This window comes from Oncorhynchus mykiss, chromosome 16 (assembly GCF_057628025.1).
Source record: "Oncorhynchus mykiss isolate SJ-2025 chromosome 16, ASM5762802v1, whole genome shotgun sequence".
NCBI classification, from domain to species: domain Eukaryota; kingdom Metazoa; phylum Chordata; class Actinopteri; order Salmoniformes; family Salmonidae; genus Oncorhynchus; species Oncorhynchus mykiss.
Genome location: NC_143037.1, coordinates 41,452,262 through 41,572,994, shown reverse-complemented (window position 1 = coordinate 41,572,994; position 120,733 = coordinate 41,452,262). Strand labels below are relative to the sequence as shown.

At 42.9% G+C, this 120,733-nt stretch overlaps 1 protein-coding gene across 3 annotated transcripts; it reads right to left on the bottom strand.

The window, feature by feature from the left end:
• Positions 1-32,233: 32,233 nt before the first annotated feature.
• Positions 32,234-110,857, bottom strand: LOC110491053 (disco-interacting protein 2 homolog B-A). 3 transcript variants are annotated; one of them, XM_090202670.1, is made up of 38 exons: positions 110,587-110,833; positions 102,370-102,482; positions 78,512-78,583; positions 67,130-67,309; positions 66,618-66,743; positions 65,822-66,049; positions 65,413-65,559; positions 62,807-62,926; positions 60,894-61,091; positions 56,966-57,057; positions 56,645-56,755; positions 56,240-56,363; positions 55,830-55,939; positions 55,541-55,643; positions 54,764-54,922; positions 54,314-54,433; positions 53,295-53,409; positions 52,908-53,047; positions 52,486-52,622; positions 52,064-52,144; positions 51,625-51,752; positions 51,068-51,182; positions 50,693-50,894; positions 50,387-50,499; positions 49,602-49,682; positions 49,215-49,338; positions 48,941-49,062; positions 48,655-48,766; positions 48,395-48,504; positions 48,054-48,184; positions 43,314-43,482; positions 42,387-42,557; positions 42,048-42,109; positions 41,793-41,850; positions 41,521-41,595; positions 41,119-41,293; positions 40,747-40,870; positions 32,234-35,602 (listed from the first exon to the last, which is right to left on the bottom strand). In XM_090202670.1, exons 2-38 carry the CDS (start codon positions 102,425-102,427, stop codon positions 35,350-35,352), a joined length of 4,746 nt encoding a protein of 1,581 aa, XP_090058796.1. In that variant the 5' UTR covers positions 102,428-102,482; positions 110,587-110,833; the 3' UTR covers positions 32,234-35,349. The 3 variants fall into 3 exon arrangements, 2 of the variants coding, with proteins under 2 accessions (XP_090058796.1, XP_036802703.2); XR_016487259.1 differs by lacking the exon at positions 102,370-102,482 and having other exon boundaries at positions 41,101-41,293; positions 110,587-110,857; XM_036946808.2 differs by lacking the exon at positions 102,370-102,482 and having other exon boundaries at positions 110,587-110,857.
• Between the last annotated feature and the right edge of the window lie 9,876 nt (positions 110,858-120,733).

Sequence of the window (120,733 nt, the reverse complement as noted above, 5' to 3'; positions counted from 1 at the left end):
GGGGAATGGTCAGAGGCGATCCAAAGAACACTAATGACGTTTTGGTTATTTTGTGATGTCATTAAAAATGTTATAAAGGAAATACTGTAACTTGGATAGTATATACCCACTCTTTGTGTGAAGTGTCCATCCTATGCGTTGTGCATGAAATATGAAAAATGATGAGTGTTTTTGTTAAGAGAGGGTCATGAATTTTGGAGCCATAAGAGATAATAGTTTTACATAACTTTGCACAGTGACAAGTCATGCCCGTGAGTGAGGTCAGAGAGCGTGTCAGCCTGACGGAACTGCCCTTTTGAACAAACTGCATAAAATTATGAGTTAAGAATTAACCTATCAGACCAGAGAGACATAGAGCTGCAGCTCACTTTTAAAGTAGTTTGAACTCAATCTCAACACGAGGTAGAGATGATAAAGTCACCTCCCGGACAATCACTGGTACGGCTGATTAGCTGTCCTAAGTAAAGCATCTTCAAAAGTGAATTTAAGTGGGACCATTCTACTACTCTTTTCAAACCATCGTATTCTCATCACCCCACTGGGAACCATCAACACAGCTGGCTAGCCTATCTTCAAAGAAGCTTCAGGAGCGAATGGAAGGAAAATCAATTCTGTAGTTCTGTTCAGGACTACACGACAAGTCACCGGATGACTGCAGAGGAGAACAGTAGAAGACAGGTGGGGACCCCTTTTGGACAATCACAGCCTTACAAGCGTGCCACGAAAATGCCCAACCCCTTTCCAAGGCGGCCCGGTTCAGAGAGATACACAGCAAACCAAGGCATTTTCACGTAAATACATTCATGATTTCTTCCAAGCAGGTGGTGGTTGGTGTGTAAAGCATAGGAGTGCTATAAGTGAGTGTAGTATCTAAAATGTACCAATATTAAGTGTCTCTGTCCCTCTCTCTCCATGTCTTTTGTACCAAGCAGCCATATTGTTGTCAGTCCACTTGTAACGGTTGTCGTCTGGAGAAAGAGAGGAGGACCAAAGCGCAGCGTAGTAAGTGTTCATATTTTTAATAAAACTGAACACTGAAAAAAAAACGACAAATGAACAGTCCTGTAAGGTGACGAAAAACACGAAAGAGAAAATAATCACCCACAACTAAAATGGGGAAAACAGGTTACCTAAGTATGATTCTCAATCAGAGACAACGATCGACAGCTGCCTCTGATTGAGAACCATACCAGGCCAAACACAGAAATACAACATAGAAAAAAATAACATATACTACCCACCCCAACTCACGCCCTGACCAAACTAACACAAAGACAAAATAAAGGAACCTGTTTTTAATGTATTAAATGTGTATGTTTATCCAGTGCTACCATTTAGTTAGCTAGTAAATAAATAATTAAACCAATTTGTGTAGTACTGAATCATAAGTAAGGCTCGGACTGTTCAGAATGATATGATACGAGGTTATGAATAATAAGTTGACTGTTTATAAATGTGATAGGTACCTTTAGATACCTTTAGAGTTTAATACGAGAGATGGTAACTTTAAAGAACTGATCTCGTGGTGCCCCAGATCCTAATTAGTTAATTGTGACATGATTAATTTAAAAATCGGGTAACAATTAAACATATTTAGGCTGATTAGATAAATAACCGTCTTCAGATTAATATTAAAAGTCAAGTCACGACACTAGCTAATTTAGCTGGTTCATTTTTGCCCATGCGAGGAAGTTAGGCTAGCAAGCATTTTAGCTAGGTTCAACTAAACTTTAGTTTTTTTACTTGCTTGCTTGCGTGCACACACACACACACACACACACACACACACACAGACACACACACACAAATCAGTACCATGGATAGCCACATGATATTAAGCTACATTGATTGAATTATATATTTTTTTGTATCTTTATGCTTGTTTTCAGTGTATTAAACTAAGCATACATAGCATTGTTGATTTGATAATGTTTAAGTTCAAATGGTCCTGGAATAGCGGAGGCAGTGCTCCTGTTGTCTTTGTGCTGATTTGCCGTAACTACGTGGTTCTAAATAAGTAGCTCGTTTTTTTTGTAAAATGACGAAAACATGAACTTGCTTCACTATGCTGCAGGTCATGTAACTGCTTGTTACATGCAATATTTGCTTTGTGGACTTCATTGGACAGATGTTGCTCTCCGGCTTTGTGATGAAGCAAACGCATAGTTGAATTTATTCCACTACTGTGTGACTGTCGTCTTTTTGTTGTCAGGGCCTTATTGAAGGCCTATATCATGGTGGCGTATGAACGATTGGGTTACAGAGCAAACAAGGTAAATATCACAACGTGTTGTAATATGGCTTTATTGGCTTGGCTTCCCCAGTGATTTTACCCACGTACCGCTACTGATCGTGGATGTTAGGCCTCATCCATAGCTAAATTTTTTAATTTGTGTGGTAACATTTTCCCAGCAGCCACATCTCAATCAGCTTTATGTAGGCCAGGGATGGGCAACTGGTGGCCCACGAGAAGGCCCTTGGATTGGTGGCCCACGAGAAGGCCCTTGGATCAATTTCTACCCCCCCCCCCCCCCAAAAAAAAATATATAAGCCACAGTAGCAAGAAAAGGTATGTGAACCCTTTGGAAATAACTGGATTTCTGCATAAATTGGTCCAAAAAAAATCTGATCTGATCTTCATCCAGGTCACAACAATAGACAAACACAGTCTGCTTAAACTAATAACAATTATACGTTTCCATGTCTTTATTGAACACACATCGTGTAAACATTCACAGTGCAGGGTGGGAAAAGTATGTGAACCATTGGATTTAATAAATGGTTGACCCTCTTTTGGCAGCAATAACCTCAACCAAACTTTTTCTGTATTTGCTGATCAGACCTTCACAATGGTCAGGAGGAATTTTGGACCATTCCTCTTTACAAACCTGTTTCAGTTCAGCATTATTCTTGGGATGTCTTGCGTGAACTACTCTCTTGAGGTCATGCCACAGCATCTCAATCGGGTTGAGGTCAGAACTCTGACTGGGCCACTCCAGAATGTGTATTTTCTTCTATTCAAGCCATTATGTTGTTGATTTCCTATCTTGTTGTCCTGTTGCATCATCTAACTTCTGTTGAGCTGCAATTGGCGGACAGAAAGCCTAACATTCTCCTGCAAAATATCTTGATTAACTTGGGAATTCATTTTTCCGTTGATGATTGCAAGCTGTCCAGACCCTGAGGCAGCAAAGCAGCCCCAAACCATGATGCTCCCTCCACCATACTTTACAGTTGGGATGAGGTTTTGATGTTGGTGTGCTGCGCCTTTTTTCACTCCACACACAGTGTTTCAAACTTATTCCAAACAACTCAACTGTAGTTTCATCTGTCCACAGAATATTTTGCGAGTAGTGCTGTGGAACATCCAGGTGCTCTTTTGCAAACTTCAGACGTGCAGCAATGTTTTTTTTGGACAGCAGTGGCTTCTTCCATGGTGTCCTCCCATGAACACCATTCTTGTTTGGTGTTTTACGTATCATAGACTCATCAACGGAGATGTTAGCTTGTTCCAGAGATTTCCGTAAGTCTTTAGCTGACACTCTAGGATTCTTCTTAACCTCATTGAGCATTCTTGCACTATGCTCTTGCAGTCATCTTTGCAGGACGGCCACTCCTAGGGAGAGTAGCAACAGTGCTGAACTTTCTCCAGTTATAGACAATTTGTCTTACTGTAGACTGATGAACATCAAGGCTTTTAGAGATACATAAAAGCTGGAAAGGATTACAAAAGTAAGTCAACAATTCTTAATCTTAGGTCTTCTGAGATCTCTTTTGTTCGAGGCATGGTTCACATCAGGCAATGCTTCTTGTGAATAGCAAACTCAAATTTAGTTCGTGTTTTTTATATGGCAAGGCAGCTCCCTAAATTTCTTGTTCACAAACTATAGTTTTGTCAAGTCGGTTAGGACATCTACTTTGTGCATGACACAAGTAATTTTTTCAACAATTGTTTACAGACAGATTATTTCACTAATAATTCACTGTCACAATTCCAGTGGGTCAGAGGTTTACATACACTAAATTGACTGTGCCTTTAAACAGCTTGGAAAATTCCAGAAAATTATGTCATGGCTTTAGAAGCTTCTGATAGGCTAATTGACATCATTTGAGTCAATTGGAGGTGTACCTGTGTGTGTATTTCAAGGCCTCAGTGCCTCTTTGCTTGACATCATGGGAAAATCAAAAGAAATCAGCCAAGACCTCAGAAAATAATTGTAGACCTCCACAAGCCTGGTTCATCCTTGGGATCAATTTACAAACAGATTACAGATTACAGATTACTGCACCTGTACATAGCCCACCTATAATTTAGCCCTATCAACTACCTCTTTCCCAACTGTATTTAATTTATTTATTTATTTTGCTCCTTTGCACCCCATTATTTTTATTTCTACTTTGCACATTCTTCCATTGCAAAACTACCATTCCAGTGTTTTACTTGCTATATTGTATTTACCTTGCCACCAAGGCCTTTTTTGCCTTTACCTCCCTTCTCACCTCATTTGCTCACATTGTATATAGACTTGTTTATACTTTATTATTGACTGTATGTTTGTTTTACTCCATGTGTAACTGTGTTGTTGTATCTGTCGAACTGCTTTGCTTTATCTTGGCCAGGTCGCAATTGTAAATGAGAACTTGTTATCAACTTGCCTACCTGGTTAAATAAAGGTAAAATAAATAAAATAAAAATAAACAAACTCCTGAAGGTACCACGTTCATCTGTACACACAATAGTATGCACGTATAAACACCATGTGACCACGCAGCCGTCATACCGCTCAGGAAGGAGACTCTGTGTTCTGTCTCCTAGAGATGAACGTATCTTGGTTACGTAAGTGCAAGTCAATCCCAGAACAACAGCAAAGGACCTTGTGAAGATGCTGGAGGAAACAGGTACCAAAGTATCTATATCCACAGTAAAACAACTCCTATATTGACATAACCTGAATGGCCGCTCAGCAAGGAAGAAGTCACTGCTCCAAAACCGCCATAAAAAAAGCCAGACTATGGTTTGCAACTGCACATGGGGACAAAGATCGTACTTTTTGGAGAAATGTCCACTGGTCTGATGAAACAAAAATAGAACTGTTTGGCCATAATGACCATTGTTATGTTTGGAAGAAAAAGGGGGAAGGCTTGCAAGCCAAAGAACACCATCCCAACCGTGAAGCACGGGGGTGGCAGCATCATGTTGTGGGGGTGCTTTGCTGCAGGAGGGACTGGTGCACTTCACAAAATAGATGGTATCAGGAGGATGGAAAATTATGTGGATATATTGGAAGCAACATCTCAAGACATCAGTCAGGAAGTTAAAGCTTGGTCACAAATGGGTCTTCCAAATGGACAATGACCACAAGCACACTTCCAAAGTTGTGGAACAGTGGCTTAAGGACTACAAAGTTAAGGTATTAAGAGTGGCCATCACAAAGCCCTGACCTCAACCCTGTAGAAAATTTGTGGGCAGAACTGAAGAAGTGTGTGCGAGCAAGGAGGCCTACAAACCTAACTCAATTACACCAGCTCTGTCAGGAGGAATGGGCCAAAATTCACCCAATTTATTGTGGGAAGCTTGTAGAAGGCTATCCGAAACATTTGACCCAAGTTAAACAATTTAAAGGCAATGCTACCATATACTAATTGAGTGTATGTAACTTCTGACCCACTGGGAATGTGATGAAAGAAATAAAAGCTGAAATAAATCTATTATTCTGACATTTCACATTCTTAAAATAAAGTGGTGATCCTAACTGACCTAAGAGTTGAGTTTAAATGTATTTGGCTAAGGTGTATGTAAACTTCCAACTCAACTGTAGATGTGGGTATGCAGACCTGCAAGCAACTGCGGGCCCTCATGAAGAGTTGATTGTTTGTGGCCCCCACCCCCATCAAAGTTGCCCATCCTTTTTGTAGTCCTTCCAAATCAAATGGAGGGGTTGTCTGCCATTAAGCTGAAGCACAAACTCAGCATTATGGTTCTTGTCTTCCTTTTTAGTAAATTGTGGAAAGAGACCAGACACCATCAACGATGATGCCACCTGACCATGGTGATTATGGTGGTGGTCGGTTTGTTAGTGGCACTCCAACACCTCGTTTAAAACTAGGAAGTCTCCGACTTCAGTGTGTTCAAGACAACTGGGAACTCTGGAATACCAAGTCGGAAACACTTATCTTTCTAGAGCTACGACATTCTGATCTGAAGGTCACTGACATTGTGATTTGACCAAGTTTTTTTCAGAGTTCCCAGTTGTCTTGAAAGCACCACAGTTGACCCTATTATTTGGCCATGACAAGTCTCTATCGTGAACTGACCGACCGCAGCAGATCCTTTCCAGCATCACTGTGGAGGAGCCATCATCATCAGCCAGGACTGAATACGGACAGTTGCCGTATGTGATCATACACCGCAGCATTGGTGTATATATACACGTCATCATATATTGAATGTCTACCATTTAGCTACTTTAGTTATGACTCTTTCCAAAATGTAACTTTTCATTTGCACTTTTTGTTGCAGCCTTTCGACCCACCTGATAGTCAAAGCTGGGACCATGGATGCAATTAACAATGACGCTAACACACAGGCATTACAAATTTAGAGAATAGTCAGTCATAAAAGGTTTAATCCCATCACACTGTGATACAACGTTGCACTTATGAACATGAAAACCCCCTTGTATTCAACACCTTTGTGGATCAAATTTGCATCCCAGATTAATCCAAATGTTAAGGAACAGGGCCCAATGGTAAATCCAAAAATACTACACTGCTTTGCATCGTCAAAGTATAGCTCGCCACATAGCCTACTGCTTCAAATGGTTAGATATACAGTGCCTTGCGAAAGTATTTGGCCCCCTTGAACTTTGCGACCTTTTGCCACATTTTAGGCTTCAAACATAAAGATATAAAACTGTATTTTTTTGTGAAGAATCAACAACAAGTGGGACACAATCATGAAGTGGAACAACATTTATTGGATATTTCAAACATTTTCAACAAATCAAAAACTGAAAAATTGGGCGTGCAAAATTATTCAGCCCCTTTACTTTCAGTGCAGCAAACTCTCTCCAGAAGTTCAGTGAGGATCTCTGAATGATCCAATGTTGACCTAAATGACTAATGATGATAAATACAATCCACCTGTGTGTAATCAAGTCTCCGTATAAATGCACCTGCACTGTGATAGTCTCAGAGGTCCGTTAAAAGCGCAGAGAGCATCATGAAGAACAAGGAACACACCAGGCAGGTCCGAGATACTGTTGTGAAGAAGTTTAAAGCCGGATTTGGATACAAAAAGATTTCCCAAGCTTTAAACATCCCAAGGAGCACTGTGCAAGCGATATTATTGAAATGGAAGGAGTATCAGACCACTGCAAATCTACCAAGACCTGGCCGTCCCTCTAAACTTTCAGCTCATACAAGGAGAAGACTGATCAGAGATGCAGCCAAGAGGCCCATGATCACTCTGGATGAACTGCAGAGATCTACAGCTGAGGTGGGAGACTCTGTCCATAGGACAACAATCAGTCGTATATTGCACAAATCTGGCCTTTATGGAAGAGTGGCAAGAAGAAAGCCATTTCTTAAAGATATCCATAAAAAGTGTCGGTTAAAGTTTGCCACAAGCCACCTGGGAGACACACCAAACATGTGGAAGAAGGTGCTCTGGTCAGATGAAACCAAAATTGAACTTTTTGGCAACAATGCAAAACATTATGTTTGGCGTAAAAGCAACACAGCTGAACACACCATCCCCACTGTCAAACATGGTGGTGGCAGCATCATGGTTTGGGCCTGCTTTTCTTCAGCAGGGACAGGGAAGATGGTTAAAATTGATGGGAAGATGGATGGAGCCAAATACAGGACCATTCTGGAAGAAAACCTGATGGAGTCTGCAAAAGACCTGAGACTGGGACGGAGATTTGTCTTCCAACAAGACAATGATCCAAAACATAAAGCAAAATCTACAATGGAATGGTTCAAAAATAAACATATCAGGTGTTAGAATGGCCAAGTCAAAGTCCAGACCTGATTCCAATCGAGAATCTGTGGAAAGAACTGAAAACTGCTGTTCACAAATGCTCTCCATCCAACCTCACTGAGCTCGAGCTGTTTTGCAAGGAGGAATGGGAAAAAATTTCAGTGTCTCGATGTGCAAAACTGATAGAGACATACCCCAAGCGACTTACAGCTGTAATCGCAGCAAAAGGTGGCGCTACAAAGTATTAACTTAAGGGGGCTGAATAATTTTGCACGCACAATTTTTCCGTTTTTGATTTGTTAAAAAAGTTTGAAATATCCAATAAATGTCGTTCCACTTCATGATTGTGTCCCACTTGTTGTTGATTCTTCACAAAAAAATACAGTTTTATATCTTTATGTTTGAAGCCTGAAATGTGGCAAAAGGTCGCAAAGTTCAAGGGGGCCGAATACTTTCGCAAGGCACTGTACCAGTACCAGTCAAAAGTTGGGACACACCTACTCATTCAAGGGCTTTTCTTTATTTTTACTATTTTCTACATTGTAGAAAAATAGGGAAGACATCAAAACTATGAAATAACACATATGGAATCAGGTAGTAACCCAAAAAGTGTTAAACAAATCAAAATATATTTTATATTTGAGATTCTTCAAAGTAGCCACCCTTTGCCATGATGACGGCTTTGCACACTCTTGGCATTCTCTCAACCAGCTTCATTAGGTAGTCACCTGGAATGCATTTCAATTAACAGATGTGCCTTGTTAAAAGTTCACTTGTGGAATTTCTTTTGAGCCAATCAATCAGTTGTGTTGTGACAAGGTAGGGGTGGTATACAGAAGATAGCCCTATTTGGTAAAAGACCAAGTCCATATTATGGCAAAAACAGCTGAAACAAGCAAAGAGAAAAGACAGTCCATCATTACTTTAAGACATGAAGGTCAGCCAATCAGGAACATTTCAAGAACATTGAAAGTTTCTTCAAGTGCAGTCACAAAAACCATCAAGCACTATGATGAAACTGTCTCTCAAGAGGATCACCACAGGAAAGGAAACCCAGAGTAACATCTGCTGCAGAGAATAATTTAATTAAAGTTACCAGCCTCAGAAATTGCAGCCCAAATAAATGCTTCACATGGGTTCAAGTAACAGACACATCTCAACATCAACTGTTCAGAGGAGACTGCATGAATCAGACCTTCATGGTCAAATTACTGCAAAGAAACCACTATTAAAGGGCACCAATAGGAAGAAGAGATTTGCTTGGGCCAAGAAACATGAGCAATGGACATTAGACCAGTGGAAAATGGTTTGGGATGAGTTGGACAGCAGAGTGTTGTGAAAGAAGCCAACAAGTGCTCAGGATGTGTGTGAACTCCTTCAAGACTGTTGGAAAAGCATTCCAGGTGAAGCTGGTTGAGAGAATGCCAAGAGTGTACAAAACTGTCAGGAAAAGGGTGGCTACTTTGAAGAATCTCAAATTTATTTTGATTTGTTTAACACTTTTTTGGTTACTACATTATTCCATATGTGTTATTTCATAATTATTCTACAATGTAGAAAATAGTACAAATAAAGAAAAACCCTTGAATGAGTAGGTGTGTCTTGACTGATACTGTATATTCAGACAAGTTACATTTGGTATGAAGATAAGCCAGGAAATGGAGCAACCAATGGAGCAACCATCTAGAAACGACTAGAAAATTCAGCTGAGAAAGAGGGTTGGCTGTAACTTCTCTCTGTAATAATGTGGTGCTGCACTGTGGCTTTGTAGTCTGTTGTCTTTTCACTTGTCTTCGCCACAGCATCTCAGTTCAACCCTATTGGGTATTCAGCCAATGGGCTGTTGATGTTAAAAATGAAGTTACTGACAGGTCATCACACCAATCAGACACCAAGTGGGCAGAGACAAGCAACTGAAAATAGACTAGTGGCTTTACAGATCACAGAGCAGGGCCCGGTTTCACAAAGGCATCTTAAGGCTAAGTTCATCGTTACTGTTTCCATCCTATGGTTCTAATGATGAACATAGCAAGATGCTTTTGGGAAACAGGGCCCAGAGGAGTGCTGACAAAAGCCTATTTTTATTGTTTTATTTTGCTAAACCAAATAGAAAACAAATGATCCCGATTAACAACTTCACAAAACGTTGGTCAAATAGGCCATAATTATACCTCTTTTCTGAGTTGCACTACTGATGCATAGCGTTTATGCATCGTGAACAGACCTCAAGCCTCGACGTTAACAAAGAAACATTTATCTGAAAGATCTTTTTTTTATCACTACAAAAGTACAGTACATTTTGTGCTTTCAATACTGACTCTAAAAGATTATAACACCCTTCATTGTTTTAAATTTTACTACAATTGGTACAGTGTAAAAATAAAAAAAAATAGGAAATGTCTGCAATTCTGATGGTTTATTCATGGGCAGGTTTTTTTTGTTGTTGTTGACTATTCGCCACTTCCAGTTTTGGATAGCACCAATGTGTGTTGAATACATGGCAGGGCAACATGTTGTCGCAACACATAGAAATAAAATGAGTCGAACGGGCTTAGAACTTCTCACCGTGGCAATTTGACTAGTAAACTCATTCTAGTTCTATGGTCACACCACTGTAAGATAAGGTGTTTAAAACATGCAAAGGTGTAATTATACAGTAGCAACTTGCAAAAAATCCAAATACCACAGAGAATAGTCCAAGTTCAATACATTTATTTATGAACCATTCAATTTCAACTTCACTCAAGAGATGGACTTATAAATTACAATGTTTGTCTGTCATTCAAGTAGTCTAAACTACTTCCAAATCAAACAAGGCTTTTGTTTTGCAACAGAGTTGTGCTGTTAATGTAGGGTCGTTGAAAGAAGAGTTCATGAGAAAGAGAACATAACTTGCATGAAAAACCATTAGAATTACATTTAAATCAATAATGTCTCATTTGGATTTTAAAAAAAATGGTTTTTCAACTGATAAAAATTGCAGTACAGTGAATTTGACATAAAAAAAAGCCAATCTGGAACTAAAATATTGTTCAATATTTTGATGTTCATTTAATTAAAAGGAGCAATGAAACTTTTTTTGCACAAGGAAAGACAAACAATGTCACCATTTAAACCATACGATCATACACACACACACACACACACAGTAATGATATGGGAAAGTGCAAATTGTTACCACCTGCCAAACCATAAGATACTTTTTTGAATTTTGCAATTTGTTACTTAGCCTATTTTTATGTCAGTAATGCAGAAATTGGCTGTCAAGTAAGAAAGATCAGTCAAGTTTTATCAACGTAAAGAATAAGTTCATCATGTCAATGTACACAGTAACACCAGTTATACAGTTTTTGACCTCTAAAATATACACTATGCTATACAGTCAACATCTCAACCTTACCCTCTGCAATCCCTTTTCTATTCATCACAAGCACAGCAATAGAATGAAAGCCTTTGACAAATCAAAACAAAAATGTTAAAAAGTTCCACAGCTTTTATAAGGCAAGAATTTCTTCTCATCTTATACCCACTGCAAACTTTTTTGGTAATACACCAAGTCGTTGATTTATGAAGATGTTACGTTTCATGTTAACACAACAGAAAGGCACAGGGCAGCAGTCTCCTGATAACCCCGATGTAGCCTCGTGAAGTTAGTCAGAGTTGAAGATGCCCTTTGTGGCTCAATGGACAGTACAGAACGAAGAAACAAGCTTAGCAATTGACTAGCCTTGGACGCCAGGCTTCGCTTGTTGGACGCCAGGCTTCGCTTGTTGAAAGCCTGTGACGGAGGCTAGCAGTCGACTGACTGACTGATACTTATTCAAGCTAAAATATAGTGACTCGGTATAGGAGCCTCCGTGATATCAGCCAATAAGATAATCAGAAGTCAATCTTATCGTTCCATATTACCGGTATTGTGTTTGCTTGATATTTAAATAATGATTATTTACAATTCATTACTGTATGGTGCACTATAGTGAATACAGATGTTTAAAGGTAAATATCTACACTAGTTTACCTTGTCTTGTGGCTGCACAGACATATAACCCGCAAGCCCATTGAATAGCGTTACAGTTAAACAGGAGTTCCTTTTCTCCACATGATCGATAAGATCAAGGTCATTCTCGCTCATACATCCAAGGACTTAAACAGCTTGTCCGTTTTGTTGTTTCCATTTGCTGCTGATATGTTTGTTGCACATCCTTTTTCGTTCCATACCAATCCAAAGTGGGTTTTAAAAGTGATTTCTTCCAGCAAGTCTGAAAGCTTGTAACATAGCAGTGAGCCGTTAAAACAAACCTAGAGATGTGTGGGACAGAAACGTAAGATGACCGATCGATCGCAGCTCGGAATGTAAGTGCAGCTATAGAGGTGCAGGCATCTGTTGGCCTGAAGTGAGCTGTACTTGCTGGCGGTATTGTATTGTTTGAATAGTTGTTAATCTGAATTGTATCATGAAAAATGGTGGTTAGAGGAAGTCAGTTTCACATCGACTACCCAGGAGACATATATGCACTACATAGGGAATAGGGTGCCATTTGGGACACACACCAAGCCTGGTCTCAGATCTGTTTGCACTGGCTTTCCAACTCCTACGGTCATTGTCACATGAGGAGTTGGCAAGACAGCACAAACAGATCTGAGACCAGGCTAGGAGAGACAGGACAGATTATGGAAGGACAAGGAAAGGTTAAAGTGCATGGGGGGGGGAGCTTCCAGCTCGTCTCATTGGCTCCACGGTCCCATCCTGACAAACATGACGGACCACCAGGAGGTTGGTACATGTGAACACAGCACATGACGGACCACCAGGAGGTTGGTCCATGTGAACACAGCACTGGGAGACAGACAGAGAGACAGACATGCACAAGTAGTCAGTCACTATTCAAGTTTAAACGTTCAACTGTGGTTCCAATGGCTCAGTGGGTTAGAGCAGTGGTTCTCAAACCTTTTGACCCACGACCTGCAGTAGTTCAAAGCTTGCGACACCCCACGCTCAATCGCTGCGGAAATGTAGCCTGTCATTACAGCCATAAGTTGCGATTTCAAAACGCAAGATACAGAAATAAACTGATATTATACCTGCATTTTCAGCTGAAAGTCATTCATGTTAGCAGCCAATATCAACTAGGGATATCATGTCCCTATCTGTACATAGCGGAGGTTGCAGGATCAGATGGAAAGCATGTTCCGTCTGCACCGTGTGCTATCACTTTGGAGGGCCGCCTGCCCGCAGATACTCGTTGACAACTGGGTAGCCCTTTTATTCCTCACACATTTCTATTTTATTTGTATTTAGGTAGGTACAGTCAATAACACTATAGGGGGAAAACAAAAGTCTATATACAGTGTGGGCAAATGGCGTGAGGGGGTAAGGCAATAAATAGGCCATAGTAGCTAAGTAATTACAATTCAGCAAATTAACACTGTAGTGATATGTGTGCAGATGATGATGTGCAAGTAGAATTACTGGTGTGCAAAAGAGCAAAAAAAATAAAAACAATATGGGGATGAGGTAGGCAGATTGGATGGGCTATTTATAGATGGGCTGTGTACAACTGCAGAGATCAGTTAGCTGCTCAGATAGCTGATGATTAAAGTTAGTGAGGGAGATATGTCTCCAGCTTCAGCGATTTTTGCAATTCGCTCCAGTCAAAACTTGAAACGTCTGTTGCATTGTGTTGTGTAACAAAACTGCAGATTTTAGAGTGCCCTTTTCTTTTTCCCAGCACAAAGTGCACCTGTGTGATGATCATGATTTTTAATCTGCATCTTGATATGCCATGCCTGTCAGGTGAATGGATTATTTTGGCAAAGGAGAAATGCTATAATTATCAAGGCTCGGGCTAAGACCCAGATGCAGACACAGGAGGCGGATAGTACGAGTCTCAGAGTTTATTATAGTACAAGGGGCAGGCAAAAGGTAAGTCAAGGCAGGACAGCCGGCAATCACATTTACATAAGTATTCAGACCCTTTACTCAGTACTTTGTCGAAGCACCTTTGGCAGCGATTACAGCCTTGAGTCTTCTTGGGTATGACGCTACAAGCGTGCCACACCAGTCTTTGGGGAGTATCTTCCATTCTCCTCTGCGGATCCTCTCAAGCTCTGTCAGGTTGGATGGAGAGCGTTGCTGCACAGCTTTTTCAGGTCTCCAGAGATGTTCGATCGGGTTCAAGTCCGGACTCTGGCTGGGCCACTCCAGGACATTCAGAGACTTGTCCCAAAGCCACTCCTGTGTTGTCTTGGCTGTGTGCTTAGGGTCGTTGTCCTGTTGGAAGGTGAACCTTCACTCCAGCCTTTTCAGTCAGTTATGAATACCAGGCCTGGTATCCCAGATTTTTCATAGTGTTCTACTGTTCCCAGTACTTGTCTTATATTATTTCCAATGTATCGTCCATTTGAATAGGCTGAATAATATCCGACAATGCGTTTTTAATTTTATGCGCTTGGTATTTTGCTAGAATATTTGCATCGCAACACCGAAGTGTAAGGGGCCTCCAATTTATTGAATGGACTGGATCTATATATTGTTTCAGTAATTGTGAAATCAGACCTTTTTGTTGAGTATGACACTTTTTTTAGGAGTGGATAAAACATGCGAATAACGGTCCTATGAGTACATCCAAAAAGGTTTGATGTACCTTAACTGGTATGCCATCCAGCCCTGGAGTTTTCCCGTATTTAAAAGGCTTTAATTTCATCAAGAAGTTTCTCCTCTGTAATTTGGCCTTCACATGAGTCTTTCTGTACAGCTGTTAATTATTCATAGAAAAAACGTCTGTACAATTAACTATGGTTAGTGGAGATGGAGAAGACTGAAACGAAAACATATGCTGAAAGTACTTTGCTTCCTCTTTCAAAAGATAGTTTGGCGAATGATGGGTGACTAGCATTTCTATGTTGACGGTTCAAAAATCATTTGGTGCATTTATCCCCCATATTCCATCCAGGTCACTTTATTTTCTACAATATATTACACCTGATCTTTCTTGAATAAATTCCTCCAGTTCTTTTTGTTTTTCCTCTTGCTTATTCTGTGCCTCTATGGTACAGTTTTAATTGCTATCTATCTGTACTGTTAGTCCCTCTATTATGAAGTCAATTGACCTAAATTGATCTTGTTTTAAATATGAGTATGGATTTTCGTGGCCTCTTAAAAGCACATTTAAAAGTGTCTCATATAATAAATGGATCTGCTGTACCTATGTTTTGTTGGAAAAAGTCAGTTCTTGTCCTAGTTTTAAATTATTTATTTTTTAAAGTAATCCAAAAGGCTTTGATTACATTTCCAATATCATTGCCCAAGTGGAAATTCTGTAAGAGTAATGTATGTGCCAATTATCTGATGGTCCGACTGCATTCTGTTCCCTATCTATCACTTTTTTAACTTTTGGTGCCAAAGAGAATGACATAAGAAAGTAGTCAAGACTACTAGCATGATTGATCCTCCGCCATGTACTGTATATCTCACAAGGTCAGGATATTTAAGCCTCCATATATCCACTAGTTCCAATATATCCATGATATTCGTGATTTCCTTAAGTGCATGAGGGTAATAGTTTGTAGTGTGATTTCCTTTGCGGTCCATTAAGGTATTTAAAACTGTATTATAATCTCCCATCATAATAATAGAGTCTTGTATTGCGTGTAGGCTTGATACATTCATATACACTACCAGTCAAAAGTTTTAGAACACCTACTCATTCAAGGGTTTTTCTTTATCTTTACTATTTTCTACATTGTATAATAATAGTGAAGACATAAACTATGAAATAACACATATGGAATCATGTAGTAACCAACAAAGTGTTCAACAAATAAAGATATATTTGTGATTCTTCAAATAGCCATCCTTTGCCTTCAAAGGGGCGGCAAGGTAGCCTAGTGGTTAGAGCGTTGGAGTAGTAACCAAAAGGTTGCAAGTTCAAATCCCCGAGCCTACAAGGTACAAATCTGTTGTTCTTCCCCTGAACAGGCAGTTAACCCACTGTTCCTAGACCGTCATTGAAAATAAGAATTTGTTCTTAACTGACTTGCCTAGTTAAATAAAGGTTAAAAAAAAATGTATTTCTCACAAACACATGGTTAGCAGATGTTAATGCGAGTGTAGCGAAATGTTTGTGCTTCTAGTTCCGATAATGCAGTAATAACCAACGAGTAATCTAACCTAACAATTTCACAAGAATTACCTTATACACACAAGTGTAAAGGAATGAACAAGACACATATGGAATCATGTAGTAACCAAAAAAGTGTTCAACAAATAAAGATATATTTGAGATTCTTAAAATAGCCATCCTTTGCCTTCAAATCAAATCAAATTTTATTTGTCACATACACATGGTTGGCAGATGTTAATGCGAGTGTAGCGAAATGTTTGTGCTTCTAGTTCCGACAATGCAGTAATAACCAACGAGTAATCTAACCTAACAATTTCACAACAATTACCTTATACACACAAGTGTAAAGGAATGAATAAGACTGTGTACATCAACAAATATATGAATGAGTGATGGTATAGAACGGCATAGGCAAGATGCAGTGGATGGTATAGAGTACAGTATATACATATGAGATGAGTAATGTAGGGTATGTAAACATATACAAGTGGCATTGTTTAAAGTGGCTAGTGATACATTATATCAAGATGTCAAGATGCAGTAGATGGTATAGAGTACAGTATATACATATGAGATGAGTAATGTAGGATATATAAACATTATATGAAGTGGCATTGTTTAAAGTGGCTAGTGATACATTTATTACACCATTATAAAAGTGGCTGGAGTAGAGTCCGTATGTTGGCAGCAGCCACTCAATGTTAGTGATGGCTGTTTAACAGTCTGATGACCTTGAGATAGTAGCTGTTTTTCAGTCTCTCGGTCCCTGCTTTGATGCACCTGTACTGACCTCGACTTCTGGACGATAGCAGGGTGAACAGGCAGCTTGGGTGGTTGTTGTCCTTGATGAACCTTCCTGTGACATCGGGTGGTGTAGGTGTCCTGGAGGGCAGGTAGTTTTCCCCCGGTGATGCGTTGTGCAGACCTCACTACCCTCTGGAGAGCCTTACGGTTATGTGCAGAGAAGTTGCTCTCGATTGTACATCTGTAAAAGTTTGTGAGTGTTTTTGGTGACAAGCCAAATTTCTTCAGCCTCCTGAGGTTCAAGAGGCGCTGCTGCGCCTTCTTCACCATGCTGTCTGTGTGGGTGGACCAATTCAGTTTGTCCGTGATGTGTACGCCGAGGAACTTAAAACTTACTACCCTCTCCACTACTGTCCCGTCAATGTGGATAGGGGGGGTGCTCCCTCTGCTGCTTCCTGAATTCCACGATCATCTCCTTTGTTTTGTTGACGTTGAGTGTGAGGTTATTTTCCTGACACCACACTCCGAGGGCCCTCACCTCCTCTCGTCGTTGTTGGTAATCAAGCCTACCACTTGTAGGGTCGTCTGCAAACTTGATGATTGAGTTGGAGGTGTGCATGGCCACGCAGTCGTGGGTGAACAGGGAGTACAGGAGAAGGCTGAGAACGCACCCTTGTGGGGCCCCAGTGTTGAGGATCAACGGGGTGGAGATGTTGTTACCTACCCTCAACACCTGGGGGCAGCCCGTTAGGAAGTCCAGGACCCAGTTGCACAGGGTGGGTCGAGACCCAGGGTCTCGAGGTTGATGACGAGTTTGGAGGGTGTTAAATGCTGAGCTGTAGTCGATGAACAGCATTCTCACATAGGTATTCCTCTTGTCCAGATGGGTTAGGGCAGTGTGCAGTGTGATTGCGATTGCGTAGTCTGTGGACCTATTGAGGCGGTAAGCAAATTGGAGTGGGTCTAGGGTGTCAGGTAGGGTGGAGGTGATATGGTCCTTAACTAGTCTCTCAAAGCACTTCATGATGACGGAAGTGAGTGCTACGGGGCGGTAGTCATTTAGCTCAGTTACCTTAGCTTTATTTGGAACAGGAACAATGGTGGCCCTCTTTAAGCATGTGGGGACAGCAGACTGGGATAAGGATTGATTGAAAATGTCCATAAACACACCAGCCAGCTGGTCTGCGCATGCTCTGAGGACGTCGCTGGGGATGCCGTCTGGGCCTGCAGCCTTGCGAGTGTTGACACCTTTAAATGTTTTTCTCACGTCGGCTGCAGTGAAGGAGAGTCCACAGGTTTTGGTAGCGGGCCGTGTCAGTGGCACTGTATTGTCCTCAAAGCGAGCAAAGAAGTTGTTTAGTCTGTCTGGGAGCAAGACATCCTGGTCCGCGACGGGGCTGGTTTTCCTTTTATAGTCCGTGATTGACTGTAGACCCTGCCACAGACCTCTTGTGTCTGAGCCGTGAAATTGCGACTCTACTTTGTTTCTATACTGACTCTTAGCTTGTTTGATTGCCTTGCGGAGGGAATAGCTACACTTCGGTCATGTTTCCGGTCACCTTGCCCTGATTAAAAGCAGTGTTTCACGCTTTTAGTTTCGCGCGAATGCTGCCATCAATCCATGGTTTCTGGTTTGGGAATGTTTTAATAGACGCTGTGGGTACGACATCGCCGATGCACTTGCTAATGAACCCGCTCACCGAATCAGCGTATTCATCAATGTTGTTGTTCGCCGCAATGCAGAACATATCCCAGTCCACGTGATCGAAGCAATCTTGAAGCGTGGAATCCGATTTGGTCGGACCAGCGTTGAACAGACCTGAGCACGGGAGCTTCCTGTTTTAGTTTCTGTCTATAGGCTGGAAGCAACAAAATGGAGTTGTGGTCAGCTTTTCCGAAAGGAGGGCGGGGGAGGGCCTTATATGCATCGCGGAAGTTAGAGTAACAATGATCTAGGGTTTTGCCAGCCCTGGTAGCGCAATCGATATGGTGATAGAATTTAGGGAGCCTTGTTTTCAGATTAGCCTTGTTAAAATCCCCAGCTACAATAAATGCAGCCTCAGGATATGTGGTTTCCAGTTTACATAGAGTCAAATGAAGTTCGTTCAGGGCCATCGATGTGTCTGCTTGGGGGAGGGGGATTATATGCGACTGTGTGTCACGTTCTGATCTTTATTTCCTTTGTTTTGTCATTATTTAGTATGGTCAGGGCGTGAGTTGGGGTGGGCAGTCTATGTTTGTTTTTCTATGATTTGGGTATTTCTATGTTTCGGCCTATTATGGTTCTCAATCAGAGGCAGGTGTCATTAGTTGTCTCTGATTGAGAATCATACTTAGGTAGCCTGGGTTTCACTGTGTGTTTGTGGGTGATTGTTCCTGTCTCTGTGTTTGCACCAGATAGGGCTGTTTTGGTTTTTCCACATTTCTTGTTTTGTTAGTTTGTTCATGTGTAGTTGCTTTATTAAAGTACCATGAATAGAAACCACGCTGCATTTTGGTCCGCCTCTCCTTCACCTCAAGAAAACCGTTACACTGTGATTATAATCAGAGGATTCTGTAGGTAGATAATGCTGTCGGCATTTGATTGTGAGAAATTCTAAGTCATGTGAACAGAAGAACTTGAGTTCCTGTATGTTGTTATGATCACACCACGTCTCGTTAATCATAAGGCATACACCCCCGCCCTTCTTCTTTACAGAAAGATGCTTGTTTCTTTCAGCGCGATGCGTGAAGAAACCAGCTGGCTATACCGACTCCGATAGTGTGTCTCGAGTGAGCCATGTTTCCGTGAAACAAAGAACGTTACCGTCTCTGTTGTCTCTCTGGAAGGCTACCCTTGCACGGATTTCATCTAGCTTGATGGTTTTTCCCACTAAGCCCAAACCAGATGGGGTGGCGTATCGCTGCAGAATGGTGTGGTAGCCATGGTGGTTAAGTGTGCCTTGAATTCTAAATAAATCACAGACAGTGTCACCAGCAAAGCACCCCCACACCATAACACCTCCTCCTCCATGCTTTGTGGTGGGAAATACACATGCGGAGATCATCCGTTCACCCACACCGTGTATCACAAAGACATGGCGGTTGGAACCAAAAATCTCCAATTTGGACTCATCAGACCAAAGGACAGTTTTCCACTGGTCTAATGTCCATTGCTTATGTTTCTTGGCCCAAGCAAGTCTCTTCTTATTATTGGTGTCCTTATTATTGGTGTTTCATCTTGAAACATCTTCACTTGATGGTTTTTGCGACTGCACTTGAAGAAACTTTCAAAGTTCTTGAAATGTTCCGTATTGACTGACCTTCATGTCTTAAATTAATGACGGACTGTCGTTTCTCTTTGCTTATTTGAGCTGTTCTTGTCATAATATGGACTTGGTCTTTTAGCAAATAGGGCTATCTTCTGTATACCCCTTGTATACCACTCACAACACTAATTGGGTCAAATGCATTAAGAAAATAAATTCCACAAATTAACTTTTAAGAAGGCACACCTGTTAATTGAAATGCATTCCTGGTTGAGAGAATGCCAAGATTGTGCAAAGCTTTTTTGGTAACTACATGATTCAATATATGTTATTTCATAGTTTTGATGTCTTCACTATTATTCTACAATGTGGATAATAGTAATAATAAAGAAAAACTCTTGAATGAGTAGGTGTTCTAAAACTTTTGACCGATAGTTCTTCGTATACACTATCAATAGAAAACAGGTATCTGTGTTGATGGCTAGCTCTTGAACAACAGTGTCCCGACGAGAGAGTACATTTTCTATGCCAGGTGAAATCTTGCATCATTATTATTATCATTGTTATGGATGTATCTAAATAAATGTCACTAGATAACAGCTTAAACAAATGCAAATGAAGCTACATTGTTGTTCTTCTGCACTGTTTGAAGTGATTAAGTTAGCCGTAGTTGGGCTAGCTAGCAAGAAAGGGTTAAGAACGTTGTCAGCCAATATGGCAATGGAACATTTATAACGAACGACTGGGATGCATCCGTAGATACAGAACAAAAAGACAACGACCGGGTCGCGTCTCTGGCAACCGAACCGATTGAACGAACAACCAGCCGGGTTAGGAAGCAACACTAGATTTGTAATGACACTATATCTTGTAGGATGAAATAGTACGAGTACATGAATCAAAATAACGTGTTTAATGAAAATAGGTTAATCATTATTTTAATATGTTGGTAACCCGATGTATAAAAGTGGTAATGCCCTCAATTCCGGTGTTTGGAGGATGTATTGGCACGGTTTGCCGGCCCTCGACCTCTTCTTGGCCCTAACAACACCCGTGCCAATATATCCTCCAAACACCGGCTTCTCTGGCATTATCACTTAAATATGTAACGTTAGCCTAGATGTAGCCTAGACGTAGCCTAGATGTAGCCTAGTAGGCTCACGTTAACTAGTGTCATGACTGTCCTGTGAGGATCCAAATAGATCAGATCAGCTTTGCAATAAATAACTTCAACCAGACCCCCCCCCCCCCCCCCCTCACCTGTAGAGGGGGGAGGAGGGAACTGGTGGGGGTTAACACCTCACGCCCTGTTGTAAATCAAGGACAGAACATTCAGCATCTCCCTTTCCAATGTTCACCAGAGGAATGTGCCTTTGTTTTAAGAAGACTTCCCCTGCCGAAACTCTAACACGTTCTAAAGCAAATACTAGCACAATATTTCTAACTTAGGATGTGGGGAATGGTCAGAGGCGATCCAAAGAACACTAATGACGTTTTGGTTATTTTGTGATGTCATTAAAAATGTTATAAAGGAAATACTGTAACTTGGATAGTATATACCCACTCTTTGTGTGAAGTGTCCATCCTATGCGTTGTGCATGAAATATGAAAAATGATGAGTGTTTTTGTTAAGAGAGGGTCATGAATTTTGGAGCCATAAGAGATAATAGTTTTACATAACTTTGCACAGTGACAAGTCATGCCCGTGAGTGAGGTCAGAGAGCGTGTCAGCCTGACGGAACTGCCCTTTTGAACAAACTGCATAAAATTATGAGTTAAGAATTAACCTATCAGACCAGAGAGACATAGAGCTGCAGCTCACTTTTAAAGTAGTTTGAACTCAATCTCAACACGAGGTAGAGATGATAAAGTCACCTCCCGGACAATCACTGGTACGGCTGATTAGCTGTCCTAAGTAAAGCATCTTCAAAAGTGAATTTAAGTGGGACCATTCTACTACTCTTTTCAAACCATCGTATTCTCATCACCCCACTGGGAACCATCAACACAGCTGGCTAGCCTATCTTCAAAGAAGCTTCAGGAGCGAATGGAAGGAAAATCAATTCTGTAGTTCTGTTCAGGACTACACGACAAGTCACCGGATGACTGCAGAGGAGAACAGTAGAAGACAGGTGGGGACCCCTTTTGGACAATCACAGCCTTACAAGCGTGCCACGAAAATGCCCAACCCCTTTCCAAGGCGGCCCGGTTCAGAGAGATACACAGCAAACCAAGGCATTTTCACGTAAATACATTCATGATTTCTTCCAAGCAGGTGGTGGTTGGTGTGTAAAGCATAGGAGTGCTATAAGTGAGTGTAGTATCTAAAATGTACCAATATTAAGTGTCTCTGTCCCTCTCTCTCCATGTCTTTTGTACCAAGCAGCCATATTGTTGTCAGTCCACTTGTAACGGTTGTCGTCTGGAGAAAGAGAGGAGGACCAAAGCGCAGCGTAGTAAGTGTTCATATTTTTAATAAAACTGAACACTGAAAAAAAAACGACAAATGAACAGTCCTGTAAGGTGACGAAAAACACGAAAGAGAAAATAATCACCCACAACTAAAATGGGGAAAACAGGTTACCTAAGTATGATTCTCAATCAGAGACAACGATCGACAGCTGCCTCTGATTGAGAACCATACCAGGCCAAACACAGAAATACAACATAGAAAAAAATAACATATACTACCCACCCCAACTCACGCCCTGACCAAACTAACACAAAGACAAAATAAAGGAACCTGTTTTTAATGTATTAAATGTGTATGTTTATCCAGTGCTACCATTTAGTTAGCTAGTAAATAAATAATTAAACCAATTTGTGTAGTACTGAATCATAAGTAAGGCTCGGACTGTTCAGAATGATATGATACGAGGTTATGAATAATAAGTTGACTGTTTATAAATGTGATAGGTACCTTTAGATACCTTTAGAGTTTAATACGAGAGATGGTAACTTTAAAGAACTGATCTCGTGGTGCCCCAGATCCTAATTAGTTAATTGTGACATGATTAATTTAAAAATCGGGTAACAATTAAACATATTTAGGCTGATTAGATAAATAACCGTCTTCAGATTAATATTAAAAGTCAAGTCACGACACTAGCTAATTTAGCTGGTTCATTTTTGCCCATGCGAGGAAGTTAGGCTAGCAAGCATTTTAGCTAGGTTCAACTAAACTTTAGTTTTTTTACTTGCTTGCTTGCGTGCACACACACACACACACACACACACACACACACAGACACACACACACAAATCAGTACCATGGATAGCCACATGATATTAAGCTACATTGATTGAATTATATATTTTTTTGTATCTTTATGCTTGTTTTCAGTGTATTAAACTAAGCATACATAGCATTGTTGATTTGATAATGTTTAAGTTCAAATGGTCCTGGAATAGCGGAGGCAGTGCTCCTGTTGTCTTTGTGCTGATTTGCCGTAACTACGTGGTTCTAAATAAGTAGCTCGTTTTTTTTGTAAAATGACGAAAACATGAACTTGCTTCACTATGCTGCAGGTCATGTAACTGCTTGTTACATGCAATATTTGCTTTGTGGACTTCATTGGACAGATGTTGCTCTCCGGCTTTGTGATGAAGCAAACGCATAGTTGAATTTATTCCACTACTGTGTGACTGTCGTCTTTTTGTTGTCAGGGCCTTATTGAAGGCCTATATCATGGTGGCGTATGAACGATTGGGTTACAGAGCAAACAAGGTAAATATCACAACGTGTTGTAATATGGCTTTATTGGCTTGGCTTCCCCAGTGATTTTACCCACGTACCGCTACTGATCGTGGATGTTAGGCCTCATCCATAGCTAAATTTTTTAATTTGTGTGGTAACATTTTCCCAGCAGCCACATCTCAATCAGCTTTATGTAGGCCAGGGATGGGCAACTGGTGGCCCACGAGAAGGCCCTTGGATTGGTGGCCCACGAGAAGGCCCTTGGATCAATTTCTACCCCCCCCCCCCCCCCAAAAAAAAATATATAAGCCACAGTAGCAAGAAAAGGTATGTGAACCCTTTGGAAATAACTGGATTTCTGCATAAATTGGTCCAAAAAAAATCTGATCTGATCTTCATCCAGGTCACAACAATAGACAAACACAGTCTGCTTAAACTAATAACAATTATACGTTTCCATGTCTTTATTGAACACACATCGTGTAAACATTCACAGTGCAGGGTGGGAAAAGTATGTGAACCATTGGATTTAATAAATGGTTGACCCTCTTTTGGCAGCAATAACCTCAACCAAACTTTTTCTGTATTTGCTGATCAGACCTTCACAATGGTCAGGAGGAATTTTGGACCATTCCTCTTTACAAACCTGTTTCAGTTCAGCATTATTCTTGGGATGTCTTGCGTGAACTACTCTCTTGAGGTCATGCCACAGCATCTCAATCGGGTTGAGGTCAGAACTCTGACTGGGCCACTCCAGAATGTGTATTTTCTTCTATTCAAGCCATTATGTTGTTGATTTCCTATCTTGTTGTCCTGTTGCATCATCTAACTTCTGTTGAGCTGCAATTGGCGGACAGAAAGCCTAACATTCTCCTGCAAAATATCTTGATTAACTTGGGAATTCATTTTTCCGTTGATGATTGCAAGCTGTCCAGACCCTGAGGCAGCAAAGCAGCCCCAAACCATGATGCTCCCTCCACCATACTTTACAGTTGGGATGAGGTTTTGATGTTGGTGTGCTGCGCCTTTTTTCACTCCACACACAGTGTTTCAAACTTATTCCAAACAACTCAACTGTAGTTTCATCTGTCCACAGAATATTTTGCGAGTAGTGCTGTGGAACATCCAGGTGCTCTTTTGCAAACTTCAGACGTGCAGCAATGTTTTTTTTGGACAGCAGTGGCTTCTTCCATGGTGTCCTCCCATGAACACCATTCTTGTTTGGTGTTTTACGTATCATAGACTCATCAACGGAGATGTTAGCTTGTTCCAGAGATTTCCGTAAGTCTTTAGCTGACACTCTAGGATTCTTCTTAACCTCATTGAGCATTCTTGCACTATGCTCTTGCAGTCATCTTTGCAGGACGGCCACTCCTAGGGAGAGTAGCAACAGTGCTGAACTTTCTCCAGTTATAGACAATTTGTCTTACTGTAGACTGATGAACATCAAGGCTTTTAGAGATACATAAAAGCTGGAAAGGATTACAAAAGTAAGTCAACAATTCTTAATCTTAGGTCTTCTGAGATCTCTTTTGTTCGAGGCATGGTTCACATCAGGCAATGCTTCTTGTGAATAGCAAACTCAAATTTAGTTCGTGTTTTTTATATGGCAAGGCAGCTCCCTAAATTTCTTGTTCACAAACTATAGTTTTGTCAAGTCGGTTAGGACATCTACTTTGTGCATGACACAAGTAATTTTTTCAACAATTGTTTACAGACAGATTATTTCACTAATAATTCACTGTCACAATTCCAGTGGGTCAGAGGTTTACATACACTAAATTGACTGTGCCTTTAAACAGCTTGGAAAATTCCAGAAAATTATGTCATGGCTTTAGAAGCTTCTGATAGGCTAATTGACATCATTTGAGTCAATTGGAGGTGTACCTGTGTGTGTATTTCAAGGCCTCAGTGCCTCTTTGCTTGACATCATGGGAAAATCAAAAGAAATCAGCCAAGACCTCAGAAAATAATTGTAGACCTCCACAAGCCTGGTTCATCCTTGGGATCAATTTACAAACAGATTACAGATTACAGATTACTGCACCTGTACATAGCCCACCTATAATTTAGCCCTATCAACTACCTCTTTCCCAACTGTATTTAATTTATTTATTTATTTTGCTCCTTTGCACCCCATTATTTTTATTTCTACTTTGCACATTCTTCCATTGCAAAACTACCATTCCAGTGTTTTACTTGCTATATTGTATTTACCTTGCCACCAAGGCCTTTTTTGCCTTTACCTCCCTTCTCACCTCATTTGCTCACATTGTATATAGACTTGTTTATACTTTATTATTGACTGTATGTTTGTTTTACTCCATGTGTAACTGTGTTGTTGTATCTGTCGAACTGCTTTGCTTTATCTTGGCCAGGTCGCAATTGTAAATGAGAACTTGTTATCAACTTGCCTACCTGGTTAAATAAAGGTAAAATAAATAAAATAAAAATAAACAAACTCCTGAAGGTACCACGTTCATCTGTACACACAATAGTATGCACGTATAAACACCATGTGACCACGCAGCCGTCATACCGCTCAGGAAGGAGACTCTGTGTTCTGTCTCCTAGAGATGAACGTATCTTGGTTACGTAAGTGCAAGTCAATCCCAGAACAACAGCAAAGGACCTTGTGAAGATGCTGGAGGAAACAGGTACCAAAGTATCTATATCCACAGTAAAACAACTCCTATATTGACATAACCTGAATGGCCGCTCAGCAAGGAAGAAGTCACTGCTCCAAAACCGCCATAAAAAAAGCCAGACTATGGTTTGCAACTGCACATGGGGACAAAGATCGTACTTTTTGGAGAAATGTCCACTGGTCTGATGAAACAAAAATAGAACTGTTTGGCCATAATGACCATTGTTATGTTTGGAAGAAAAAGGGGGAAGGCTTGCAAGCCAAAGAACACCATCCCAACCGTGAAGCACGGGGGTGGCAGCATCATGTTGTGGGGGTGCTTTGCTGCAGGAGGGACTGGTGCACTTCACAAAATAGATGGTATCAGGAGGATGGAAAATTATGTGGATATATTGGAAGCAACATCTCAAGACATCAGTCAGGAAGTTAAAGCTTGGTCACAAATGGGTCTTCCAAATGGACAATGACCACAAGCACACTTCCAAAGTTGTGGAACAGTGGCTTAAGGACTACAAAGTTAAGGTATTAAGAGTGGCCATCACAAAGCCCTGACCTCAACCCTGTAGAAAATTTGTGGGCAGAACTGAAGAAGTGTGTGCGAGCAAGGAGGCCTACAAACCTAACTCAATTACACCAGCTCTGTCAGGAGGAATGGGCCAAAATTCACCCAATTTATTGTGGGAAGCTTGTAGAAGGCTATCCGAAACATTTGACCCAAGTTAAACAATTTAAAGGCAATGCTACCATATACTAATTGAGTGTATGTAACTTCTGACCCACTGGGAATGTGATGAAAGAAATAAAAGCTGAAATAAATCTATTATTCTGACATTTCACATTCTTAAAATAAAGTGGTGATCCTAACTGACCTAAGAGTTGAGTTTAAATGTATTTGGCTAAGGTGTATGTAAACTTCCAACTCAACTGTAGATGTGGGTATGCAGACCTGCAAGCAACTGCGGGCCCTCATGAAGAGTTGATTGTTTGTGGCCCCCACCCCCATCAAAGTTGCCCATCCTTTTTGTAGTCCTTCCAAATCAAATGGAGGGGTTGTCTGCCATTAAGCTGAAGCACAAACTCAGCATTATGGTTCTTGTCTTCCTTTTTAGTAAATTGTGGAAAGAGACCAGACACCATCAACGATGATGCCACCTGACCATGGTGATTATGGTGGTGGTCGGTTTGTTAGTGGCACTCCAACACCTCGTTTAAAACTAGGAAGTCTCCGACTTCAGTGTGTTCAAGACAACTGGGAACTCTGGAATACCAAGTCGGAAACACTTATCTTTCTAGAGCTACGACATTCTGATCTGAAGGTCACTGACATTGTGATTTGACCAAGTTTTTTTCAGAGTTCCCAGTTGTCTTGAAAGCACCACAGTTGACCCTATTATTTGGCCATGACAAGTCTCTATCGTGAACTGACCGACCGCAGCAGATCCTTTCCAGCATCACTGTGGAGGAGCCATCATCATCAGCCAGGACTGAATACGGACAGTTGCCGTATGTGATCATACACCGCAGCATTGGTGTATATATACACGTCATCATATATTGAATGTCTACCATTTAGCTACTTTAGTTATGACTCTTTCCAAAATGTAACTTTTCATTTGCACTTTTTGTTGCAGCCTTTCGACCCACCTGATAGTCAAAGCTGGGACCATGGATGCAATTAACAATGACGCTAACACACAGGCATTACAAATTTAGAGAATAGTCAGTCATAAAAGGTTTAATCCCATCACACTGTGATACAACGTTGCACTTATGAACATGAAAACCCCCTTGTATTCAACACCTTTGTGGATCAAATTTGCATCCCAGATTAATCCAAATGTTAAGGAACAGGGCCCAATGGTAAATCCAAAAATACTACACTGCTTTGCATCGTCAAAGTATAGCTCGCCACATAGCCTACTGCTTCAAATGGTTAGATATACAGTGCCTTGCGAAAGTATTTGGCCCCCTTGAACTTTGCGACCTTTTGCCACATTTTAGGCTTCAAACATAAAGATATAAAACTGTATTTTTTTGTGAAGAATCAACAACAAGTGGGACACAATCATGAAGTGGAACAACATTTATTGGATATTTCAAACATTTTCAACAAATCAAAAACTGAAAAATTGGGCGTGCAAAATTATTCAGCCCCTTTACTTTCAGTGCAGCAAACTCTCTCCAGAAGTTCAGTGAGGATCTCTGAATGATCCAATGTTGACCTAAATGACTAATGATGATAAATACAATCCACCTGTGTGTAATCAAGTCTCCGTATAAATGCACCTGCACTGTGATAGTCTCAGAGGTCCGTTAAAAGCGCAGAGAGCATCATGAAGAACAAGGAACACACCAGGCAGGTCCGAGATACTGTTGTGAAGAAGTTTAAAGCCGGATTTGGATACAAAAAGATTTCCCAAGCTTTAAACATCCCAAGGAGCACTGTGCAAGCGATATTATTGAAATGGAAGGAGTATCAGACCACTGCAAATCTACCAAGACCTGGCCGTCCCTCTAAACTTTCAGCTCATACAAGGAGAAGACTGATCAGAGATGCAGCCAAGAGGCCCATGATCACTCTGGATGAACTGCAGAGATCTACAGCTGAGGTGGGAGACTCTGTCCATAGGACAACAATCAGTCGTATATTGCACAAATCTGGCCTTTATGGAAGAGTGGCAAGAAGAAAGCCATTTCTTAAAGATATCCATAAAAAGTGTCGGTTAAAGTTTGCCACAAGCCACCTGGGAGACACACCAAACATGTGGAAGAAGGTGCTCTGGTCAGATGAAACCAAAATTGAACTTTTTGGCAACAATGCAAAACATTATGTTTGGCGTAAAAGCAACACAGCTGAACACACCATCCCCACTGTCAAACATGGTGGTGGCAGCATCATGGTTTGGGCCTGCTTTTCTTCAGCAGGGACAGGGAAGATGGTTAAAATTGATGGGAAGATGGATGGAGCCAAATACAGGACCATTCTGGAAGAAAACCTGATGGAGTCTGCAAAAGACCTGAGACTGGGACGGAGATTTGTCTTCCAACAAGACAATGATCCAAAACATAAAGCAAAATCTACAATGGAATGGTTCAAAAATAAACATATCAGGTGTTAGAATGGCCAAGTCAAAGTCCAGACCTGATTCCAATCGAGAATCTGTGGAAAGAACTGAAAACTGCTGTTCACAAATGCTCTCCATCCAACCTCACTGAGCTCGAGCTGTTTTGCAAGGAGGAATGGGAAAAAATTTCAGTGTCTCGATGTGCAAAACTGATAGAGACATACCCCAAGCGACTTACAGCTGTAATCGCAGCAAAAGGTGGCGCTACAAAGTATTAACTTAAGGGGGCTGAATAATTTTGCACGCACAATTTTTCCGTTTTTGATTTGTTAAAAAAGTTTGAAATATCCAATAAATGTCGTTCCACTTCATGATTGTGTCCCACTTGTTGTTGATTCTTCACAAAAAAATACAGTTTTATATCTTTATGTTTGAAGCCTGAAATGTGGCAAAAGGTCGCAAAGTTCAAGGGGGCCGAATACTTTCGCAAGGCACTGTACCAGTACCAGTCAAAAGTTGGGACACACCTACTCATTCAAGGGCTTTTCTTTATTTTTACTATTTTCTACATTGTAGAAAAATAGGGAAGACATCAAAACTATGAAATAACACATATGGAATCAGGTAGTAACCCAAAAAGTGTTAAACAAATCAAAATATATTTTATATTTGAGATTCTTCAAAGTAGCCACCCTTTGCCATGATGACGGCTTTGCACACTCTTGGCATTCTCTCAACCAGCTTCATTAGGTAGTCACCTGGAATGCATTTCAATTAACAGATGTGCCTTGTTAAAAGTTCACTTGTGGAATTTCTTTTGAGCCAATCAATCAGTTGTGTTGTGACAAGGTAGGGGTGGTATACAGAAGATAGCCCTATTTGGTAAAAGACCAAGTCCATATTATGGCAAAAACAGCTGAAACAAGCAAAGAGAAAAGACAGTCCATCATTACTTTAAGACATGAAGGTCAGCCAATCAGGAACATTTCAAGAACATTGAAAGTTTCTTCAAGTGCAGTCACAAAAACCATCAAGCACTATGATGAAACTGTCTCTCAAGAGGATCACCACAGGAAAGGAAACCCAGAGTAACATCTGCTGCAGAGAATAATTTAATTAAAGTTACCAGCCTCAGAAATTGCAGCCCAAATAAATGCTTCACATGGGTTCAAGTAACAGACACATCTCAACATCAACTGTTCAGAGGAGACTGCATGAATCAGACCTTCATGGTCAAATTACTGCAAAGAAACCACTATTAAAGGGCACCAATAGGAAGAAGAGATTTGCTTGGGCCAAGAAACATGAGCAATGGACATTAGACCAGTGGAAAATGGTTTGGGATGAGTTGGACAGCAGAGTGTTGTGAAAGAAGCCAACAAGTGCTCAGGATGTGTGTGAACTCCTTCAAGACTGTTGGAAAAGCATTCCAGGTGAAGCTGGTTGAGAGAATGCCAAGAGTGTACAAAACTGTCAGGAAAAGGGTGGCTACTTTGAAGAATCTCAAATTTATTTTGATTTGTTTAACACTTTTTTGGTTACTACATTATTCCATATGTGTTATTTCATAATTATTCTACAATGTAGAAAATAGTACAAATAAAGAAAAACCCTTGAATGAGTAGGTGTGTCTTGACTGATACTGTATATTCAGACAAGTTACATTTGGTATGAAGATAAGCCAGGAAATGGAGCAACCAATGGAGCAACCATCTAGAAACGACTAGAAAATTCAGCTGAGAAAGAGGGTTGGCTGTAACTTCTCTCTGTAATAATGTGGTGCTGCACTGTGGCTTTGTAGTCTGTTGTCTTTTCACTTGTCTTCGCCACAGCATCTCAGTTCAACCCTATTGGGTATTCAGCCAATGGGCTGTTGATGTTAAAAATGAAGTTACTGACAGGTCATCACACCAATCAGACACCAAGTGGGCAGAGACAAGCAACTGAAAATAGACTAGTGGCTTTACAGATCACAGAGCAGGGCCCGGTTTCACAAAGGCATCTTAAGGCTAAGTTCATCGTTACTGTTTCCATCCTATGGTTCTAATGATGAACATAGCAAGATGCTTTTGGGAAACAGGGCCCAGAGGAGTGCTGACAAAAGCCTATTTTTATTGTTTTATTTTGCTAAACCAAATAGAAAACAAATGATCCCGATTAACAACTTCACAAAACGTTGGTCAAATAGGCCATAATTATACCTCTTTTCTGAGTTGCACTACTGATGCATAGCGTTTATGCATCGTGAACAGACCTCAAGCCTCGACGTTAACAAAGAAACATTTATCTGAAAGATCTTTTTTTTATCACTACAAAAGTACAGTACATTTTGTGCTTTCAATACTGACTCTAAAAGATTATAACACCCTTCATTGTTTTAAATTTTACTACAATTGGTACAGTGTAAAAATAAAAAAAAATAGGAAATGTCTGCAATTCTGATGGTTTATTCATGGGCAGGTTTTTTTTGTTGTTGTTGACTATTCGCCACTTCCAGTTTTGGATAGCACCAATGTGTGTTGAATACATGGCAGGGCAACATGTTGTCGCAACACATAGAAATAAAATGAGTCGAACGGGCTTAGAACTTCTCACCGTGGCAATTTGACTAGTAAACTCATTCTAGTTCTATGGTCACACCACTGTAAGATAAGGTGTTTAAAACATGCAAAGGTGTAATTATACAGTAGCAACTTGCAAAAAATCCAAATACCACAGAGAATAGTCCAAGTTCAATACATTTATTTATGAACCATTCAATTTCAACTTCACTCAAGAGATGGACTTATAAATTACAATGTTTGTCTGTCATTCAAGTAGTCTAAACTACTTCCAAATCAAACAAGGCTTTTGTTTTGCAACAGAGTTGTGCTGTTAATGTAGGGTCGTTGAAAGAAGAGTTCATGAGAAAGAGAACATAACTTGCATGAAAAACCATTAGAATTACATTTAAATCAATAATGTCTCATTTGGATTTTAAAAAAAATGGTTTTTCAACTGATAAAAATTGCAGTACAGTGAATTTGACATAAAAAAAAGCCAATCTGGAACTAAAATATTGTTCAATATTTTGATGTTCATTTAATTAAAAGGAGCAATGAAACTTTTTTTGCACAAGGAAAGACAAACAATGTCACCATTTAAACCATACGATCATACACACACACACACACACACAGTAATGATATGGGAAAGTGCAAATTGTTACCACCTGCCAAACCATAAGATACTTTTTTGAATTTTGCAATTTGTTACTTAGCCTATTTTTATGTCAGTAATGCAGAAATTGGCTGTCAAGTAAGAAAGATCAGTCAAGTTTTATCAACGTAAAGAATAAGTTCATCATGTCAATGTACACAGTAACACCAGTTATACAGTTTTTGACCTCTAAAATATACACTATGCTATACAGTCAACATCTCAACCTTACCCTCTGCAATCCCTTTTCTATTCATCACAAGCACAGCAATAGAATGAAAGCCTTTGACAAATCAAAACAAAAATGTTAAAAAGTTCCACAGCTTTTATAAGGCAAGAATTTCTTCTCATCTTATACCCACTGCAAACTTTTTTGGTAATACACCAAGTCGTTGATTTATGAAGATGTTACGTTTCATGTTAACACAACAGAAAGGCACAGGGCAGCAGTCTCCTGATAACCCCGATGTAGCCTCGTGAAGTTAGTCAGAGTTGAAGATGCCCTTTGTGGCTCAATGGACAGTACAGAACGAAGAAACAAGCTTAGCAATTGACTAGCCTTGGACGCCAGGCTTCGCTTGTTGGACGCCAGGCTTCGCTTGTTGAAAGCCTGTGACGGAGGCTAGCAGTCGACTGACTGACTGATACTTATTCAAGCTAAAATATAGTGACTCGGTATAGGAGCCTCCGTGATATCAGCCAATAAGATAATCAGAAGTCAATCTTATCGTTCCATATTACCGGTATTGTGTTTGCTTGATATTTAAATAATGATTATTTACAATTCATTACTGTATGGTGCACTATAGTGAATACAGATGTTTAAAGGTAAATATCTACACTAGTTTACCTTGTCTTGTGGCTGCACAGACATATAACCCGCAAGCCCATTGAATAGCGTTACAGTTAAACAGGAGTTCCTTTTCTCCACATGATCGATAAGATCAAGGTCATTCTCGCTCATACATCCAAGGACTTAAACAGCTTGTCCGTTTTGTTGTTTCCATTTGCTGCTGATATGTTTGTTGCACATCCTTTTTCGTTCCATACCAATCCAAAGTGGGTTTTAAAAGTGATTTCTTCCAGCAAGTCTGAAAGCTTGTAACATAGCAGTGAGCCGTTAAAACAAACCTAGAGATGTGTGGGACAGAAACGTAAGATGACCGATCGATCGCAGCTCGGAATGTAAGTGCAGCTATAGAGGTGCAGGCATCTGTTGGCCTGAAGTGAGCTGTACTTGCTGGCGGTATTGTATTGTTTGAATAGTTGTTAATCTGAATTGTATCATGAAAAATGGTGGTTAGAGGAAGTCAGTTTCACATCGACTACCCAGGAGACATATATGCACTACATAGGGAATAGGGTGCCATTTGGGACACACACCAAGCCTGGTCTCAGATCTGTTTGCACTGGCTTTCCAACTCCTACGGTCATTGTCACATGAGGAGTTGGCAAGACAGCACAAACAGATCTGAGACCAGGCTAGGAGAGACAGGACAGATTATGGAAGGACAAGGAAAGGTTAAAGTGCATGGGGGGGGGAGCTTCCAGCTCGTCTCATTGGCTCCACGGTCCCATCCTGACAAACATGACGGACTGTGGATCCCTCAGGAGAAAGGAGAGAGCAAGGTACAGGCTGAACTAAAAACAAACCATGGAATGGATTGAGACGATAAACAAATCTCTACAGTTTTTGTCTTCCTCTGTAAAACAAGATGCACAAAAATCATTATTTCTGGGGATAAAATCATTGATCGGAGCAGTCGGGAGAGAAGAGGGGAGAGACAGTGGATGAGGGTATTGGCAAACGTCTCCTTGACAGGTGGACCTAAATGTCAATCAAAGAGAAGTAACCAATCCTATTCCTCCTCTGTCAGAGAGAGGTGGGGAGTGGTTGGATAAGCACCAGTAAGAAGCAGCTCAACCTCATGCAAACGGACATGCTATAGCTTCACTCCCACCGAAAAACTCAATAAACATAGTAGACTCTGGCGAGAGCACGCACTTAGGCAGAAGACACTGTAACAGGGTGGCTAAACTAAGTCCAAGCCCATTCACCATCGCCACTCCTGTTCTGCCACGCTGTCCCACTGACAGATGAGTGAATGTGAGAGGTCCATTCTCAGGAGGAGCAGAACATCCCACACCCCCGCCTCTCTCTCTGTCCAACTCATTCTTAGAGCCTCTACACACCCTCGCCGCCACCCCAGTGGACCCCCATAGCCAGCCTTCACTCCAGTGGACCCCCATAGCCAGCCTTCACTCCAGTGAACCCCCCATAGCCAGCCTTCACTCCAGTGGACCCCCATAGCCAGCCTTCACTCCAGTGGACCCCCATTGCCAGCCACCCCAGTGGACCCCCATTGCCAGCCTTCACTCCAGTGGACCCCCATAGCCAGCCTTCACTCCAGTGGACCTCCATTGCCAGCCTTCACTCCAGTGGACCCCCATAGCCAGCCACCCCAGTGGACCCCCATAGTCAGCCTTCACCCCAGTGGACCCGCATAGTCAGCCTTCACCCCAGTGGACCCCCATAGTCAGCCTTCACCCCAGTGGACCCCCATAGTCAGCCTTCACCCCAGTGGACCCCCATAGTCAGCCTTCACCCCAGTGTGTCTGGGGCTTGGCCCTCCTCCTCACATCTCACATGTTATAGGCCACGTAGATGGGGTCCAGCTGGTCGGCCAGGAACGAGTCCCGGAGGTGCATCCTCTGCTTCTCTCCCCGGGAGTTGATGGGGATGACGCCCGGGTCCACGACGACCACCACGCCCACGATCAGGTGGTGCTCCTCCAGAACTACATTGGTCACCAGAGGCACCAAGTCCAGGGCCTCCTGCTCCGACCCGGCCAGCTCAGCCACTACCACCAGGAGGTTGGTCCATGTGAACACAGCACTGGGAGACAGACAGAGAGACAGACATGCACAAGTAGTCAGTCACTATTCAAGTTTAAACGTTCAACTGTGGTTCCAATGGCTCAGTGGGTTAGAGCAGTGGTTCTCAAACCTTTTGACCCACGACCTGCAGTAGTTCAAAGCTTGCGACACCCCACGCTCAATCGCTGCGGAAATGTAGCCTGTCATTACAGCCATAAGTTGCGATTTCAAAACGCAAGATACAGAAATAAACTGATATTATACCTGCATTTTCAGCTGAAAGTCATTCATGTTAGCAGCCAATATCAACTAGGGATATCATGTCCCTATCTGTACATAGCGGAGGTTGCAGGATCAGATGGAAAGCATGTTCCGTCTGCACCGTGTGCTATCACTTTGGAGGGCCGCCTGCCCGCAGATACTCGTTGACAACTGGGTAGCCCTTTTATTCCTCACACATTTCTATTTTATTTGTATTTAGGTAGGTACAGTCAATAACACTATAGGGGGAAAACAAAAGTCTATATACAGTGTGGGCAAATGGCGTGAGGGGGTAAGGCAATAAATAGGCCATAGTAGCTAAGTAATTACAATTCAGCAAATTAACACTGTAGTGATATGTGTGCAGATGATGATGTGCAAGTAGAATTACTGGTGTGCAAAAGAGCAAAAAAAATAAAAACAATATGGGGATGAGGTAGGCAGATTGGATGGGCTATTTATAGATGGGCTGTGTACAACTGCAGAGATCAGTTAGCTGCTCAGATAGCTGATGATTAAAGTTAGTGAGGGAGATATGTCTCCAGCTTCAGCGATTTTTGCAATTCGCTCCAGTCATTTGCAGCAGAGAACTGGAAGGAAAAGTGGTCAAAGGAGGTGTTGGCTTTGGGGATGACCAGTGAAATATACAGTGCCTTGCGAAAGTATTCAGCCCCCTTGAACTTTGCGACCTTTTGCCACATTTCAAGCTTCAAACATAAAGATATAAAACTGTATTTTTTTATGAAGAATCAACAACAAGTGGGACACAATCATGAAGTGGAACGACATTTATTGGATATTTCAAACTTTTTTAACAAATCAAAAACTGAAAAATTGGGCGTGCAAAATTATTCAGCCCCCTTAAGTTAATACTTTGTAGCGCCACCTTTTGCTGCGATTACAGCTGTAAGTCGCTTGGGGTATGTCTCTATCAGTTTTGCACATCGAGAGACTGACATTTTTTCCCATTCCTCCTTGCAAAACAGCTCGAGCTCAGTGAGGTTGGATGGAGAGCATTTGTGAACAGCAATTTTCAGTTCTTTCCACAGATTCTCGATTGGATTCAGGTCTGGACTTTGACTTGGCCATTCTAACACCTGGATATGTTTATTTTTGAAACATTCCATTGTAGATTTTGCTTTATGTTTTGGATCATTGACTTGTTGGAAGACAAATCTCCGTCCCAGTCTCAGGTCTTTTGCAGACTCCATCAGGTTTTCTTCCAGAATGGTCCTGTATTTGGCTCCATCCATCTTCCCATCAATTTTAACCATCTTCCCTGTCCCTGCTGAAGAAAAGCAGGCCAAACCATGATGCTGCCACCACCATGTTTGACAGTGGGGATGATGTGTTCAGCTGTGATGCTTTTACGCCAAACATAACGTTTTGCATTGTTGCCAAAAAGTTCCATTTTGGTTTCATCTGACCAGAGCACCTTCTTCCACATGTTTGGTGTGTCTCCCAGGTGGCTTGTGGCAAACTTTAAACAACACTTTTTATGGATGTCTTTAAGAAATGGCTTTCTTCTTGCCACTCTTCCATAAAGGCCAGATTTGTGCAATATACGACTGATTGTTGTCCTATGGACAGAGTCTCCCACCTCAGCTGTAGATCTCTGCAGTTCATCCAGAGTGATCATGGGCCTCTTGGCTGCATCTTTGATCAGTCTTCTCCTGGGATGAGCTGAAAGTTTAGAGGGACGGCCAGGTCTTGGTAGATTTGCAGTGGTCTGATACTCCTTCCATTTCAAAATTATTGCTTGCACAGTGCTCCTTGGGCTGTTTAAAGCTTGGGAAATCTTTTTGTATCTAAATCCGGCTTTAAACTTCTTCACAACAGTATCTCGGACCTGCCTGGTGTGTTCCTTGTTCTTCATGATGCTCTCTGCGCTTTTAACGGACCTCTGAGACTATCACAGTGCAGGTGCATTTATACGGAGACTTGATTACACACAGGTGGATTGTATTTATCATCATTAGTCATTTAGGTCAACATTGGATCATTCAGAGATCCTCACTGAACTTCTGGAGAGAGTTTGCTGCACTGAAAGTAAAGGGGCCGAATAATTTTGCACGCCCAATTTTTCAGTTTTTGATTTGTTAAAAAAGTTTGAAATATCCAATAAATGTCGTTCCACTTCATGATTGTGTCCCACTTGTTGTTGATTCTTCATAAAAAAATACAGTTTTATATCTTTATGTTTGAAGCCTGAAATGTGGCAAAAGGTCGCAAAGTTCAAGGGGGCCGAATACTTTCGCAAGGCACAGTACCTGCTGGAGCGCGTGCTACGGGTGGGTGTTGTTATGGTGACCAGTGAGCTGAGATAAGGTGGAGCTTTACCTAGCAAAGACTTATAGATGTACTGGAGCCAGTGGGTCTGGCGACGAGAGCATACAGGTCGCAGTGGTGGGTGGTATATGGGGCTTAGGTGACAAACCGGATGGCACTGTGATAGACTGCATCCAGTTTGCTGAGTAGCGTGTTGGAGGCTATTTGGTAAATGACATCACTGAAGTCGAGGATCGGTAGGATAGTCAGTACCGTAATAAAACTCGCTAGAATATATTAGATCTTCATCCCATAATATTGAAGGCAGTGCGATGGCACAGCTATCTTTAGACATATGGCCAGTAGCCACCCAAAACTAGGCCTATCTGAAACATGAAAATTCTCAATGAAAATCAGGTAGCCTATTACTGCTCTGGCAAAGATGCCTCCGTTGTAGAATTCTAAACTGTGTTTTATATGGTACATAATATCAATGTAGGTCTACTATGTTTTTGTCTGGCAATGAAAATTAAGTAAGCTAATCTGGATATAAACCCGCATTTGCGCGACCAGTGGTGGAAAAAGTACCCAATTGTCATACTTGAGTAAAAGTAAAGATAGCTTAATAAACATAAAATGACTCAAGCAAAAGTGAAAGTCACCCAGTAAATCCTACTTGAGTAAAAGTCTAAAAGTATTTGGATTTAAATATATTTAAGTATTAAAAGTAAAATATACTTAAGCATTGAAAGTAAAAGTATAAATCATTTCAAATTCCTTATATTAAGCGACACAGACAGCACCATTTTTATTTTTATTAACAGATAGCCTGGGGCACACTTCAACACTCAGACAGAACTTACAAACAAAGCATTTGTGTTTAGTGAGTCCGCCAGATCAGAGGCAGTAGGGATGAACAGGGATGTTCTCTTAAGTGCATGAATTTGGCAATTTTCCTGTCCTGCTAGCCATTCAAAATGTAATGAGTACTTTTGGGTGTCAGGGAAAATGTATGGAGTAAAAAAGTACATTATTTTATTTAGGAATGTAGTGAAGTAAAAGTTGGCCAAAATATAAATAGTAAAGGTACCCCCAAAAACGACTTAAAAGTAGTACTTTCACATATTTTTACTTTAGTACTTTACACCAATGTACACACATTGGTCAACAATTAATATGAGCAACTTTTTGGTTCTGAAGCACAGATGAGATGTTTTTGAGACAATCATTTAGTACAATAACATAGGCATATATTAGAAACCAGATCATACAGGCAAAGGTAGCTAAAATACAAATGGTAAGCTATATGTATCCTATTAACATATACAACCATTCAAACGTTTGGGGTCAATTAGAAATGTCCTTGTTTTTGAAAGAAAAGCACATTTTATGTCCATTAAAATAACATCAAATTGATCAGAAATACAGTGTAGACATTGTTAATGTTGTAAATGACTATTGTAGCAGGAAACAGCTGATTTTTAATGGAAGACGCTCATTATCAGCAACCATCACTGTTGTGTTGGCTAATCCAAATTTATAATTTTAGAAGGCTAATTGATCATTAGAAAACCCTTTTGCAATTATGTTGGCACAGCTGAAAGCTGTTGTTCTGATTAAAGCAATACAACTGGCCTTCTTTAGACTAGTTGAGTATCTGTCCTCTTGCTCAGTTGTGCACCGGGGCCTCACACTCCTCTTTCTATTCTGGTTAGAGCCAGTTTGCGCTGTTCTGTGAAGGTAGTACACAGCGTTGTACGAGATCTTCAGTTTCTTGGCAATTTCTTGCATACCTTCATTTCTCAGAACAAGAATAGACAGACGAGTTTCAGAAGAAAGTGCTTTGTCTCTGCCCATTTTGAGCCTGTAATCGAACCCATAAATGTTGATGCTCCAGATACTCAACTAGTTCCATAAAAAATCTGCCGTTTCCAGCTGCAATTGTCATTTTCAACATTAACAATGTCTACACTGTATTTCTGATCAATTTGATGTTATTTTAATCAACAAAGATGTGCTTTTCTTTCAAAAACAAGGACATTTCTAAGTGACCGCAAACTTTTGAACGGTAGTGTATGCATGTATGAAAAATATGTATTCACACTCGTGACCCCCCAAATCCTCCTTGAGGGGGGTTGCGACGCCCACTTTGAGAACCACTGGCTTGGAGCATGGTATTGTGGGTTTAAAGCAAAAATATACGTCACCGTCAAACACAGCTCTGGGAGACAAGAGAGACGGCCAACATTCACACAACAGGTACAACAGACAGCTTCAAAACAGTGCGAGTTACAGCTTCGGGATCCTAACTTTCATCTGTGTGCATAATCCAATCGGTGTAACTCGTACTCAGACAAGAGACAGCCACAAACAGTCACAACAATCACATTCAGCCCATTCATTCAATTTGAACTGTGTGTGCTATTGGTGCCACCCAGAGACAGCAGCTATACATGTGTCTATATTCATAGTGCTGCACGCTGTGCACATGCATGTATGTGTGCACCCATCTTACATCTCAGCGATTCTGCGGTGTGTATATACACAGTATACACACTCAGTGTAAACACCCATCAGCGTGCATTTATCGTGTGTGTCTGAGCAGACAACAGAATAGACCGGTGTGCATCGTACCTCTCAGCGATGCTGCGGTGTGCCCGGGACACAGAGGTCTCGATGTCGATGGGGTGGTAGCGAAGCCCCCTGAGCTCCAACGTCTCATCCAACTGGCCCACCACAAACAGGGCGTCATGCCGATCTAAGAAGGGGGGAAAAAAAAGATGGTTCTGGTTGGAAAGCGCTATAATCCTTTCATCTGCATACCTGAATGATCAATCAACTGACTAAAAACAGGCCTTGCATGACTAAATGGAACTTCTCAGATTGGTTTAGTGTAGCAACCGACGCCCAGGGTGAGAATCGCCACAATCCCAAGAAAGACATCTGACTTGGCAGAGTCCATAACATGCTCAATGCTAGGATGGTTACATTAGAAGGGTCCTTAACCTCCGGTGGACCCCAGTAGCTCGGTCCTCTTGACAAAGCCCAGGTATCCCGTCCTGGCCCACAGGGTGTGGGGCTCCCCGAAGCTCAGCCGCGTGTTGAAGTGGTCCGCCTGCAAGCTCTCCTCTCCATAGATGGTGTAGTAGCCACTGGAACTGTGGGGACTCTGAACCCAGATCTAAACAGAGAGAGGGTGAGGGAAATATGCAAAGGAGGTAGAAAAAAGAAAGCTAAGTAAAAGGCAAGGAAATGGGGGATGGGATTTGAACGGATAGTGGATTTGTTTAAAAAAAGACAAGAAACTGAGTGGAATCCTCTGTGCAATAACTCTGTGCGATAACACTCTTTTCAGCCATTCCTCAACGCTGCCTTGGCTTCAACTCTAGTGTCTGTCTGCCAACTCACCTCTCCAAGATGGGAATCCCCCAGCGGTCCCCTGGTCTCTGGGTTCACGATGATCACCCTCACCCCTGGAAGAATCTGTAGACACGAGGTTTGGGTTAGGGTTAACAGACAACTCCAGTTTCATCAATCTCAACAATGTTTTTGAACAAGTCCACTGGTTCTTCAGTACAGCAGCTCCATGACTGAACATGATGACAGGACAGCGTGTGTAACCTGACCACTTAGCTACCCTGATCAACAGTGATACTGTCAGAAACCCCAGGGATACTTACAGTGCCTGACTCCATGAGTGAAAGACTCTGGGGGGCACCTCGCTCCACCAACCTCACCCTGGAAGAGACACGGACAAGACAGACAGGGAATGAGACTAACAATGTCTACGACGCAAAGTGAAATACAACACTAGTAAATTGCATTCTACTGGGGTCTCTGGCTCTGCAGTGTAGGCCACATGTTTTTCCTGTCAACGTGACCTGACCAGTTAAAACATCTGAGCTCTAGTAAATGTCAGCTATGCCTTGTCTTACCTGTCATGGCGGAGGGACTTCATGTCTACATAGACGGTGGAGGGGTCTGGTCCAGCAGTTCCCTAGCACAGAAACAGAGAGGATTTGAGGATTTTAAGCTTCATGTTTACCTGAGGTTAACCCCTGTAACTAGACCTAATGACGCAGTAAATTAGTAGGTGTGGGGTTATATATTTAGTCTAATGAGTGGTTGTGTGAGACAGGGGTGAAGTTCAAAGAAAGAGAGGGGGAGGGAGAGAAAGAGAGAAAATGAAAGATAGAGAGCACTAGAAAGAGAGGGTTAGACATCAAAAGCTGGGGAGAGCCAGAGAGAGAGAAAGTGTGTGTGCCGGGGCCCACCTGTAGGCAGATGGCTAGGTTGACCCTAGATCCGAAGGCTGTGCTGACCGCGCGGGGGGAGAGACCCAGGTCTTTAAACAGCTTGGAGAAGGACTGGGTCAGTGCCAGCCGGGGACGCTCCTCTGCTATCACCACACAGCTCCTCACACACGACAGATTCACACCCCGTGCCTGGAAATATAAACACATACTGGTCAAATCAAATTTTATTTGTCACATTGCAATACAAAAATGTATTTTTATTTATTTATTTCACCTTTATTTAACCAGGTAGGCAAGTTGAGAACAAGTTCTCATTTACAATTGCGACCTGGCCAAGATAAAGCAAAGCAGTTCGACACATATAACGACACAGAGTTACACATGGAGTTAAACAAACATACAGTCAATAATACAGTAGAAACAAGTCTATATACGATGTGAGCAAATGAGGTGAGATAAGGGAGGTAAAGGCAAAAAAAGGCCATGGTGGCAAAGTAAATACAATATAGCAAGTAAAACACTGGAATGGTAGATTTGCAGTGGACGAATGTGCAAAGTAGAAATAAAAATAATGGGGTGCAAAGGAGCAAAATAAATAAATACAGTAGGGAAAGAGGTAGTTGTTTGGGCTAAATTATAGGTGGGCTATGTGCAGTAATCTGTGAGCTGCTCTGACAGTTGGTGCTTAAAGCTAGCGATACGAAAATACACACAGGTTGGAAACAGACAAAACACACATTCAGCTACTGATGCATGCGGTGGTTAAGAAGTATCCTTTCATGACCCAAACTGTAATATTCTGGCTCAGGTTGTTTTATTTTTCATATTGTCCTTTCCAGCACGGTTTCAACAACTATGGTGGATTTGTAACCCAGGACATCATCAGTACAGCTCAACTTGGCTCGGCTCGGTAGTGTGAAAAGGGTAAGTGTGTGTGTCCCTCACCTTGAGTGCGTCAGTCTGCGTTCCCAGGCCCTTGGTGCAGAGCTCCATGACAGAGTAGGAACAGAAGGTGTCTCTGATCTTGTACTGGCTCAGGGTGCTCAGCCACAGAGGCAAGGACAGCTCCAACTCCATAGGAGGGATCAGGATGGACTGGTGACCTGAGTAGACACTAGACACACCAACGGTAGAGTATTTCATTACAATATATACTGAAATTGATCATCTTGCTATTACAATGGCCAACCTTACATACACACAGACACTCACTGGGATGGAAGCAGCCGGTCTTTCAAATACTTGGATCGTTTGATTGAGCTTGTCTGAAGAGCTGGATGGGCGGGGTTTGCACTATTCCATTGGTTACATTGAGCTAGCCAGACAAGCTCAATCAAGCACAGATCAAGTATTTTAAAGAAAACCAATACTATTTGAACTATATTTCATTTAAGGACCAAATAATTGACAGCTGTGCCATACAGGATGCAAATAGCTGGGAAGAGATTTCCAATGTACCGATTCCAAGACACAACGACGCCAGATTCAAAACTTAAGAGTTTTCTATTTAAACGATCATACCAAATTCTTGCAACCAATAGAATGTTGTGTATGTATATACATATACATACAACCATCCCAGCTCTGCAGATTTTGCTGCGAAGAGACAGAATCATTAGATCACTTGCAGGTTCAGGAACGGCTGAAGAATTACAACATTTACCTGGAGCTAACTCTCCAAATAGCACTGCTGGGTGATTTGAAAAGTCATAGTCAATCAATCATTAATATAATAATACTCTTAGCAAAACATTTCATCTTTAATTTACAATCTGTGGGCCTCCCGGGTGGCGCAGTGGTTAAGGGCGCTGTACTGCAGCGCCAGCTGTGCCATCAGTGTCCCTGGGTTCGCGCCAACGCTCTGTCGTAACCGGCCGCGACCGGGAGGTCCGTGGGGCGACGCACAATTGGCCTAGCGTCGTCCGGGTTAGGGAGGGCTTGGTCGGTAGGGATGTCCTTGTCTCATCGCGCACCAGCGACTCCTGTGGCGGGCCGGGCGCAGTGCGCGCTAACCAAGGTTGCCAGGTGCACGGTGTAGCCTCCGACACATTGGTGCGGCTGGTTGGGTTGTGTATCGGAGGACGCATGACATTCAACCTTCGTCTCTCCCGAGCCCGTACGGGAGTTGTAGCGATGAGACAAGATAGTAGCTACTACAACAATTGGATACCACGAAATTGGGGAGAAAAAGGGGTAAAAATTCCCAAAAATAAATAAAAAAATAAATTTAAAAAAGGTTCAGGACCTTTGTGAAACTTCACAGCACATTTGAAAAATATATGGCAAATAGAAATCAAAACTGGACGGTGTTCAGAGATAGATGGAGCTGAGTGGAGCTGAAGGGTGGGGCTAAAAACAACAAGATAACTCATGTAAAATATACTGTGTCCGGAAAATGTCCGGAAAATTGTCCATTAGTTTACTCCAATTAGGGGAGGGAGGATGGGGTTACTGGAAAATAATAAGGAAAAAATATATATTTACCCAAAAATATATGGGGGATCGGAAATGATGCAGACAATTACATTGATAAATGCCACAATCTATCTGCAATATTAAAGCTGATCCACCCCTCAAATACTAATAAAACATATACATATCTATATATCTAACACACACACAGGTTTGGACATTCCAGGGTGTTTCGTTATTTTTAAAATTTTCTACATTGTAGAATAATAGTGAAGACATCAAAACAATGAAATAACACATATGGAATCATGTAGTAACCAAAAAAAGTGTTAAACAAATCACAATATATTTTATATTTGAGATTCTTCAAATTAGCCACTCTTTGCCTTGATGACAGCTTTGCACACTCTTGCCATTCTCTCAACAAGCTTAACCGGCAATGCCATTTCCAATAGTCTTGAAAGAGTTCCCACATATGCTGAGCGCATGTTGGCTGCTTTTCCTTCACTCTGCGGTACAACACATCCCAAACCATCTCAACTGGGTTAAGGTTGGGTGATTGCGGAGCACTCCATCACTCTGCTTTTTGGTCAAATAGCCCTTACACAGCCTGGAGGTGTGTTGTGTCATTGTTGTGTTGAAAAACAAATGATAGTCCCACTAAGCACAAACCAGATGGGATGGCGTATCGCTGCAGAATGCTGTGGTAGCCATGCTGGTTAAGTGTGCCTTGAATTCTAAATAAATCACTGACAGTGTCACCAGCAAAGCACCCCTACACCATCACATCTCCTGCTCCATGCTTTATGGTGGGAACTGCACATGCAGAGACCATCCGTTCATCTACTCTGTGATTCACAAAGTCACGGAGGTTGGAACCAAAAATCTCAAATTTGGACTCATCAGACCAAAGGACAGATTTCAACCGGTCTAATGTCCATTGCTTGTGTTCCTTGGCCCAATCAAGTCTCTTCTTCTTATTGGAGTCCTTTAGTAGTGGTTTCTTTGCCGCAATTCGACCATGAAGGCCTGATATACAGCGTCTCCTCTGAACAGTTGATGTTGAGATGTCTGTTACTTGAACTCTGTGAAGCATTAATTTGGGCTGCAGTTTCCGAGGCTGGTAACTCTAATGAACTTATCCTCTGCAGCAGAGGTAACTCTGGGTCTTCCTTTCCTGTGGCGGTCCTCATGAGAGGCAGTTTCATCATAGCGCTTGATGTATTTTTGCGACTGCACTTGAAGTAACTTTCAAAGTTCTTTACATTTTCCGGATTGACTGATGTCTTAAAGTAATGACGGACTGTCGTTTCTCTTTGGTTATTTGAGTTGTTCTTGCCAGCAGGTTTTCATCAATGATCTCTCTGTGCTTCAGTCAGAATCAAGGGAAAGATGAACGTAGTAGTTTCCCAGTCCCTGCCGCTGAAAAACATCCCCACAGCATGACGCTGCCACCACCATGCTTCACCGAAGGGATGGTGGCAGGTTTCCTCCATACGTGACGCTTGGCATTCAGGCCAAAGAGTTCAATCTTGGTTTCACCCGACCAGAACATTTTGTTTCTCATGGTGGGACCTTTCCAAATCTATATATATTTACAGTTGAAGTCAGAAGTTTACATACACTTAGGTTGGAGTCATTAAAACTCATTTTTCAACCACTCCACAAATTTCTTGTTCACAAACTATAGTTTTGGCAAGTTGGTTAGGACATCTACTTTGTACATGACACAAGTCATTTTTCCAACAATTGTTTACCGACAGATTATTTCACTTATAATTCACTGTATCACAATTCCAGTGGGTCAGAAGTTTACATACACTAAGTTGACTGTGCCTTTAAACAGCTTGGAAAATTCCAGAAAATTATGTCATGGCTTTAGAAGCTTCTGATAGGCTAATTGACATAATTTGAGTCAATTGGAGGTGTACCTGTGGATGTATTTCAAGGCCTAACTTCAAACTCAGTGCCTCTTTGCTTGACAGCATTGGAAAATGAAAAGATATCAGCCAAGACCTCAGAAAAAATATTGTAGACCTCCACAAGTCTGGTTCATCCTTGGGAACAATTTCCAAACGCTTGAAGGTACCACGTTCATCTGTACAAACAATAGTACACAAGTATAAACACCATGGGACCACGCAGCCGTCATACTGCTCAGGGAGGAAATGTGTTCTGTCTCCTAGAGATGAACGTACTTTGTGGCGAAAAGTGCAAATCAATCCCAGAACAGCAGCAAAGGACCTTGTAAAGATGCTGGAGGAAACAGGTACAAAAGTATCTATATCCACAGTAAAACGAGTCCTATATCGACATAACCTGAAAGGCCGCTCAGCAAGGAAGAAGCCACTGCTCCAAAAGCCATAAAAAAATCCAGACTACGGTTTGCAACTGCACATGGGGACAAAGATCGTACTTTTTGGAGAAATATCCTCTGGTCTGGTGAAACAAATAGGAACTGTTTGGCCATAGTGACCATCGTTATGTTTGGAGGAAAAGGGGGAAGGCTTGCAAGTCGAAGAACACCATCCCAACTGTGAAGCACGGGGGTGGCAGCATTATGTTGTGGGGGTGCTTTGCTGCAGGAGGGACTGGTGCACTTCACAAAATAGATGGCATCAGGAGGATGGAAAATTATGTGGATATATTGGAAGCAACATCTCAAGACATCAGTCAGGAAGTTAAAGCTTGGTTGCAAATGGGTCTTCCAAATGGACAATGACCCCAAACATACTTCCAAAGTTGTGGCAAAATGGCTTAAGGACAACAAAGTCAAGGTATTGGAGTGGCCATTACATAGCCCAGACCTCAATCCTAAAGAAAGTTTGTGGGCAGAACTGAAAAAGCGTGTGCGCGCAAGGAGGCCTACAAACCTGACTCAGTTACACCAGCTCTGTCAGGAGGAATTGGAAAAAATTCACTCAATTTATTGTGGGAAGCTTGTGGAAGGCTACCCGAAACGTTTGACCCAATTGAAACAATTTAAAGGCAATTCTACCAAATACTAATTGAGTGCATGTAAACTTGTGACCCACTGGGAATGTGATGAAAGAAATAAAAGCTGAAATAAATCATTCTCTCTACTATTATTCTGGCATTTCACATTCTTAAAATAAAGTGGTGATCCTAACTGACCTAAGCTAAGACAGGGAATTTTTACTAGGATTAAATTGTGAAAAACTGAGTTGAAATGTATTTGGCTAAGGTGTATGTAAACTTCCGACTTCAACTGTATGTATATATACATACACACTATTTGAAGCCAGGACTTACCTGGAGAGGCACCACTGTACAAAGCCCAGGCCGCAGTAGGGGTCCAGACAGATGGCTATTTGGCGTGAGGAGTAGAGCTCACACTGTAGCTTGATGGAGCGACACAGAGTACTGACCGCCGAGTGGGACATCTGACACACGCATACACACCACAGACAGAGACAAAAAAGGGAGAGCGAGAGAGAGACAGAAGACAGAGAAAGAAAAGAGAGAGATGCATTTCAATATAGAATGTGCAAAACAATTACTATGGTGTGTTCCGAGTGGATACAGTATTTAAGTGTACATAGACATTGAGCAAATATACTTTTTGTCTGTTCATGTTACTGCAGAGCCCTTACCTTGACCCCGGTCAGCATGCCTGTGGTGGACACACTGAAGTCCAGGTAGGCCAGCATCTCTGCTGTGGGGGGCTTGTAGAGCTGGGGAGGCCGCCTCCTGGGGAGGTCGTCTAGAAAGGGAGTGGGAGATTGAACTTAGGAAAAGATACGACCGTCTCAAAAGGTACGACTCTCACAATTAACAGCGGGTTCACTTCACTTCACTTCTCTCCTTGCGGTGAGCTTTGAATAGGTTACCACCAAATATCTCAGATCAGTACCTGTGTCTATGATAGTGGGCCAGGTCTTGACGTTGACGCTGGCAGCAGCCTCTCTGGACCGGAGGATCCTCATAAGGGGCTGGGTGGTTAGGATACAGGCTGCTTTACTCACCTTTAACACAGACAGCGACAGGGACGTTAAGAGTAGATGGGGACTCATTTTTCAAGAACATTTCAGCTCTTACCAAAGTTTTCATTGTACAACTATATGCATGTCTACATTTTATGTTGATCATTGAGGCCAAGCATCTTTTCTAAAGCTGTTATGTGGCTGTAGTTGACTCACGTCGATGATCATGCGGACGGTGGGCAGGGTAGCAGCCAGGTTCTGGGGGTGAGGGGGCCGCACTGTTACAGGGATCACCCCCGCGTACAGACAGCCATAGAAGGCAGCTATCAGATCAATGCCTGGGGAGAGGGAGGGAGAGAGAATGGGGGGGGGGGGGGGGGGGGTTAACAATAGCATATAACTGACTATTCTAAGGACTAGATTTAATTGAGGTGAGGAAGGCCAGTCGCAGCAGTCAGGTGTGTGTGTGTGTGTGTGCGTAGCTCTTCACCAGGAGGGTATAGCAGCACTACGTTGTCTCCAGTGTTGAGGCCTCCTCTCTCCATCAGGGCTGAGGTTATCTTCTCTGCTCTCTTATGCAGCTGACTACATGTGGCCGTGCACACCGCTACCCCCTGCAGGATGGAGGTGGGAAAACAGATACCATATACACAACAGAACGGCTGCAGCTCAAATTCCCAGGAAAGTCTAGCAATTGTGACCCTGATCTCCTGCATGGTGCCTGACTAATCAGCCCACTGAGCTGAAGGCACCGCAAATCTTCCAGAAGCTGTTACTCGTCAAGCGAGCGCGGTTCCAAACTACCTGCCTAACACGACCATGTTAATGCTTTGAAGCTCATAAAGAAAATGTGTGAACATGAATGTGTGTGTCATACCTTAGCGTTGAGCAGCACATAGAGGACGTGGTCAGGGTCGGTCTGGGCTCTCCACTGTAAGGCTTCAGACAGAAACTGGTGCTGAGAGAGAGAGAGAGCACGAGAGAGGAGAAAGAGGAAGAGGAGAGAAAGAAGAGAGAGAAAGCCGAGAGAGGGGGTGAGCTGTGAGAGCAGTCAGGATCATTCAATACTGATATTACGATTTCAGTTCAGGACTTTTCAGGGCCAATCACACAACCAAAGACCAGGGTACAAGAACAGGACAGTAAGGGTCACTGTAACTGGGGAGGGAGAACAGTTACAGTAGCAGGCAAGCAGCCACAGTAAAAACACACACTGACATAGTGAGTTCTCAGTTGCTCCCTGGACGGTAGCATGCTGAGCTTGATTCCCTTCTCAACCACAGCCAGCAGCAGAGGTGTACACTCAAATGACTATCACTGCAAAGCAGCACGTCTGACAGAGGCAACAGGAGCCGAAGCAACACCCAGCTCAGCTAGTGGTAGACTTACCATCATGGTGGGCCAAGAACAGAGCTACCAGCGCCACCGACAGTAGAGACAGAACACAACACAACCTTAGGACAGGAAATCAGCAATAGTCACCCCCCCTCTGACTCCATACCAGATATAAGGATCCTGCGTGGCCAACCTCTTTCGTACAATAATAAGGTTAAGTCAATGCTGGTATAATCAGTTGTGATGTGGTTTCTTCCAGGCGTCAGTCTGTTTAGGAGAGAAGACAGACAGTAGGGGCCAGCCTCACCAGGTACGTTAAGGTCTTACCTTCCTGACCAGGCCCTCTTCCTCCAGCACTCCCAGCTCCCTGCCTGCAGCCTGGGCCATCCTCTTCCCCGCTACCAGGTTACCAACCATGATAGAGGCCGGGCCGACGCCAACTATACAGGATAGGAGGATGGGTGAGCGAGTCAGAGATACACAAAGACTGAGACATTAGGCTAGCCAATCGTTATCACCCTGTTCTGTATACAAACACACAAGAGTTCAAGATGCGAGACACAATCCCATATCGCGCCAGTTCATGGGGAACTGAACCTCCCCCCAACATTCAGGACAGCCCATCGTCTTTACCTGGCTGTTTCTGTCGTGGTTTGGGCAGGTTGGTGACGCAGGTGTGTGGACAGAGGAGGATGTTACAGGGGTGCAGGTTCCCCTCTAGGAAGTTCTGTTTGGTCTCAGAGATGTGGATCCCTCCCAGCGGGGTCTTGGGTAACGTGTTGGCCGGAACCAGGGCCAGACAGTACAAACCCACCTGATGAATACTGTCTATGGCCTGCCGAGGAAAACACAGCATAATGGTCATGTTCAGCTAGGTGTGCTAACTAACAGTGTACATATCGATAGAAGATAGTGTACCCAGCTATACGTCCATCTAACTGTAACTGAAAGGCCGATGCTATCCTAGATGAATGCTTAGGTGACATGCCAGGTGATGTGACAGGGTACCTGTAGTACTCGGCTCATCCACTGGAAGCTGTCCTCTTCACTGGCGTCAGGCCTCTGCTCTGCTACGATCACTATCCTCTCATCATAGAACACGGTCACTGAGAACACAGCGATCCTACACCAGGGGAGAGAGAGATTAGCGAGAGGGAGGGTCAGTCGGCAATAACACACAACCCTGTGAACTACCATAACACACACCCACACACACACACCAAAAACAACGTACTCTGACAACACAACACACAGTACATCAGGGAACACCGCCACAGAGAACACAGTGATCCTGGCCCAGGTGCCGAGAGGAAGGACAGCGCGACCTCACACAGCACGGCACACTTTCATACCACGCCCTCACGCCGCCCTCTTAAGGTCAGCACCACACGGAGACTACATTTGAAACGGATCCAAAACGCTTTCTCCAGTGTCGTGCCTACTAAACAGGACCCAGGGGCTTCTGTATATCTCACCTCCCTCCTCAAACCACAATTCTACAAAAGGCACACTTGAACACAGCATGTGTACATTCACACGAGAAACCTGAGCCCCCTGACACCCACCTCCCCCTGTAGACAGTTTTAACAGGCTCCACGGCCAGGGCGGTAGCCACCAGGTCATCAGCATTGTGTCGTCTACCACTGACCGTCAGGAGCCCCTCGTTCTTTCCCACTACAAAGACCAGACTGCCCTGTGGAGAGAGGTAGAAGATCTTCACCTACTGCACATCAACAGACTAAAGAAGCAAATTCTAGATGAACAGGTTTTTTTCTATTCCTCCAGATCAGTAGAGAGCCTGGTCCCAGATCTGTTTGTGCTCTTGCCAACTCCATAGGTGTCAAGCCAAACTGTCTGGCCTCACTGCAAACTAGAAGCGTGAACATTTTATCATTCAGCCAGACTGTACGGCAGGACAATTCCATAAGGAGTGGGCAAGAGAAAGGACTGGCACCCAGGCTAGCTCAGCATGGCAAGTCCAAGGGGGACTCAACGTGGTCTTACCGGCCCTACGAAGCCCAGCAGGCCAGTCCTAGTGAAGAGGATCTCTCCTAACGGAGCTCCAGCCTGGTTCACGGGAATCACCTGCATGGAAGACAGAGGGACACACGTTCAGTTGTGGGGTTTACGGAAGGGGCCTGTATTAAATATATTTCATCGTGACCATTGTTTCAAAAACATCACATTAACAACACTTTTAACTGTCAACACAACTCCTCAACTCAGTTTAAAGAGTAGAGAGTCCATAGGCAACCATGCCCAGTGAAGAATAAAGGTGGGGTAGAGCTTTTACAAGTGTAATGCTCTGACAGAGGAGTATTGTTTTTTTTTAAGGTTGATGGCTACACAACAGTGCCAGTACACCACACGGCGGCCAGAGACGCAGAGGCTTGATGAGATAGTTCGGTAAACAGTCCTCTCCTCACCTCGAAGGTGTTCTTGGTGACTCCAGGTAGGCCGTAGTACATGGTTCCGCCAGCCCTGGAGTTCAACACTATCTCTCCGATCTCATCTGTCTTACAGAGCTGCGGAGGGCCGTCTGGCTTCACGATACACATCAGAGCTGAAACACGAGAGGACAATGACATTAGGACTAAAACACGAAAAGCACACACACGTAAGAAACCAACGTCTTTGGGTCCAAGATAAGCGCAATATAAAATCTATGTATTATTGAAGCCAAGTAGACTTAACACCAGGGAAGAGACATTGACATGACAGTAAAAGCCCCACTGTTAAAGTAAGTCAGTGAGGAACAGCTGTTAAAGGAATTGAACCGTAACAGTACACAAACAGAATGTAAACGCGGGTACTGAAGTGTGGTGCACGGTGAAGTCAGCTCGCTGACCTCCAGGCATGACATGGCCCACGTCCTGTACAGTGAGAGCAGAGTTTTTATCCTCTGTGTTGACCCTGATGACCCCGTGACTCAGACCGCCCATGGACAGGATGGCTCTGGCTGGGAGGGCTGCACCACGGGCACCAGGCCTGGAAGGGGAGGGAGGGAGGGGGAGAGGGAGAGTAAGGGCAAAGAAAATACGGGAGTGTGAGAGGGCTATGGAAACATGAGACACACGTTTTCTCAATTGATGTGAAGAAGGTTACTTTATTGTTCATATACTACATGAGCACTGGAAATGGGTTGTGTGTACGTTTCCTTAGAGGTTGTATGTACAGTATATGTATATATGTATATGTAGTGCATCAGTAGCTGTGAACTGGTGCAGTGTAGTACCTGCGGATAGCCACAGTGAGGGCTTCAGGAGAGGAGGCACAGGGGCAGATGACCTCCGGCTTTAACCCGTGAGACTGGAACACGTTGAGGAAGGCGTCGCACGACGACACGGACCCTGACGGACATCCCAAATACAGTGAGTGTGTGTCAATATTCACACACACAATGCAAACTTGACTATACTTCCAATGTACTTTGATTAAGGTTAGATACAGTGCCTTGCAAAAGTATTCATCCCCCTTGGTGTTTTTCCTATTTTCTTGCATTGCAACCTGTAATCCAATTGAGAATCTGTGGTATGACTTAAAGATTGCTGTACACCAGCGGAACCCATCCAACTTGAAGGTGCTGGAGCAGTTGTTCCTTGAAGAATGGGCAAAAATCCCTGTGGCTAGATGTGCCAAGCTTATAGAGACACGCCCCAAGAGACTTGCAGCTGTAATTGCTGCAAAAGGTGTCTCTACAAAGTATTGACCTCTGGGGGGGGGGGGGGTGAATAGTTATGCATGCTCAAGTTCTGTTTTTTTTGTGTTGTTTGTTTCACAATAAAAATATATTTTGCATCTTCAAAGTGGTAGGCATGTTGTGTAAATCAAATGATACAACCCCCCCAAAAAAATCTATTTTAATTGTAAGGCAACTAAACAGGAAAAATGCCAAGGGGGGGGGGGGGGGGGGGGGTGAATACTTTCGCACTGTATGATTGTTGACAGGCGGATGCACTGTAGCTTACAAATACTAAATCACAGTGTACCTTTGTAAGGACAAATAATAGTCTTGGGAATAGATAAATAAAGCAAGCACGCTTCATGGCTGCCATGTATTTGCGACTCACAGGAAAGGTTAAGGAGAGGTTGGTGTCTCTCTGGTCCGTGTGTGTGTCCGTGTGTGTCCGTGTCCGTGTGTGTGTGTGTCCGTGTGTGTGTGTGTGTCCGTGTGTGTGTGTCCGTGTGTGTGTGTGTGTGTGTGTGTCCAAAGAGTCCATGTGTCTGTAGCCCGCGCACGTGTGTGATACTCACAGGGGTTGGCTCCATCGGCTACTATGAGCATGCGTATGGAGGACAGGTTGGTGTCTCTCTGGTCCCTGTGAGCCATCATAGCCCAGTGGAGGTCACGACACTTCACCAAGGCGACACGTGCTGCAGGGAGGGAGGAACAGTAGGGACAGCTCAGCCTCTCACACATAGTAGTTAATGACACAGGCGCGAATGCCAATTCCACACATTTAGGTTGTGTTCATTAAGGCACAAAATGGAAGAAACGTTCCAAAACAGAGTGAAACCGAGAGGTAATATCTGAATTTGCTCAATAAGAAACGCTTGTTTTCATTTCCCAGCAGACAACATCTTAAAACATTTTGCTACAATGTCTCCTAATGAACCCGACCCGAATTACCTTAATCCATAGTATGCAGTTTAGGATGCTAGTCTCTATGCAGTTTACAATACAAATGCTAACTGTAGCCTTACCTTTGTGTATGTGGACCCTCTGCACCCAGGACATGGGACAGGCCTTCATGACAGCGTAGGGTACAGTGATAGTGTGGATCCTGTTCATCACACTGGTTAACACCCCGTGCCACAAACCCATGTCCTTCTTACAATCTAGCACGTTGACCAACGTTTCTCCTGAGAGAGGACACACACACTCAATTGAAATACTTGATGTCAATCCACAAATCACATTACAGCCACGAAGGATTCCAACATTTCAAGTTACAGATACTCGGACACTTAAGGATAGCGAAAGCAGCTTCTCCATATAGCTAGGCTGCCACAGGGCATTTGATAATAGCTTTATATCACATGATAAGTCTGTAGGCTACAATAAAAGTTAACTAATTATGGACAGGGAAACACCGTGTTCCAGGAACAGTCTTGCTGCCTGCCTCTGTGGATTCCCCTCACAGGATCTAATGTTCTCTGAGACACAGAGGCTAAAGTTCCCTTTGTCTAACAGATGATCTGAGTAGAGAGAGGAGAGAAGAGAGAGAGTACAGGAGAAGAGACCTCAGGCCTGATCAATTATTTAACCTGAGCGTGAGTATTCGTGGTGAAGACAAGAGTAACAACATCACCCTAACCTCCTCCAAAGGTTCCAGTTCCTTTAGCTTCTTCATGCTCCTCCTTGCATTATTCACAAACTAGTTTTGGGTCATCTCTGTGTATCTAGGTTACTAAGAGGGCTTGAGTAGATATATTGTCACTAAAACAATATGTGTCGGTGTGTGTTTTTCATGTACTGACCTTCACAGTAGTTGCAGGCCTGTGTCAGGGCCTGGCAGTGTGTCAGCAAGGCTATCTTAGACACGGCTACTCCCATCACTGTGCCCTCTTTACTGGCCTTGTACTGGAAGAGCAGAACACACACAGTCAGTCATAGAGTTAAATTAATTCACAAAATAAATCTGCGATACACAGCATAAACAGAAAGACAAACGAGCATAATTATTCTTATTTTTGTATTTATTTTTTCAAATCTGTCAAATACATGCATAAATGGTCTGTATACTTCCCACAAGGACGCTGGTCTCACCTCGATGTAAGCCGTGTCTGTGTTGGCGGTGGGGATGTGGGGCTGCCAGTCTTTAGAGGGCTTGGTCAGGTACTTGGTGTCTGTCACAACCCACTTCATACGGGGCCAACCTGGGAGGCAGAACATCATCATCAGCGGACACAGGACAATACTAGAAGTCAGTTTGACGACTGGACAAAGATCCACCGTGGATCGAAACCTTGTAGCTTTCAAAAAGGTGGTATTAGGACCATTAGTGTGTAGGCCTCGTTTCGTTCATATGGGACAATGGATGTACAAATGTACATCTACCCACAGATAAACAGTATAATGAGCAACGGGCTCCTCCTAATGTGCCTAGCTAATGAGTCCCAGAGAGAAAGTGAGTGGGGTGACAACTGCAGTGGAGCATTTTGTTGGTGTGTGCTGACCTTTGAACTGCATGATCTCTCCCTGGGGTGTCTTGGGCAGTCCTTTGAGACAGATCTCACTAGTCAGGGCCAGGCCTACCCCACAGCTGCCCAATAGGAAGCCAATCTGAAGACTGCCTGCGTCCTGGGATGTGAAACACAAAGGTAACCATTACAAATTGACAGAAAATCTATACTGCCACTATTGGTCTGTAATGAGTCAGGTGACCACTTGGACCACTATGTTGTTTGTGCTGATATAGCTGGTAAGAACTGGCCCATGTCTACTGCATAGTGACTGAAAGCTGGATTTATGCTACTCTGATTTGATTTGGTTATTTGTCAGGAACCAAATATTCCATGAGATTGAGCTACATAGCTAACTAATGATGTCACTATAAAACACTCAACACCCTTGTCCCTTACCTGTCTAGACAGTGGCACCTCTATGGGTACAGGGATGACCTCTGCTAGGAGACAGCCATAGAAGGCCACCCAGAACATAGCAGGGTCACTGTTGGGGTACACCAGCGCCACCTAGGGGGCATAGACACGCAGTACAGTTTCAGAAAGAGCACCACACGTCACAACGGGAACATCTTACATTGTGTATTGTGTCGTCTGTGCATGTGCAATGCATCTAGAAGACACGTTTCACGTTTTTGAATAAAGATCAATCAATCAAAGTTGTCAAGTGGGAAGAAGAGGAATATCCCGTCTGAACGGCTGTGTGTTTTGACCACGTACCCTATCTCCAGGTCTCAGGACAGGCTCGTTCTTGGTGCCCAGTTTGTTCAACAGAGTGTAGGCCAGCTTCAGACTGCGGCTCCACAGTTTACCTGAGGGAGAGAGAGAGAGAGATACATACACCGTTGTCACAAGAGCAAATTCTTAGAGGAGACTAAAATGACTTGAGTTCTCCATAGATTGACTGAGAGGAGTGTGATCTTTGGTGTTGATGAACTACGGTAGCACAAGTCATAAACTAAAAAGGTCCGATCTGAGACACCCGCAATCCTCCTCCCACCTCGGCAACAGCGTCCTCCAGGTCTGTGGGTTTCATGTTGCACTTGTAATGACTGGGAAGCCCCCTACCATGTTGCGTGTAGAACACCCACGTTTCAGGAAATCATTTGCCCAAATGCCTGGCGAATATCGAAACTCAAGCCAACTTGACCACGTTTTTTTTCACCAAGCTTTTCGCTTTGGATGTTTTTATCTGCTCTAACGCGCACCTGTCTGGTAAGGTTGAACGCCTCCTCTCCTACTCAGCCTCCCGAAAAAAGCTGGTGTGACACCTACTCCCGTTGCCTGCTGCACTGCTGTTTGGATCCCACCCATCGATCTGTTCTCCATCTGCCCTGGTCTGTCTCCCTACCCCCGGCACACTCTCCAGCACAAACGCACACACTGCAGACTTGGACTGATCTGAATTTTATGTAGGCTAATTAACTTGTGAAGCTTATTACATGAACTTACTCAAACGCTTTAATTAACAAGTATAGGACTACTATTTATTGCTTTTTATCTCAGACTTTTATAGCCTACTGGACTCAGAGAGCTACTCTCTCAAGTTAATTTGAGTGAGTGAGTGACTCTTTGAACTTACAATGGCTAGCCCCAAGTCATTTGTATTATTTTCATGTGCTTTACGTTACTTGCCCTATGACTCCTGCGTGCTTTGTTGACTACGAACTTGCTTGTTTACCCGACCGTGGGACAGACAATGTTTGTTCCCATACTCGCGACTCTTGACTCTCTACTGGTTACTTCGGACTCTTGGCCTCTAACCACCTCTCGCCGGCTTTGTATTTGTGTTACCTGATGAATTTGCTGTACAATACGATCTTGTTACCATCTGATGCACATTCAAATGTCATAGAGAATCGACACTGCAGAGCTCTCCCTGTCCTCTGCCGTGCCTTGATTGTATTACTGCTGATGATATCTGGAAATGTGCATGTACACCCTGGGCCATCTACTGTTGCTAGCCCCAATTCTGATTTATGCTCCGACATCTGTTTCACAGATTTCTGCTCTCGTTAAAAGTCTGAGTTTTCTGCACGTTAACACTAGCAGCTTATTACCTAAAATGGATCAATTGAAAGTGTGGGTTCATAGCCCCAATCCAGATGTGTTGGTCATTACTGAGACGTGGTTAAGAAAGCGTGTTTTGAACACTTGATGCTAACCTTTCTGGTTATACCCTTTTTCTGCAAGACAGATTTTCCAAATGGTGGTTGAGGGTCAATCTTTACCAAGGAACCCCTTCATTGCTCTGTTGTCTCCACCAAGTCTGTCCCCAAACAATTTGATCTGCTGGGTTTAAGCATTACACTTTCAAATAGCTCTTTCTTGACTGTTGCTGGGTGTTATCTTCCACCAATAGCACCGTCGTGTACCCTACCTGCCCTAAGCTCTCTCCTGGCCTCTTACACTAAGTCTGAATTTGTCCTGCTAGGTGACCTAAACTGGGACTCCCTAAATCTCTCTCAGATTATTACCAATCCCACAATGTATTACTCCAAATACCCAGAAAAGGCTACTCTCCAAATAATCTGCAATAATCTGTTGTAATAATCTAATAATCTGTTTTCTGTAATGACCTTCATGATCACTGTTTACAGCCTGTGTTCGTAATGGCTGCTCAGTGAAACAACCTGTCCTGATTTGTCAGACGCTTGCTGAAAAACTTTAATGAGCAAGCCTTCCTTCATGACCTGGTCTCTGTAAATTGGTATAGAATCAGCTTGATCCCCTCTGTCGAAGACGCTTGGACCTTCTTTTTTAATATTTTCAGTGGTATCATTAACAAACACGCCCCCATAAAGAGAAATTACAATTAAAAAAAGGTTCAGCCCCTGTTTTGACCGTGACCTGGCAGAGTTACTCCACCTCAAGAACACCATTCGGCGAAAGGCTCTGCACACAAATACTCAGGCTGACTGGCTGTCGTTCAGGCAAATGAGAAATAAGTGCACTCAGGCTATCTAGAAGGCCTTAGTTAGTTACTTTAAGGAGCAGTTTTCCCTCTGTGGGTCTAACCCCGAGAAGTTCTGGAAATCAGTGAAAGACCTGGAGAATAAACCCTCCTCCTTACAGCTGCCCATGGCCCTTAATGTTTTTATTTTAAAAAGTTATTATTTAACTAGGCAAGTCAGTTAAGAACTAATTGTTATTTACAATGACAGCCTAGGAACAGTGGGTTAACTGCCTTGTTTAGGAGCAGTACAACATATTTTTACCTTGTCAGCACGAGGATTCAATCTAGCAAACTTTCGGCTACTGGCCCAATGCTCTAACCACTAGGCTACCTGCCGCCCCAAATGTTGATGATGTGGTTGTTCCTGACATGGAGCGCATGACTGAGCTCTTTAATCAACACTTCATTAAGTCGGGATTCCTATTTGCCTCCTTGCCCGTCCAACATTTCCTCATCTCCCAGCCCTTCAATGCGACTAGCCCCAATGCTAATCCCTATTTTCTACCTGCCCCGCTACACCACTTCTCCCTGAGGTACAAAGTAGCTCCTTAAACATGACCCCAAAAAACAGCTGGGTCAGATAGTTTAGATCCTTTCTTCTTTAAGTTTGCAGCCCCTATCATCGCAGAGCCTATTTCTGAACTTTTTTTTTTTTTTACCTGTCTCTCCTCTCTGGGGAGGTTCCCATTGCTTGGAAGGCAGAACAAGCTGATCCTAACTGTTATAGACCAATTTCTATCTTGACCTGTTTATCAAATGTGTTGGAAAAACTTGTCAAAAATCAACAGACTGGCTTTCTTGAGGTCTATAGTATTCTCTCAGGTATGCAATCTGGTTTCTGCTCAGGTTATGGATGTGTCACTGCAACCTTAAAAGGTCCTAAATGATGTCACCATTGCGCTTGATTCTAAGCTATGTTTGTATTTTTATTGACTTGGTCAAAGCTTTTAATACGGTAGACCATTCAATTCTTGTAGAACGGAAAAGGAGTATTGGTGTCTCTGAGGGGTCTTTGGCCTGGTTTGCTAACTATCAACAACATAGCTCAGGCAGTAGCAAGCTCTCTAATCCACTTATATGCAGAAGATACAGTCTAATACTTAGCTGGTCCCTCCCCAGATGTTGTGTTTAACGCACTACAACAATGCTTTCTTAGTGTCCAACAAGCTTTCTGGACCGTTTTATCTCCATCTCTAGATTCAAAGACTCAATCATGGACACTCTTACTGACACTTGTGTCTGCTTCACGTGATGTATTGTTATCTATACCTTTTTGCCCTTTGCGCTGTTGTCTGTGCCCAACAATGTTTGTGCTGCTGCCATGTGCTGCTGTCATGTTTTGTTGCTACCATGTTTTGTTGCTACCATGTTGTGTTGCTACCATGTTATGTTGCTGTCATGTTGTGTTGCTACCGTGTTGCTACCGTGTTGCTGTCATCTTAGGTCTTTCTTTTTGTAGTGTGGTGGTGACTCTCTAGTTGTGATGTGATATATCTACATGTTTTATTTGAATCCACGCAGCAGGCCTTTTTCCTATTGGTAGGCCGTCATTGTAAATACGAATGTTTTCTTAACTGACTTGCCTAGTTAAATAAAAATGCGAAATAAAAAAATTAAGTGAGTTAGCTGGAAATTACTCCCTATATAGCAGGGAATAGGGAGTCGAGTGCCATTTAAGACGGTGAGACCAACCGTATGTCAGCGTGTAGAGGGGTTTCCCGGTAACGTCCAGGGCGGTGAGAGCGGGACTCTTGGCCTGTGTGGCTCCCCAGCGTGCCAGGGCTGCCTGAAGGGCCGGGGGCCAGTTACTGACCACCCCCAGGGGCTCCCCCTTCACTGGGATGATCTGACGGCCCTCTGGCCTGGGGGTGTTGGGGTCCGGCTGGGGCACTACGGACAGGGGAGGAGACAGGGATGAGGGTGAAGAGGAAGAGAAAAATAAAGTGGGGTATAGTGAGTTAAATGTCTACTGTTTCTTTCAAGGAAGGAAGAATGCATTGTATTCAATGGAATGTAAGTATTGGAATGTACAGTGCCTTCAGAATGTATTCACACCCCTTGACTTTTTGTTGTTGTTGTGTTACAGCCTGAATTCAAAATGGATTACATTAATATTTTTCCTCATCCATTTACACACAATAACACATAATGACAAAGTGAAAACATGTTTTGATAAATTGTTCCAAATGTATTTCAAATGAAATACAGAAACAGCTAATTTACATAAATATTCACACCAGGTCAATACTTGTTAGGAGCTTTCCGCACCTGGATTGTACAACCTTTTCCCATTATTCTTTTCAAAATTCTTCAAGCTCTGTAAAATTGGTTGTTGATCATTGCTAAACATACATTTTCAGGTCTTGCCATAGAATTTCAAGCAATTTAAGTCAAAACTAACTTGGCCACTCAGGAACATTCACGGTCTTCTTGTTAAGCAACTCTAGTGTAGATTTGAACTTAGGTTATTGTCCTGCTGAAAGGTCAAATAATCTCCCACTGTCTGGTGGAAAGCAGACTGGACCAGGTTTTCCTGTGCTCAGGATTTGGCCTGTGCTTAGCTCCATTCCATTTTATCTTGAAAAACTCCCCAGTCCTTAACAATTACAAGCATACCCATAACATGATGCAGCCACCACTTGCTTGAAAATATAGAGCGTGGTACTCTGTAATGTGTTGTATTTGCCCCAAACATAACACTTGTATTTAGGAAAAAAAGTCAATTGCTTTTACACTTTTTTTTGCTGTATTACCTTAGTGCCTTACTGCAAACAGGATGCATGTTTGGATATAAAAAAAAATGTGTACAGGGTTCCTTCTTGTCAATTAAGATAGTATTGTGGAGTAACTACAATTTTGTTGATCCATCCCCAGTTTTCTCCTATCACAGCCATTAAACTCTGTAACTGTTTAAAAGTCACCATTGGCCTCATTGTGAAATCCCTGAGCGGTTTCCTTCCTCTCCGGCAACTGAGTTAGGAAGGACGCCTGTATCTTTGTAGTGACGGGGTGTCTTAATACACCCTCCAAAGGGTAATGAATTACTCCACCTTGCTCAAAGGGATATTTAATGTCTGCTTTTAAAAAAAAAAATACCAATAGGTGCCCTTCTTTGTGAGGCATTAGAAAACCTCCCTGGTCTTTGTGGTTGAATCTGTGTTCAAAATTCACTGCTGGACTGAGGGACCTTACAGATAATTGTATGTTTGGGATACAGAGATGAGGTAGTCATTCAAAGATCTTGTTAAACACTATTATTGCACATGAGTCCATGCAACTTAGTATGTGACTTGTTAAGCAACTCTACACCTGAACTTACTAAGGCTTGCCATAACAAAGGGGTTGAATACTTACCGACTCAAGACACTTCAGCTTTTAATTTTTTATTAATTTGTAAAACATAATTCCACTTTGACATTATGGGGTATTGTGTGTAGGACATTGACACAAAATCTCTTGATCCATTTTAAATTCAGGTTGTAACACAGCAAAATGTGGAAAAGTCAAGCGGTGTGAATACTTTCTGAAGGTGCTGTAAGTATCAGAATGGAAGTAGTGTATTTTATGGAGCCTAAGTCTTGGAGCAGGTCCTCTGTGCTTCTTACCCTCTACGATCTCCTCGGAGTCATCCAGGAAGAACTCACTGAGCGCTTGTCTCTTGGGCCGCTTCAGAGTGTTCAGCAGCTGCTGGATCTTAGTGGAAACACGGCTGTTCACTGGCACACCTGGAGAGCACAGAGGTAGAGGCAGACAATCACAGACATGACCATAGACACAAACACACACTCACTAATAGTCACAATCACGCACAAAAACACACACACACTCATACGCTCAGACATTAAATAGGCAAGCACGCACAAACGGACACAAATGCTCACAAACGGACACACACAACAGGTAGATGCAACTTTATTCTTGGTCAAAAACAGAAGGACATTTCTATCTGTGGAGAGTAGATGGAGAGACAGGGCAAACAGACGACAGAAGAGGTGAAAAAGCAAGCTGATTGGAATTGATCCCTCCATCGCCCCTCCCCGGCCCCGTCCCATTTCGATTCATATTACCTTTTCGCTTTCCTTTTTTTAATGAAAGACACGACACGCACAGCCGAAAAAGGGATCACCCCAAAAAAGAACAAAATATAGTATGTTAGCAGCTTTCCCAACACAACGCCTAGAATGGGGATGAGAGTGAGTGAGATTCATTCAATGTTATTATGTCTTGTCAGTGTGTCATTATGTCTGAATAAAAATAGATTATTAAAAAAGAGTGAGGTTGACATGCGCATGAGCACCCAAATCATCCGAATGGATTCACATAGGTACTGTCCCAAATGGCACCCCATTCCCTATATACTGTCCCAAATGGCACTCCATTCCATATATATATATATATATATATATATATGTAGTGCACTACTTTGACCAGGCGGCTCTGGTTAAAAGTAGTACACTATGTAGGAAATAGGGTATCATTTGGGATGCAGCCATAGCAATTTCAAACACGGTAGGGTAAACGCACTGAATTGCCAGCCACATTCATGATTACTGCAAACGCAGTACAACAGTGCTTTGTCAGTTAGCCAAACCATCACCAGATTAAGGATGTTACAGACTAGAGATTATGGTTAAAACCGTGAGTGATCGCAGTGTGGTGGTTTTCTGCGGGGTGTTACCAGTCTGCTGTCGTGTGTGTGTGAGATCGTACATTCTGAAGTGTGTGGCTGTTGTTCTACAGTGTGTGGTTGTTGTTCTACAGTGCGTTCTATAGTGTGTGGCTGTTGTTTTACAATGTGTTATACAGTGTGTGGTTGTTGCTCTACAGTGCGTCCTATAGTGCGTGGCTGTTGTTTTACAGTGTGTTCTGCAGTGTGGTTGTTGCTCTACAATGTGTGGTTGTTGCTCTACAGTGTGTTCTGCAGTGTGTGGTTGTTGCTCTACAGTGTGTTCTGCAGTGCGTGGTTGTTGCTCTACAGTGTGTTCTGCAGTGTGTGGTCGTTGCTCTACAGTGTGTTCTGCAGTGTGTGGTTGTTACTCTACAGTGTGTTCTGCAGTGTGTGGTCGTTGCTCTACAGTGTGTTCTGCAGTGTGTGGTTGTTGCTCTACAGTGTGTTCTGCAGTGTGTGGTCGTTGCTCTACAGTGTGTTCTGCAGTGTGTGGTCGTTACTCTACAGTGTGTTCTGCAGTGTGTGGTCGTTGCTCTACAGTGTGTTCTGCAGTGTGTGGTTGTTGCTCTACAGTGTGTTCTGCAGTGTGTGGTCGTTGCTCTACAGTGTGTTCTGCATGGTGTGGTCGTTGCTCTACAGTGTGTTCTGCAGTGTGTGGTTGTTGCTCTACAGTGTGTTCTGCAGTGTGTGGTCGTTGCTCTACAGTGTGTTCTGCAGTGTGTGGTCGTTGCTCTACAGTGTGTTCTGCAGTGTGTGGTTGTTACTCTACAGTGTGTGGTCGTTGCTCTACAGTGTGTTCTGCAGTGTGTGGTTGTTGCTCTACAGTGTGTTCTGCAGTGTGTGGTCGTTGCTCTACAGTGTGTGGTCGTTGCTCTACAGTGTGTGGTTGTTGCTCTACAGTGTGCTCTACAGTGTGTTCTTCAGTGTGTGGTTGTTGCTCTACAGTGTGTTCTGCAGTGTGTGGTCGTTGCTCTACAGTGTGTGGTCGTTGCTCTACAGTGTGTGGTTGTTGCTCTACAGTGTGCTCTACAGTGTGTTCTTCAGTGTGTGGTTGTTGCTCTACAATGTGTGGTTGTTGCTCTACAGTGTGTTCTGCAGTGTGTGGTTGTTGCTCTACAGTGTGTTCTGCAGTGCGTGGTTGTTGCTCTACAGTGTGTTCTGCAGTGTGTGGTCGTTGCTCTACAGTGTGTTCTGCAGTGTGTGGTTGTTACTCTACAGTGTGTTCTGCAGTGTGTGGTCGTTGCTCTACAGTGTGTTCTGCAGTGTGTGGTTGTTGCTCTACAGTGTGTTCTGCAGTGTGTGGTCGTTGCTCTACAGTGTGTTCTGCAGTGTGTGGTTGTTACTCTACAGTGTGTTCTGCAGTGTGTGGTCGTTGCTCTACAGTGTGTTCTGCAGTGTGTGGTTGTTGCTCTACAGTGTGTTCTGCAGTGTGTGGTTGTTGCGCTACAGTGTGTGGTTGTTGCTCTACAGTGTGCTCTACAGTGTGTTCTTCAGTGTGTGGTTGTTGCTCTACAGTGTGTTCTGCAGTGTGTGTGTGCATACCGTCAGCGGTGGTATCCAGCATGCTGGTGCGGCTCTGTCCTCGGGGCATCCCCCTGGTCATAGCATTGGGGGGCAGGTCCACCCTGGAGTCCACCCTTGAACCCCTCTCAGGGGTGTAGGACGTCACATCTGGGGGGACACTGTTCTCTGGAGGAGAAGGGACAAGGTTTAATACTCTGAGGTAAACTTACCTAAAGCTGTGGAGCTACAGACAATACATGTTCATTAAGAAAGTGTCTCTGAGGGTACGAAGAAGGGCTGTTATGTGTGTGCGCGCGCACCCTAGTGCGTGTGCGAGTCAGTTCTCCCAATGCATGTGCGTTGGATTAAATGTGTGCAGGGTGTGTTTGCCTTACCTATGTGCGGGGTGTGTGTGTTTACAGAGTGTGTGTGTGTGTGTGTGTGTTACCTATGCGTGTGCTTGCCAGTATGTCGGCCAGTGCTGAGGTGGGCTGGGGCTGCGTCTGAGTCTTATTTTCCCCGTGGGACAGGGTGGAGGAGGCGGAGGAGGAGGTGGAGGAACTCTGCACTGAGCGGTTGATCCAGTAGTCTGGGCTCTGGAGACTCTGGGCTAGCGCTGCACTCAGAGTCGCCTGGCGACGCAGAGAGCCTTCGTCCTCAGACGCTGACGATGTGTCTGACAGGGAGACAGAACGAGATGTATTTAGTAGATGACGCGTGGTGAGCTTTGTAGCACAAAATGGCTGCCTTGGCAGCACCCCAGGTGGGTTATATACAGTGTTTGTGGCCTTCTCTTATTGGGGCAGAAGCAGTGATAACCTAACCAACCATCCCTGGTCCTGATGATGAGCTACAGGGTATGCAGCATTTTGTCCCAACCCACACCTGAATCGACTCAACAAAGGTTGTCCAGTAACTGAGCATCTAGACTTTGAATATGCTAAATCAGGTGTGTTAGTGCTAGGCTTGGAACTAAAAGCCTGCACAGCGCGCACCCTGTATTTTAGCTCTCCGGGACCAGGGTTAGTTATTGAACACTACAGTGTACTACTCAAACATGGCAGGGTTGGGGTCAATTTCATTTCAATTCATAAAGTAAACCAAATTCCAATTCTAAAATCTCCTCATTGAAAAGCATTGAAGGGAATTGGAATTTCAGTGTACTTCCTGAATTGTGTGGAATTGAAATGGAATTGACCCCAACCCTCAAACATAGAACATAGTTTGATCTCTATGGTAGTGACCTGGAGGGGTGCAGTTGTCTACGGGTGACTGGACGAAGGCTGAGCGGCGCTTGGTGGGCATGGGCAGTGCCATCTTCTCCTCCTTGTGTTTGGCCAACGCTGCCTGTACCGCCTCCGTGTGGATATCTGACAGAGACGGTGAGAAAGAATGAGAACAAGATCAGGACCAAAAAACAGGGATGAGGAATGGAAAAAGTAGGTCAGTCACTGCATCAACTGTGTTCCACTAGACTCCTCTGTCACAATCAGAACCAACCACTATCCCTAAGCAAGGCAGCAGCTCCCACACCTACTATGGTGCCATGCATGTTAGAGGTCTGTGTCATTTTTATGAAATTGCACTTAAGTCTACTTCCCATGTAAATATCCTTTGCTATGTTGTTGCTTTTAAATCTGTAATTTCCTCTGAATGCACTGTGTTTTCTGCTAAATGAATGGCCTCATTGAGGACATTAACGTTTTCGGAATCTGAATCTGTGACATATGAATGTACAGTATGTGTCTGTCTGTACCTGATCTGTAGCGGTCATCCCTTGCCCCCCCGCTGCGGTTTCTGCGGCCCCCAGAGGAAGAAGAGGGGCCAGAGGCCTCAGGACTGGCAGGGCTACGGTCAGAGCTGGCAGGGCTGGGCTCACCACTGGTAGGGCCGGAGGACGACTGCTGCTGGACGTCTGGGAGAGGCAGATCCACACCTGGACAGAGAGGAACGAGGAGATACTCAGCACCTAGCTCTAACACACACACACACACACACACACTAGGGCTGGTCGATATGGCCAAAAATCATTTACTTTTTTTTCTCAAACTTACAGGCGATTCACAAAATACACTATATATACAAAAAAGTATCTGGACACTGCTTCAAATTAGTGGATTTGCCTATTTCAGCCACACACGTTGCTGACAGGTGTATAAAATCAAGCTCACAGCCATACAATCTCCATAGACAAACATTGGCAGTAGAATGGCCTTACTGAAGAGATCAGTGACTTTCAACGTGGCACTGTCATAGGATGCCACCTTTCCAACAAGTCCAGTTTGTCAAATTTCTGCTCTGCTAGAGCTGTCCCGGTCAACTGTAAGTTCTGTTATTGTGAAGTGGAAAAGTCTACGAGCCACAAAGTGGTAGGCAACACAAGTTCACAGAACAGGACCGCCAAGTTCTGAAGTGTGTAGTGCGTGAAAATGGTCTGTCCTCGGTTGCAGCACTCACTGCCGAGTTCCAAACTGCCTCTGGAAGCAACGTCAGAACAAGAACTGATCATCGGGAGCTTCATGAAATGGGTTTCCATGGCCAAGCAGTGGCACACAAGCTTAAGATCACCATGCCCAATATCAAGCGTTGTCTGGAGTGGTGTAAAACTCGCCACCATTGGACTCAGGAGCAATGGAAATGGGTTCTCTGAAGTGATGAATCACGCTTCACCATCTGGCAGTCCGACGGACTAATCTGGGTTTGGCAGATGCCAGGAGAACGCTATTTTCCCCAATGCATAGTGCCAACTGTAAAGTTTGGTGGGGGAAGAATAATGGTCTAGGGCTGTTTTTCATGGTTCGGGTTAGGCCCCTTAGTTCAAGTGAAGAGAAATCTTAACACGACAGCATACAATGACATTATAGATGATTCTGTGCTTCCAACTATGTGGCAACAGTTTGGGTAAGGACACTTCCTGTTTCAGCATGACAATGGCCCCGTGCACAAAGCGAGGTTCATAAAGAAATAGTTTGTCGAGATCAGTGTGGAAGAACTTGACTGGCTTGCACAGAGCCCTGACCTTAACTCCATCAAACACCTTTGGGATGAATTGGAACGCCGACTGTGAGCCAGGCCTAATCACCCAACATCAGTGCCCAACCCTCACTAATGCTCTTGTGGCTGAATGGAAGCAAGTCCCTGCAGTAATGTTCCATCAGTAATGGAAAGCATTCCCAGAAGAGTGGAGGCTGTTATAGCTTTTATCAAGATTTATTTATACAGCACATTTCAGACATGGAATGGAACTCAATGTGCTTTACAAGAAAATAAAAGCTGAAACATTTACTATACAACAAACATAAGATTAAAAAAACGAAAGAATGACAAACTGAACTACTAAAAAGCACCCTAAAGAAACGTTTTAAGATCTCCTTTTAAAAATGTCCAGTTTCAGTCTCCTCAGGCTCTCTGGCAGGCTATTCCAGAGGCTGTGGGCACAATAATTAAAGGCTGCCTCTCCATGCCTCTTGGTCCTAGGCTTTGGGATAGTTAAAAGGCTAGTGCCAGAGGACCTGAGGGACCAACTGGGTGCTTAACTTAAAAGCATGTCTGACATGCATTGAGGTGCACAGTCGTGGATTGATTTACAAAAAAACAATATAAGAATCTTAAAATGAACTTAATTTTTTTTTTTTTTACTCACATGCAGCCAGTACAGAGACCTTAAAACTGGTGTAATGTGTGCTCTCCATGTGGTCTTGGTCAGTACCCACGCTGCAGCATTCTGTATGCTTTACAGTTGAACAATGGCTTTCTTGGGTAGACCAGACAGGAGAGCATTACAGTATTCAAGCCTGCTTGTAATAAAAGCATGGATTAGTCTATCTGTATCAGCCGGAGAGAGAAACGGCCACAGCTTGGCAATGTAACCATGTGTATGTGACAAATAAAATTTGATTTGATGTTCCTCAGGTGTTTAAAAAAAAACATTTTTGGTTACATTCCTAATGTGCGATTCAAAATTTTGTTCAGAATCTAAAATAACACCTAGCTTTTTTACCTGGTGTTTTATCTCTATTGCCCGTGAATTAAAATGTGCGGCTAGATTCTCTCTCTGTGCTTTGACTCCAACAATAAGTACGTCGGCCTTGTCTTGATTTAGCTGGAGGAAGCTGTGAGCCAGCAGTCTTATGAATATTAAAAATCGCCCAACACATTGATTTTTTCATAGTTCTGAAGGAGTATAGACAATAGCTCAGATAAATCAGTGAAGAAAGTGGGGCAGTGCTTTGGTGGCCTATACAGGGTTACGACCAGCACTGGTGGCCGACATTTAAACAGTATATCATGATGCTCAAAAGACCCAAAGTTGCCAAATGAAATTTACTAATGAAAGCATTTGTAAAAATAGAGGCTGTCGCCCCACCCCTTTTCTCTTTTCTGATAGAGTATGGGGCGGCAGGTAGCCTAGTGGTTAGAGCATTGGACCAGTAACCGAAAGGTTACCCCGAGCTGACATGGTAAAAATATGTCGTTCTGCCCTTGAACAAGGCAGTTAACCCACTGTTCCTAGGCCTTCATTATAAATAAGAATTTGTTCTTAACTGACTTGCCTAGTTAAATAAAGGTTAAACAAATAAAAAATAAATGAAAAGCTGTAGTCCGGGGGGCAGCCATGTTTCCGTGAGAAACATGCAATCAACTTTGCGCTCAGTAAGGAGGTCATTCACGAGAAAGATTTTACTCCAGGCTGTATCACAACTGGCAGTGATTGGGAGTCCCATAGGGCGGAGCACAATTGGCCCTGCGTCGTCCGGGTTTGGCCTATGTAGGCCATCATTGTAAATAAGAATTTGTTCTTAACTGACTCGCCTTGTCAAATAAAGGTTAAATAAAAAATAAAAATCGTGATTGCTCTAACATTTAAAAGAGCCATGTCCAATTGGTGTGGGCCACTGCCCCCGGGGCATCTGCCTCGAGGTAAGCAATGGAATAACAACCACGTTCTGACAGAATGGTAGGAGATAACAGTTTGTAGAAACTCGTTAGAAGGCCCGAGTTAAAGGAAAATAAGTTAAGTTACTCATAGCGCCATTTCTACAGGAGTTTACATGCTTTCCAAGACCTGCCTTGCTTATTTTGAAAGGGAGAACTAGATCACTAACAGACCAGGTACGTCCATCCCTAAAACAGTTAGCGATGTTGCGAGAAATAATACTGGAAGCCCTGCGGTTAGGGTGAATCCAGTCTATTTTTTTTAAAAGTGCTGGTTGCTCCCACAGCAAATCAAAGTTTGTCACAAAAAGAGACATTCCTGTCGTTAAGTTTCTTCAAATACTCATCCAGGCCAATGAATCGGTTGAAATGTTCCGAACCCTTTCAGTAGCACGGGAGTAGGCCAGAGGTAACTATTCTCTTCCCTGTGCTAGTGACAGTGCTTAAAACGAAAGACGTTCAAACCTACGTGAGTGACAATGGTGGCAATATTGTAGTAGTTGGCCAGAACCGTGGGCACTAGGGAGTTGATGTCATGGGCACGGACTCCTGAGTGACAGTGGACCTTGGTCAGTCCAAAATCTCTCACCATCGATCTTCCCACAATGATGGTGGATGTGATGGAATCCGATGGGGAAGCAACCTGCTGAACTGTGGTAGCCGTGGGGGAGGGGGGTGCCACTGGGCTTCGGAGTTGAGCTTAACATTTGTCCGTTGGATTGGGACAGATCAACGCCACCCGACTCATTGACAGCTTTACTACAGGAGGCATTTAAAACTGAGATTTGGTTTGCCTGGGTTACAGCTAGGTCGGTGAACTTAGAAAGCAGGTTATCCTTTTCTTGCAACCGAGCTAACAGACGGAGGATCTCTTCCCTAAACTGCTTGATGGTGGTGCATTTAGGGCAGACAAATCCCTTGTCCATTTTACTGTTACACCATATCTTCCTTCTGTGATTGTGTGGAAACATCTCACTGACGCACATGTCCAGCTGTGGATAAAAACACTGGTGGGCTAGCACAGCAAGCATTAGCCTGATCCATTTTCATGATGGCTAGCAGCTATCTGCTACATCTCCATTTTTTGGGGTTTAATTTAAATAAGCGCCATTGTACAATTAAAGGTCTAATACACTGCATTTAATTATTTTTGCCAAATAGTTCAACCTGCTTTTTTTGTTGTTGCAATAATCACTGATCTGGCTTTCAAGTCAGTCTGTGAAAATGCAATTTTTTGTTACAAACTTAACTAGAACAATGCATAATGCACATCCACTAATAATGTCTAACTTCTTGTAGCAGGTCTCATCAACAATCTCTCAAGCCCACGAGCTAGTGATTAGCCAGCTAATCTTCATATTTCAGGTTTAGCCAACTTGGATCTATTTGCTAGCTAACAAGGTTGAACAGTTGGATTGCTTTGAACACACCCTTCTGTCTGTCTCCAACTGTTTGAAAAACACGTTAGCCTGTCCAGATGTTGAAATCAAGTGGCCGACCTTATTTCTCAAAATGAAAACGAGTTGCCAATTCCTTATTGATTAAACAGCTAGTATAACAGTCTTCGGCTAAAATGCTACTAGAGGTACATGGTGCCCCAATAATGCTGCGCACGACAAACAGCATACATTTTCCAGAATCAATGTTCAATGACACTCTCGTTTTAGTAGTGTCTGCTCTAAGCGCAATTAAAGTAGTGGTAAAATGGGTATCGTTAGAAAAGACCACTTCTTCTCTATTACAGTAAACTAAAGTCCCAATGTGTTTGAGTCCATATGACCAATTCTGTTGGACCAAACCTCAAATGCAAATAGCGAGTTAAAACCACTTGTCAGGGAGGAAGATGTGATATCTCAACGTTGTTGGCGTGAGAGGTTTCACTTTCTAAAATCTGTCCAAAATAAGACCAATGCTTTTCTTTGGGCTTATTTTACACCTAAGCTTGTCGTCTGTTTTCCTGCCTTTGGGACAACAACTCCCATTGTTAGGGCTGAGACGTGCATCTCGTCATCATATAAAGATCTCTGTTAAAAATGGAAAGGCGCACAGAGGAACGAAGGAGACGAGACCAAAAATACAACATGAGAACAAGCGTACATAAACGCTCATAAAAAATGAAAACTAAACCTCGATTCTGCAATACAGGCATTTGCAATATCGAGCAAAAAATACATTAAAATTAATGTATTTACAGTGCCTTGCGAAAGTATTCGGCCCCCTTGAACTTTGCGACCTTTTGCCACATTTCAGGCTTCAAACATAAAGATATAAAACTGTATTTTTTTGTGAAGAATCAACAACAAGTGGGACACAATCATGAAGTGGAACGACATTTATTGGATATTTCTAACTTTTTTAACAAATCAAAAACTGAAAAATTGGGCGTGCAAAATTATTCAGCCCCCTTAAGTTAATACTTTGTAGCGCCCCCTTTTGCTGTGATTACAGCTGTAAGTCGCTTGGGGTATGTCTCTATCAGTTTTGCACATCGAGAGACTGAATTTTTTTCCCATTCCTCCTTGCAAAACAGCTCGAGCTCAGTGAGGTTGGATGGAGAGCATTTGTGAACAGCAGTTTTCAGTTCATTCCACAGATTCTCGATTGGATTCAGGTCTGGACTTTGACTTGGCTATTCTAACACCTGGATATGTTTATTTTTGAACCATTCCATTGTAGATTTTGCTTTATGTTTTGGATCATTGTCTTGTTGGAAGACAAATCTCCGTCCCAGTCTCAGGTCTTTTGCAGACTCCATCAGGTTTTCTTCCAGAATGGTCCTGTATTTGGCTCCATCCATCTTCCCATCAATTTTAACCATCTTCCCTGTCCCTGCTGAAGAAAAGCAGGCCCAAACCATGATGCTGCCACCACCATGTTTGACAGTGGGGATGGTGTGTTCAGGGTGATGAGCTGTGTTGCTTTTACGCCAAACATAATGTTTTGCATTGTTGCCAAAAAGTTCAATTTTGGTTTCATCTGACCAGAGCACCTTCTTCCACATGTTTGGTGTGTCTCCCAGGTGGCTTGTGGCAAACTTTAACCGACACTTTTTATGGATATCTTTAAGAAATGGCTTTCTTCTTGCCACTCTTCCATAAAGGCCAGATTTGTGCAATATACGACTGATTGTTGTCCTATGGACAGAGTCTCCCACCTCAGCTGTAGATCTCTGCAGTTCATCCAGAGTGATCATGGTCCTCTTGGCTGCATCTCTGATCAGTCTTCTCCTTGTATGAGCTGAAAGTTTAGAGGGACGGCCAGGTCTTGGTAGATTTGCAGTGGTCTGATACTCCTTCCATTTCAATATTATCGCTTGCACAGTGCTCCTTGGGATGTTTAAAGCTTGGGAAATCTTTTTGTATCCAAATCCGGCTTTAAACTTCTTCACAACAGTATCTCGGACCTGCCTGGTGTGTTCCTTGTTCTTCATGATGCTCTCTGCGCTTTTGACGGACCTCTGAGACTATCACAGTGCAGGTGCATTTATACGGACACTTGATTACACACAGGTGGATTGTATTTATCATCATTAGTCATTTAGGTCAACATTGGATCATTCAGAGATCCTCACTGAACTTCTGGAGAGAGTTTGCTGCACTGAAAGTAAAGGGGCTGAATAATTTTGCACGCCCAATTTTTCAGTTTTTGATTTGTTAAAAAAGTTTGAAATATCCAATAAATGTCGTTCCACTTCATGATTGTGTCCCACTTGTTGTTGATTCTTGACAAAAAAATACAGTTTTATATCTTTATGTTTGAAGCCTGAAATGTCGCAAAGTTCAAGGGGGCCGAATACTTTCGCAAGGCACTGTAATATACCGCCCAGCACTAACACACCCACACAAACATTCGCTGACACGCACGTTGCACACGCAGACACACAATTTTGCATTGGTCAGGTAACTCTTGAAACAATATTTAATTTGATATAACCTTACTACTAACTAACAGACCACTTACAGTTGAAGTCGGAAGTTTACATAAAGTAGTTTTAATGACTCCAACCTAAGTGTTTCAACCACTCCACAAATGTATTGTTAACAAACTATAGGTTTGGCAAGTCGGTTAGGACATCTACTTTGTGCATGACACAAGTCATTTTTACAGACAGATTATTTCACTTATAATTCACTGTACCACAATTCCAGTGGGTCAGAAGTTTACATACACTAAATTGACTGTGTCTTTAAACAGCTTGGAAAATTCCAGAAAATTATGTCGTGGCTTTAGACGCTTCTGATAGGTTAATTGACATCATTTGAGTCAATTGGAGGTGTACCTTTGGATGTATTTCAGGGTCTACCTTCAAACTCATTGCCTCTTTGCTTGACATCATGGGAAAATCAAAAGAAATCAGCCAAAACCTCAGGAGGTCCAGGCCTTTATGGCAAGACAGAAGCAACTCATTAAAATTCACATGACAGCCTGCTTGGAATGTGCCAAAAGGTACCTAAAGACTCTCAGACCATGAGAAACAAGATTCTCTGGTCTGATGAAACTAAGATTGAACCTGAATTGGCCTGAACGCCAAGCATAACATCTGGAGGAAAACAGGCACCGCTCATCACCTGGCCAATACCATCCCTAATGGTAAGGCCTGGTGACAGCATCGTGCAGTGGTGATGTTCTTGGGGACCTTCAATGCTGCAGAAATGTTTTGGTACTCTTCCCCAGATCTGTGCTTCAACACCTTCCTGTCACAGAGCTCTACGGACAATTACTTCGACCTCATGGCTTGGTTTTTCCTCAAACGTTCACTGTCAACTGTTGGACCTTTATATAGACAGGTGTGTGCCTTTCCAAATCATCTCCAACTATTTGAATTTACCACAGGTGGACTCTAATTAAGGATGATCAGTGGAAACAGGATGTACCTGAGCTCAATTTCTAGTGTCATAGCATAGGGTCTGAATACCTATGTAAATAAGTTATTTCTGTTTCTCATTTTTATTAATGAACATGCATATCTAAAAAGCTGTTTTCGCTTTCTCATTATGGGGTATTGTGTGTAGATTGATGAGGATTTTTTATGTATTTAATCAATTTTAGAATAAGGCGTTAACGTAACAAAATGTGGAAAAGGGGAAGGGGTCTGAATAATGTAGATACTGTAGAATTGATTCATCTAGCTCTAAACTCACGATGGCAGGTAGTCAGTTAGTCAGCCAACAGAGTACCACTGAATGATGTCCATGTCAAGTTTGTGGTGTGACCATCCCTGTACTGCTCAGAAAAAAAGCAGAAGAAAGCAGATATGGCCTAACAGGCTTTGAGGGAAGTAGCTCACAGTTTTTAGTTTGTTTGTCATCTCGAACCAGTGGCCCAGAGGGACCTCTTGGGTCTTTAGTTGTTTCTACTCCCCAGTTGACCACAGCTCTCTGTTCAATTGGTTGGTTGTTCTCCCCAGTTTACCTCAGCTATGTCACATTGTGGTTCTGTGTTTTCTGTGGACACAGTTGAATGGGGGGAACGTAAATACATTTGAAGTCGGAAGTTTACATACACCTTAGTCAAATAGATTTAAACTCACAATTCCTGACATTTGATCTGAGTAAAAAATTCCCTGTCTTAGGTCAGTTAGGATCACCAATTTATTTTAAGAATGTGAAATGTCAGAATAATAGTGGAGAGAATTATTTATTTCAGCTTTTATTTCTTTCATCGCATTCCCAGTGGGTCAGAAGTTTACATACTGTACACTCAATTAGTATTTGGTAGCATTGCCTTTAAATTGTTTAACTTGGGTCAAATGTTTCGAGTAGCCTTCCACAAGCTTCCCACAATAAGTTGGCTGAATTTTGGCCCATTCCTCCTGACAGAGCTGGCGTAACTGAGTCAGGTTTGTAGGCCTCCTTGCTCACACACGCCTTTTCAGTTCTGCCCACAAATCTTCTATAGTATTGAGGTCAGGGCTTTGTGATGGCCACTCCAATACCTTGTCTGTGTTGTCCTTAAGCCATTTTGCCACAACTTTGGAAGTATGCTTGGGGTCATTGTCCATTTGGAAGACCCATTTGCGACCAAACTTGAACTTACTGACTGATGTCTTGAGATGTTGCTTAAATATAGCCACATAATTTTCCCGTCTCATGATGCCATCTATTTTGTGAAGTGCACCAGTCCCTTCTGCAGCAAAGCACCCCCACAACATGATGCTGCCACCCCGTGCTTCACGGTTGGGATGGTGTTCTTCGGCTTGCAAGCCTCCTTCCTTGCTGAATATTATGGCCAAACAGTTCTATTTTTGTTTCATCCAACCAGAGGACATTTCTCCAAAAAGTACGATCTTTGTCCCCATGTGCAGTTGCAAACCGTAGTCTGGATTTTTTTATGGCGGTTTTGGAGCAGTTGCTTCTTCCTTGCTGAGCGGCCTTTCAGGTTATGTCGATATAGGACTCGTTTTACTGTGGATATAGTACTTTTGTACCTCTTTCCTCCAGCATCTTCACAAGGTCCTTTGTTGTTGTTCTGGGATTGATTTGCACTTTTCGTACCAAAGTACGTTCATCTCTAGGAGACAGAATGCGTCTTCTTCCTGAGTGGTATGACGGCTGTGTGGTCCCATGGTGTTTATACTTGCGTACTATTGTTTGTACAGATAAACGTGGTACCTTCAAGCGTTTGGAAATTTGTTGGAAAAATGACTTGTCATGCACAAACTAGATGTCCTAACCGACTTGCCAAAACTATAGTTTGTTAACAAGAAATCTGTGGAGTGGTTGAAAAACGAGATTTAATGACTCCAACCTAAGTGTATGTAAACTTCCGACTTCAACTGCACATATGGTCACTGTGGGGACGATGTTGTCGATGCACTTATTAATGAAGCTGGTGACTGACGTGGTAAACTCCTCAATGCCATTGAATGAATCCCGGAACATATTCCAGTCTGTGTTAGCAAAACAGTCCTGTAGCTTAGCATCTGCTTCATCGGACCACTTCTGAATTGAGTGTCACTGGTACTTCCGGTTTGAGTTTTTGCTTGTAAGCAGGAATCAGGAGGATAGAGTTAATCTCAGATTTGCGAAATGGAGGGCGAAGGAGAGCTTTGTATGCATCTCTGTGTGTCCAGTAAAGGTTATTGTTTTTTCCCTTGTAGTTGCACAGGTGACATGGTGGTAGAAATGAGGTAAGATGGATTTCATTTTTTCTGCATTAAATCACTGGCCACTAGGAGCTTCGCTTCTGGGTGAGCATTTTCTTGTTTACCTATGGCCCTACACAGCTTGTTGAGTGCGGTCTTAGTGCCAGCATCAGTTTGTGGTGGTAAGCAGACAGGTATGAAAAATATAGATCTCTTGTAAATAGTATGGTCTACAGCTTATCATGAGGCATTCTAACTCAGGCGAGCAGAACCTCGAGACTTACTTAATATTAGAGATTGCCCACGAGCTGTTAACAAAGAGACACATACCCAGCCCTTGGGTTTATGAGACGCTGCCGTTCTGTCCTGCCAATGTATAGAAAAAACAGCTAGATTTATATTAACCATGTCCTCGTTTGAAATTTAAAACGGTAAAGGTTAGGTACCGGCTTATGTTTAGAGTAAGGGTTTAGGGTAGGGTCGTCTGAAGGATTTCACTAAGCATCCACCATTGTACTTCGTTTGAGCAGCAATGCAGCTGTTCCGTCATCCACCACTAGAGTGCAGCAGAGAGCCATAAACTCTCCCATCGCCATAGGAACAAACAGAGGGAGGTCAAAAACAGATATAGTGGAAAAACAATCATGGAGAAGTCCGTTCAGTAACCCACTATTTATGGAACAGTTTTGGCCTATCTGTGCATTCTTTCCCCATAAAAATGACTTGTTGGTACAAAACTGACTTAGTTGATGAGTTTGGTCATTGCTGTCAGTTGGATTGAAAAGGCATTTGTTTGAGTCTGGGGTTAGGCTGAAAACAGATAGTCATGTCTTGTTCTCTCTGCTACTATATCATCTGTGCGTGGATGACAAATATCAAGGGAGGTCAGAAGAAGAGAGCAATGAGGATGAAGACAATAGTGGAGGAGGAGGAGGAGGAGGAGGAGGAGGAGGAGGAGGGACTGAAAAGACGAGAGAGGAGATGTCGTATGAAGAATTTATAAAAGGACAACGACTAAAGGGACAGAAAGAAAAAGATAAGAGGGGGAGATGCGTCTTACTGAGGAAGGTGAAAAGAGAAGGAGGAGGAGAAGGAGAGAAGAGAAAGGCCTGTACTTACTGGTGATCTGAGGGAGGAAAGGGGCCAGCAGCCTGGCTCGTTTCTTCTCATAGCCCTTCTGTGTGATGTCACCTAGCAGAGAAGAGAACAGGATAAAAGATAAGAGGGGGAGATGCATTAGTCACCAGTCAGTCAACACACACTACCATCAATCAATCAATCAACAAATCCATACACACACACACACACACACACTGACTGTCTGGGGTTTGAGTATTAGGCCTTGATTGATTGATAAACACTATTACAATCAATTAAGATATAGGGCATCAAGATTGAGAGAACACTAACTCTAAAGTCTCTGATTATAGACATGCACACGCTGGTCATCACCCCCGCCCCCCCCCCCCTGTATTTTTCCAGTTTTATTAACAGGGAGAAACATGAAATAAGGAGGGAGACCGATAGAGGACAGAGAAGTGTGTTGGGACTGGGTTTCGATCCCATGCGGTCAGGGGATTGCCTAGGTGCCGAGGGCGGCAACCTTAACCGCTCAACCACTCTCAGGCATCCTAACACACGTCAAAAAACCTTCCAGGGGAGATTCCGTCAGCTTCGGGTACAGCTTCACATGTCCTGTGGCTCACTGCAAACAGAAACTAATGTTCATTTGTCACGTGCGTCGTAAAACAACAGGTGTAGGCTAACAGTGAAATGATTACTTCAGGGTCCTTATCCAACAATGCACAGTAGAAAAAAATAACAAATATTGAAATAGTGACACGAGGAATAAACACACAGTGAATAATGAATAATAATATTGAGTAAAAAAGGATCAGGCACGATTATCGTTTCCCCTCCTCAGTGGACAAATATGACAAGAGCACACAAACCCCAGGGCAGGACAAGCAACTAACAAAAGTTATTACAGCTACGGTTATAGTCTCCCACCAGAGAACAATACCAAAGTAGCTAATCGAGCCACAGAATAGTAAACATGGACATGGCTTGCATCTCAAATGGCACCCTATTCCCTACTATATATAGGACACTACTTCTGGCCCCTCGGGTAACATTTGGGATTGTAGCCATGGCAAAAAAAAAAGCAAAGCGGAAGCAATGGGAGGTAGTTTCACATGGAACCCAACTCCCCCCTCTCCTCTTTTCCCCTATTCTTCATTCTCTAGGGGGGGGGGGGGGGGTGTGGGGGTAGAGGGGAAGGGGGAGAGCCAAACGCCCAGCCCTCCCACAACCGCAAAGTCCAAACACTCCCTAGGCTCCCCCAAAACACACACACGCACGGGCACGCAGGCAGGCACGGGCGCGTACACACTCACACACATCCCCTTATCTGTGACCAGCGATAGCGTCACAGGGAGAGATAAGAGTCAGTCTAAGTGGAGTAGAGAGGAGGCCTGGGGGTCTGTATCTCCGCATCCCATTCCTCCTAAACCTCCCTTAAAACTGTGATGATTTGAAAAACATTTTTTTTAATAGAAACTCAGATGTTTTAGGCTTAGTTATAGTGAAACATGTCAACTCTGGTCTTCATTTTGACAGTTTGTTGCAAAAGTGATGTATTTTGATATTTTAGTAGGACATCTAACTCTTTTTGCCCCTAATGGTTCAACTCTACCATTGAAATCATGACGTAGAGCCTCTCAGTCATCTCAAGATGAGATGAAATACGGCATGAAATACACTCCCTTCTAGATGTGCTGGGTGGTACCACCTCAAAGCTAACTATAAAAGCAAGTGACGGCGCCGCGCCTTATTTGGCAATGGTCGTGATAAGTGGGGTGTGCCAAAATATTTTGCATATGACACTTCCTTGACTAGACGACTGACGTATCACAACATTTGTTTTTAAAAGCAGTAAGGCACATTTCCGCATATGACCAAATTCAAAGTTTCTGCTTAGCGTGCTTTTACCAAGAAAGAAAACGTATAGGCTATGAGGATTACACGCTTATACTCATAGCTACATCCATCGTAATAATGGGCAAAGGCTGAAATTGGGGTTGAGAGTTACCCTTTAAGGCATCCGCATGCTTCCATCCGAAACAGTGCGACACAGCTTGTGCATGAATTATGTACGGTTTTGGTCTTTGGGCAAGGTTTTTTTTTTCTGTCTGTTCGTGCACACGTCATTTATTCTTGAGCAAAGTCGAACTTCGGGAGCCGAAGTCTTACGCCCCTTCGTTAGTGATTCGTCAAATGTAAGGGTAAATCGAGGCTCTTCTTCTTCTCGATTCAGCCTGAAACTCAGTGTGGATTCAAAATGGCGAACGACAACAACTTGCAGCGTCGCTTGGTCGAGGAGGTACAGAAGTATCTGCACCTCTACGATTCCAGCCCTTGCATCATATAAAGACTAGCATGTAAAGGCCAGTTCATCTTGAAGTACACAAAATGTTTCTCCTCATCAATTATGCGCATTTGTTGAACCAGCATTGCATACACACACCCCCCCCCCCCCCGTTGTTCCTTCTCTGTTGAGTGGTCGCACTGACTATCTTCTCCCTTCACTCTCCTTTTATATGTGTTGCTAGGTAAAGTGAATTTAGTAGATACCGGGCCATTTTCCATTTTCTCGCCAGTCAAGTGTCTCTCTGAACACCATATTATTTCTACAGCGCGCGCCTCTTCCTTGCTTGGGTGTCGTCGTCACTTCCTTGTTTGGCCGTAGTTGAGTATTACCAGCACTATTTCCGCTCTTCCCCTTTTCAAGCAAACGTCTTTAAAGGGAGTATGCGAGCGAGCACGCTCGTTCAGTTTGCTTAGCCAGGTTCTACTAGGCGCCAGCCGAACCTGTCTGGGACGGCTTTATACCCCTACACCACCTCCTACCTCCCACTGACTTGTGGAGGGACAGGGGTGGTGTGTGCTGCAGCCCAGACTAGAGGAAGATAAACGTACAATGAGAGAAACTGGTTGGGGAAGTGAGAAGGAACAAATAACGCGAGGGAGCGAGAGAGAGAGACACCGATGGAGGCGTTTGATAAGCTGCTGGGCCTGGGGTGGTGTGTGTTTTATCTTGAAGGCACCGGCATCTCGCTCTCTCTCTCTCTCTGCGCTTGATATTACCGAGTAGAACAACAACTATTGAACATGAGAACTACTGCTGTGGGTTGTTTTTGGGGACAGTATTATTTGCAACGTCAAATCAGAGAAATGGGGCAGGGGCCACAAGAGCGAGAGAGAGAGAAAGTAAGAGTGACTGCAGGGGTGAGAAAGAGTAACAAAAAGAGAGACCTAGTGGGAAAAATAGAAAGAGTGACAGAGAGAAGGAGAGTAACAGAGTGATAGGTAGAGAAACCAACAAAGTGGGAGGAGAGAGAGAGAGAGAGAGAGTTCTGAGTGCTTTTTCATTCTGTGTCAGAGTGCTGTAGGAGCTCCCAGTATTCAGCAATGTGTTCATGCCTGGATACACACATTGTTACCGCTGCCTGAAAATCTGGCACGGAAACAGCAACTACAAGACACACACAAACAGGGACACACACACACACCCACACACAAACGTACGCAAAGGCCTACATTACAGACAAACACACTCTTTCCGTCTTTCACACACAAACACACAGAGAGGGAGTTGGCCCCACGCTCTGCCACAGTAAGTGGTAGATTGATGTTAGTGAGGAGTAGTGGACTGGAGCTCCATTGTGTGAGAGAGAGTTCTGGCCTACTCCAAGCATGAGCTCTGAACTGTGACTGATGTTGGGTCATTAACACAGAGAGACAGAGGGGTGCCTGTACTGGTGATGGGGTGGGACACAACAACAGGCACAGACTGGCACTACCACACAGCACCACCATAGACAGCAGCAGACATCCAGACCTGGAGTTGGAGCTGGGCAGACAGAGTGGGCTGTGACCTGGTCAAGTCTGCACTCACCAACAGCTTGTGAGCAACACTTGCTACAGTTTGTGTATTAGAGAGAGATATAAATAATGCTTTTGGAAAAACTGTTGCATGTTTTGAGAAATGTTTGTGTGTGTGTGCGCGTGCGTGCGTGTGTGCGTGTGCGAGAGGTCTAAGGGCAGGATATGAGCGTTACCCCACCCCGTCTCCCTTGCCAAAAGCAGTTCGCAGTTTATTGAGACTACAGGAATGTGCACCAAATGGCACCCCATTCCTGAAATAGTGCACCACTTTTGACTAGGGCACATAGGGCTCTGGACAAAAGTGGTGCACTATATAGGGAATAATGTGCCATTTGGGACACCACCTAAAGGAATGTGCTGATGGGAGAACAGTCTCCTAACTGACTGGGCCAACTGGCTCACTGGACAAACTGTGTGTGTGAGATTCTGATAGTGTGTGTGTATGCGCGTGCGTGCACAGTGCTTTTCTGTGGTGTGTGGGTGATGCTATTCTGCGGAGTGTGTGAATGTGTGTAACGCTGGAGCAGGTTAATGCAGGGTGGGAGGGTTACAGTGTTTAGAAGAATGAGTGCTGAATTAGCTAGCGATGCAGTGGCACGGTGGGCCACCAGATCCATATGTGTCAGCACAGCAGCACCAGCACTGCAATATATCGAATTCATATGAATGTATGTTTTTGCGTGATATTCCAAACGCATGTATCGCAAGAATCAAGGCTTTGTTCTTTTTATGGGCATTTATGTCCGCTTGTTTTCATGTTGTATTTTTGGTCTCGTCTCCTTCGCTCCTGTGCTGTGTTCACCTTCCCATTTACACCAGAGATCGGTGTATAATGACGAGATGCATCTCCGCCCTAACAATGGGAGCTGTTGTACCAAAGGCGGGAAGGCAGGCGTCAAGCTTAGGTCCCAAATAAGCCCATAGAAATGCATTGGCCTTATTTTGAACATATTTTAGAAAGTGAAACCTCTCGCTTCGCCTCTTCTTCTGGTTTACAAACACTAAGCCCCTCCCCTGCCTCTCACGCCAACAACGTTGAGAGATCACATCTTCCTCTCTGACAAGCGGTTTCAACTCGACATTTGCATTTGAGGTTTGGTGCAACAGAATTGGTCATATGGACACAAACACATTGTTGACTTTATTTTACTGTAATAAAGGAGAAGTGATCTTTTCTAACGATACTCTTTTTATGTCTCAACTACTATAATTGCATTCAGAGCAGACACTACTAAAACAAGAGTATCAATGAACATTGATTCTGGAAAATGTATGCTCAGTTTGTTCCGCGTGGCATTGGGGTACCACGTACCGTACCGCTAGCAGCATTTTAGCCAAAGACTAAATGTGTAATAAGCAGTGTTGAGTTTGAGACCACCTAAAACGAGACCGACTCAAGACCAGAGCAAATAGAGTTTGAGTCATGACCGAGACCGGGAGGGGGAGCGAGAGCGAGTCATGACCGAGACCGGGAGGGGGAGCGAGAGCGGGTCATGACCGAGACCGGGAGGGGGAGCGAGAGCGAGTCATGACCGAGACCGGGAGGGGGAGCGAGACCGAGTCATGACCGGGAGCGAGACCGAGTCATGACCGGGAGCGAGACAGAGTCATGACCGGGAGGGGGAGCGAGACATGACCGAGACCGGGAGGGGGAGCGAGTCATGACCGAGACCGGGAGGGGGAGCGAGACCGAGTCATGACCGGGAGGGGGAGCGAGACCGAGTCATGACCGGGAGGGGGAGCGAGACCGAGTCATGACCGGGAGGGGGAGCGAGACCGAGTCATGACCGGGAGGGGGAGCGAGACCGAGTCATGACCGGGAGGGGGAGCGAGACCGAGTCATGACCGGGAGGGGGAGCGAGACCGAGTCATGACCGGGAGGGGGAGCGAGACCGAGTCATGACCGGGAGGGGGAGCGAGACCGAGTCATGACCGGGAGGGGGAGCGAGACAGAGTCATGACCGGGAGGGGGAGCGGGAGCGAGTCATGACCGGGAGGGGGAGCGAGTCATGACCGGGAGGGGGAGCGAGACCGAGTCATGACCGAGTCCGGGAGGGGGACAAGGGGTCCGAGCACAGAAAAATGTTCAATTCCAAGACTTTGCTTGTAATTTTGTCAAATCACCACTATAATAAGAGTTCAAAATGTTCAGTATTTCTGTGTTCATATTTCAGAACAACATATGGATTCTTTATACATTCTGAACAGTGAAAAATTGCATGCTGAGAGAAAATAGAGCCACTCTACAAATTATTACTAACCCAAACACAGTGGGGAACAATGGGCCTTCTACGCCTTCAGAGAAGGGCTAAGGATTTCTAAAATAAGGATTATAATATTTATATTAATTACAGTGCATTCAGAAAGTATTTCAGTTTTCAAATGTTAAGTTACAGCATTATTCTAAAATTGATTAAATTGGGGGGGGGGGGGGGGGGGGGGGTTCTCAACCATCTACACACAATACCCCCACAGGGTTTGTAAGTGAGCATTTCAACATATGATGCCCTTGGTCTCTACACTGATTGTATTCGGTGCATGTGACAAAATGTGATTCGATTTAAATGACAAAGCAAAAACAGGATAAGACATTTTTACAAATGTATAATTACATTTTAAAAATGAAATATTACATTTACATACAGTACAGGTCAAAAGTTCCGAAGCAAAAATGAATTTAGTTTATTTATTTTGACTATATTATACATTGCAGAAGACATCAAAACTATGAAATAACACATATGGAATCATGTAGTAACCCCCCAAAAAAGTGTTGAACAAATTAAATATATTTTAGATTCTTCAAAAGCAGCCACCCTAACACTCTCATATCTTTTGGACTTGCCCCGCAATCGAAACTTACTGGGGAGAAATAAGATCTAACATTGGAAAAATAATGGGATTTGATATAGAACAAACATTCATTTCTTTGTACTTGGAGAAAAGTACCTCTTGAAGGTCCTACTGGCAGCCAGTAAAAAGGATGTCACTAGGAAATGGCTACAAAAAGACCCTCCCACAGTGACACAATGGATAGACATTGTAGAAGAAATACACCACATGGAGCGTATGACCTTTGCTTTAAGAACACAAGAGATCATACGCGAGGTCAGGAATACTTTAAAAACAGGTTTCATACTTGAAAAAGGTTTAATTCAAAGATGTCAATGTAACTAATATAATGAAGGTATGACGTGCACTGTAACTGCCAGATCTTTTTTGTTGTTCTTTTATTTTACTTTTTGTACTTTCTTTGTGTTCCTACAATAAAAACAAAGTATGCTCTTTTTTTTTAAAAAGCGGCCACCCTTTTCCTTGACCGTTTTGCACACTCTTGGCATTCTCTCAACTAGCTTTACCTGGAATGCTTTTCTAACAGTCTTGAAGGTCTTCCCACATATGCTGAGTAGTTGTTGGCTGCTTTTCCTTCACTTTGTGGTCCAACTCATCCCAAACCATCTCAATTGGGTTGAGGTCGGGTGATTGTGGAGACCAGGTCATCACATGGCACTCCATCACTAAAGGTCACTAATAAGAAGTACTGTAGGTATTCAGACCCTTTAAATCAGTACTTTGTTGAAGCACCTTTGGCAGCGATTATAGCCTTGAGTCTTCTTGGGTATGACGCTATAAGCTTGGCATACCTGTATTTTTATGGAGTTTCTCCTATTCCGGTGGGGAGCGTTGCTGCACAGATATTTTCAAGTCTCTCCAGAGATGTTCGATGAGTTTCAATTCCGTGGTCTGGCTGGTTCACTCAAGGACATTCAGAGACTTGTCCCAAAGCCACTCCTGCTTTGTCTAGGCTGTGTGCTAAGGGTTGTTGTTCGGTTGGAAGGTGAACCGTTGCCTCAGTCTGAGGTCCTGAGTGCTCTGGAGCAGGTTTTCATCAAGGATCTTTCTGTACTTTGCTCCGTTCATCTTTGCCTCGTTCCTGACTAGTCTCCCAGTCCCTGCCGCTGAAACACATCCCCACAGCATGATGCTGCCACCCACATGCTTCACTGTAGGGATGGTGCCAGGTTTCCTCCAGACGTGACACTTGGCACTGAGGCCAAAGAGTTCAAACTTGATTTCATCAGACCAGAGAATCTTGTTTCTCATGGTCAGAGTTTTAGGTACCTTTTTGGCAAACTCCAAGCGGGCTGTCATGTGCCTTTTACTGAGGAGTGTCTTCTGTCCGGCCACTCTACCATAAAGGCCTGATTGATGGAGTGCTGCAGAGATGGTTGTGCTTCTGCAAGTTTCTCCCATATCCACAGAGGAACTCTAGAGCTCTGTCAGTGACTATTGGGTTCCTGGGAAGAGTCTAGGAAGTCTTGGTGGTGAAGAAAGATCTTCCATTTAAGAATGATGGAGGCCACTGTGTTCTTCAATGCTGCAGAAATGTTTTGGTACCCTTCCCCAGATCTGTGCCTCAACACAATCCTGTGTCGGAGCTCTACGGACAATTCCTTCGACCTCATGTTTTTGCTCTTGCATGCACTGTCAATTGTGGGACCTTATATAGACAGGTGTGTTGTGCCTTTCCAAATAATGTCCAATCAATTTAAATGTACCACAGGTGGACTCCAAACAAGTTGTTGAAACATCAAGGATAAATCAATGGAAACAGGATGCAACTGAGCTCAACAGGATGCAACTGAGTTTCATAGAAAAGGTTCTGAATACTTATGTAAATATTTTATTTTTTATACATTTGCAAAAAGTTCTAAAAACCTGTTTTTGCTTCGGTATTGTGTGTAGATGGCTGAGGATATGTTTTTATTTAATTTTAGAATAAGGCTGCAAAGTATCAAAATGTGGAAAAAGTCAAGGGGTCTGAAAACTTTCCGAAGGCACTGTATATTATTATTTTCAAGGATGTTCTGATTTAATCTCGTCAGTTTTTGTTCGAAATTAAAGGGTTGACACCGGGGAGATAAGTCTAGCCAAGTCAGCCATTGGCTAGGCCATGAGAAGCTAGATGAAGGCATCTGTCATTCAACTGTATTAGGGCAAAATTTGTGAGTGACATTGGAATCAACCAATCACATCGAGTTAATGGGTGGGACATTTTTTACAAAAACGTATGGAAACTTCTGCCTTCTTGAAGAACAACAGGTCACTCACTCACTGTGCAATAGCGAGCAGTAGTTATCCCACGGTCTAGCTAGCTAGCTTTTGTTGTCGGCTAGTTTGCAGCGGCCGCAGCTACAGCAGATTTTATCAAAGAGGATGTTGTTGCTAATTTGTTAGCTTCACCCTTTTCAAGAATAACTTTCAACAAGAAGTAAGGTTCCAAATGATCATCTGGTGAGGGGAACTGTGTTGTTTATTGCAGCGCGCTTGCTGCTGTTAGCCATCTCTTTGAAAATAACTTCTGTGTGTGAAACATTATTGCATTTAAAGTGGAACTAACAGCATTTTAGCTAAATTAAATCTTATAAAAATCTGTTCATATACACCCCAAGGAAGAATGACTCTGAAAAGCGACCACTTCGATATGGACATTTCATAAATTCTTCGAATGTTTAGGAATTACATATACTAAGGCATTTGTGAAAATTCGATAGCAATGTAGAGCGGAAAAGCGTCCGTACGTTTGGACAATTAATAGATAAATAAAATAATAGTAAATGAAACCAAATAGTCTACACAGACTGGTGCACTATAGAGTATAACAGTACGCCTTTATACAAACAAGCCATTTGCCACACAGGCCTGCCATCATTCCCTTTGAACTGGACTGTATGTTTACAAGCAGTTGCAACCGCACGAATTTAGGTCATTAGAATGAATTTGCCAAAAAAAAAGCCACACAATACACCGGAATGGATTTCTGCAAATATGTAAACACCATGGGAGTCCCCTTACATTTGGGAACTTTACAGTCCTATTGATCAAACAACCATGAAAAGGTAGGCTCTACACAACACGATCAACAACTAATGCTAGCCAGAGCTAAAATCGAACAGAGGAACATTAAATAAACCCTCTCAAACTTTTTCAGCTAGTTGGCTGTCAAAATTGCAATGGGGAATTGTAGCCTCCACTTCCTTCTGCAGCTTGCCTGCCAATACATGCTTGTTCCAACCAAGCACCCATGCTAACTGGCTAAAGTTGGCTAGCTTGCTACTTCCAGACACAAATGAAAGAACACCTCACTCTGACCATTTTATCACCCTAACAGACCTGGTTAGGCTGTTTGAATGTTATCTAGAGCGTTCTTGACTAATTATTACTTTTATTGCCTATGTTAACGGACACCGGTCATATTCAGCGGATGTTGCGCGTTCGTAAATTCATCAGTTGTTCTGCGCTCTGACGAGAGTGCTATGAAATCAGAGTAGATAGCCAGAGTGAATTTTCAAACACAAGAGATATGCTAACTAGATAACAGTCGTTCAAGTTCTTGCTAGCTAACCAAATGACACCTGTATCTCTAGCTGTGTATATCCACCAAAAAACAATATGAGGGGAAAAAGTCAGTGACTCACCCACTCCTCCAATGTCATGACATCCTGCTAGCAGCTAGCTAGCTAACATTAGGCTTTGTGTTTTTAGCTTGCTACATAAATATATACGCTTGCCTATTAGCCATGGTACGACTGACATGTGATCATTGCCCTTGCTAGTTTGATTGTATTGACATTCCCAGCCTTTAGTTTAATTCGTCCCTTTTTGTCCAGAATATTGAGTCATTTAAACCGAAACAGTGCATCCCGAATGGGAGGCAGAAAACAATGTACCAGGCCAGCTGTGATTTACAACCTGATCTAGGACTACCAAGAAATGTATTGGTGAATTATACATTGAGTCAAATACAACCTATTTTTAAAACCTCAAACTTTTGACTGATTGTTTGTTTCATATCTGCAAAGTAGTCATAATGCAGTCAGTTCCACTTGAAACTATAGGTCACCGGTTACTTTGTGTGCTAAACGTGAAATGTTTTTTTTTGTAATGGGAAGTAATAGTTGTACATTTCGCTTGGGAAATGCTTAATGGTTGTGTTTTGTATTCTTACGATTGGGACCTAATGGCTTATTATGTCAGAGTTTATGGACTGCTTATCCTTTAGTATTATGCTGTGTGTGACTGCTCTTTCCATCGCCCTATGCAGTGGAGTAGTGGTGCCTGGAGAATTTGCTATACTCTAATTTTGCCCAGTGAAGGAAATGCACCCCGTGTACCTTAAAGAGTTTTCACTCTGAAAATCACACTTTTTTAATATAAAAAATACAAACATGATGGTTAAAGTCAACAACAATGCTTAAACCACATCAATCTGATTGGGTGGGCCAGTCAGGGCCTGGCTCCCCAGTGGGCCTCTGTCCACCCAGGCCCATCCATGTCTACGCCCCCGATGCAAACTACACATGATGAAAATTGCGCATCACAAATAGTCTACTAACCAACACTTCGGACTAAACCTTTTGAATACCTGGTTTGCATACCCATTGTTGCTTTAGTTAGCTGGTATATAAGTTCACACATCTTTCCTACCCAACTGGCTACCGATGTCATTCTTCTGTGAACAGCTCCATGCCAAAACCAGTTCAGAGCTGCACTCTTGCTGCCTGCAGATGATATTCCGCTGAAACTAGGGGTGCATGTGAATATATTTTGCGTGCTTCGCGATTGTGTAGGCTACTTTGTCCATGATTTCCCTATTGTACTACATAATTGATAAGTCGTATACCTTCACTACACTACTTTGATACGCATCAGTGGGGATTAAGAAGTGAGTATACGCAATGCCCACCGAGACAAGAAGAGACACTCAATGTGGTCTCAAGACCGGACTGGTATCAGGTTCTGAACAAAGTGGACAGGCTAACATGCTTTTCAAACAGTTGAAGACAGACAGAAGGGTGCGTTCATAACAATTCGACCTTGTTAGCTAGCAAATAGATCCAAGTTGGCTAAACCTGAAATATAAAGATTAGCTGGCTAATCACTAGCTCGTGGGCTTTAGCGATTGTTGATGAGACCTCTTAATGTTCTATAGTCTAATACCTGCTACAAGAAGTTAGACATTATTAGTGGATGTGCATTATGCATGGATCTAGTTAAGTTTGTTACAAAAAAGGGCATTTTAATAGACAGACGTGAAAGCCATATCAGTGATTATTGCAACAACAAAAAAGCAGGTTGAACTATTTGGATTCAATTATTAGGTACTTATGGAAGGCTTTTATTTAATCTAGATATAACTTCACAATTTATTAGATTAGGACTAACTGTTTGAAATGCAGTGTATTTGACCTTCATCATTGACAACAATGATTATTTAGAGGAACTCCCCCAAAAATTGAGATATACAGTATATCGTGAATCACCCATAAATTCGATTTTTTTTTGTAAGCCATATCACCCAGCACCAGTATGTGTTTACACTTCATATCTGTTTCTGTCTCAGTGAGTGTGTCTCAGTCAGTGTGTGTGTGTGTGTGTGTGTTTATCAGTCGGATATGAGAGGTTTTGGGAGCTTCCTGGACTCTCTGTTCTTGGTGGGGAGGGGAAAGGACCCAGAGTACAGAGAGGAAGTGTGTGTGCGGTGCACGTCATGGCACCGTCGCACAGCTCCCGTCAGCAGGGCTGAGAGATCTCTGACTCCCTAAACATGATTAAGTTAAACACTTATCATACACTGCCCTCATAACATTACCATCTTCTCCCTTTACTTAAAAGAAGGTCTTTTAAGGGAGTATGCGAGGACACTTGTTCGGTTAGCTGAGTTCGGCTAGGCGTCAGCCGAACTGAAGCATGCTGACGCCTTAAGGTCTGATCTCTGACAGACAGCTGAAGCACAAGGGTCAGCTTGAGGTCATTGACCCGCCTCCTCTCCCTCACTTGTCACTGTTCCCAGACCAGTTTATAGAAATACAAAAACACACAGTTTACCTTAACTAGTTGTTTGGCTTTAATGTTAAAGCCATTCTGTCATTACTGACCCCTTTTTACATTTAACCCATAGGGAGGCCAGGATGGATATTATGCCATTTTATCAAGGAATTAGTCTGATGTTCCATTATATAGCCACTCAACACCCTCGGACAGCTCATCCTTTCAGCTCAACCCCTTAGTTCACTGGTGATTATGTTTCTTCGTGTTAAACTTTGACCTTGGTGGGGTTGAGGTCAGCACTGTAAATGCTGTATGTTCTAATATACAGACTAGTAACTGACCCCAGAGAGATTTATTGCCATGCTAGGGTAGCAGTCTAGCTACCGTATTTCATTCAACTACTAACCGACACTTCTTCATGTATAACTCAACCAGAGTAAATGCTGTAACTAAAATGGTATTTCATCTGTACTTTAGGTCTAAATATAAAATAGGCTACCATTTATAGCTTCCAGAGCAGTATTGGTAGATTAGGAATATGGTCATGGTCAGTGATAACTAAGGAGAGAGAGAACTGTAGTAGTTTCTATTCTAAGAGACTTGGATGAGCCTGGGATGAGCTAAATGGTTGATGCTAGCAGACAGGAGGACTGGGTTGGTGTGGTAATGCGCTGATTAACGCCCGCACACCCCCAACTAACACACACACACACACAAAATCAGATTAGACTACAGTCACTGTAAATACGCTAAACTAAGCATTTGAGACTAGGGGGCTTTGGGAATCCTGGCTCAGGGACACTAAGCCCTTCCTGAAACAGTTGAATTCATTGTGAAATGGCGTGAGTAAACAACATCTTTAGTAACAATGCATCTTTATGCATTTTAGAGCTTGTGTAACGGAGTTAAGAGCGTACCGTAAACTCACTCCACAGCAGCTTGGAATGTCGCCGGTGGAGCTATCGAATTAGATCTTTTTTTGACTCAAACGGCTGGTATGTTGTCAAGGAGGGCGGTTACGTGTGCACGGTTACGTGTGTTTGTGAGCAGAGGATCACTGGTTCGAGTCGGGTATGATGACAGGGGCAGTGGAGGAAGCTTTAATGTTAGCAGCACACTGACATCCATTTAACTTGAAACAGAAAATGTAAAGTGATAAACTCAACATCATTCTCATTGTTATTCTTGAGGTTGTGGCTGAAAGTGGCAACGGATGTCAATCAATTCTAAACTGATCTGTGTCTTCCTGTGTCGACCCCTCCACCCCCCACCCACGTGTACCACAGCGGAGCGTGAAGAACACAGCAAAAACACATGCTCATATAACGTACACACAACCTCTTGCTCTCTAGAAATGTCTCTCAACATGTCGATAAATAACCCCTCTGTGATCAGTCAGCCCCCTACTGAACGTATGCAGATCGACAGGTCTAATTACGGTTGAATGGACGGATCGGACTGGTGGCTGGTCCCATGCAGCTCTGGGAGGAAGCAACATCTTTATCTCCCACTTCCTCTTTCCACAGGCACACTATCAGTTCCCCTCGGCCTGAACTAGGAACACTACAACATGAGACACTCCCACTGTCTTAACCAGAAAGACTGGTAAGAGAGGAGAGCCAATACAACTCTGGCATCCATAAAGGTCCTTGCATCAATAACGGTCTATGAATTTGAGAATGGTTACATTTTTCCAGCCAGATCGCTCTTACCACCAAACCAAGTTGAGGAGCTGCTGTTGGGCTGAAAAACCTGAGGTCCTATTTAATAGATCAGAAGGCAATAAAAATCTACATTGACTCAGTTCATCATTATAGCTAATACCATCTCTCTTCCATTAGCTGAGTAGTGCGTACAGTACAGTCAGAGGGAGTGGGACATTCCCGCTGAGACCTCCCTATCATCTATTATCTCCATTCCAAAACACACTCCCATCTCATGCCTGCCGTAATCCACAACTCCCTCTATAATCAGATTATTTTATGCAAAATCTGACAAGGGGGATAACTAGGGCTGACTACTGTCACTTTATCATAATCATGTCTCTCCGCCCTTGGCCAGTCTGTCCGTGTCTGTAGATTAACTTGTATCACCTCACCTTTAACTGGTTTGTTATAGATTAGCTTCAATATGTTTACAGATCCAGACGGAGCCTTGGATGGTTGTGGTGGATTGAATAATTTTCCTATTTGAGGTTATCGTGAGTGTTGAAATGAGTTGTTCTAATTTAAGTAGCCATCAACCCTGGCCTGTATCACTTTACATCAATACTACAACATTACTGCAGTGAAACATGATACTTCACTTTCCCTGGTGGTGTCACACAGAGCTATGTTGAAACACTAGTCTGCCATGCAGTCAGGCAGCACTCCCTACATAACGGCCCTTTGTCTTTCTAAAGTGAGAGAGGAGGGTGTTAGAGCTCGAGTTTAGTTTCCCTGTATATTAGCTAAACTAAAACCTCTATTGTTTTTGTGATTGAAACATGGATGTCCCATGGTATGGTGGGGGGTATGCAAAATTGGTCAATTTATGCACCTCTAGCTCCTGATTGTTTTGGCATTCGGGTCCAAAAAGTTACATCCCGAACACTCTTACCATGGGCAAGGTTTTGTTCAAATCAAAGGGGTGCAGTCAGAAACTGACTGAAATCATATGAAACGTCCCCTTATAGTAAGCAGGTTCAGTAGTCCAGACAACAGGGCCATGAGCCATCATGTAGGCTACTGATGAGTGGGTGGGAAGGAGGCAGACAGTACCTGCCTGGGAGAGGTTAGCGAAGTCACACTAGGTCGGACTCCACACCACAGGGAAGTCTCTCACATGACCATGAAGCTAGCCTCGACTCCAGCCATTCTAGAATACTGTAGACTAGAGAGCTAGCATCAATGTAGGCTAAGGTCCCAACAGTAATCACCATTATTAACCTAGCCAGTATGCTAACAGTCAGACAACTGTATAGCAGCAACAAAGTAGGTGTGTTTAGGTACCGTCTAAACCTTCACTGACTGACTCAGCAATTTACAAGAGCTACAAATGTTGAACTCTTTCATTTTGAGGAATGAAGTAACAAACTGTGGATTATCTATAAGAAGGCTTATAGGCTAGTCGTGAGAATCTGAGCGAGAATGATGATAGACAGTTTTTGTGTGGAGAAAAAGTGTTGGCCTGGATCAGACAGTGTGGGAAAGTGGGACGGGAGGGTAAAGTAAGATGGGAAACTCCTATTCAAATGGAGTTATGGATGTTGGGAAGAAAGGTGCAGGGGGGAATGGAGGATTGGTCTTGAGCTGGAGGATGAGTGGAATTTGCTGAAGTGGGAGCCTGGGAGGCTGCTGCGCTGCACTGCAGGGGTGGAGGATGGAGTGGGTAGTGGAGATTGGAGAAGAGGAGGGATTTCTCCCTGCCTATAGCTTGGCTAAATGTAGCCTGGAGTCTGGCACAGAACAGAGCCGCCGTCTCCTCTCTCCCACGCCCCCACCATAGCTGGGGGTAGTAACTCCCCCTTGGGGTCTGCTGTTCATAAACTGCAGCCTAATCTGGGATGGACTCAGTAAAGATGAAATCTTGGTTCAGAGCCGCTGGCCACGATGACATATTTACAAGCCTTGTTTAATTGGCTCTTATCCAGACGTGGAAGTATGATGATAGTTCACAGTGGTAAATGTATGTTTGCCGCTTTAGCCTACTCTCCCCTACTGAACTCTACTATGTCACACTGACTCACTAAGGTCAACACACTCACACAGTCGAGCTGGCCAAGGAAGAGTGCTGTCTGAAACACTACATAGTGTGTTGTTGGCCGATACTAAAATATAAGCTAAATGTAAAAGGCAAGAAGAGGTGCAAGATAGAATAGGCCTATATGTATTATTGATAATCACATTCTCAAACCAAGCTTAGTTCACTGCTTGTATTTTTTATTTGATTTAACTAGGCGAGTCAGTTAAGAACAAATTCTTATTTACTATTACGACATACTGGGCTAGGTAGGCTACATCTTGTAATCGCATTAGCTAGTTCCCACACCAATAGAGTAGTACTGTTTTGAACTGGTAGAGGAAGTCTTGATTTAAAGAAAGGATTATTCGGGTCTGGATTCAGGCAGGGTTTAAACTAACTGCATTCTTTAGAGCTCGTTGCAGTGGGTCAAGACAGAGGAGGAGCATGCCAGGTCTCTTTGAGGAGGGACAGGGCAGGAGTAGCTAGAGGTGAACAGAGGACCTCCGTCTTTGATACCATCCAGACCACCACAGTCATCAGTGTGTCATTGGAGTCTGTGTGGGAGAAGATACAGATGAACACACACAGAGATGAGTTTGTGTAACAGATACTGCTAGTCCTGCTTCCTTACCTCCCATTAGTCATCACAGTGACAGACGGATTACCTCATTAGGCCAACCCATTACCCCCTCAGTCGTCAATGACACCATTCACTGACACAGGCTACTGCATAACATAACCCACTACTACAGCAATAAGACGTCTCTAGCTGACCATAACATGACATGTTTTAGCTCATATTCAGGAAGTGACTAATACTGGACTAATTTTCACTAATGGATTGTAATGGTTATAATAACACCTCCTCTACGGCAGGTATTCCCAAACTGGGGTACACCCAATAAAAATGTGATTCACATAAAAATAATCATTTTGAACTCAATTTTATTCCTCCCACATTTTCAAACAGTACATTTAGATTTTCCAACAGGGCTATACATTTTTGACTCGCTTCACTGCCTCGTTTCACTGCCAAAAATAAAATGAAACAATCTAGTGTTCAGAGAAATAACAACAATGTCAAATACAGGTAGCCGAGTCAAATAATTAACATTCGATCACATTAACCGTTACTCTCTCGCGGAAAACCTTCAGTCTTGCGCAGACATTTAGAAACGAAACACGCCAATTTGAAAAATAAGCCACTGGAGTTTTTGGAGCGAGAATTAAGATTACTTTCGAGTAGTAAGACATGTATAAAAGCAACAGATATCATTAATAAGAAGGGGCTAGAAGCATCTTATATGGTGAGCTACCAAGTGGCTAGGACAGGCAAGCCCCATACTATTGTGGAGGACTTAATTCTTCCTGCTGCAGAGGATATAACTAGGACAATGCTAGGGGAAAAGGCCAAACAAACCATATAGACAATGCCTTCATCAAACAACACTGTTTCACGACGCATCAGTGACATGGCAGGAGATGTTTTGAAACAACTACTGGTTCGCATACAAGCCAGTGAATTATATGCGTTACAGCTGGATGAGTCAACAGACGTGGCGGGCCTGACACAGCTCCTGGTGTATGTCCGTTACGTTTATGGGGGTGTCAATTAAGGAAGACATCCTCTTCTGCAAACCAGGACAACAGGAGAGGATATTTTTTAAGTACTGGACAGCTTTGTGACATCAAATGGACTTTGGTGGTCAAGATGTGTTGGTTTCTGTATTGATGGCGCAAAAACCATGACAGGGAGACATAGTGGAGTGGTAACGCACGTGCAAGCATTTGCTCCCGACGCCACGAATACACTGCAACATCCACCGAAAAGCTCTTGCTGCCAAGGGAATGCCTGACAGCTTGAAAGATGTTTTGGACACTACAGTGAAAATGGTTCACTTTGTTAAAGCAAGGCCCCTGAACTCTCGTGCATTTTCGGCATTATGCAATGATATGGGCAGCGACCATGTAACGGTTTTTACAACATACCAGTGCACTGGTTATCAAGGAGCAAAGTACGGTCACATTTTTTAATAGAAAGACGAGCTTAAAGTTGTCTTTACTGGCCATAATTTTCACTTGTCTGACTGCTTGCTATGATTAAGAAGTTGGAGCTCTTTTCGGTTTGCATTAACAAGGACAACACACAGCTCTTTCCATCATTGTATGATTTTTTGTGTGCAATTTAACTCAAGCTTGCGGACAATGTGAAATGTATTAGGTGCTTCGCTATGAGCGAGCTGGGTGTGCCATTACGCAGGTACTTTCCCGAAACGGACGACACAAACAACTGGATTCGTTATCCCTTTCATGCCCTGCCTCCAGTCCACTTACCGATATCTTAACAAGAGAGCCTCAATGATATTGCAGCAAGCGGTTCTGTGAAAATTTAATTTAATCAGAAGCCACTGACAGATATCTGGATAGGGCTGCGCTCAGAGTTTCTTGCCTTGCCATATCTCGCTGTTAAGACACTGATGCCCTTTGCAACCATGTACCTATGTGAGAGTGGATTCTCGGCCCTCACTAGCATGAAAACTAAATACAGGCACAGACTGTGTGTGGAAAATTATTTAAGACTGAGCCGCTCTCCGATACAACCCAAAATTGCAGAGTTATGAGCATCCTTTCAAGCACACCCTTCTCATTAACCTGTGGTGAGTTATTCACAATTTTTGATGAACAAATAAGGTTTTATATGTAAGATGGCTAAATAAAGAGCAAAATTATTTATTATTATATTATTATTTGTGCCCTGGTCCTATAAGAGCTCTGTCACTTCCCACGAGCCGGGTTGTAACAAAAACTCACTCATTCTTATGTTTAATAAATGTATTGTATAGTGTGTGTGCGGCAAGCTTACAATGATGGCAAAAAAACAACATTTGAGAGTGTGCTGACCCTGGTGCTAGAGGGGGTACAGCTGGAGGTTGAATGTCTGAAGGGGTCCGGAACCACTGCTCTAAGGTATAGTTCAATGTTATTCAGTTGTTGTTACACAGTTGCTATAGGCTACAGTTGGTATAAGCCTATGAAATGATAGCCTCAAACTAATAAATGTCTAACAGACCTTGATGTAGAGCTTATTACAGCCAACTGAACTTTTCTTTACCTTTTAAACCACACCCATTCAGTGTTTTCATACCCTTTGTTCTGGCTTTTCTCTAGAGAGTTGAATTAAGGGGTCCACACACACACACACAGCTCTGAGACAAACACAAATTATAAGGATCAGTGGGAGGGTGGGAGGGTTTCCTGAGGACTGTGAATTCTCACAAACAAAGTAACGGAAAATCAGTCCATAGGGATTTAGACAGACACAACTTTGTTGAAATCAACCACTGGATTCCTGAAAAGTATCCCCAAGGCAGCGACATAGCCTGCACTAGCAAGATATAAACAATTGTTGAAATGACCACCAACAACTAGATTCCTAAAGATTTCCCCCAGGGACATAGGCTACACATACCAGAGACAGTACTGATACTGTACAAAACTATGCCCCCTATCAAAATCAGCCCTAAATCCCATGACATATCCATGAAATTGAATAAACCCAGTAACAGACCATACGTCCACAGGGATTTAGAAAGATATCAAGCACCATGGGATTCCTTTACACATACCATCCACCACACAGTCCCAGTACCGTATCAAACTATGTTGCCCACTATCAAAAATCAGCTCTGGCTAAACCCATGAGCTTGTTTTATATTTAGAAAGTGACCAACTGCTTAGAAAATGTTCAGTGCTCTCCACACCCTGTCCAAACAATCCACAGTCTAACGACCACATCCAGAGAGCCTAGCCCACTGTTATAAAGAGAGACCGAGAGACAGGGGGGCCGAGATGGGGGGGGGGGGGGGGGGGGGTGAAGAAAGAGGGAGGGAGGGAGAGATGAAGAGAGATTGAAGAGAGAGGACACTGGGAGAATGAGGACAAGATTAGAATGCTAAAATGTTACTGAGAGACTAAATATAGATTTATCCAAAGTCAAACAGCTTGTTTGAAGTTGCTTCTCAGTTCATAATCATACACAGGCAGACCGACAGAATCTGGTCTTTTTCATCAAATTGACACCATTAATCAAGTTCTTTATTTTTATCATAACACTCCAACTTGATCTCACGAGTGTAGGTCAAATACCACAGTCAATGAGTTGATAAGAGATGAGAGAGAGATAATATGTCCCTGTAGCAAAAAGTCAGTCAGTAGGCCAATGTCGGTAGGCCAATGTCGGTAGGCCAATGTCGGTAGGCCAATGTCGGTAGGCCATGTGTGTGTGTAACAGTGACTCGCATATGGCAGCCAAGCCAAGCGGTTAGTTAGACTGACAGTGTGAAACAGTGTCAACAAACCATTCTGCTTTGGCTGTGCAAGCAGGGCACAGGAGAAGAGAAGAGAAAGAGAACGGACAAACACAAATATGCCTGCCTTACTGAGTCCTACATGGAGCCTCTAAGGGGGCCCTACTTCAGCATAGCTTTTGTGAAGTGGTGTCAAAGAGTGGCTTGTTTTCCCCCTGCTCAGCCATGAAAGTGAATTTGTCTCGCCAGGTTTATTTGGTCCTATATTTAGTGAGAACAGCATTCTCCAACATCACCAACAGTCACATGGTTGCCATGGATAACATGGGGCTGGAGGGGAAGATTCCAGACTCCAGAACAAGAACATTATCGGTTACATTCTGACAACAGGATTGTGTTCATTCGGCACCAATTGGAACAAAACAGACTGGATCAGTGAGGGACTAACTGGAGTTGTCCAATAAGAAGCACTGGTTTTCAGGGTCCGTTGCACGTTTCGTTAGTGTGTCATAATGAACACGACCCAGGCAAAGACACCAAGGCTGTAGAGCAGTGTTCCTGTCTCTAGGCCCTTGAGAGTCACAAGGTGTGCAGGCTTTTACTCTAGCCTAGCACTAAAACACCTGATTCAACTGATCATAATCTTGATCAGTTCAATGTAAGTTAGTTGTGTAGGCTAAATACTGGGTTGGAATAAAACCCTGCACACCCTGTAGCTCTCAAGGACCAAGCGTGAGGAATACTGCTCTAGTCTATGGAGACATTGTCACACTGATCCTCCTATCTCAGAGCTCTAAATCAGAGAACGTGACAGTTGTATTTTAGTACCAACGCCCATCTTCTCTGCTGCTTCAGTGTGATGATAGAGTTGTAACTTGTAACGACTGGGTGTGAGTGAGTGACTGGCATGTGGTGGTTATAGTGGTGGTAGGTGTTAGCACATGTCTATGAGAACCTGGTGGGCCTCTGACAAAGGCTGGCTGACTGACTCCCAGGCAGTTTAGTAAAGCAGCTCTGTGCAACCCGTCCTGTGCAACAGAGCTACTTCAGCAGCACAACACCACCACGTATCCTCGATTTCAGGTTTGTCCGGTGACATGAACTACAAGTGCCTTGGCTTGTTGTTGTGACTTGAGAGTAATCTTGGAAACCCAGAACTAAAATCTTTCGGAGTTGCATCAGATGCTCCATTAAGTTCTGTGGGCAGACGTGTTAGAAAAGATACTAGAACGAGGAGCTGAAGCAGGACTGTAGCTCCACCCCGCTCTCTCTGATGGGCCAACTGTTGCCTCCCCTTCCGAAAGATGCGATCACCTGCGAAGTCGTGATTTGTACAAATGACCAGTGCTGAAAAATAAGGGCACCAGAGAAGGAGAAAAAAAAATTCCTTGTCAGTCATCACATCCAATTTATGTTACGTGTGTCTGTCCTTGAGAAATGAACTTGAGTGAATCACCCAACTTCTCAAGGCCCCCTATTACCACCCGTCATAGCTCTATGAATCATAGCTTTAATGTGAAAGAGGTGCATCCCACTCACAGTAACACATAAACAGGCCTACGGTGACTGGAGCACTGAACAGGTTCTCTCGCTCTGCTATGCTGTGACTGACAGCGTTGCCCTGAAGGGGAGGACGCTGATCTTAATTGCATTGAGTAATGCCCCTAATGCTAACTTCATGCATGGTTTGACAGTGAGAATATATATAGATCATGTCCGGGGCTCTAAATGATAATTTTTCATTGATAGCACTGGTGCTCCTACCTTTAAAAGTTAGGAGCACCACATGAAATTTAGGAGCACCAGAAAATAAGACATTAAATTGATTGAGATACAGCCTATATTGGACCTGAATTATTTCGAGCTACTTTCAAAGCACATGTTGTGCCCCACTTTATTATAAAAGCTAAAATGTTGATACAAAATAACCATCATTGAACTTACAAAGTCATTTTTGGAATATCAGGTTTCGACATTGTGCAAAAGCACTATATTCCTATTGAGATGCAATACAATGCAAATTGTACACAGTCTCTTTAGATTTATGATGATCATTGATCTCCCTTTTACTTTCTTCATGTGCCCCCAAATGTTTGCATATTACTGGTCAAGTTAGTGTAACAGTATAAGCTTCCGTCCCTCTCCTCGCCACTACTTGGGCTTCAACCAGGAACCCTCTGCACACATAGACAACTGACACCCACGAAGCATCGTTACCCATCACAACTACTTCAAAATCTCAGTGCAAGTGACGTCACCGATTGAACCGCTATTAAGCTCGCACCACCGCTAACTAGCTAGCCATTTCACATCGGTTACATTAGCAGGTTGTTAGCTAGCTAGCCAATGAGGGAACATAATTGGACAATGTAAACAAATGGTTGACGACTTTGAGATGCGAGTAGTTTTAGAACTGCCCACAACATGGTTTATAAAATGTGGTCCGGCCTTCCGCTATGGTGCCGGTCATATGGGTCAGAACTTTTGCCTTGGTTGGGCCGTTTTCGCTGTAGTAATGGTGCAACCACTTGTTTCTTTAGGGCACTCGGAAACAACGGTACAGCGCGAAAACTTATGGATACAATTATTATCTGGGAGAATTTTTGTTCATAGTCGCAGTGCTCCCAAAATAAAACTCCTGGTTGCACAGCAAATCATTTAGTTGCATATGCGACCAAATTGGTCACACTTTAGAGCCCTGACCATGTCTGTAAACATGTCAAAAGTCATGCTTTTGTCGGTATGATTTAAGCCAAGAGACAATATCTCCTGTCTGTCAGCATCTGGAGCAGGCCTCATATTCTGTACATTTTCACCCTCAACTCAGAAGACAACATGCTAGTGTACAATAGCGAAGGTGCATAAAGATGACGGCCCCCATGCACTCACCACTCATGCGCGCGTTCACCATTAGGTTAAAATGGTGACTTATAATACAAGTTAGTAACGATATTGGGATGCGAGCACTGTTCTACAGGGTCGTTAAAAAAACATTTCTTATGGGATTCATTCAGGTAATACTCAATCCTCTACCCTCTCTCCTCCTACCCTCTCTCCTCCTACCCTCTCTCCTTTCATGCCAACTGAACACGACACAGGTCGTTGCCACATACGCCTCAACTCTTAACTGTGAAGTAGGCTGACAGACACACACACACACACACCTACCTCCTGGGACAGAGGCCGAGTGGTGACAGCCTTGTCTCCTGGTGTTTAATGAGAGCATGTGAATTATTCATTCAGCCCTGAAGGAGTGAAGGGAACACAGCCCTTGGTCCATCCTAAAGGAGAACCATGGGATGGGAGACATCATTAACTATTCACAGCCCACAAGCTGTTTGGACTAAATCGTTATATAGCCTAGCCTAACAAATAATGAGTTAAGGAGATGCTGCCCTGCGCTCTATTCTCCATTAGACTTGGCACAAAACAGAAGTCACAGATGCAGCCTGAATACAACAACTGGCTGTCAATTTGATATAGGCTAGCCCATTTCAATATGGTATGAATTGGAAGAGAAAGCTTTACTGCATTGCCTATGTACTCACAACAAGTGCTTGGTCCAAAAAGCTCTACTGTAAAAGTAGACTGACAGCAAGTGCTTGTTCCAAACAAACATCTGGTACAAGAAGGCTCAGTGTATCATGGCCAGTGGATTCTAAAGCCCCTAGAGAGGAGAGGGATGATTGGCTGAGATTCAAGCTAGATGTACATGGCTCAGCGTTAAAGCCCATGTTCCCGTTCCTGGCTGGACTCAAACTCTCCCTTCTCCACCATACGTGCAACACAACACAAAGGCTCATCAGCTGTTCTAAAACAAGCGGAAGGAAGTGTCTGTCAGTCACAAGCTTGTCATCTCTCTCAACTGAATCGCTCTAGGCCCTGGCAGGCATGCACACAGAACAGCATGCTACTTTACTGTAGGCTCAATCCCATCCACGTCGTCCACAGTTCAGTTCAGACAACTTAGTATTTCTTAGGAAAACAGCAGCTACTCTTCCTGGGATCCACGTAAAACATTACATTAATAGGCAAGCATAGCACAAGGGCAGAACTACATACAGTGCCTTGCGAAAGTATTCGGCCCCCTTGAACTTTGCAACCTTTTGCCACATTTCAGGCTTCAAACATAAAGATATAAAACTGTATTTTTTTGTGAAGAATCAACAACAAGTGGGACACAATCATGAAGTGGAACGACTTTTATTGGATATTTCAAACTTTTTTAACAAATCAAAAACTGAAAAATTGTTGTCCTGTGGACAGAGTCTCCCACCTCAGCTGTAGATCTCTGCAGTTCATCCAGAGTGATCATGGGCCTCTTGGCTGCATCTCTGATCAGTCTTCTCCTTGTATGAGCTGAAAGTTTAGAGGGACGGCCAGGTCTTGGTAGATTTGCAGTGGTCTGATACTCCTTCCATTTCAATATTATCGCTTGCACAGTGCTCCTTGGGATGTTTAAAGCTTGGGAAATCTTTTTGTATCCAAATCCGGCTTTAAACTTCTTCACAACAGTATCTCGGACCTGCCTGGTGTGTTCCTTGTTCTTCATGATGCTCTCTGCGCTTTTGACGGACCTCTGAGACTATCACAGTGCAGGTGCATTTATACGGAGACTTGATTACACAAAGGTGGATTGTATTTATCATCATTAGTCATTTAGGTCAACATTGGATCATTCAGAGATCCTCGCTGAACTTCTGGAGAGAGTTTGCTGCACTGAAAGTAAAGGGGCTGAATAATTTTGCACGCCCAATTTTTCAGTTTTTGATTTGTTAAAAAAGTTTGAAATATCCAATAAATGTCGTTCCACTTCATGATTGTGTCCCACTTGTTGTTGATTCTTCACAAAAAAATACAGTTTTATATCTTTATGTTTGAAGCCTGAAATGTGGCAAAAGGTCGCAAAGTTCAAGGGGGCCGAATACTGTACTGTACATTTAAAATGAGAAATGCACGCTTTCATACATTTATGCATTTGCATTCCATGCATCGTGTCCTCATAACAGCAACACTGTAGTCATTAATTTCCCCATATATTGCTATCCCTTGCTCTACTGCTACAATTGCTTTGTCTAAGCAGGTCCTGATATCCTAATCTCACAGCACCGGTTGTTCTGTAAACAGCAGAGAGAATCTCAGGAGGGCAGGAACCATGTGTGTCTTTGGTTCAATATCATGTGACTCAGACGCAAGTGCAACACACGAAAACGCAATAATATTGGGGGGGGTGGTAGGGGGGGTTCACCGAAGTCGTTAACTGCTGCTCAGTTCCCCTGGCATGAACAGAGGCACATATCATATGGAGTTGCACCTCATTTTCACCCCTACCATGTTCCCCTGGTGTGAATGCGGCAACAACGAGAAGGAAGGGGACATTAAAGGCCCTATGCAGTCAAATGGGATTTTCCTGTGTTTTATATATATTTCCACACTATGAGGTTGGAATAACACTGTGAAGTGGTGAAAATGATTTCTGTTCAAACAGATGGAAAAGATGGTGTTAGAAAACACCTACCAGAAAAAGGTCAGAAAAGGGTATTAGAAATACAGGGCCCCTCCCAAATAATAGCAACACATATTTTGTTTGGAAGAATTTTCTTCGCCTTCTGTAAGAAACATTGCCTTGTGCCTAAAAATACCATTTACCCCAAATCCCACATATCTTTAAGATACAGTGCCTTCAGAAAGTATTCACACCACTTCACCTTTTCCACATTTTGTTGTGTAACAAAGTGGGATTCGAAAATTGATTTAATTGTCTACACAAAATACTCTAATCTCAGAGTGGAAGAAAAATTGTAACAAATAAAAATAAATATATATCTTGATTAGATCAGTGCTAGAGGCGTCACTACAGACACCCCGGTTCGAATCCAGGCTGTATCACAAGCGGCCGTGATTGGGAGTCCCATAGGGCGGCGCACAATTGGCCAGGCGTTGTCCGGGTGTGGCCGTCATTCTAAATAATAATTTGTTATTAACTGACTTGACAAATAAAGGTTAAATAAATAAATAATAATATAAGGATTCACACCCCTGAGTCAATACATGTTAGAATCACCTTTGGCAGCGATTACAGCTGTGTGAGTCTTTCTCGGCAAGACTCTAAGAGCTTTCCACACCTGGATTGTGCAACATTTGCGCATTATTCTTTTTTAAATTCTTCAAGCTCTGTAAAATTGGTTGTTGATCATTGCTAAACAACCATTTTCAGGGCTTCTCATAGATTTTCAAGCAAATTTAAGTCACAACTAACTCGGCCAATCAGGAACATTCAATGTCATCTTAGTAAGCAACTCCAGTGTAAATTTGGCCTTGTGTTTTAGGTTATTGTCTTCCTGAAAGTTGAATTTAACTCCCAGTGTCTGGTGGAAAGCAGACAACCAGGTTATCCTCTAGTATTTTGCCTGTGCTTAGCTCCATTCCGTTCTTTTTTAATTCAGAAACACTCCCCAGTCCTTAATGATTACAAGCATACCCATAACATGAGGCAGCCACCACTATGCTTGACAATATGGAGAGTGATACTCATCAATGTGTTGTATTTGCCCAAAACATAACACTTTGTATTCAGGACAAAAAGGTAATTGCTTTGCCACATTTTTGCAGTATTACTTTAGTACCTTGTTGCAAACAGGATGCATGTTTTTGAATATGTTTTATTCCGTGCAGGCTTCCTTCTTTTCATTCTGTTGTTGATCCATCCTCAGTTTCTCCTATCACAGCCATTAAACTCTGTAATTCTTTAAATGTCACCATTGGCCTCATGGTGAAATCTCTGAGCTGTTTGTTTCCTTCCTCTCCGGCAACTGAGTTAGGAAGGACGCCAGTATCTTTGTAGTGAATGGGAGTATTGATACGCCATCCAAAGTGTAATGAATAACTTCACCATGCTCAAAGGGATATTCAATGTCTGCTTTTTTATTTTTACACATCTACCAATAGGTGCCCTTCTTTGAGAGGCTTTGGAAAACCTCCCTGGTCTTTGTGGTCGAATCTGTGTTTGAAATTCACTGCTCGACTGAAGGACCTTACAGATAACTGTATACGTGAGGGTAGTCATTAAAAAATAATGTTAAACACTCCCGAGTGGGGTTCCCAAGTGGCGCAGCGGTCTACGGCGGTGTTTTTACTGAAATCAGTTTTATTCATGAGTTATTAAGTGATTAAAATTGGAAATTCCACTATCAAATAAATTGGCTACAATGGGAAATCATAGTAGTCACACACAACAGTTGGGTTGACAAGTTTGGACAGCACAGTAGAGTATAGTAAAGTACAGAAAAGTACACAGAGCACACTAGAGTGGAGTACACTATAATATACTGTATTGTACTATACTCTACTCTGCTGTACTGAACTCTACTCTGCTGTCCAAACTTGTGAAACATAGACGTCTATGATTGGTTCAGATGTAGTCCGGTCAGGACAAACCTAATTTGGTCGTGTTTGGGAGCAGAGGTCATTAAAATAATAGCCAGTGTGAAGCATATCCAAATATGCAAGATGGATGTTGCATATTTTGTGTACCTATTTAGGATACATCACCATGAAGACAATGACATTCATTTCCATAATTATGCATTTCTGTGTGGTACAGATCAGGGACCCACAATGTAAATCCACTTCACTTCAATAACCAAAATACATTTTCAAGGTCAAGGTGCCATGTCATAGATAACAAACACCCCATTGTCTCTGCAGACATCTTTGAATATCAATTCAGAGCACAGAGTTATTGGAAAAAGTGGACACAACCACAACCAGCAAATTCCTAAAAGTAGTCCTTCTGCATTGGTTTGTTAAACTTTGAGATCAATGGTTTTTGTTTGGCATACATTTTAAGGGAACATTCTGAGTCTCAGCACAATTCTGTTACTGTGGAATTTCCCTTTTTAGACCAATAAGAATGAGATCCAAACCTCTCTGCCAATAACAGCTAGTTCAGTTTTTCCCTCCCCACTCAGAACACTCCCAGAGAGTCCATCAAAATCCTTGCTTGAGAAATTGCTCTTTGCTAAGAAGCTATTTTTGTTTCTTTTTGACCACTTTAACTGAAAACAATTGTTACCCAGAAATTATTTGACATGGAGATAAAAATGGCTGGATTGGACCTTGAAGGACCTGCCTTATTCTTGCTCTCCATCATCTCCTATCTACAGTGCTGTCACTAATGGGTGCAGTTGGTGGATGATAGCATCAGATATCACTGGGGTTCAAATAGGATTCAAATTCTTTCAAATACTTTAAGCTTTGGGCGAGGTTTGCTTTGCACTTTTGGGACTATTCTGTTGGTTACCTTGAGCCAGGGCGAGCTCAAATCGAACACAGCTCAAAGCTTTTGAAAGAAAAGCAAATAGGCCTACTTACTTGAACCTATAGGTCTGCTGGGCTGCCACTAACGGCTGGATAATAGCGTAGCACGGCATTGTGCTGCTGCGGATGCCCTTATTTCTCAGACTGGGCCTTTTTAGATGCTGTTCCTCTGCTGTGCTGCCTGACCCACTGGATAAATGACTCAGATAGGGCACAAATGGCTGGCTGGCCTAGATAGGAGGCAACTGGCAATAATCTGGACTCCCAATCACACACTGGCCACAGCAGCAGGCAAAGTCAGTAAGTACGGAGGGCAGGACCTCATCATACTGTATTGTATACACGCCGATGCACACACCCACACACTCATGCCACATTATGTTCCATAAAACACTCAAGAGAGGAAATGTAAAAATACAATTTTTAAAAACGGTTTCCTATCTAACAATATGAAAGCAGCAACCGACAAAAAAATTAAAATATCAAAAACACCCCGAATAATCTATCTATAAGTAAGTATAAGTATAAGTATCTATACTATAAGTATCTATAAGTAAACTCAGTGAACCCTTGCTGACGAAAGCAAATACCTCTGAAAGCAGAAAATAGCCAAATGCTTCTGTAAACTTTAAGGACGGAAGGACATTTCTCAACTCTCAATGAGGAGAAACAGCCGTTAGTTACCTAGGAAAGGTGAGTCACGTCTAGTCACTCCTGGCTGAACGCTAACACAACAACACGGGGGGCTTTGAACACACACAGTACACTACAGTACATCATCCTCCGAACTATGTCCAACCCCTCCCCTCCTTTTTGTATAAGAGCAGCTCATTTCTACTGCAGCCAGCACGCAAAATCTGCATCCCAAATGGAACCCTATTCCCTATACAGTGCACTACCCAGGTCAAATGTAGTGCACTATAAAGGGAATAGGGTGTCAATTGGGGCACAGCTAAAGAGTTTAGTTGAATGGCCTACTAAATGCCACCATGGCCGTGACCAGCTGAATGAGGCGCATTGTGTCCTCACTGGTCACTGGGGGCTTTGCTCACACACACAGAACTGGATTGTTATTTAAGAGGCCACTTGGCTTGCCTCTGTTCTCATCTAAGCAACCCAACAACAGGCATTTCCGCTCCGACTCGGTTCTGTGGTGGTGTTTGTTATGAGCCGGGCAGGCAGGGGACAAAATATGGTTGTGTATGTCACTCTTTTTTAGACGCTTGTCCCTTGAAGCACACTACAGCATAGATTAGCTACTGTCACAGGGGTGGTGTGTGTCACACGGGCTAGCCTACTGAATCTGGGCTAGGGTGGTCATTCAAGGGGCTGCATCTAAAAAGAGTCTGGATGGAATGAGTCTCTACTTTCCACTTTGTGACCATGTTATCACTCCTTTATTACACGATCTGAAGGTCTATCTTTCTAATGATCAATCACAATCCATAAATCAGTTGGTTAGGTGATGGAGCGAGCAAGCTTCTCCAGCTGAATGCATTCAGCCCAGGGATGTTTTCAGTGAAGTGTAACGGTCAAGATTGAATGTTGCAGATAGGCTAGAGCTGACACGCTTCAAACCCTCTACCTGGCCGACATTCATATCTGTTGTACTACTCAATGGCTTCTATTTTATATGTAAACATTCTGAAACGTTGCACCCTCCTGAACAGACCCCAGGGCACAACATTGTGTAACGTGCAGATAGAATGTTACGTAGAACAAACTTGTTTCTCTGACATGTAGAATAAGGAATCATGCCAACTATATTCATGACATTTCTATTGGTAACGTTCCACAACATCTGACTTCTGAACGTTGCCCTGGTGTCAGGGAGGAGGAGACCAGGGCTGCGTTCAGTTCGGTTCAACGTTTCCTATGTTGCGTGGCAGTTTGTACTGAATGACACATTACTCTAAAACGGTGCGAGCCATTCTTCCTCCCGTTTGGTGCGTGCGATGTGGCCTGATCAATATGGGTGTGACCATTAGAAGTTGCAGCACACCACCATAATCAGGCCCTTCTTCAATCAACTGGTTGTTTAGTACAGTACCGATTCCGTTGAATTAAATGTTTAACACCATTCTGTCATACCCTGTGTTGCAGCTGTTTGAGATGGGAGGGAAGGGGGTGGGCATGTGCCACATGTGCACACAAACACACATCCCCACCCCAACAAAACACACAGCTCAAGTTAATATTGAGTGTGCCTCAGCAAACAATGGAGCCTAAATGTCATTGGTGTCCAAAGGTTACCCTATCTGGTCAAGCCATGCAGAGGACCGTATGATGTCACATCCTGTCATGTGCTATGAGGTTGTCATACCAACATAATATAGCCTAGACTGGCTACAGGTGCATTTATGATATGTGATGACTATCAATACTCATGTTTCATTTCAATGATGTTGTCGTTAGTCATCTCCAATTCTTCCAATCACAAACCCACACATTGAGTCGCAGGTTGTGCAATGCAGAATTAACCAACTGAAAACCCAACATTACACTACGAAATCCACTGACTTACTGGTTATTGACGCCAACCCTGAACTGATGGTCAAGAAGACCCATGATTGCTAAAGACAAAGGCTTTGGCTAAAACCAAGCTGTCATAGCCAGATGACTATGACAAGTTTGGCTTTGACATTAAATCACAACCGAAATAGTATTAGTATTTATCTGTATAGTTATTTACAGATGAATCAATGGCTTTACATATAACATAGCTATGAAACGATTGAACCTAGATTGAACGTAGACAAGTGCGAGACGGTCACAGACTAGAGAGCCCATGGCCACAGGGGTTGAGCCATTCTCTTTCTGCTGTCTGTCAATGCAATGCTAGCAGAAAAGGGTTGCTAGCTGGCCAGACATTGGCAGAACACGATTGTGTATGGCTATAATACACTCAAATGTTGCAATTTGCCTTGTATACTCAAATAGATACATAATACATAGCGCTAATTTGATAGCCGCAACTGGTGTCTATCTATCTAGCGTAACTACATGAGGTGAATTTGAATTCACTACTCTAGCTTGCTGGCCTCATCCCCTTGTCGCCCTCCTTACCTTCCGATAGCTCCAATTCCAACTCTGCCAAATGGTCTCGAAGCTCTTTCGGTATACCAGAGAAATCCACGCCACGGTCTGCCATGACTTAAAACGAAGTGTGGTTGAAGTAAAACGAAGTGTGCTTTAAGTAAAAACGAAATCTATTCTGGGTTAAAATACCAGCATCAAGACACAAAACATGAATTTGAAAAGAAGAGACAATCCATTCTCCGCCATAATGGGGAGAGCTCACCAATGGCAATGAGCCGTCACGTGATCTCTCACATACAAGCGGCCAGGCTGCACCCAAAACAGGGTGTATGGATCGAGTCGTACAGCTTGTGCTCCCTCTTGTGGTGCTCTAGAGATAGTACAACTGTGTACAATGGATTACTATATAATCATTTGATGGTAAATCCCAAATTAGCATTAAGGTAGAATTGTAAATGTACAGGTTAACTTGACTTCATTTGTATGACACCAGATAACCTGACATGTGGCCTACCATCTCAAATAATTATCTGTGTGAATCATAGACTGTATAAGATTTGCAAATCAAATCAAACTTTATTTGTCACATGCACCAAATACAACAAGTGTAGACATTACTGTGAAATGCTTACTTACAAGACCCCAACAGTGCAGTTCAAGAAGAGTTAAGAAAATATTTACCAAATAAGCGAAAAGTAACAAATAATAAAAGGTAACACAATAACATAACAATAATGGGGCTATATACAGGGGGACCCCTGCTGAGTCAGTGTGCGAGGGTACAGGTTAGTTGAGGTAATTTGTACATGTAGATAGGTGAAGTGACTATGCATAGATAAACAGCGAGTACGGGGGGGGGGGGGGTTCAATGTAAATAGTCCGGTGGCCTTTAGATTAGTTGTTCAGCAGTTTTATGGCTTGGTTGGTAGAAGCCTTTTGGTCCTAGACGTGGCGCTCTGGTAACGCTTGCAATACGGTAGCAAAGAAAACAGTCTATGACTTGGGTGACTGGAGTCTCTGACAATTTTATGGGCTTTCCTCTGACACCACCTATTACATACACTACCGTTCAAAAGTTTGTGGTCACTTAGAAATGTTCTTGTTTTTGAAAGAAAAGCAAAAAAAAATGGTCCATTAAAATAACATCAAATTGATCAGAAATACAGTGTAGACATTGTTAATGTTGTAAATGACTATTGTAGCTGGCAACGGCTGATTTTTAATGTTTAATGTTTAATATTCAATTCAAGGGGCTTTATTGGCATGGGAAACGTGTTAACATTGCCAAAGCAAGTGAGGTAGATAATATACAAAAGTGAAATAAACAATACAAATTAACAGTAAACATTACACATACAGAGGTTTCAAAACAATAAAGACATTACAAATGTCATATTATGTACAGTGGGGCAAAAAAGTAGTTAGTCAGCCACCAATTGTGCAAGATCTCCCACTTAAAAAGATGAGAGGCCTGTTTTCATCATAGGTACACTTCAACTATGACAGACAAAATAAGAAATACAAATCCAGAAAATCACATTGTAGGATTTTTAATGAATTTATTTGCCAATAATGGTGGAAAATAAGTATTTGGTCAATAACAAAAGTTTATCTCAATACTTTGTTATATACCCTTTGTTGGCAATGACAGAGGTCAAACGTTTTCTGTAAGTCTTCACAAGGTTTTCACACACTGTTGTTGGTATTTTGGCCCATTCCTCCATGCAGATCTCCTCTAGAGCAGTGATGTTTTGGGGCTGTTGCTGGGCAACACAGACTTTCAACTCCCTCCAAAGATTTTCTATGGGGTTGAGATCTGGAGACTGGCTAGGCCACTCCAGGACCTTGAAATGCTTCTTACGAAGCCACTCCTTCGTTGCCCGGGCGGTGTGTTTGATCATTGTCATGCTGAAAGACCCAGCAACGTTTCATTTTCAATGCCCTTGCTGATGGAAGGAGGTTTTCACTCAAAATCTCATGATACATGGCCCCATTCATTCTTTCCTTTACACGGATCAGTCGTCCTGGTCCCTTTGCAGAAAAACAGCCCCAAAGCATGATGTTTCCACCCCCATACTTCACAGTAGGTATGGTGTTCTTTGGATGCAACTCAGCATTCTTTGTCCTCCAAACACGACGAGTTGAGTTTTTACCAAAAAGTTATATTTTGGTTTCATCTGACCATATGACATTCTCCCAATCTTCTTCTGGATCAGCCAAATGCTCTCTAGCAAACTTCAGACAGGCCTGGACATTTACTGGCTTAAGCAGGGGGACACATCTGGCACTGCAGGATTTGAGTCCCTGGTGGCGTAGTGTGTTACTGATGGTAGGCTTTGTTACTTTGGTCCCAGCTCTCTGCAGGTCGTTCACTAGGTCCCCTCGTGTGGTTCTGGGATTTTTGCTCACCATCCTTGTGATCATTTTGACCCCACGGGGTGAGGTCTTGCGTGGAGCCCCAGATCGAGGGAGATTATCAGTGGTCTTGTATGTCTTCCATTTCCTAATAATTGCTCCCACAGTTGATTTCTTCAAACCAAGCTGCTTACCTATTGCAGATTCAGTCTTCCCAGCCTGGTGCAGGTCTACAATTTTGTTTCTGGTGTCCTTTGACAACTCTTTGGTCTTGGCCATAGTGGAGATTGGAGTGTGACTGTTTGAGGTTGTGGACAGGTGTCTTTTATACTGATAACAAGTTCAAACAGGTGCCATTAATACAGGTAACGAGTGGAGGACAGAGGAGCCTCTTAAAGAAGAAGTTACAGGTCTGTGAGAGCCAGAAATCTTGCTTGTTTGTAGGTAACCAATTACGTATTGTCCACCATAATTTGCAAATAAATTCATAAAAAATCCTACAATGTGATTTTCTGGATTTTTTTTCTTCTCATTTTGTCTGTCATAGTTGAAGTGTATCTATGATGAAAATTACAGGCCTCTCTCATCTTTTTAAGTGGTAGAACTTGCACAATTGGTGGCTGACTAAATACTTTTTTGCCCCACTGTATATATAGTGTTGCAACGATGTACAAATGGTTAAGGGTACACAAAGGAAAATAAATAAGTATAAATATGGCTTGTATTTACAATGGTGTTTGTTCTTTACTGGTGGCCCTTTTCTTGTGGCAACAAGAATATATACATAAGCGTACAGAGGCCCATTATCAGCAACCATCACTCCTGTGTTCCAATGGCACGTTGTGTTAGCTAATCCAAGTTTATAATTTTAAAAGGCCAATTGATTATTAGAGGACCATTTTGCAATTATGTTAGCACAGCTGAAAACTGTGGTCCTGATTAAAGAAGCAATAAAACTGTCCTTCTTTAGATTAGTTGAGTATCTGGAGCATCATTGCACTGCACTGAAGATAGGAAACACTGTCACCACTGATAAATCCACCATAATTGAGAATTTCAATAAGCATTTTTCTACGGCTGGCCATGCTTTCCACCTGGCTACTCCTACCCCTGTCAACAGCACTGCACCCCCAACAGCAACTCGCCCAAGCCTTCCCCATTTCTCCTTCTCCCAAATCCATTCAGCTGATGTTCTGAAAGAGCTGCAAAATCTGGACCCCTACAAATCAGCCGGGCTAGACAATCTGGACCCTTTCTTTCTAAAATTATCTGCCGAAATTATTGCCACCCCTATTACTAGCCTGTTCAACCTCTCTTTCGTGTCGTCTGAGATTCCCAAAGATTGGAAAGCAGCTGCGGTCATCCCCCTCTTCAAAGGGGGGGACACTCTTGACCCAAACTGCTACAGACCTATATCTATCCTACCATGCCTTTCTAAGGTCTTCAAAAGCCAAGTCAACAAACAGATTACCGACCATTTCGAATCTCACCATACCTTCTCTGCTATGCAATCTGGTTTCAGAGCTGGTCATGGGTGCACCTCAGCCACGCTCAAGGTCCTAAACGATATCTTAACCGCCATCGATAAGAAACATTACTGTGCAGCCGTATTCATTGATCTGGCCAAGGCTTTCGACTCTGTCAATCACCACATCCTCATCGGCAGACTCGACAGCCTTGGTTTCTCAAATGATTGCCTCGCCTGGTTCACCAACTACTTCTCTGATAGAGTTCAGTGTGTCAAATCGGAGGGTCTGTTGTCCGGACCTCTGGCAGTCTCTATGGGGGTGCCACAGGGTTCAATTCTTGGACCGACTCTCTTCTCTGTATACATCAATGAGGTCGCTCTTGCTGCTGGTGAGTCTCTGATCCACCTCAACGCAAACGACACCATTCTGTTTACTTCTGGCCCTTCTTTGGACACTGTGTTAACAACCCTCCAGGCAAGCTTCAATGCCATACAACTCTCCTTCCGTGGCCTCCAATTGCTCTTAAATACAAGTAAAATTAAATGCATGCTCTTCTACCGATCTCTACCTGCACCTACCCGCCTGTCCAACATCACTACCCTGGACGGCTCTGACTTAGAATACGTGGACAACTACAAATACTTAGGTGTCTGGTTAGACTGTAAACTCTCCTTCCAGACCCATATCAAACATCTCCAATCCAAAGTTAAATCTAGAATTGGCTTCCTATTTCGCAACAAAGCATCCTTCACTCATGCTGCCAAACATACCCTTGTAAAACTGACCATCCTACCAATCCTCGACTTTGGCGATGTCATTTACAAAATAGCCTCCAATACCCTACTCAACAAATTGGATGCAGTCTATCACAGTGCAATCCGTTTTGTCACCAAAGCCCCATATACTACCCACCATTGCGACCTGTACGCTCTCGTTGGCTGGCCCTCGCTTCATACTCGTCGCCAAACCCACTGGCTCCATGTCATCTACAAGACCCTGCTAGGTAAAGTCCCCCCTTATCTCAGCTCGCTGGTCACCATAGCATCTCCCACCTGTAGCACACGCGCCAGCAGGTATATCTCTCTAGTCACCCCCAAAACCAATTATTTCTTTGGCCGCCTCTCTTTCCAGTTCTCTGCTGCCAATGACTGGAACGAACTACAAAAATCTCTGAAACTGGAAACACTTATCTCCCTCACTAGCTTTAAGCACCAACTGTCAGAGCAGCTCACAGATTACTGCACCTGTACATAGCCCACCTATAATTTAGCCCAAACAACTACCTCTTTCCCAACTGTATTTCATTTATTTATTTATTTTGCTCCTTTGCACCCCATTATTTTTATTTCTACTTTGCACATTCTTCCATTGCAAAACTACCATTCCAGTGTTTTACTTGCTATATTGTATTTACCTTGCCACCATGGCCTTTTTTTGCCTTTACCTCCCTTCTCACCTCATTTGCTCACATTGTATATAGACTTGTTTATACTGTATTATTGACTGTATGTTTGTTTTACTCCATGTGTAACTCTGTGTCGTTGTATGTGTCGAACTGCTTTGCTTTATCTTGGCCAGGTCGCAATTGTAAATGAGAACTTGTTCTCAACTTGCCTACCTGGTTAAATAAAGGTAAAATAAAAAAAAATCAGCGGTTGTGGGTTCGATTACAGGCTCAAAATGGCCAGAAACAAAGAACTTTCTTCTGAAACTCGTCAGTATATTATTGTTCTGAGAAATGAAGGCTATTGCGAGAAATTGCCAAGAAACTGAATATCTCATACAACGCTGTGTACTACTCACTTCACAGAACAGCGCAAACAGGCTCTAACCAGAATATAAATAACATTTTAAGGTGGCCATGTTGTTGATTTCCAGAGCCACCAAAAATTTGGCAAAAATGTACTACATTGAGCTTAATTTGGGAGGGTCAGAGTCAGGTAGCTGTGAAGGCTGAATGGCACAATGACGGACCACGCAAGTTACCACCTTAGCCTGTTTTTGAGCCAGGAAAACCCTGATATACACTACCATTCAAAAGTTTGGATACACTTACTCATTCCGGGGTTTCTTTGTTTGTACTATTTTCTACACTGTAGAATAATAATGAAGACATCATACTATGACATAACACATATGGAATAATGTAGTAACCAAAACCAACCAGCTTCATGAAGTAGTCACCTGGAATGCATTTCAATTAACAGGTGTGCCTTGTTAAGTTAATTTGTGGAATTTCTTTCCATCTTAATTAATGCGTTTGAGCCAAACAGTGACAATGTAGGGTTGGTATACAGAAGATAGCCCTATTTGGTAAAAGACCAAGTCCATAATATGGCTGCGACCAGGAAGCACAGCTAGCATTGCAATGCAGTGCCTTAGACCACTGCGCCACCTGGCAGGCCCTGGAAGGATATCAGTTTTTCTCTGTGGATGGTTTGTCCTCTGACAAATCAACTGTACATTTTGGTGTTCCTCAAGGTTCCGTTTTAGGACCACTATTGTTTTCACTATATATTTTACCTCTTGGTGATGTCATTCAGAAAAATAATAATTTTCACTGCTATGCGGATGACACACAGCTGTACATTTCAATGAAACTTGGTGAAGCCCCAAAATTGCCCAAGTTTCAGACGTAAGGAAGTGGATGGCTGCAAAAGTTATACTTTTAAACTCGGACAAAACAGAGATGCTTGTTCTAGGTCCCAAGAAACAACGAGATCTTCTGTTGAATCTGACAATTAATCTTGATGGTTGTACAGTCCTCTCAAATAAAACTGTGAAGGACCTCAGCATTACCCTGGACCCTGATCTCTCTTCTGAGGAACATATCAAGACTCTTTCAAGGACAGCTTTTTTCCATCTACGTAACATTTAAAAAATCAGAAACTTTCTGTTAAAAATTTATGCAGAAAAATGTATCCATGCTTTTGTCACTTCTAGGTTAGAATACTTCTAGGTTAGACTACTAACTTCAGTTAGTGCTAAACATGGCTGCTAGAATTTTGACTAGAACCCAAAAAATGTATCATATTACTCCAGTGCTAGCTTTTTATGGCTGCAGGGGCAGTATTGAGTAGCTTGGATGAAAAGGTGCCCATTGTAAACGGCCAGCTCCTCAGTCTCAGTTGCTAATATATGCATATTATTATTAGCATTGGATAGAAAACACTCTGACGTTTCAAAACTGTTTGAATTATGTCTGTGAGTATAACAGAACTCATATCGCAGGCAAAAACCTGAGAAATTCCACTTTCTGTTTGTCTTTTTTCTGGGGGTGGCAGATTTTCAACCAAGCTCTCATTGAAATTACAGCGAGATATGGATGCGTTTTCACTTCCTACGCCTTCCACTAGATGTCAACAGTCAATAGAACTTTGTCTGATGACTCTAATGTGAAGGGGAGTGGAATGAGACAGGAAATAGTCACCAGTGCCACGAGTTGACCATTCTTTCACCATGCGCGTTCACAGGGGAAGGACCTGCGTTCCACCGGTCATCTGAAGTCATTCTAATCCTCCGGTTCGAACATTATTCAAGATATATGTAAACAACATTCTAAAGATTGATTCAGTACATCGTTTGACATGTTTCTACTGACTGTTACGGAACTTTTGGACATTTCATCACATTATAGTGGACTCGCTTTGTGACTTTGGAATTGTTTACCAAACGCGCTAACCAAAGTAGCTAATTGGACTTAAATAAAGGACATTTTCGAACAAATCAAGCATTTATTGTGGACCTGGGATTCCTAGGACTGCATTCTGATGAAGTTCATCAAAGGTAAGGAAACATTTATCATGTATTTTCTGGTTTCTGTTGACTCCAACATGGTGGCTAATTTGGCTACTGTTCTGAGCTCCGTCTAAGATTATTGCATGGGTAGCTTTTTCCATAAACTTTTTTTGAAATCTGACACAGCGGTTGCATTAAGCAGAGGTATATATATATATATATATAATTCCATGTGTAAAACTTGTATTATCATCTACATGTATGATGAGTATTTCGGTTGAAACGATGTGGCTATGCAAAATCACTGGATGTTTTTGGAACTAGTGACTCTAATACGCCAATGTAAACTCAGATTTTTTGCTATAAATATGAACTTTATCAAACAAAACATGCATGTATTGTGGAACATGAAGTCCTATGAGTGTCATCTGATGAAGATAATTCAAGGTTAGTGATTAATTTTAGCTCTATTTCTGCTTTTTGTGAATGCTATATTTCGCTGGAAAATGGCTGTGCTTATTGTGGTTTGGTGGAGACCTAACATAATCGTTTGTTGTGCTTTCGCTGAAAAGCCTATTTGAAATCAGACACTTTGGTGGGATTAACAACAAGATGAACTTTAAAATGATATTAGACACATGTATGTTTTAGGAATTGTAATTATGAGATTTCTGTGGTTTGAATTTGGCGCCCTCTATTTTCACTAGTAGTTGTCATATCGATCCCGTTACCGGGATTGCAGCCATAACAAGCTAGCCTCTACACTGGCTTCCTGTTAAGGCAAGGGCTGATTTCAAGGTTTTACCTCTAACCTACAAAGAATTACATGGGCTTGCTACTACCTATCTTTCAGATTTGGTCCTGCAGTGCATACCTACACATACGCTACGGTCACAAGAAGCAGGCCTAACTGTCCCTAGAATTTCTAAGCAAACAGCTGGAGGCAGGACTTTCTCCTATAGAGCTCCATTTTTATGGAATGGTCTGCCTACCTACAGTATGTGAGAGACGCAGACTCGGTCTCAACCTTTAAGTCTTTATTGAAGACTCATCTCCTATGATTGAGTGTAGTCTGGCCCAGGAGTGTGAAGGTGAACGGAAAGGCACTGGAGCAACGAACCACCCTTGCTGTCTCTGCCTGGCCCGTTCCCCTCTCTCCACTGGGATTCTCTGCCTCTAACCCAATTACAGGGGCTGAGACACTGGCTTACTGGTGCTCTTCCATGCCGTCCATAGGAGGGGTGCGTCACTTGAGTGGGTTGAGTCACTGACATGATATTCCTGTCTGGTTTGGGTTGTGCCGTGGCGGAGATCTTTGTGGGCTATACTCGGCCTTGTCTCAGGATGGTAAGGTGGTGGTTGAAGATATCCCTCTTGTGGTGTGGGGGCTGTGCTTGGGCAAAGTCGGTGGGGTTATATCCTGCCTGTTTGGCCCTGTCCGGGGGTATCGTCGGATGGGGCCACAGTGTCTCCCGACCCCTCCTGTCTCAGCCTCCAGTATTTATGCTGCAGTAGTTTGTGTCGGGGGGCTAGGGTCAGTCTGTTATATCTGGAGTATTTCTCCTGTCTTATCCGGTGTCCTGTGTGAATTTAAGTATGCCCTAGGACTATGCCTCAGGACTACCTGGCCTGATGACCCCTTGCTGTCCCCAGTCCACCTGGCCATGCTGCTGCTCCAGTTTCAACTGTTCTGCCTGCGGCTATGGAACCCTGACCTGTTCACCGGACGTGCTACCAGTCCCAGACCTGTTTTCAACTCTCTAGAGAGAGCAGGAGCGGTAGAGATACTCTGAATGATCAGCTATGAAAAGCCAACTGACATTTACTCCTGAGGTGCTGACCTGTTGCACCCTCGACATCCACTGTGATTATTATTTGACCCTGCTGGTCATCTATGAACATTTGAACATCTTGGCCATGTTCTGTTATAATCTCTGCATTTGTGGTTCCCACACTGAAGCATGGAGGTGTGATAGTACTTTGCTGGTGATACTGTCTGATTTATTTAGAATTCATGGCACACTTAACCAGCATGGCTACCACACCATTTTGCAGCGATATGCCATCCCATCTGGTTTTTGCTTAGTGGGACAATCATTTGTTTTTCCAACAGGACAATGACCCAAAACACACCTCCAGGCTGTGTAAAAGGCCTATTTGACCAATAAAGAGAGTGATGGAGTGCTGCATCAGATGACCTGGCCTCCACAATCACCTGACCTCAACCCAAATTAGATGGTTTGGGATGAGTTGGACTGCAGAGTGAAGGAAAAGCAGCTAAGTGCTCAGCATAAGTGACAACTATTTCAAGACCGTCGGAAAAGCATTCCTAATGAAGCTAATTGAGAGAATGCGTGGGGTGGCTACTTTGAAGAATATAAAATATATTTTGATTTGTTTAACACTTTTTTGGTTACTACATAATTCCATATGTGTTAATTCACAGTTGTCTTCACTATTATTCTACAATGTAGAAAATAGTAAAAAGAACTCTTGAATGAGTAAGTGTGTCCAAACTTTCAACTGGTACCGTGTCCCCCCATTTTTCACTTATCCCTGATGTTGACTATTGGCTCGATCATTATTTTCCTCAGTAAATAACTGATGCTGTT

Coding starts and splice junctions, on each gene's coding strand:
- LOC110491053 (XM_036946808.2), bottom strand. CDS start 110,671: ATGGCAGACCGTGGCGTGGATTTCTCTGGTATACCGAAAGAGCTTCGA. Junction 55,940..56,239: donor AGAGATCATGCAGTTCAAAG/GTCAGCACACAC, acceptor TCTGCCTCCCAG/GTTGGCCCCGTATGAAGTGG. Junction 40,871..41,118: donor GCTACTGGGGTCCACCGGAG/GTTAAGGACCCT, acceptor CCCCCTTCTTAG/ATCGGCATGACGCCCTGTTT.